The sequence below is a fragment of the Centruroides vittatus genome, unplaced genomic scaffold, assembly GCF_030686945.1.
Source record: "Centruroides vittatus isolate TY-2023 unplaced genomic scaffold, ASM3068694v2 contig_751, whole genome shotgun sequence".
In the NCBI taxonomy this organism is placed as follows: domain Eukaryota; kingdom Metazoa; phylum Arthropoda; class Arachnida; order Scorpiones; family Buthidae; genus Centruroides; species Centruroides vittatus.
The window spans coordinates 817,830-960,250 of NW_027122488.1; the positions used below are offsets into that span (position 1 = coordinate 817,830).

Sequence of the window (142,421 nt, forward strand, 5' to 3'; positions counted from 1 at the left end):
CGTGTACGTCGGACGTTCAGCGCCGCCTTCCTGTAAGCCTAAAAGTTTGACAATGGCGTTTGGAACGTCGAGCATGATTCCACTGACATTCCAAACGCCATTGTCAAACTTTTAGGCATTGGCGTAGCCAGGGTTTTGTTATGGGGGCCTAGTAGAGGCTGTAATTTTCTGGGCAGGGGCACTAGGTTAACTGCCCACCCATGCCCCTTCCTGGCTACGCCCATGCTTCTAGGTATACAGGAAGGCGGCGCTGAACGTCCGACGTACACGTTTTCGCGTTGAAAACGTCGGCCGCAACCTTGCTATTGTATTTCTAAATTAACTTCAATGTCTATGAATCGTAATGGGAATCAAATTTTCTTTAAAGTATGCTGATGTTATTTTTAAAAAATAAATTATAAACTTATAACCTGATTAGAAAAAGAAAAAAATCATATTAAATTCTCATATTTTTATATATTTTTCCTTAATTTTTCAAAGTCACTAGAACAATTATATATCATATTGGATGCAAAGAAAACCTTTATTTTTTAAATTATAAATTAAAATTTAATTTTAAATCTTGTTCCTTCCTAATGAACTATTTCGTCTCTTACTGAAGTAATTTGTTGTATGATCTTTTTCCCATTTAATATTGATAGATATAAATGTCTACAGGTTAAATTTTGGTGCGGGGGTGAAGGAATTTATAATAAATTATACGTAACACTACTTTTATCAAATGTTTTTATTTGAGAAATATGAAATTTATTTTCTCGGGTGGAAGGGGAAGGTAAGTTAATGCCGTACCCCTGAGAGAAAACTAAAATAACAATTTGTACAGACATCAAAACTTTATTAGTAAAATGTAAGTTTGAAGTGTTCCTTACATTTGGTTTTATTTACCTCACATACCAGTTATTTAATAATTTTTTATTAATCAATTTCCAATTCTATCCATCGAGCAGGATCACTCCGAAAAATTCCTGGAGTATTTCGACCCGTCAGATTCGATCTCGGGTAACCTAGGGCGGAGACTGCCAGCTTAACCGCTCGGTTTGGTTTTATTCGTTTACGGCAACATGACACATGGGCGATATGCCTCCCGGGAGGTCTTTTATAAGAAACTGACCCCTATTTAGGTATTACAAACGTGAAGAAAACCCGAAAAACTCCACGTGGCCGACCAGTTGGCCAGGCGCGAACCAACGACCAAATACCAGGATTCGGTGGTTTTGTCCACTTGGCCATCCGGCTGTTCACTTGAACAAACATTCTCCTTTCGGATTTTGGACTTTTATTCTTTATTTGTTAAAGTATTTTGCCAGAACACATAATTTTTATTGTTAATTGCACTTAAATTTTGGGATCAATTAAAAATGGATTACCAATAAAGAAATAAATTACAAACATACTGTTGTGATTCCAATTCTCACTTTTCTGTGATGCATATCTCTATGATTTAAAGCTGCTACACCAGAAAATAAGGAACGTGACGACGACAACGAGGTTACGGCCGGATGGCCGAGTTGTTAGAGTGGCAGTAAAGTTTTAGCAGCACTGTGCCAACACTATTCTTATTCCTCAAAGGTATATAAATATGTTTTTTTTTTTTTAACTCTTTCCGCCCTGTGGGCACTAAGAGGGCCTCTTTTAGTAGGCCCATTATGGGTTCGGCCAGGCCCACAATGGGGCGACCGGGTGGTGAGGGACCACCCCCGGAAAAATTACTGGGGATTATTCGACCCGTTCGGATTCGATCCCGGGTCCCCCAGAGCGGTAGGCTGCCACCTTTACCGCTCGGCCATCCAGCCGTCCTATATAAATATGTTATGACTCTTATTTTACCACGAGTCAAGGATAAAATTATGGCTATCAACGGTAAAATTTGAGTCGGAATTTTTATTGGAAGTGTATTTTATTGGATATCAAATAAATTAAAAAATTGTATTCAGTGGCGTAGCGTAGTGGGGGCGGCAGGGGCGGCCCGCCCCGGGCGGCACTTTAAGGAAGCGGCAAAATTTCACGATAAATAATACCTAAATAAGGGGGCGGCGAAATTTTCCTCCGCCTCGGGCGGCTGACACCCACGCTACGCCACTGATTGTAGTGTGTCCAAAATCAAATCATACTGCATTACTTGATTCGAGATCTAATTCTGTATAACGGAAATGAGGATATTGAAAATTATGAGATTCGGCTTTTTTCGAGCGAGTTTTGGGACAATGTTTTGTTATTGCTAATGACGTGATAAGATTATTATTAGAGAATTTAACAAGTGCAGATTGCCAATCAATGCATTTAAATCAAGCTCCAGAAAACAAGTTATGAATGGAAAGTTTTCAAAATTTTTTTTTCTGTCTCTCGTGGTTTTCTAACTGATACTGATCAATCAAATAAAGTATTGAATATGTTAAAATATTCTGTAAAGCCTTTAAGTTAATAATACTTAATAAAAACATAAGAAAAAAAAATTGATATTATTATTACATAGCGTTACATATTTTTCAGAAAATAATTCAGATGTTAACTTAATAATACATATTACAGTGCGTCCCATAAATATAGGTCCACCTAGTAAAATTAGATTTAAAAAAAAAACAATTCAAATATGAGGCCCGGAAATAGACCTCCCAAAAAAGGCATATGCACGAATTTGTTAACCCTTAGCCATCCCGACGGTTGGGAATAAAAACTCCCCCCCCCATTTCGGCGAACTTACACAAAGAAATGTAGTAGTAACTAATTGTTAAAATACGTATAACATAACATAATTACATTCCAACAAATATTTTATTATTTAAAATTTAATAAATAATTTATACAGCAAATTTTTCGATTTTTTAGTAACCTATAAATATAGGTCCATTTTGAAAAACGGTAACAAAACATGAATAAAAAATTTCTTAATGCCCAATGTGACATCCTTGAGCCGAAATTAAATTAAATACATGATTAGGCATTGGTTTCATTAAAGTTAGCAAGTGTTTTTCTTCAATTTAGCTACCATTACATTCTTCAGTTCCTATACTGTGTAATATTTCTTGTCTCCTGAATACACAGCTCTAGCAACAAGTTCTTAATCTGACTAGGACATCGGTAATTTTTAGCTTGGTCGTTTTCTTGAGAAATTAAAACACAAAAGTTATGAAACAAGTTGATTAATGAAAATTAGCTTGAGTACATTTCAATACGAAATGTACTGTACATAAATTAGCGACAAACAGCAGATTATCTGTCGCAAATACTGTACTATAAGCAGCACATCGACTTTCTTGCGAATTTTACCAGGCAAACGTAGTAACAAAGCGGGTTTCACTTGTAGACGTGTAGCAGTAACTTTGGAGCTCAATGATATTTAAAATCATTGCTAAATGCATAAATATTTTTTAATATTTTCGGCAATTTTTATTTCATTTTATTTATTTTTTTACACCGAACCATTGCTATTTTATTAACAATTGTTGAAATTTAGTCGACGATAAAGCATAGCAATTATAGTATAAATGTGACATGTCAACAAGGACGTCGAAGGGGAGAGCTAGAGTTTTTCTCCCGATCCGAAAAGAATTTACGAGATGGAAGAGATTCCTATAAATTAGTGTTATTTTACTAACAGAAAATAAAACATTTAAGACTAATTTTTATTAATAAAGACACATTCTACCCGTTTAATCTGTTCAAAAAGAAACGGAAAAAGGTACTCGCTAAAGGGCAAAAGTGGTCCGCTCTACCCCGTAACAGGATAAGAAGGTCCCACATAAGATCGCTGGGACCTGTGTGTCGATAGTCAAACAAACATGATCACTTAAACATATACCGCACTTATAAACAAATATTTTCGGTATATTAATTTAAGCACGTAATTACATATTTTCAGAAAATTTTATATATTTAATTTGTATTATTCCCCTGATAAGTATAGTAAGCCATTTAAAACAACGCTAGAGAAATTTTTCCGTATTTAAAAATTTTACTAATGAAAAGGATTAGTAAAATGATTTTAAAAAATCAATTTGATACCCGAAACCGTAAACTTTGAATCTAATCTGCTTTAATTAATATTTTACAATTTACCCAAGCGACTAAAACAATTTCTTAAAAATATGAAAAGTATCAATTGTTATAATGAAAATATATTTTAAAAACTAAAAGTTTTTTTTATCGATATCGAAAAGATTTTTAATGCTAAAATGCATTTTAAATCGCATCTTTTTCGTATAAACCGAGACAATCGATTATTGTAAAAATGAATAAGACATTGACACGCCAGTAACGACCAATAGGAAAGGAGTTAGTAAACACGCCCATTCATAACCCGGCCATTAAATACATCGGCATCTTATACTTAAGCACGCTGTCTATAATGACGTCACGAGATTCAAATTTAAATTTCTCGGCCTAGTAAGTTCTTTAATACGAATTATGCCCCGAAAAAACCGCGCCGCTAGCAGTCGCGTTGCTTACGAACGCGATCGTAAGCGAAAAAAGGCATCGGTGGAGAATGAACCCGAGGAAGAAAGAGAGGCTCGGCTATCGTTCGTGTCCAGTGTGGCCGGGCACCCCGGGGACGGTGAGATTGAAACCCCTCATCCAAAAAATACTACCGATAAATATAAAATGAGAAACACTTTCAGTAAGTTAATGCATTTTTTTTTTCCTTCATCTACTTTGAGTTAAACTAAAATGAAAATATTCTTTTCTATATAAAATTTAATTGGATTACGTTGCAATCGGCGTATCGCATTGCATTAATTCGCATTTCTGTATTAGAATGGGTTCGTTTCACTCTGTTAAATATCATTTAAAAAGAGGTGTTTCGGCAGCTGATTGAAATTGTGGCGCTGCAATCGGCATAATTTAACATTTAGCAAAAAATTTATATAAAAATATATACATACTTCTCAATTAGAATTATAATAATAATTTCAGAATAAGTGCATGGAATCGCATAAATGGCAAAAAGTTGATTTTCTTAGGAAAAACAATTATTTCTAATCTATAGCACTATTAAATGCTTATAGCAGCTGCCTTTATTTTTTTAATCAAAAAAATTTTTTTATAACTTAAAAGAAAATTAATATACATCATTACTGCTACTTAATTATCTAATAACTACATACAATAGATTTTGAACTGTATAATAATAAATACAAGAATTAAAAAAAAAAAAAAACTAGAAACACAATTTTGTTTGATGAACTTGTAATAAACTGTTATTTTAAATAAATTGTGAAAAAATCGATCTGCTTAGTTTTATTAAATCAAGGTAACACTACACAGTTTTATACTATAAGGGTGAAAAATATAACACTACATTAAGCATTGGTAAATACTTGATATGCAACAAACTAAGATTTTGAACAACATATAATTTCTCATATACAAGTGAAGATGCTAAATATTGTTTAAAATTATTTATATTTAATATTTTGCATAATAATAATGCAAATTTTATTTATTTATATTTACATAATTTAACAGTAATATATATCATATATATTAGGATAAATGATTCTATCTATTAGATTTATTTGGCAAAAATTTTCATTCACATTTAACTAGTTTGAAAATTTCAAAAAAATTTTTTACTTAACTTTTCGGTCTGAAATAGACAAAGATAAATTTTTAAATTTCCAGATATTTTGATCCATATACTTAAGTTATGCTAATTTTGATAACATTTAAACTAATAAAAGCCTAATAAATCTGACAGACTAAATTAGTTTAATCATTTTGCTAGAATTTGTTCCATAATGACCTGTTAATTTTTTAATATTTTGTATTACAATACTTTTTATATTAATATGCAATGTTTATTTTTAGCTCTTATTTGCCTGATTAGATTAAGTCTTTATCTTCATTTTTTTACTCCAAGAAAATATATTATTACATAAATATTAATAAAATAATAATAATACTATAAAGCTTCATTTTTAAAAAGTAAAATAATTACTTTAAAGGTAATTAGAATGAATTTTCTACTTGACTGTTAACAGAAATTTTTTCATTCTTAATTATAATGTATTACATTATTGTAATATACAGGTCTTAAAACTTAATGAAAACAAAATTTAATTTAACTATTGTTTTAATGAAATTTCTTCCAACTTAAAAAAAAATTAAATAATCCAGTGAAAACATTTATATAAAATGAATATCATATATTATTTACTGCCTTTGCTAAAAAAGCATGGAATCCTGCTAACATTCAAAAGTGAAATAAGCTGAGATAAAGTTCTTCATATACAACTTACTGGAGACAAAAGTATAGAATGCCCTTAAAAGTGTGGCAAAAGTATGGAAACACATTGTGAGTGACATCAAGTATTGCCTAATATGTTTTGGCATTGATGACGGTCCTTTGGACTGGTTTTTTTCAATGACAAAACACCACTTATTGGACTGGAATGATATAGTAAATACTTCACTCTAAATACTAGAAAATAATTTAAGGCTTTAGTGTGAAGTATTTAAATGATAATGAATGTTCTCAACTGGATTTAAATCTGAATTATTGAAGCCATTCTAATCATGTAATTCTCTTTTCTTTAAACTGTTCCTCATATTTCACTTTTCATGTATGGTTACAGGCAACATTGTTGTCTTGATACATAAAGTCATCATCCCCAAAATGATCCAGTCCATTTTTAACACAAAGTTGTCCATAGTGTTACCACCTGTCCAGTTTTCACCCGGACAGTCTGGGAATTGATTCACTGTCCGGGTGAACTATTAATTTTGTCCGGGAATTTTGTAGAAATTTTGAAATTACGATGAAACAAAGTTCTTGCAAATATTATTATAAATTTACACCATTTGAACAACAAAAGACCTCACACTCACTGAAACTCATTTACCATTTTGCCATGTTACTCTGTTTATGCCGACGTGTGATGCGCAACCTGCCTCTCAACCTTTTTTTGTTTTTTGCTTGTATGTTACTCCTACGCAAGTCCCTAGTCCCTAACTGTAACTGATTTAGAACCAGCATGCACGTTATTCTTCGCATTGTAAAATGACATTGCACATGCGTCAGGAACTCCTGTTCGAACAAACCTGACCTGCCGTCCGGGTCAGCAATTTTGTAAAGGTGGCTAGTTGTCCAAGATAACAATGTATCAACATCATATATTACCATATATTATCATAACATCATTTTAGCATCAACAGTATATTAATAATTGTCAGTTCTCCTGCCCCTGCTGCTAAGGCACCCCAGACCATAATTCCAATAGGAAATTTGGCTATGGGATGGAGACATAACAGTAAAAACTTTTCTTGCAACTGTCATCACTATGTTCAAGACAGATGCATGATTCATCAGTGAACATCACCTTCTTCCATTGCATTTGCATCTAGGTTTTATGAGTTTTAGCTCAATGTAGATGCTGTTTCCTATAATGCACACTCAGAAATAGTTTCCTCTTTACTTTATATAATGCATATCCACATCTGTTGCCTTCATTGAGCAGTTTGCTTAGAAGCATGTATACCTTATTATTTCCATTCAGCATTCACTTCAACATTTAAAACATGCTAGCCACACTGTTTGGATGAGATCCTTATCCTCTCTTGTTGTGGTTTTGCAAAGACATTCACTTTTATAGTAGTTACAGAACCATTCCAGCTACTGTAAAAGTTCTTTAAGTTTTGTATTTAGAAATCAGCTTTTGACAGAATTATTTGAATGCATTTTATGTATTTAGTAATTTGCTTCTTTGTCTGACCTTGCTAGTGTAAGGCAATTATTACTTGTCATTGCACATGATCCAATTCTCATTTTTTAACTATCTTCAGCCTCTGTACATATACTATGGATGCTACTGCAAACATTATCAAGTAGCTATACTCAACAGACTAGTATTATTTTAATACCAAAAATGAATTTGCATTTGGGTTGTGCACATCTTATAATATAATTGAGATGGGTTGATAATGATAATAATAAGTGCAGCGCCCAAACAGTTAGAAGTTGAAATTTGGTACACAGGGTATGTCACGAGAATGTACACTAAGAAGGGATTTTTCGAAATTTCCCGTTGAGTAGAGGGAGAGGATTAAGGCTTAACCTGAAGAACGACGTCTACTATACTATTTTAGATATGATTTTTTTGTTTTTAACTGTGTTTTAGTAAGGTACGTCATGAGAATGCACACTAAAAAGGGATTTTTGGAAATTCCAACCCCCTTTGAGGGAAGAGGAGGGGAGAGTTAGTTTTAGTCAGTATAAACTATAAATAATAAAGAAAAAAGTAAATAGTGGCACATATAGTACATTTTGGCAATTAATAGATATTTTAATCATTTCCACCTTTTGGGTAACTCAAAAACAATAAATCCAAAATAAACAAATTCGAACAAGCATTTGAATTTGTTCTAAATTTGAAAAATTGAATTGGAAATATAAAGTTCCAAACAGTTTTTTTTGGATTTTAGAATTTTTATCAACTATATGATTCAAGTAAAGTTATCATCAAGTAAGTTAATTCTCCATTATAATGAAAAATTTTCTGATTTTTTTTATTTTATAGGTTATTTAAATAAAAAATCTTTTTGAATATGAAAGACTTATTCAGTTAAAATTCAATAATGACTATTTTATTTATTTATTTATTTTTTTGCGTTTTTGACTGAGTTTTAGTAGGATACGCCTTGAGAATGCACACTAAGAAGGGATTTTTGGAAAGTATCCCTGCAGAGGAGAGGGAGAGGGTTGAGGATTATTTTATAGAACTTGGCTTTACTGTACACTATTTTAGATGCAGTTTTTTTGTGATTTTGCAGAAAATCGAACATATTTTTAGACCATGTAAAATTCTCTAATTAGTCTTGGAAGAGGGAGACCTAATTCTTGCACCCAGTGAAAATGGGTAAGATCGGCTATAATCTAATAATCTTAATCTTCGTTATCATTACTTTTTTGCCTGAGCAACGCTGGGCTCATCTGCTAGTTATTCCATATTTTTGGTCCTGTTATCCTGGGCCATATCTTTCTACATTTTTCTTTTTTATGCACTAGATTTTATCACTTATTATAGATGATAATTACAAGTTTCATGCAGTAGCAAAGCTTCATAGTGCCAAAATCACTACTTGGAAATATTTTTATTAAAGTGATGATAAAAATTTAATACTGGCAATAGAAAGTGGTGATAAAAACCATAGTCTGTTTATTTCGACATTCAGCATGAAATTGAATTACAAAGCACACTTCAGGAAAAACAGCAGAATGTCTAGCTCCTGTGTGATGGGAGTCCATGCACCACACACCTAGGATTTCATGCTGTCATGCAGCAAGTGTGGACAGAAAAGTAGGTAGTGACATTGAGAACAGAAGACAGTTTTTGTGCAATGCCATCCAGCATTTCCAGATTGGAGATTTTTTTATCAACTGACAGAAACTTTGGGGAATTTTTTGGGGTGACTTTTTTCATGGGTCTTTTTTTAGTAGACTAAGACAAATTTTAATATGACAGAACTGTTTAAACATTATGTCAAATGTGTTATTTGAAATTATTCATTAAAACTTATTCAAAAATAATTCCTATTGGTAACAAGTGACAGCTTAACATGTTCCTAGACTGATAAGGCTACCAGCACCTGCATTAATTAGTAAATAAAACTGGGGGCAATAAATAATTTGAAGTGACGAAAAAAATTTAAAACTGTCAAAATGATTGGCGATATTTTTAAATTTTCCAGAGCAAGCCCTGTAGTGGACAAGTTTTGATTTTGACCATTGTTCAGTATGGATGTGAGTTATTAGAATATGGTGCATATATAAAAACTGCAGTGCTTCATGGGCAAAACCTAAGGAGATGTCACACACAGCTTGTAGAAGCTGTTAGTGAGCATGCTTTTCCATACAGAACTAGTGCAAGATGGGTAGCAGCTTTTGGACATGGAAGAGTAGCAACTGCTGACATACCTTGTACCATTTGTAACAATGTTGTTTATGCTGTGATCACCCAATGCTTAGAGAACAATAGACAATGGTCTCTGTTTTGTAAAATTTTATGCATAGTTGCAATCTGCACATGCACAAAATTTCTGCCAAATGGGTGTCACATACACTGACAAAACTCCTAAACTGAACACATTATGAAACGTGTTGTGTGAACCTGCAATGATATAAACATGAATAAGATGCCATGTTGGACAAGATCATTGCCATTGACAAAACCTGGGCCAGGGCCTTTGAATCTGAGCTCAAACACTGGTCTGCTGAATGGTGACACCGAGAATCACCACAAAAGCACAAAGTCCAACAAAATTATCTCTAGTGAAGTTAATGGTCATTTTGGCTTATGACATTTGAGAAATTCTTTTGTGTCATTTTCTTTCACATGGTCAAACTGTCAATGCAGTCTACTATGTCGCTTATCTGTAGAACCTATGTCACTCAATCAGGGATAAATATCTTAAATTGTTGTAAAATGAAATCATCTTTCATAATAATGCTACAGCCCATACTGCACAGTGTGTTAGCAAGCATTTACAGCACTGGAGATAGGAAGTACAACATCATCCCCCTATTCCCCAGATGATTACTATTTGATACCCAAATCGAAACAATTCCATACACAAGATGACATTGCCAACATAGTGTGATGATGTGTGAATACCAGATTGGACAATGGAAGAGTAGATGGAATTCATTGCCTCCTTTATTGTTGGTAGCGTATGATTGATTGCCTTGGAGATTACTTTGAAGGTTGTTAATGTGTGTGCAAACTAGTTCTCAACATTATAAGGTATATGCAATAAATGAAACAATTAGTTCCAGTTCTGTTTTTTGTTTTTCCTCCTTTGTCTACAATACTTCCTGAGTAACCCACTAACAGACATTATTGGTAGAATATATTGTGTTTTCATATATGTATTTTTAAATATTTGTATAACAATGCATTTGCCTGCACAAAAATGTTGCATGGCTTAGTAAGTGAGCTATGTATCTGAATTTTCCAATTCAAATGTCACAGGGTTCAATGATAGGATGAAATAGTCCTGAAAAATGTTTAATCTAATAAAAAACTGACTGCTTTAATCAGTTTAGCAGCTGTGTTTTTCTTAGTACATGCAACAATATTTCTAGTTTAATATCATGCATGTAAAACCTTATCTGTGACATAAAACAAACAATAATCCATATTTTTGAGCAGAGGTTTTACTGAACATCTAGTAATATATACCAGGTATAAGGCAAAAAATGCACCATGGGAGCACCTGAGAAAGTAAGAATGCCATCCAGCATAGCACAAAATACACAGTTTTCTGTCAGTTCTTCAATATCTGGAAAAGTGTTGACTGTTTGCATTACTGCTTTAGGGATCTTTTTTCTATTATGAATTGTTTCTTTTGTCAACAATACAGCAAATGTCTCTAGTTTATTGTGTTAGCTGCAGAAAAACAAGCTTATAAAAAATTTCAATAATTACATTTTATTACATGCTACTTTTTAGAAATGAAGAAAAAAGAAATGTTTCTAAAATCCAATGCTCGTTTACAAAACAGCAAACGTTTGACCCCATCCGGGTCTTTCTCAGGCTACGGTTATAAGGAATTCGAATATGTGTGAAATGGAACAAGAAACCAAAATGAATGTGATTCAAAATTTAGAAAATTTATAATCCAATGCTCATCATGTAAATTTAGACTACTGGTAAACTTTTACACATCAACAGAGCTCTTAATAAAAGTATGCCTAATGCTGGCTAGAAAAAAGTAAAGTACCACTCAGAATTTTTTCAGCTTGTTCATGACCCCCCCTAATGATTTATTCCTGGCTATGAAAATGTTTATATTTCAAGTTGATTTATTCATTTCCATTGCTAGTCTTCCAACAGTTACATGGATTTTTCTCAGGCAGAAATAGAAAGAATTGTGTAACAAATATTCCAAATGGTTGTTTTTTTTTTATTGTAAATCTAATGATGATGATAACTATGTTAGTCTCTTGTTATAACTCTTAAATCATTTATTTCAAAAATGGTAATGGTAGCAATAGTAATATCATCATCTGACCAGCTAAATAACAAAATCATCTCATTTCCCTAAAACTTATATTTGATTTCAGATTTGGTTGTTTTTTATTTTTATTTTATTTATCTATTTACTATTATTTTTTCTAATTTTATTTTAACATTATTGTCATATTTACTGTATTATTCCTACTCTAGATCCATGGTTCTCAATCCATGGTCTGCGGAACATGGGTGTTCCGTAAAGCCACTTCAAGTGTTCCACAAAAAAACAAATATACAATTAAAAATTGTTGCAAAAGAAAAATCAATACAATGTAAAATAATTTTTGTATGAGAATGTAATTAGCAAACGCCAATGTCGTCATCTACTAGACCAAGTGCGCTTAATTTCAAAAAGGTTTGCCACCCCTGCTTTAAAGCTGATGTATTATAAGCATTCTGTGGGCAAAAGTGTCAAAGTGTAGTGTTTCCCAACTTCAAAAAGATTGAGAACCACTGCTCTAGATGAATGAAGTAAGTCATACTGCATTGAGAAAAAAAAATGCAACTTTACATTTATTGTCAATTTATATAGTGTTTACGTAAATAAAGCCAGTAATAAATGTAAAATTGCATTTTTAAATTATATTCACCAATAACTATTTTAGTATCTTTAAATATGGAAAAAAAATATTTTACATAAACTAATATCACATTAAAAGATACAAAATGTTACTAAACTATTAGAAAGATAATAAATGATATATAATTTTTTCAATCATATTGTATAAATCAGAAATAAAATCATTTTTAAATTAAATTACTTTTTCATAATATATTTAAAAAAATTTTATTTACATTGTTTAAGATTAATTATTATAACAATATTAGTAAAGAACATTTATTTATCATCTTAAAAAAATCAAATGCATGGTAGCTTTTAATGTAATAACTTATAAATAATCAAATAACAAGTCTTGTTTATATTTATTTGACTTGTTAAAATTTTTGAAAAGCATTCAAATGCTTAATCACTGTATGAAAATATTTTATTTTGCCATATAATACAATAGTAATATTAACAGTATTACTATTAATAGTATAAACATTAGTAATACAATAGAACTCTGGATTATCCAAGCTAATATGGACAAATGCTACCTCAAATAACTGAAAACTCAGATAAAATAGATAGTTACAGCCATTTCAGATTAAAATTACAAATATAAAAGATTTGTAATTTTATATTGCCTATTACTTTCAAGCCTCTTTTTTTATTCCTTAGTGAATTTAATCATTTATAAGATCATCATTTATTACACAATTAATATGTACTGTACAATAGTTTCAGAAATAAAAATGCATATTATTATAGTTACATTTTAGTTATTAGTTCATGAATGATTTGTTTCACATTAAAATTAAATGATAAAAGATAACAGAACAAATCATTTGTAATACATGTTATTGTTTAAAACTTTTTAAAACAGTCCTTTAGTGTTTGTTTTATAGCAATTTCTCACTTCTTTGTCTCAATTTCTGCAGTCACCTCAACATCATTTTTCATGGATGGTCTGTTTCAGATGTTAGTTTCCATCCCTTACTACCTGGCCTCCCTCATTACAAGCCCAGGCAAACCTACAATAAGCAAGGAAAAAAAGACCCTCTTAGTGCCCATAGGGCAGAAAGTTAAAAATCTGCCACAGCTCAGCCACTTGCTTGGTACAGCTGAGGTTAAAAGTATTATGGTAATTAGATGCTCAGTTCATATACAACAAAGCTTTTACAAATTTTTAGAAAAGTAGTGTATTCACTTTTAGATTTGCCTTAAATAATGCAGGACCTCACTTAACTGGGACTTGGATAATCAGGGTTATAGTGTAATTTGCAAATTTAAACTATAGACTATACATTTTGTATTCTAACTTAAATTCATAAGATTATTTGAGTAATGGTAATTGAAAATTTTCAGGTAAAATTAAGCTAATATACTATTTAGTAGTTTTTTGTTAATTATGTAACTACAATAGTATACTTAAAAAATTATGTACACACAACTGGAACAGGAAGTTTAGAGTACATTTTCAACATTTTTCAGTGATATTAACTCCTGAATTTTTGTTGGACTTGTTGAAAAGATGTGAATGTAATACTCTAATGTTACACTTTTTTCAATATTCTTTCAGAAACAATTTAACTGATAATTTTAGAATTAAGATACTTCAACATAGGAAGTATTAAATCTAAAAATTTATGAGAAAAATTCTTTATAATACATTTAAAATATTTTTTTTTCATTTGTATGATGAATAATATATGCTAAATTTTGCAATATTTATTATTAAGTTTACTTTTTAAGCTTGAAAAATTTGATGTGTAACTGATAGAAATACTATATAAAACCTGTTCAATTGAAATATCACTGTAAAGAGTTTGCAAATAACTGTTTAATAACATTCCACATGAATTCATATTTGAAATATGATACACATGAGAGATACCTAAGCTGTGGTACAAAAGTGATCAAAATTAGTTCACGGAAAATTAGAAAGGCGGAGAATAGATCGTATTGAAATTGTCCATTTGAATTATCACATTCATCTTCTTTTTTGTTTCAAATCTTCATTGATCCCAGAATATCAAAATACTGTAAATAAAGGAATTAAAAGGTTTGACTGTAAAATTAACAATATGACATTAAGCAAAAGAAATATGGTGTATAAGTTTAATTGTAGCTGCATAAATCTGTATACATATATTGGGGAAATGGGTAGAAAATTAAATACTAGAATTAAAGAACACATAAGAGCCATAAAATATAACTATCAAAACTCTGCAGCAGCCAAGCATTGAATAGTAAAGGCTATGAAATAAGTTTACCTTCAATAATAGTTGTAAAATCCAAAAATAATATGTATAAATGCCAACTGTGAACACACAGAAATAATAAAAACTAATAACAAGATTAATGATAGTAATAGGTGGGAAATAAATCATATGTGGTATGACTTTTCAAGCATAAAAGATTAATTTTGTTTAATTGTTATGTATTCCATAGTCATGTAATTCCTTCCTGGAAACACACTGGTTTACATGTGGTTATCATCTAACAGCAGATGTGTTAACCAATTGGAAACAAGCAGTAAAACTAGTGGTAGAACCTTTAACCACATGTTGCAGTATTATTGTATTTGAAGTGCTGATTAAACTAACTGTGTGAATATGTTAATCAAAACCAAAACATGTATAGTTGCAGTGCTATATGTTTTGTGGTAGGTTGAACCAATTAGTTCAAAACCAGGAATCACACCTCTTGTGGGTATTCAAGTTGGTATTTATTCTCAGTATGAGTCTCTTGAATTACAACTATGTCATTTTCGTTATCCTTTAGAATTCTATGTAAGTATTGGCATTTTGCTTGACCAATGCCTTCAATATTAATTTGAGGAACAAGGCCTTTGGTACTAGGGCCTTACAAGGGCCTTTGTAATGAGGAGACATATGTAGTTTAATTGAAAAGTTCAGTAGAAAAGGTTGAAAAGATGTGTATTGTCCAGGAGATCCTACAGATTATTTGGATGCCAAAAATATATTTACTATATAAAATTATATTTCTAACTTAGATTTACATTTATGATTTGTGTTCCTTTTTCTGCTTTCTGTTCTTTTTACTAATTAGATGTGTAGCCATACACTAAATAAATACCGTATTTTACGGACTATAAGATCCATAAAATAAGGTCCATAAAATACATAAAATAAAAGATGTATAGGATCATTCATAATCATAATGAAAAATGCACCCAAAAAATAATTCCAAATGAAAATAAAAATCAAGAAAAGGAAATTAACCAGCATACCCAACAAATGTGGTAGAGACAAAAAGAGAAAATTACCACAACCATAAAGAAAACAGGACTATTCACAAGGTTTTTACTGGACTTGTTTATTATTGTTGTATTACTATCCTAGTGATAATTTATAATCCTATTAATAAGGTGTATGCAATAATTTGTAATAATTGTACTATTAATGTATATTGTAATGTTGGCAAGTTTCACCCTACATTGTTTCTTGTATGTCATCCAACTGATATGGGCCAATAAGGCTGAAATGCATTTTGGTTAAGTTAATTAAATAGGCTGGGTGTGTAATAAGCCTGTTCATTAGTCATAGTAACTAAGTAGTTTTTTTTTGTAATTAAATAATACAATAATAATAAGGCAAGAAGCTTTTTAATATATTGCTAGTAATTAATTTTATAAATATAATTTTGGAAAGATGAGGGTTATAAAAAGTTGCTTTTATTTAATTACTATATTTTCATGTAATGTCCCTTAGGTTATCTGTGTTTAAAGGCAGTTTGAAAGCAGTGCAGGGCTGTGTTCAGTAATGCAGGATCCTTGCTAAGTCTAGTTAAGCTGCGATGTTGAACTAGTTTCTAACTACTGCTAGACTCCTCCCACCACTAGAATTCTAGCCAGTTCAGTCAGCTTCTTTTTATCTGTTCTTAGCTCTGCCCACTAAGCCACTCAGAATTCTAACTCAGGTGTTCTGCATTACTGAACACAGCCCAGATTATATATCAATTTAAATTTACAAACTTGTACCTATGGAGCAATGGCTGCTCCTATAGATGTGGGTTATATAGCAAGACAAATTATGCAAAAGTTTTATTTTTGTTCTAGCACTTTTCTCTACCTTGTGGGTTATATACACGAAAATAAGGTAGTTTTTTCTAACAAGAATTTATATCTAGAATATATACTGTATGTACATGTGTATATTTGTATGTACTGCAAACATACAACATATATTTTATGAATATTGTATAAATCTTGAACTTTTTAGAAGAATTCAAAATCAACATTAAAATTATTTTAAAAGTCTAAAAAATAATTTACAAAATAATTAAATTTTAATGTTAAAATAATTTCATATACCTAATTTACATTTGAATAAATGTATTCATTTTTTATTTATTTATTCACCTTTTTTATAAAATGTCTATGATAATGAATCTCCTTCCCACATTTAGTGTTACCACCCGTCCGGTTTTCATCCAGACAGTCCAGGAATTTTGTAGAAATTGTGAAATTATGATGAAACAAAGTTTTTGCAAATATTTTTATAAATTTACACCATTTGAACAATGAAAGACCTCACACTCACTGAAACTCATCTGCCATTCCACCATGTTACTCTGTTTATGCTGACATGTAATGCGCAACCTGCCTCTCGACCTTTTTTCTTTTTTGCTTGTGTTACTCCTACGCAAGTCCCTAGTCCCTAGCTGTAACTGATTTAGAACCAGCATGCAGCATGTCGCAACACTACATTAATGATAAAACCCCAAACAAATACATAAAAAAAATAATAATAAGTATAAATAAAATATTGGATAAAAGTAAAAAAAAAGATGTAATGTAAAAGTTATACAGTAATTCATTACAAGTATTTTTAAAACAACAGAAATCAGCATGGAGTAAATATTCAAAAATATCAATATTTTCAGAGATGTGGTAGAAATAGGATGTTTGAGATATTGATAGTCTAAAAAAAGATATATAGATGGATGTTAAGTTGCAAGTATTTCGCAAATAACTCTTAAAGCCAATCTGACTACACATAGACATTGTAGAATTGATAGTATAATAATCAATAGAAATATATAATACATTCATTAAATAGAGTCCCAATTTAAGACTAGCAATGTTCAGATGACTGGTAAAGGTAGGTTACAGAATTTATTTAAGGCAAGATATGTTTTGTTACATTCTTTAGAGAGAGTTTTCCAGAAGGGAAGGGTCAGCCATAGCCCAGATTGACAAATAATAATCTATAATAGATTGAAAGTTGGTATAAAAGATGGAACATAATACAATTTTAGAAGATATAGAGGTGCAAAAGCACCATAGAATTCCACATCAAATGGCAAGCAGTTTAGCTAATTTAGCTATGTGGCATTTTAACACAAGTTTTTCATCAAAAATGATGCAGAGATTGTTTACAAAGCAAACTTATATGCTCATCACAAATAACAAAAGTTGAAAAAGGACAATTCCTGTTTAGCAAAAAGCACATAGCATTTTAGTTTAAAAAATTTACAGAAAATTTATTAGTCTGTTATGTTGTTAGTTTAGAGATAGTAGGCCTATAACAATAAATTTTACTGTATAGATAATCACTATGTTCAAAGAATTAAAAGTTTAGTTTTTTTTAAATTAAATATCTCTGACTAGATATATTAAAATATTGTAAGTTTAATATTAGAAAATAATAATACAAAATAAATAAACATCATATTAATAAAGCCAAACAACTACCAAATTATATTGGACTATATTACTGCTACTATTAATAATTAAATGCTAAGTAAATTGGCCTAGGAGGTAGGAGTTAGACATCATTTCTTATTTAATTTAATAGCAGCAGTAATATAGCTTGATCTAATCCAGCAATCATTTGGCTTTAATATAACAATTGGGCTTACAGATGTTTATATTTAGGCCTAAACATAGTAATTAAAATAAAAGATTAAATTATTTCTATTTTGATATTAAATGCATGTAACATTTATATAAACTTAAATTTTTACTTATTACATATTTTCCAAATATCACAACGTTCTTACAGCCACGTTTTTAAGATATGTAATGCTAAGGCAATACTCTGAAAATGATTGATAAAAAAAATTGTTTAAGCTTGTATAAGCATAGTATGTAATACCATCTATAAATTTAAACATTTTGAAAATTTTTATAAATAAAGGTGGCATTCAAGGTAGGGCTCATTATGAAGTATTAATGAAAAACTTATTTTTATATTGTACAGTTCATTTTTTCATGTATAATGTTTTTTATTTAAAGCATTTATGCGTAATTGTATGCATACTTTCTACAATGACATTGTAAATCTAAATCTGCAATTGTCAGTACCTACAATTACTGAAAAGCTATTGTACAGCTTGTTTGGTCTAATAATGATATCCTTTGGAATAGTTTTCATTTTTGTTGTTTTTTTAATATTAAGCAATGTTTTGCAGCATTACTTGAAAAATTTAACAAAAATACTTTAAATTTATAAGCACTATATCGGCTTTTCTTTGTTGCTAGGTTTATTACAGCAACAAAGAAAAGCTGATATAGTGCTTATAAATTTAATCCAACACTAGGCAAGAAGCATATTAATGAAAAATACTTTCAGTTTTTGTATTCATCTAAATTCATTTTCAGATAAAAGTGAAAATAAATCAAAATTTTGACAGAAATAGTTTACAAAATTAAACTATTTTTGACTTACTTTTTCTGAATGAATAAATTTTTTTTATGAGGAAAACTTATTTAACTAAATTAACAAAAAAATTATTAGAAGAATATTAAATTCTCTGTTGAATATTTTCTTATATTTATTTCTTTAATAGATTTTGACAAAATTTGTGTCAGACTAAAGCAATCTCTTTAGTCCATAAATTCTTCACATCTCTAGAATATATCCTACAATAATAATTCCAATATTGAAAACAACAAAACTGAATAGAGATTATGTATTCCAAAGAAAATGAATGAATAGTTTATATGTATTTATTTAATTTGAATAATTTATTTGAGCATTAAATTAATTAATGAAGAGTTAAAAAAAACTAAAGTAATTTATTTAGTCTACATCATGACAGATCAGATATTAAATTTCATCAAAATAGTAAAACTAAAAGTGTTTCATATTAACATGATGATAAAATAGGTTTAAAAACCTACAGAAATTATTGGAGTTGAGTGCATAAGATACAAATTCATTCTATTTATAAAAATCTTAATTGATGAAATCTTTCATGTGCTTCTTTTAATGAATAAAAGAAAGAAATGAACTTTAATGACTAGAAAAATTACCTGTGTAAAAAGAATTACTATATACAATCAACTGCACACAAATGATTCTTTAAGAACTTTTCGATCACCTATTTTAAAAATAAAATTCAGAAAAAAACTATTCTGTTTTTTCTTATTATGGATATTCTATTCTTATCATATTTTCTACTTTACATATTTCTAAAGAACATTTTGTAATACAACAAAAAAAACCTATAAAGCTATCTCAAAAGTTATTCTAGCAAAGAAATTTAAGAAAACAAATACTTCATTCTATAAAAGCATGATGTTTAATCTCAAATCTTTTGTAATAAATCAAAATGCATTATGATTATATTATAATTTGACACATATCTTGCAAATTATATTATTATTTTAAATTAAGTTACATTAATCCATACATTTAAAACTATACTGTATATATTTAATAACGATGAGGTGTAATTATAAGAGAAAAATAGAAAAAAAAACAATTTAACAAATTTAATATCAAATGTTTTTTTCAACTTGAATTACAAACTCAAAGTATGCAACTATTCAAAGTTAAATAATAATACAAAATAGCACTTAAATCTTAAATAATCTGTAAAAAATATCACACAATTTATATGTTCTTTTCAGTCAATACAGATAAAGAAATTTGATTATAATAATAATAGTTTTAATCAAATTTTAAAAATATAAAAACTTCTGACAAAAATAGTCGGTCATAGAGGGAAAAAATTTTTTAAATTTAAATGATGATTTATACTTTAATTAATTAATATCACTTTAAACAATGAAAATTAGACAAAATAGCCTATATAAAATAATAATGTATTAAAATCAATATTTTTGTCAAACAAGTATTAGTTTATTTCAATATAAGTACAGTTCTAGTCACGTTTTTTTATGACAGTTTATATGATAAAGAACAAGGATATATAACAGAACCAATTCCTTTATTAACCAAGCACATTATTTCTCTTATCACTTTTCTGAACAAAGTTTAGTAATTATCAAAATTTAATATATTTTTAAAATATCATTATAAAATATTAATTTACATTATTATAATTTAATCACAATAATACACTTGAAAAAATGTTTTCTTACTTATATTGCAGTTTAACTATATTAAATGATTAATCATTTTCAAGTCCATTTCATTTGTTATTTAAGTACTTAAAATAAAAGTTATATAAATGTAGTTCTTTTAATATTGAACTTGTTGAACTTACATTTTTTTTTATTTCTCTCAATTTAATTACATAATCAGAAGTTCTTTTTAATAATCAGCTGCCTTTCCGGTTTTTAAATGTACTCCAACCTGTAAGATTACACGTGCTGATTTTTTAACTATAAAAGGTCATTTATTCCGATTTAATGCGTAGGAAACGAACGAATTTAAATGTTACGCTATTATTCGGAAATAAAGCAGCAAAAGATATTCCAAAATGAATCTTTAAATATTTAAAGTCCGCGTAACTTCGGGTGCTAACTTTTCTCTTAACTCAGGCTTGACTTACTCTCAGCGACATCTAGCGGGACAAAAGTTCCTGTATTTAAATCCGTCCCGAATCGAACTTTATTCGCGTCTCCGGAGTATTGGCGAAAGTTAGTGTTAATTTTTCCCTCGAAATTCGATTAGATTTATATTCCAAGTTTACATAATGTAAGTAAAGTAGCTTATGGCATAAACTCCGATTGTTACGCTTTGTTAGTAGAAGCGTGTTTATACGCTCCGTATTAACAGAACTACACGTGGCCGATCGGTGCATTTCTTTAATATAAATAAACTTAGTTTTATATTTGAGAAAAATTAATCTTAAAGGGATTTATATGTAATTATTTGAAGATTTTAATTGGTTTCGCGGAAAATTTTAAGACAGTAAAAAAAGAATAATAGTAATATTAAGAAATTTCGTTTATTTTAATGTTTTCGATATAAGAGTGGCACTTTTTCGTCTATCTATTGATAAGTGTTGTCGCATGACCGTACATTTTTTAAATAGATTACGCGATTATGTGCAAAAGAGGGAAGTTTTGTTGCATATTTGGAAAAATTTCAATTTATTCATGTATTCGTAACATATAAATTTATGAATTGCTAACAATTATATACAGAAATTACTTTTATAGTTAGAAAAACATTCGCAGGCTCGTATTGATGTGTATTTGGGTTGGTGTTAGAAATGGATATAATTATATTATATAATCATAATCATCATCGTAAAGTTGTATATTTATATACATTCAAAAATACTTTCAGATTCGTTCTATTTTTGTTAATATATTTTAAGATAAAGAGTTTTAATGTATTAAATTTTTCCTGTGACTGAGCTGTGATCAATTATATTTGGGAATATAAAGTTTTTTTTATTTAATTATAACGTATAAACACACTATGAACATTTAATTAAAATCTGCCTGTTCAAATAAAATTATAAAATAAATAATTTAAGCCATTCATATTATATAGAGAAAATTGAATTGAGTAGTTTACAGCAAAAAGGAAACTAGAAAACTATCTTAATAATGTTTTATGGATTATTTTCTGTCAGAAATTATAATTATTACTTATAATTGTTTCTGACCAAAGTTCAACTTTATATAAACAATTTAAAATATGTAGAAATATATTAAAATTCTTTAAAATAAACATGTTCTATATAAAACTATCATAAACACTTCAGATTATAATTACTATGTGTAATGTAACATTTATTGTGTGTTTTATTCTTTGTTTCCTATTGTTTGGTCTTTAAATAAAATTTTTTTTACTTTATATAAGAAGGAAGTAGGTTACTTGGTCTTACAGACACTATTTATTGATGTAAATCAGCGGTCGGGGAACTGGGGTAAATTACCCCAAATGGGGTAAAAATGAAATTATTGGGGGTAATAAGGAATTTCTCCAAAACCTAAAAAGAAAGTTTTCAATGAAATTATTGTTTTCCAAAATGATAATTTTATTTGGTTTGTCTATTATCTATTATTTTCAGTGTAAAATGATTCAATAAATAGTGTTTAATTTAAATTTGTATCGATTTTCTCCTTTTCAAAATGAGGGGGGTATATTTGTGTAATGTCAACTTACACAAATATATTTTGGGGTAATGGCTAAAAAAGTTCCCCGCCCCTTGATGTAAATAATAAAATGAACAAATTTTACAGATTGTGATAGTAATTGGTAAATCATTAGAAATGGAGATTAAAATTAAATGAGACATTGACAATTCTAATTTAATTATATTATATAAATAGAAAAACTGGATAAGAATTAAATGATTTTCTATTAATAATTTTCATATAAATGTAGTTTGTTTTTTTACTGTATATAAAACTATCATTTTTATTATTCATTTATACACTAGTGATAATTAACAAATTAACAAAAATTAAACAGAAATTTTGAATTATCTCAAAAGAGAATGGTTGAAAAAATATTTGAAATTTACATAAGGTATGAATTTTTTTTGAATCAAACATTAAAACAAAATAGTAAAAGTTTAAAGAGAACTTATAGCCTAATCATTTGTTTTCAGTTCTGTCAGTGACAATTTATAAAATTTATAGAATGATGATAAACTGAAAAAATTATTGCTACTATTTTAACATAAGTGTTTAAGTGAATATAATTTCAGAAATTTTATTTATTAAAAAATATTATTTTGTAAATTTGTATTAGTTATATCATATTAATTTTGTAAGTTAAATTAGAATTGAGTTATGATAAAAAATTTAAGTTTAATGGCATTTTAATGATATTGTTTATGTAAACATTATTTTTTTACTTTAAAAATGTTTTGTATCTGGTGTAATAATTTTAATTTTATACAATCAGCATTTTTATGAAATTATGTATAATTGTATTTGCATTCATTTCACAATAGAAAACAGATATTCTAGAATATAAAATGAGTAATGCTGAAGATGTTCATCATATTTAAAATCAATATTTGGCTTGATATTCTGGTATGTCAACTCTGTTGCACAAGAAAACTTAAGTTCAGTCACCTCATGTTTTTGAGCTTGTGCTATTTTGTAATTTAAAGAAACTTGAGTTGATTTAACAGAATTTATCTACATGGTTAATTTGTTAATCAAATGAATTTTTCTCTTTTGATTGTTAGTATAACGTTTAGAAAGATATCATTATTAAATAATATGATGATGTGTAAAATTTAATGGCCAATCTGATGATAAAATTTAATAAATTTATTTATTTTGTATTATTAAGGCAATATTAGACTACTACTGATGCTTGAGTTAGAGAAGTTTTACTGTAGTAAAACTTCTCTAACTCAAGCATCTGTAACTTTAATATTTCTTTAACTTGAACAAAATGAAGCACTTGCTAGATCTCAATGGAATAGCATAGGGGTTTAACATCTCCACTTGAATTTCCTTAATTCGAATTTTCTCCAATTTGAAGGTTTTCGTGGTCTCCTGACACTGAATTTTACTTTCAACTTCCCTGACTTAAATTTTAATATTTATTCTATCCAAAGTGATCCTAATTAATGGATTTTCATAAAGTTTGTTGTATCTACTCTCCCCCCATTTGCAGAGAACATTCCAGACCAAAGTAAGAGGACCTCTCACTTTATCTCAACAAGATATACAGTACTTGTAAAATGTTAGATTCCATTAGTTACATTGAACATTTTGCCAAAAGGCATTACATTGGCTGTTTAAATCAAAAATCTATCAAAAATTCTTATATATAATATAAATATAAAACAAATATAATATAAGAAAGGTAAAACTACAAATTGATTTAGAATCAGCATTTTTCACTCTTGTTTTTTAACAAAGTTTTTTCTTGTCTCTTGGAGCTTAGAGTTATAGAAGTTTTACTGTATTAGACTGTATATAATAATTCACTTTTGCTTTAACTTTTACATTTTTTTTATACAAATAATTTTAAAATCATTTCATACACAGAACTGTATAAAATAATATAATCAAATTATATAAGATAATGAATTTAATTACTTTACAATGACATACTACTAAAATATAATTGTATCAATAAATATATACAGTAGAACCCAGCCATATATGCAGACTCTCCCTGTATGATTTTAGGTTTATGCTAGTGGCAGTTCAAAAAAAAGAAAAAAAAAGGAAATAAACATTAAATAAAAATTCCTAATTGCATACTAAATCTGTGATATTTTTTTAAGGAATAATAGAATGTTCACAGTATCTTTCTCAAGCATACTTATTTTATTTCTGGGAAGGCATTACAGATTCATTTCTTTATTTTTCACTAAACATTGGATTTTTTATCAACATTTTTGTGTGATATCTGTGCTGCTTTTAGTTTATGCTAGTTACTTTACAAACATGGCTCTGAAATGCAACAATAGTTAGATTATCAGAGCAACCAGCTTCACTATAATGCTGATTGTTTTGATAAGCCAAAGAAAAAAACATTTAAAAAAAAAGTCAGCTTTTGAAATTTTTTTTTTCAAAAGTTTTATGATTTGTGGTATTGTGCTATTTTGTGTTAATATAGTGTTTGTCTTATTTATGTTTAAAAAAATTCAGCAAAGAGTTGCATAACTTTATTAAAAATATGACATTTTTATTTATTATTTATAATAAATAAAATTTTGAGCATGGGGATGAATTTTTTAAAATATTGTAATTATCAATAATGATTAAAATTTTCATCTGACCTCATCCCCAAGATATAAGTATTATTCTTCAACCTTTAACCACCAAAATTTAATAGCATCAATGCCCCTTACATACAAATTTTGTTTCTTAATCTATAACCCATCCTGAAATATTAAATAATAAATGAAATAGATGTCCACAAACAAACAAACATAACAAACAAATGGCAGGAGGCAGGAATGGATAAGGTAAAACACCATGTGATTATAATTATTCCAATAAAATAATTTGAAAAAATTAAAAATAATATATACTTCATTTAATAATAATGATTATTTTTATAGTTAATCAATTAAATTAGCCAATTTCTTGCAACATCAGTGCAGGATCTGTATTAAGTGAAAGTGTTATTTGTAATACTTGTTCTCTTTATTCAGCACATGGGTTGTACAGAAAAGCACAATGCTTCAAAAGAACTCAATCAAACATCAATGCTGACATTTGTATATCGATAACAAATTTTTAAATTTTTTTTTTTATTTGAAAGATTGAAAAACTGAACTTTAATGGAAGCTAACACTGGAAAATAATATTAATTATTTAAAAAATTTGTATTAATATAAAGTAAATTATACATAAGGTCATAAAAATGTAAATTGGGAGGATTGGATCTTCCAAAAGATTTGGAGAAAATTAGTAAAAACAGAACAGTTGTAGTTCAAATTGAAAACACACTTGAGCTAGTTATGAGAATGTATAAGTTTGGGCATTAGAAGTACATTTCAAGCATATCTTGTGTTACTAAACTTTTTCTCCCCTAGTATTTTTGTTTTGATGACAATTTAACTTTTCAAAAAAAAAAAAAAAAAAAGAGTCTGAAAAAATTTTTATGCTAAAGACCACAATTGACACTGGAGATGTTGTTTTAAACTTTAAATAAAATAGGACATATGGTTTATGGATAAACCTTTACACTCTAGTATTTAAAAACTTTTTTTAATAAATCTTAAAGCATGATCATTTAATATTAATAATGATTATATCAGTTGAATTTCATTATTCTTGAATCCCGTTTCATTAAATAACAATTATTAAACATTATCATGATTAACACTAACATTTCCAAACAAAAGGCTATAGTAAAAAGTGTTTTAAAACACCTCAGAAAAGTTGTCTCCAATAAGTTAAATATAAAATAAGAATACAGTATTTTTCATTCAATATGAATTTAAAAATTCTAATGTCATTACATAAAATTTTATATAACATACATTTCCAGTAACAAGTTTCCAGCATGACAAATATTTAATATTGTAACAATTATCACATTCTCTTAAAATACAATGGGGTATGAACTCAGATACTTGAATGTTTTAAAATCTGAGAATGGCCATTGAAGACCAAAAAAATGTTTACTTGCTAAAATTTTGATGAATTAAAGTTACCATTATAAATTAAAATTTTGGATTATTCATTTTGCATTTTTCCCATGTCCAATTAGTTTCATCAATGTGTGAAAATTTCTTTATTATTATTATTTTAAAAGAATAGCCTATTATATATTATTCTAGTCTAAAACTACATTTTGAATTATGGATATACAGTACTTTAAAGAAACTAAATTTTTTAGGATCTTTTTAATTATTTTGATTAATCATTTTCTAATTTAATATAGAAATGTAGGGTGTCCATAAAGTCTTATGTTGAGTTTTAGAAATTTATTGTGCAAACACAGTGAGAGCTACTAACGGCATGCATGTACTACAGTGTAGGCAAACATAAAGTTTCTCTCTCATTTGCTACTTGCATCATCAGTTTCTTTTTTGCTGAATAGACAGTGACAGCTACCACATATCTGGATATGTTAGAGCAGTTAGCTGCACTGCAGTTGCAAGACCTATAACCTGATGTCATTTTCCAGCAGAACTGTGAAATGCTACATTGGGGAGTAATTGTATGTACTTTCCTAGACATCACATTTCCAACTACTGGAGAGGTTGGGATGGTCCCACTCACTAGTCCCAAGCCTGCCTGACATATTCCCTCTAGATTTCTTTTTGTGAGTTATGTTAAGGACAGAGTATACGCCATAATGTGGACATGATAACAAACACACAACAGGAATTTGAGTATTGCTTAGATGCGGTGTGAGAGATGAAAGGTGTACATGTAGACTGATTTACTGATTGAATTTGCATTCCTTTTGAACTGTCTGTAAGTTTCACAGTTTTTAAAAATAAATTTCTAAAACTCAATATAAACTTCATGGACACTCTGTACATTCAATATAGCTTGTTTTAATATAAAAAAATTACTTATCATAATTGATTAATGGTATTATATATAAAACAAAGATGTCTTCTGACTGCATTAATTTTATATTGTGAACTTGCTGAATTTTTAAAACTTGTCTGATTTCTTTTTACTATTATAAATTTTAATTTAAATATATTGCCTGTTTAAGATAGAAATTAATTGAAATAGAACAGTTAATAATTTTTTATTTGGTTTTAATTCTTTATTTTATTCCTCACTTACAAAGCATTAATTAGCAAGATGTAGAAACATAGACTAAACGTAAGCATTTTTTTATTTCTTATTTATACTTCTTGCTTCTAACTAAGCTTTTTTTAAAATTAATAATGCATTTTAATGATTTTAATTTGCATTAGATAACTTTTATTTTATTAAGTATTATTTTTGAAAAAATTTTAATTCAAGTGAATTTCTGTTTCAGGAGTAAATTTTCATGACTATTGAAGAAATGAAATAGATGCTCGCAAGATATATATTTTTTTTGTTAATTATAAAATTTAATGTTGATCTGAAATTTTAATCGTTCTGGGTGCATGTAAGCTACAAATAAGAGGAAAAAAATACAGTAAATGATCAAGAAAGTTGAAATGACAAGTCTCATTGTAGCATCTTGATGAAAATGGAAATGTTAAAGAAATATGTTTAGAAGGATTGCATCAAGACCTAAATTGCTGACCACTGGTATTTTTAGTGCTACTTACTGTTGTATTGTAATTAGATATGCCTTTTTCTCCATTTACAAGGAAGGTATGTGTAAAGTACCTTTTAATGTTATCCATAAGAAATTCACGAACAGTAACAGATGATAAGAAGAACCTTCTGCATCAAATGTTTAGCATGCATAGAGATCTGCAATAATTGTTATTTGAGGGGATGAATACACTTCACATTATACAACTAGATCAACTATTTGTATATGAACATTTCATTCTTTGAAGACCATAACTTTAACTCATTTTTATATATGTTTGGGAAATCTCCTATTATATATTTCTATTATTATTATGTTGGGTTAAGTGAGATATACTCGGTTAACACCGGTGGCTGTGTACTATGCCGGACCAAAGTCAAGGCATAGTAACCAAAACAGAAATTAAAGAAGTGTATCAGTGTGTGTGTCTGTATTCAGGAATTTTCTCACAATATGGCATGTATTTAATATAGTGGCCTTCTGTAGTGTGATGTATGCATTTCTATTCAATTGTAGTGTGCCCAGGCTTTTGTGTAGTGTGTGTGGTATGACACTTGTAGAGGAGAGAACAACAGGTACAATAAGCACTCTATTCATCCTCCAGAGATGCTTTATTTCCTGGACGAGTTCTGTGTACTTGCTGATTTTTTCAGTGCATGTGTTTTGTACATTGCGAGTGTTTGGAATGGATATATCTATAATGTACATGATTTTATTGTGTTTGTCAATGAATGTGATGTCTGGTCTGTTGTGGTAAATTGTTTTATCTATGATTATGGCTCTGTTGAAGTACATTTTGTGCTTATTGTTTTCCAATACTGTCTGTGGAATGTATTTGTAGTATGGTTCATGGATGTCTACTAATTTGTGTTTCTTTGCAAGCTCTTGGTGTATTATATTTGCTACTTGATTATGTCTGTGTAAATAATCTGTCTGTGCCAAGAGCTTGCAACCAGAGGTGATGTGTTGTATAGTTTCTGGCATGATGTGACATTTTCTGCATGTGTCATTTGTGAGTGTTGCATCTTTGAGTATGTGTTTTCTGTAGTTTTTAGTATTTATGACCTGATCCTGTATGGCAATCATGAATCCTTCCGTCTTCCCAAAGAGGCATTCCCGAGCTAACCAGTTGTTTGACGCAGTTTTGTCAACAAAATCCTGGGCCAGATCATAAAGATGCCTGCCATGGAGTGCCTTTCGAGCCCACGATTGCTTAATGGTGTCTATGCTTTTTATATGTTGTGAGTGTAATTTAATGGTGTGTTATTCAAGTCCGCTAGAGTTACTGCTTTATGTAACTGTAATGTTTCTTGTTTTCTGTGGAAAAACTCTTGCAGTGACTATATTTGTTTGTAGTGAAGGTTAACTACGTCAGTCAGGCTTATTATTTTTATTATATTATAAATATATGAAATATAATAATTGTATAAAATTATGTTTCCAATAAAGATTAAAAATTATATGATTTTTTTTTCCTATGAAAACATGATTTATGTATAAAGTAAACTCATTTTCTGAAGTGTACATTTATGACTATAAAGAAATATTTATTTATAAAATGTATAAGAATATAAATGGTTATAAAAATAGCAATAATGAAAAAAACCATCTACTATTTTTTTATTTTTATTTTTACCCTTCAACCATTAAGCACTTCATGGTGATGATGATCATGATCATCTTTCTTCCATTGGTTTGTTTGGGTATGAAAACAAGCTATATAATGTATTTTGTCAACTCTTCAATAAGCAATTTCCTCTCTGAACAGTCAAACTGAATGTATCAACCACGCTGAAAATACAATTGTTTCCTTAATTCTATATATTTATTCTGTATGCATTTTTGTATGTACAGTACATTAGAAATATAAAACAATTAAGAAAGTGAAGATAGAAAGAAATGAATTTCTAAAGATTGAAAATTTTTTAAAATTTTATCATATTGGACTAATAAACTTAATGAAATATTTAATTAAAAAATTTGAATAACATATGATATATTTTCTTAATAATATTTATAAAATTTCAAAAACATAAAATTGTAAAATAGTGGTAAAACTAAGCTGGTAAATTTTATAATACTAATAAATTAATAAACACATTCAGCAAATCCTAAAACAAAGCAACAGTTTTGTGACTAAGCAATGTCTTACTTATTTTTCTTTTATGTAAAATAATTTGTTATAATTTGTAAAATAGTTTTTAATATTGACTTCAGTTTTTTAATTTCTAATCTTGAATCTGTAGTAAGAAAATTCAAGTACAAAGAATTCATCTTCGTGAAAATGAAATTTTCTGTAAGATATCTGTTTTCAGTGATTTATGGATGTTTACTTAGAAAATGAGAAATTTTTTTTTTTAGAATTCATTGAGATTGTTTATATCACAAAAAAAATAAACATATTGTGTATCAATAATGAATGTTATCATTTGCAGTTTGAAAAATTAGTTTTATTAAGATAACTTTTGAATTTTTAGATTTAAATATTTTTAGGCTACCTAGTATTTTTAAATTAATAATGTTATTTAAATTAAAATCAACAATTTTAAATTTTCTTCACTTTCAGTGAGTTAAATTTTTCACTTGGTACATCATCAGGGATTCACTTGATACATTCAGACTGAACAAAAATTAGGCTTGGGGAAAAGCTAGAATACAGACCTATTAAAAACAACTGTAATTTTAAAACTTAAAATTACATATTGATTAATTGTACAGTACATACAGATATGCCTTAACTAGTGTATTACCAGTAATTTTATATTACATTAACATACATCTTAATACTCTACTATTTTTGTTTATTTCATCCATAATTGCTTCATTTTCTATTCTCATCAATATATCATTTTCTGATGACATAAGCATTTATGCTTATGTCATCAGAATTCTAGCTAATTTGTCAATGTTTATGCTTCCAAATGACATTGACAAATTATTACAAACTTTATGTAAAATATATTTTGATTAAAAAAAAAATGATCTTTTGCAAGGTACCAGAGTGGATGATAGTCAAAATGAATTTATATGATAAAAATATATTGGTAGGCCTATATGCTAAAGTATGCAAATTAAATTTTTGCAATACCACATGCAGTAAAGTCCTGGAAGCTCAACTCTCGATAACTTGACATTCCATAAAACTCTTGTTGTTCTAAAAGAAAAAAGTACATGTAATGTAATTTTTACCTCTATTTTAACTTATTTGACCTAGTGTTAGATGTAATCATTCTTCATTGGCAACACTTTGATAATAGCATCAATTCCATGTGTTAACAAAGAATATAACCTTTTTTCCAAGCTGCCCCTGCAAAATGCCATGAGACAAATGCAACCATTAAATAGCCAATATTTTTAAAATTAAAATTTAACTACAAATAGAAATAATCACTGTTGGTACATACTTAATATATATATGAATTTGTACATATATCTTTACAAAAATTCAGCTATTTAGACTGGCATCATTACTATCTGTAAAACTTGCCATTTTTGATAACTTTTCATCTCACTCCACATTGAGGACAATACAGTTCAATGGAGAATAAAATTGGCAACCTAAAACCAACAGACCATCATTAAAAAATACAAGTTAATAATGTAATAAGAATAGAAAACAGCACTAAGCCAAAATTTTTTAGAATTTGATATTATTTTTATAGCACAAATCCTATATTTGTCACTTGTTTATTGCATTGTTGTGAAATTGCTTGGCTGAACCGACATAAAACTGTTCATCTTTAGGAAAACATTCTTTTCCAGGAAATACCTTTATGATGTTACATATTTGTGATAGTCAAATAGCCAAGGCAGGGGTGTAAATGAGGAAAGAAATTGAGAAAAGAAAAATTGGCATATTTGTTGACAGAGATTTTGCAGAGAACAAACAGAATAAGAATGTATAAATGTTGGATATTCAAATTAATGTTTGTAACAATTGTGAATCAAGTAAGTTCTAATAGTTGATACTTAAAGGACAATGCCATTTATAATGATTTTTATTATTTAGATCCAAATAATTTTCAAACAATTTTATGCAGTACTAACAAAATCCCATTTGATATATTTGAGAGTATAGCAGGTTTGATTAATAATTTGAATATTAATGACAAAGGAAATGTTACAGACAACTATTAGATTTTGTCAAAAAAGGGACTATAGACAAACATGAAAAATCAGAATCTGATTCAGATGATTCTAAAATCACATGGGGGAAAAAATGCTGAAGAAATATAAAAGTTGTAAATATTGCATGCTTTGTTGTTACAATAGAGTCCTCAAACTTGACTCCCATCCTTCTTTTATCACTAATCCCCTTCTATTGAATACAGTTTTGTTTGTTTTTGTGTAATTTTACTTTATTATTTTTGAAATATTACCAACAGATAACATTCCAATATTTTATTTTCTTATTCTACAGTAATAGTTTCATCTTAACACACCACTGCTAGTAAGTGATAATCTTGTGGGCAAAAAGGGCAATTGCCTGAGACCCCACCAACGGGGCCTCAAACCAATCTTTTATAAACTCATTACTTCAGTAAGAATATCAAAATTTAAATTTGGGTCATATCTGGGGCCCTAGATTGCTGGTGTGGCACAGGTGCAAGGTGTACTGGTATAATGCAGAACTTAACCCACCAGATGTCATGTCAAAAAACAAATGAGGATACCAGGGAATTTCCCCCAAAAATTTCTGCTGAAGAAGAATGTTTGAAGTCAATACTGTACATCATGGGATCCCCAGTTGAAATTTGCTTGGATCCCCTTGAATATTTTAACACACCACTGTTTACTAGAATAACAGAAAAAGAAAAGCACTACTACTAATCAGAGTTTGACAAGCAAATAAAATTTAGGGACAGTTAGGATGGTGTGCAACAAGTAATTATTCTAACATTAAGTTTAAAACCCCATATATTGTATATATAATGTTTTATTATTTACAGTCAGTTAACAAATATTGAAAGCAATTAAAAAAATGGAAAACTAACTAATGGGAAAACCAAAATGAATAAACTGTACTTTCTTGACTGAGGATTGTTCACACAAAATTCACTCATAGCTACCTGATAACAAAGAACATCCAACCAATATGTCCAACATTATACTCCACTTACAGTCTACTAACCTGTCCACAATACAATACAGTATTTCTATCAACAAATATTCCCAGATAATGATAAAGTTCTAATACCAAACAATCTGCTGGATTGTATTGGGCTATATTATAGTTACGTTTAAAAATTAGATGTAGGGTAATTTTGCCTAGAGGTAGATGATTAAGTCACCATCTTGTAATAAATTTAATAATTATAATCAAGAATTGGGTTATTTGATGATTATATTTATAAACAAAGTTCTACACATATTACTAGATGACAATGGACAAATTCGATCTCTTATGGTGTATCTTCAAGCAATAAACCTATATTCAGAGCTGTAAAATGGTATATATAATAGAAAGATTTGTAGATTCTTAAACCTAAAGAGTATTCGAATATCCAAAAGTCTAGATCTGGTACTTTATGAACTACCTGCGGCCCTTGTACATACACTCCAAATCCAATCAACCAACCAATTATTGATAACTACTTTATAGTAAATATCACTCATTGTACAATATCTTTTTTGTATAAGAAAGTTGGCAATGCTTGTTTACCCTCTAAAGATGACAACCCACTAGGGAAAGCCCAGTATTCCAGTCACCCCTTCCAATCCTATACATTAAATTTCAAAGTAGATAATGTTCAGATTGTGCATTTTAAATAAATTTCTGTTGGTTAGAATTCATTGCAAGAATTTTATCCTAATATAACAGATAGGCCAATTCATTGATTTCATTGTTGTTCCATGTTTGTTATAGTACTAAATGTTTCAATTAAAGAATAGTCAATAAACTATTCTATTTTTCTGTTCTTTTGTAACTGAAGGTGGTCTGTGGAACTGATCAAAAACATTTTTATTTTATTAAAAAATTGTCACTATCTAAATAAGTTCAATATATGCAGTTAATAGTTTAATGTATTAAAAGATTAATAATTTTCATGATAACTGAACAATGTTATAATCTTAAATAGTAAATTTATTAATTGTTTAATATTATAATTTTAATGAAAGAATAATAAAACCAGTAAAAGTCAAAATGTCAAGCACAAATAAAAATATATTAATATAACAGAATGCTAAAATAAATATTGTTAATCTTTACAAATATTTTTACATTACAGTTATTATAATCAATAAATTATAAAAATAAAAATTGAATAAATTACAAATGTAGAAGTTAAAGCAAATAGATTTAAAATTTATTCATTTGCATTTTTTATGAAATAATTGCTTTTTCTTTTTAAAATATATCTGAAATATTTTGGTAAATTTTATATAGTATTTTTCTTATTTTTCAGTACATTTAATATATATATATATATATATATATATATATATATCATCAGAATAAATATTTTGTTTTTACATTAAATTTAAAATTTTGATTAGCATCACTTGAATCATGAAGAACTTGAACTGGAACAATATCATATAAAGCCAGCTCAACACACAAAATGACTAATTTATCAATGAATACCATCATTTTCCTGTGTAAATATTTACAAATTTTATACAGGACATACACCCTGTTCAAATCAATAGATACTGTCATTTCTACAGAAATACATGCTTTATATACAAATGATGATAATGAAAATTATAATTCATGTTAAATTTAATTTTTTTGTCAAAATAAACTATAGTAAAACATTAACAAATCCTAGAGAAATAAACAACTACAAAACAAAGTGTAGAAATATAAATGAATTCACTATATTTTATTATAAATATTATAACTAGTTAGTGTAACATAGATATGGATAGTTTTTCTGATAACAGAATTTCCTATATTTCTTTCATTCTAAGATGCATCGGCCTACCAGTGGCTGAGCGGTTCTGTCGCAAAACACTGGGAGTTTGGTCACAGGTTTGTGCCGCGCTTGGACAGGCTGGTTATGTGGAGTTTTCCAGGTTTTCTCCACATTTGTAACACCTGAATAGGGGCCAGTTTCCCTTACAAGACCTTGTGGAAGGCATTTCCCCTTGCGTAACATCGTGCCCCAGAGAGGGCAACGGGAAACCACTCTGGATGTAACTTCCCCTAGGATACACCTCGGCGCATTAGTAACTACTTACTAACCTATGCCAGGTGTTCACTGACATCAGGACGCTGGCATACGAAGAAGAAGATGCATCATGATTTTGAAATTGAATTTTAAGACTTTTTTGTAGAAGGAAAAATTTGAAGTCATTTTTTAAGATATTTTGTTGATTAATAAGTTAGATTTAACTTACTTAATGGCATTAATTAACACATTTATCATTTCCATATTTCATTTCTAGCTCTTCTGTAAATTCAACAACTTTTCATTTTAATGCTTATCTCAATTTCATCTTAAAGGCATTTTAAACATTAAAAAGGAGTTTAAATTAAATGCTCATAACCAGCAAAGTTTGAACTGATGTGCCTGTTGATTGATACAGCCAAAAACATCTGTTATTGGTGCATAACACATGGTATGGTCTGCTCACAATGATTGTTGGTTAATTGTTTTTGGACTACAAATATAAGATACAATTTTTTTATTCATTTTCACTTGTCTGAAATAAAAATGTATCTTAGAATTGAAGAAATATGTTATATTAAGTAAAGATATTGTTATTTGGATGGCAGATTTGTTAACTATTTTATAATTAATGAGCAATTATTTATTGTGACACAGTCACAATGCCAGGCTGCAATTTTTAATCAATAATATTTTTAATTTATTTAATTAAAAGTATATGCTCTCCACTTAAATTAGTAGTGGCTTGCCCCTGTACATCATACTTTTTCTTTAATAGTAGAGTTGTGTCAGTCATCTATCTAACATCTTTTAGGGAAAATTTTTGAATTGAAGTAACATGACTTCCAGTTTGCATCAGAAGTTGTATATAGTTAAGTGGTGCCTCCTACCTGTAAAACTCCCATATGTGGTCTTGTCTTTCATCTATCTAACTCCATTCTCAAGATTAAGGAAAGACGGACAATGGATGATAGTGGGAATTTATAAGTGTACAATTTTTTCAGATTGCAGTCCAATAATTGTTTAAACACATCTAAAAAACCAGAATATGCAGTAGCAAAAAATATTTTAATAACTGAACTAATGTTTTTGACTGTCTTAATCAATTGTCTTCAGGTTTTAATACATTCGAAAGAAGAGCTTAATTAGAACAAAATATTTTTTAAAAGATGGAACAAATATTTCATTGAATGCAACTGCATGTTTCACAGATGACATATGTATCAAAACAAAATAAATCAGTTTGTGTAACATGGGGAATGTGTGGCATCCATTAGTTTAAGATGGGCTCTCTCCCAAGTTGGATGTAAAATCTGAGCTTTTTTAAGGATGACTTGAATGTCATCCTCTGTGGTGAAGGCTGCTAGTGCAGTGGTTGGAAGAATCATTTTAATAGAAGTTATATGTTCTTTGAGTTGAAAGTTTAATGAGCATATAGCAGTGCCTATATATCTTAAATATCTTGAAAAATTAGGGATGTACAGTACAAAGCAACTAGAAGAGCAACAACCATAGGTTGCAAAGACAGAGACAATCTCACTTGTGGAAGGCCTTTTTTAGAAGTATACTAATGGATGTCACACATTTCCCATATTACAGAAACTTTGATTCATTTGTTTTGATATGTATATGTCTTCCATCACACATATGGCTGCATCCAATAAAATATTTGTTCCATTCTTTTAAAAAAAACTTATGTTCTACTTACATTCTCTTTTTGTATGTATTTAAAACCTGAGGATGACCAATTTAAGACAGTCAAAAATGTTAGTTTAGTTATTAAAAATATGTTTTGCTGCTGGATATTCTGGTTTTTTGATGTTTGTTGATGCCGGAATATTAGATGTTTGTTCATTTTTGCATCCAGTTTTACAAGTAGTATATTGATTACAGCTTATTTAGTGAATAAACAATTATTAATGTCTAAGAAATAGTTATATATGTAGATTTTACTGATATTTTAGTTGAATAATTTTATTTTGCATTTTATTAACTATAACTAATATTTTTCAAGATTCAAAAATTAGAAAAAAATATCGATTCTCCGATATGGCTGTCAAAAATACTACAGCAATATTAAATCGCCTTCGTTCAGTTATGAAAAATACAAGTTACGTAAATGAAATATTACATGCCTATATTGTTCCTTCTGGTGATGCTCATCAAGTATGTATTTTTATCTCATAAACTTCAGTTTGAAAGTAAAAACTTTATATCATATTTCCACAAAGATAATAATTTTCTGTGAAAATTTTCAGAGTGAATATATAGCAGCACCAGACAAACGAAGAGAATATGTTTCCAATTTTAGTGGGAGTGCAGGTATGAAAATTGTTAAATATGCTATTAATTTAGTGTAAGAATAAGAAACTTTGAGAAACAAAATAAATTAATATTGAAATGTTAATGAAATTAATTAACAGTATTAATTTAGAATAAATTTAATTAATTCCTCTGCTGGTTAATTATAATTTTGATTTATCAATATACTAAAGACTTTTTTGCAGCTAAACTTCACTATTTTACTTACTTTATATTAAAAAGTTTTAAAAACTATTGAAACTTTCATTCTTACCATTTTTAGGAGTTGCTGTCATAACTGAAGAGAGAGCTGCATTATGGACAGATGGAAGATATTTTCTTCAAGCAGAAAAAGAATTAGATAGTAATTGGCTATTAATGAAAGATGGTAAGATTATTACTTACTATAATTGATTGATGTTTTATTTTTGTAATACCTAAATACAGTAAAGCCTGTCTAAAATAAAACCTGTCTAAATGGGAAAACTTCAAAATGGAGCAATTTTCTATGTTAAAAAGCCTGCCAAACCAGAAAAAATATTCGGTAGCATGCAATTCCAGTTTATGCAAGTTTTACTATATATTTAGTATTTTAAAATTTTTATTGCAATTATTCTCATGTCTTTATTATATGAAAACATTTTATTATTAATAATATAAAAAATAATGTATTAAAAACAAACGGATATGTTGTCAATATTAAATACAAGTTGATATTGTTAACTAATGCTAATTATAATAATTTGTCAGTGATAAAGAAATATTTAAGGCAGTAGTGAGGAATTTATTAGGCTGAAACTAAATGATATATTGAAAATAAATAATTTGAAATACATTTTGATTAATATATTAATTTAAAACAATATAAGTGAATATGTCAGTTAATTACACAATATATTATTCATTAAAGTAAAAATAATAAAGAAACAACTTGGAGATTGTTATATTTGTTTTAATGTCTTTTGAATCATATTTAAAGTGAGAACTTAAAAACTGTGATCACTTCTTGAAAATGTGATGATTTTTTAATTTACTGAATTAAATATAAGGTAGATAAACAAACATCATTACTAAACCCGATATATCTAAAGCTATACATCAACCAATGCTGAATATTATCGGGCTAGAAATGGCTATAATATTAAATAATTTATAAGACAATTTGGCACTAGAGTTAGGTGTTAGGCACCATCTCTTGATAAATTTAATAATTAAAATTTTAATTAAATAATTTAGAACTATTGGAAGAAAAGAATCGGCCTGGAGCAGGACTCGAACCCACAACATGATTTGAGCACAGTTGTGGTTGCAGGTTTGAGTCCCTCTTTGGGCCGATTCTTTTCTTCCAGTAGTTCTAAATTATTTAATTAAAATTAAAATTAAAATTATTAAATTTATCAAGAGATGGTGCCTAACACCTAACTCTAGTGCCAAATTGTCTTATAAATTATTAAAATTATAGCTATTTATAGCCCGATAATATTTGACATTGGTTAGTGTATAGCTTTAAATATAAGTTTGAAAATTAATATTCTTCAAAACACTAACTTATCTTCTTTATCTTTAAATTCTTGCCTCTAAGTTTTCCAAGTCTGGTTTCAGCTTTCATCTATCTAACTCCATTCTCGAGATTAAGGAAGGACAGACAGCGATGTGAATTTTTGGTCTACAATTTTATTTTTAAAAAAGGCTGTATAACAAGACTCATACAATATGATATTTACCAACTTAAAATTATTATAAACATTTTTCATGTCTATAATAAATATATCACATAACATTATAACATTATTTGCTATTTGCTGGTAATATTGTAATAACAACAAAAATGTTTAGGCTGAAATGCATTTTAATTCTGGTCTAAAGGATGTATATGCCTTATAACTATATGTTTATATAATAAAGGTTAAATAGCTCAATGTGTGATAAGCTGTACAGATATATATATAATAGTATTAAAACTTTAAATCAGTAGACTCTTGGTTTGCACATGGGTTTGTTTTCTAGAGATGCTAACTTATATAAAATCAGTTTAAATGAAAGACAAATTATAATGTGTTTTGCCAAACAATCTGCTGTATTATCATGCTATAATAAGGCTAATTTAATAATTAGATGTAAAGTAATTTGACAAGAAATAGGCAGTTAGCCATCCTTCATTGGAATAGCAACAATATGTTACAAATACTGAGATGTTATTGTTCATCCCACATTTTTCTAATTACTTCATCTCTTTTAATGGTATAGATTTACATAATCTTTTAGCTACAGTTTCATTGGCAGTTGCACTATCACTTTTACAATTAGACATGATTCTGCTTTTAGTTTTTTTTTTAAAGCACAAATTTATAAACTGTTACAATATAGCACAACTGGAGATTATACAATTCTGAATTCTGCCGATAAGATCCATACTGATAATTTTCCAATTCAATACTCACTTCTGTCTATACTCTTCAGGTGTTGGGAGTAAATGAAAGCCTGAAAACTTATTGGTTTAGAGAATACAGTAGTACTGTATAACATGCAAATAAAGCAAGCAACAACCCTTGAATTTTGTTGATCAGAGGTATACATTTTTTTTCAACTTATAGGCCAAGCTTTAAACTTTCATAAATCGTGTGATAATGCAGGTTTCGATAATGTAATTTCCTATAATGAGTAAAGAATCCCCCCGCATTGTATGGAACTCTACTGTATTCATGTTTTTAATTGGTTTAGAGAATATTCATATTTAAATTCAAATATCAAGAAATAAAAGTTCACAAATCAATTTACAGGCACCTTTCAGACTATAGGTAATTGTAATTATCTAGTTTGTCTAAGTTACACTTGACTTTAGCCCTCTGTGAAAAAATTTAAATACACCTTGATAAATTTATAATACTATGGAAAAATCACCAGATTGCAAAAAATCATTGCTAAATCACCAACTTACTTGAAATGTTACCAAATCTGGTGATATTTTATGTTCCCTACCAAATTTTTACCCTTAAAAAGTAACAACAACTGTGTGTCACTTGGTCATTGGTACCAAGAGAACGCACTATGGTGGGTTCGTTATTCAGCATAACATGTCCATTGCCATATTCCAGTGATTCTCAACCTTCTTAGCTCCACGACCCCAAATAGTAAATATAAGTAAAATTCATTTTGCGACCCTCCTTCCCAAAGGAATAATAACAGTAGGCCTTACTATTACTAATTGAATTTTGATTGTAATTATAAATGTAAATTTTTTAAAATATTATATAATCACATTGCACTGATTTTATACATTAAGGAAATACCGACTGTATAAAAAGTGTAATACAACTATTCCTATTATTTTATATCACTGCATTTATAGCAACGGGTATGAGCATGCATGTATGAGGTGTATACATACATGACCAATTTATGTTAAGTTCCAACTTGATCTGTATGTGCTCTTTTTAATTTGATCTCCTTGTATAATACTCATGAGAGCATGTTTGAACATGCATATGGATGCGACCCCCCCCTCTTTAATATCACCGTGACTCCCAGGTTGAGAAATGCTGCCTTATTCCAATTGCCTGCCATGGCAAAACAATGAGAAAAATGCATATAAAAAAAAAATTGATGTATTGATTGGTTTATAAAACTAACCAATTCTGAGATGCTAGTGTATCAGATAGATATCAGTTACATCTCTAAGCACAGTTAATTATAAAAATTGATTTAAAGTTACCACAAATTTTTTAAAAATAACTTTACCATTAAACAAACACATCATGTAAACTCTATATCATGTAATTCTAGTATGTTGTATAGCGAATGTGTGTCTACCATATACCCAAAGATTGCTTTGCCATAAATATGTAAAGCATTAGACTTGCTTTCAGGATAGGATAGCAGAAGTACATATAGCAGTTTCTAAAATTTTGTAAAAAGAGATATAGCAATTACTAGAAAATATATACAAACCAGTAAATATTTAAATAGACATCATAAATCAAGAGCTATTGTAATTTACTTTACATGGCTTAGAAATTTTTCATAATTGTAAAAAATAATAATAATAATATATAATAGGTTTATATTCACAATTATTAGCATTTTGATGCAAAAACTGATTTAAATTTTTTATAATAGTTTTGTGTATAAATTCATATTGTACTTAATTCTTTTAATTTTAAATCTAAATATAATTTTTTAAAAACATTAATAATAAATATAATTTGAAGTCAGTATTTTTAAATTGCTAATAAATGCAAATATAAATTGCTGTTTACATAAGATCCCCCCCTTTTTTTTCCAGGAATAACTGGAACTCCTACTCAAGGAGAATGGCTGGCAAAGGTAAGTCAGAATAGTAATAAATACTGTATTTACTTGAATATAAGATGCACTTTTCAGGTTCTATAATATCTGAAAATACATTGCATTTTAGATTTGATGTAATTTGTTGTAATAATTAAATACTAAACAAATTTATGGCAACAGAATCAATTCTATTGACCTAAATGTGTCTCAAGCCTTGCATTTCTACATACTCACCTACAAAAAAAATTTGTAGGTGAGTATGTAGAAATTAAGATGCATCTTAGATGTGATGTCATCTTACATTTGAGTAAATACAGTATATGGTTTTAGAAAATTCAGTTAACTTAATAAATCAAACATAAATAAAGTTTTAAATAAATAAATAAAACATAGAATTTAATATAAAAAATATATATATATGATATACAATTTATTTTTCAAATAATTAAAAATTTGAATGAGTATATATATCTCTTATTTTATAATTTTCAACATCATTGTGCTTCCACTATTACTACTACGGTAAAGGCTTAATATAATGAACCAAGCAATTATGGGACCAAACAAATTGCTCTATTATAATGAAAGTCAGTTTTATCATGATTATTCATTATTATGGACTTATCTGTTACATTGAAAAGTATATTATTTTTCAGTAGGATCATATTAGAATGAATCTTGATTACATTGGTTTTCAACTTCAGGGTAAGTGCCACAAGTGTCCCCTGCATCAAAATTGTATAAATGAAAAAATTACTGTTATATTAAAGTGTTACATGAAGAGTAAAAAAGACTGCTATTCCTATATTTGTCTTAATTTAAAATTTTATCCTATTATGCAATCTAAATTGTATAAGAGGTATTATATAAGACTTTGTTTTACTTTTTTGGTAGAACTGTTATATTCAAGAAAAGCCTATTGTAGTCTCTCTTGCTTTCCAAATGTCTGAAAATGTCTACTTATTCAGATACATTTCTTTACCAATTTCAGATTGAGATTTTCCATCTTTAATCTGACAAATTATATTTATTTTTGTGTTAAATCTAAATACCGGCTGGGGACATATACTGGAAGAAGAGATCGGACCGGAGGTCTGGGTAGCGTAATTGGCAACGCATCTGCATGGTAAGCAGGATTGTGGGTTCGAGTCCCGCTCCGGGCCGATTCTTTTCTTCCAGTTAGTTCTAAATTATTTAATTTAAAATTATAATTATTAAATTTAGCAAGAGATGGTGCCTAATGCCTAACTCTAGTACCAAATTATCTTATAAATTATTATTATTATTATTATTATAGCCGTTTCTAGCCCTATAATTTGGCTTTGGTTGGTGTATTGGATTAATACTAAGTAATTTGCTACTTGAGGTGGATGTTAGGTGTCATCTCCTAACTAAATTAATAATTATAATTTTTAATAATTTATTAAATAATTTAGAATTATCTAGAAGAAAAGAACTGGCTTGGGGTGGGGCTTGAACCCACAACCTCCACTTGCTGTGTAGTGTGCTTTCAAGTTGTACCACCTGAATCCGAAGCAAGTCTTTGCTTCCAGATGTATTTAAATTTAGATATAACCTTACACAGTTAATCTCAGTGCTGGCTGGAGATGACTCCTATGCCCAAAGCCTACCTAAGAACAACTCCACAATGGCACTCAGCAAGCTTTGTGATGTTTGACATACTAATTTATATATATATATATACATACCTTGCTGGGTAAAATATTAGCAGGCTGAGTGTCATTGTGGAGTCATACTTAGGCCATGGGTTTAGAAGTCGTTCCCAATCAGTGCCATGATTAACTGTATAAGGTTATATCTAAATTTAAATACATCTGGGAGCAAAGGCTTGCTCAGGATCCAGGTAGCGCAACTGGCAAGCACACCACATGGTGAGTGGCAGTTGTGGGTTCAAGCTCCACCTCAAGCCAGTTCTTTTCTTCCAGATGATTCTAAATTATTTAATAAATTATTTAAAATATTTGTTTTTATATTTTTGGAATTCATATCCGTTTTTAAAAATATATGATCTTTCATTAAGAAAAATTTTAATGAAAGATCAAATATATAATAATAATTTTTAATAATTGGAATAAAACATTTTATTTAAAAAATTAATATTTTTTTTCTTCTATCTATTAATTGATATAGTAGTAATATTGAGGCAATCTTTATTTTACTCACTAGAACACTAAATCATAAAATTGCAGCAGAAAAACTTTTATAGAAACTTCTGAAATGTTTTAACTCTTGACATTTGTGTTCTACTGAAAGCTGTTAAGCACTTCAGTAATTCAATTTTACATAGCCTGAAGATGGTCTAAAGGCGGTCAAAAACATCTGTGATTAAAAGTTTTCCTGCTGGAATGTTACAGTTTAGTGTTCTAGTGAATATACAACTATACAATTTATAATATTACATCATTATTTTATATTGAGACATAAAATATAATTATTTTGCAGGTTTTACCTTGTGGTGGCAGAGTTGGAGTGGATCCATCACTTATTTCTTATGGTAAACACTATTTTAAATATTTTTTTAGTTGAGTTTGTAGTTTCATTTATAAATAATTATTTTTATAGAAATATATTAAAAATTAAGACTCAGTACATGAATCTAAATTATATGAAATGTTGGAAATGTTACATTAACTCTTTCCTGAATAAAAAAGATTAATAGAATAATGAAATTTTATATTTATAAGATTAAAAATATATATATTTTTTTACAATTGATTTCCACTTTTAAATAGACTTATAATTTTGTTTCTAAGGATAGACAATACTGTTATAAAAACATTTAGGCAGCAATAAATTTTTCAATTACATAATATTTGAGTAATGTTTATTGATAAGGATGAAGTAATGAGAATTGAATTTATTTTAATTCTTTAACTGTATAATTTATGTAACATTTATTTTTGATTTATGGCTGCTTAAATTATTCAAAAACATGTTTTTGATGTAAGTTCTATGTAAAAAATGAAATAAAATTATTTTAAAATAATTTAAAAATTTTTCATATTCCACAAAAATACACACACTGAGAAAATAAAAATTAAAAAAGTTAAATCATATTAAATCATATAATATATTGCCTTATTTACTATGAATAATGATGTAATAATTCAATTCAATTTATTAATTCCTTAAGGGTTAGAACTCCCTGGAATGGGGGAGAACACATTAGTTAAAATTTTGTTTAGCAAATTATAAAATGAAAATAACATATGAGTCAATACATCTTTAATAAAATCATTTCACACAATATCATTTTATAAATAACAAACATAAGGTTATTATTAAATTCCCTCTAATATGTGAAAATTTAATACAATGAAAAAGTAAATGTTGTAATGAATAACTACTAGTTTTACAAAACTGACATAACTGAACCGATTAAAGGAATATCAATGTTATTCTATACAAAAGAAAAAGAAATTATTTAGCTGGAGTTGAATAAAACAGTTTTTCAGATTAAAATTGCTGTTCGGGTTATAAATTGTCACTGGGTCAGAATTAGTTAGAAAAACAGGGTACCATGGATGATAAGATGCTGCACTTATTTTAGCTGAATCATTTCTGAGTAAATATTCTTGAAAGCTATATAAGTATGTCTTAGATATCTCAGAGATGTCTTCTGGATAAGATTACAACAAGCTTAAAGAAAAACTTACTAAATGTAAAATATTGTCAAGTTGAGTATACCACTTATGTCTCTTTTCACTAGGTTCTTTTAATTTCGCTGAATAATCCAGTGAAAATGGCTCTTTAAATATCCTTTCTATATAATTAAGCATCCTTTTTAATACATTAATCCTAATATTATGGAGATTTAGTTCTGCTTTCAAGGAATAATCAGATACGGAATTATCTAAGCTAAATAGATTTTTATAATACAGTATATGTAATTTTGGTAAATTGATAAATTGGGAAATGTCCCAAATTTGAATTCCATGCAGTGTAAGAGTATCTACCAATGAATTACCCAAAGACATGTGCAAATAAATATTAGTGGATTTGATTGAACTGCGAATTTTAATTACTTCTTTTATTTTTGACACAAGTTTCTTTTTTATAAATTTGAAATGATTAGCAAATGTTAAAGGAGAAGCAAAGATGACTCTGAGATAAAGAACTCTCTTTAACTATTCCTATATATTGATTGTCAATAAAAAATTTGTCTGCTTTTTGTAATTGAGAACTATTGCCAAATATAAAAATTTTTGTTTTATCCTGGTTAATTTGAAGATTATTTTCTCAAATAATTTTGTAACCTATTTAACTTCCTTTGCATATTTATTGAATGTTTTGCTAAGATAACCAAATCATTAGCATATTGTAATAATGATGTAATAAAATAAACGGGTAGTATATTTCTTCACTTCTAAGATGCACCATAAATTTTAAGATTTATTTATGAAGGGAAAATTTTAAAATATTTAATGCAATTTAATAATATTTATTAACAAGAAATTAGAAGAACAACAAAAGTGTCTTGAATAGATAATGGTCCCGCATATACAATAACTTTTATCAACATTATAATGTTGCTGTGACTTCATTTTAATTGTTAAAAAAAAAATTAAATGCTTACTAGTAAAACTCATTTAAACTGACGGGACATTCAGTAATATAGCAGAAAATATATATTATTTGGGATGATTACAGATGATACTTTGGATTGTAAGATGCATTTCTATTTCAAACAAGTAATAATGGATTAAAAAATGCATCATAAAGTCAAAGAAACATAAATTTTATAGACCTTTATCTGTGTTCAAAAATAAACTCTAGTTAAAAAGATATTAATATTAAAATTTTTTATTCAAATATTAAATTATATTGAATTTTAATATGATTGTATTCTACTTTAATGTTTAAAAAAATCCAGAATCTTTTTAATCTGATTTTATTGTGGTTAAATGTTTAATAATTGGAAGACTTATTCTTTCTCAATGGTGTTTATTTATTTTATGCTGGAATATATTTGTTATTTCTGGTAAGTTATTTGTAGTAATAAGTGCATTTATCCATGTGCTCTTTACAGTTTTAGAATGTGAAGCAAAGAGAATTAAGAGTCACAAAGCATTAATAAGTTAATATAACTATGTAATGTGATAAGCCAATGTAACAATTTTGCAATCAGATTTTGAGGGAAAAAGATAATGTTCAAAGATCAATAAATCTTTGAATTATTCATATCTGATTAAATCTTGTGTATAAATTAATAATAATAATCTAATTTAATGTTGAATGTTTCTTTGATTAGAGAGAATTTTTTATATTATCTGAATTTAAATATTAAAGCTATATGTTAAATGAGACTTATAAATTTAATTTATAAATAAATTTTGAATTAATTTTATAAAATTGATAGTGATTAAATGAATATGATTCTATAACATTTTTCTATATTTTTATATACGGTATGTGTCATTTTTTTAAGTTGCAATATTGCTAGAATTTTTTGACTATGATATTCTCTTTCAAACCTGTACAATTGTTGGATTTCTCAAAATGTCATGCATTAGATGGTAAAGTTTCATTGTTCTATCTTTAGTGGATCAAAAGTTAAGAGTCCAGAAGTGGCGGATATTTCTACTGCTGCCCTAAAAGCAACAAATTTTTATCAAAATTCAAGTCAAGTGAAGATTAAATGCTTGTCAAAGCTACAAGGGGTTACAAGGAATGTGTGATTGTGCATTTCCCTACTATATGGTTGCAAAATGACAAGAGGCTTTTCAACATGGATAAGAGGTTAGATATTAAATACCCTGCAACTAGAACGGATGCAAAGTATGTTAAAACCATTAGGAAGTTACTGGAGAAAAATTGTTATTAAACTTGCAAAGAACTGAATTGTGAGTTGAATGTGTTCAACTGTGTTTAACTCTGTAACAAAGAAACTGGGGATGTGCAAAATCATAGTAAAATGGTTCTGTACTCTCTCACTGGCATGCTGAAGTGATAACAGATGGAAACTGCATAACTTCATCTTGATTGTTATGGGCATTAGGAAGGAGTTTCTTTGCTGAATTATTGCACTTGATGAAACTTTGGGCTGATTGTACGAGCCTGAGCTGAAAAAGCAGATGATTGAATGATGGCATCTAGTCACCTAGGCACCAGGAAACTGTGGCAAGAATCTGGAAAGCTGGAGGTAATGATGATTGTTGCTTCAACTTTGAAGGTATTCTTTTACTCCATTCTATACCACAAGAACAACAGTAAACTCTGCTTATTACTCTCACTTCCTGGAAAATCATCTGCATTCAGCAATTCAATGGATGTTTCAGTTGCTACAGTCACATCTGATTGTCCTGAACAATGCTCACTGTCACATTTCTTTTGCAGTGACATTATTGGGACAATGGCACTGCAAAATCTTTGAGCATCTGCCATATTTGTTGGATGTGAGCCATTGTGATTTCAACTTGTTTCGAAAGATGAAAGAACTCAGAGGCCAGTGCTTTCAAACTGTTCTTAGCATCATTTTTGTATTAGGATGATCTCTGCAAACTTTGTCAGAAAACTGTTGCAAACAACATTTGCCAACCACCAAATGTCTGGCAAATGGATCATCCTTGCAGCTGGAGAACACATTGAAGGACAGTGATTGTATTGTTAACCTATGTTTCAATAGGTAGGAAATAAAAAGCATGAGCCCACTTCAAAAAATTATTCTTGTAGTTTAAATGTTTTTGCTTAAAATGTTTTTAAGCTCTTCCAAAAGAATGAATTCTAACCAGTTCATAATATTTATCACAGATAACTTGGAATCTTTACAGATTTAGCTTTATCAAAATTATAATTTTTCATCAGTTTTCAATTGAGCTGCTGGCAGATAAATTTATCTTTCATTTTTCAAAGGTATGATCTGTCACATAATCTTGAAAGATTAAGAAACTGAATTAAATTTTTAATTAATTCTCTTGTATATGCAAATTTTAAAAAATATCAATCTCTAAAATTGAAACAACATTCTTGTTATTAGATTTCATTTATAATTGTTACATGTTATTATCAATATTTTTTAGTAATAATGAATGAACTCAATATACAGTATAATTTTTTATAAATGTGTATTTTTAATAACAATTATTTATTTTAGATAGCTGGAAACCTTTAGCTACTCATCTTGCTCATTCAGGCCATAAACTTGTTCCTATACAACAAAATTTAATTGATGTAATTTGGGAGAATAAACCTTCATATCCTGTTAAAGTTATTGAACCATTGCCTTTAAGTTTTGCAGGTAATTATTGTATAGCAGTTTATTGTTTTCTTAATTTCAAAAATTTTCAATTGTTCATTAAAATTAAATATATCATCTCAACGTAAACATTTGAACTTGCACTATTAAAAAAATATAAAGGTATTATTTTTAGCAAGAATTTTTTCTTTGTATATTTATACAGAGAAAAAATTCTTGCTTTTGTTTTTTCATATCCATCGTTCACACCAGTGGCAGTTCAAACAAGAATTCTCATGGGGATGACCTTTTCTTGAGGCTCCACTTCCGCAATAGAATGCAAATGGAAACAATATGATATGTGAGAATTCTTCTTTTGCACTGTCACTAATGTGAATGACAGGAAAAAACTAATGAAAGAGTGAAATATTTTTTAAAATGAAATACTGTCAGCCAAGTGTTAAATTTTTTTTCTTTACTATTAAATATGCCAAAAATATTTAATATTAAGTAACTTTTATTCAGACTGTAATAAAAAAAATAATTTATCATCATACATTGCACTTAATACAATGAAATAATCAGTCATGATTTATTTATTAAATGTAATGTAAATATGGTTTTAATTTTGATTTTTTAGTCTCTAAATTTATTTTTATTTGTGCATTGACTTCAGGATTAGAAAGATTCTCTAATGTCAGATGTAAATATTGGATGTACTGTACAAGTAAAGTTGAAGTCTTTTTTTTTTTTTTTTTTTTTTTTTGTTAGAGTGAATTTTATGTAGAAAATAATATATTTAATATTTATTATAATATAAATAATTTCATAAGTTTAAAAAAATTGCTATTAATATAAAAATTAAATTAGATATAACACATCATATAAAAACATGAACTAAGATCTGGTAATAAAAACAAAAACAAATATGTAATTTTTAGATTTTCAAAAAATTAAAATTATAATATAATTTGTAAATAAATTTGTTACCTTTTTGAAAATTCTTTCAAAAAATATTTTTAGCTGAATAAATTGAAAGTAATTTTGTCATTAGATTAGATTTTAAGTGAATAAAGACAGCATATTTATAGTACCAAGTTGAATTTGATTATGTTTTTTCAGTAAAATAATTTAAAGTACTTAAAGGAAACAAAATTACAGTAAAATCTTGTTTTAATGGATCACAGAACAGTGGATTTCTTAGAACAATAGATTTTTTTTTATCCCCAGATCCTGCCAAATCAATGTAATTTTACTGCCTTTTAACGGATCGGATCTGTAACTCTGAATAACAGATTTTTTTTTTCTCACCACATCTATTGTAAACTTGGCATTTTTTCAATGTTTAATTACAAATTCCTAAAAACACTCAAATATTAAAGTTCAATGATGCACTTGTCACATCTGGGAGATGTGTTGTACAATTGAACAATTATATGAAGAGAGTCAATAGGTTGATATGATTGAGGGGAACCACCTGGTGAACATTCTGATGCTGGTGCAAGTGTGGTGCTGAAATTTAGCAAGGCCATAGTCTTTCAAAATCATGAAGACCTTTTTGACAAGTTTTGGCATAAAGGAACAGTCTGTACAGTATGTGACATTACTTATATTGAGTCTGTGTTATTTGCAATATGCAAAAAAGCAGCATCAAAACAAACCAAGATGGATGAGTTTTTTTAAACAAATCATGAAATCATGTAAGGTGCTAATGAGCATATATAATTTACCTCTTTTTGTGCTTACAGTATATACAGTTCTGTCACCTTTATCGTACACAAGTACGGCATAATGTAAGATCTTGCGACATGTGTTGCTACAGAATAGAGATCTCAAGATACTAAATAATTTCAAGTACAGGTATTTCTGATATGTAAGGGGTTTAAAAAATGGAAATTTTTTCAAATGACAGATATTTTTCTGGGAGTGTGGCAAATTTCTTGTTTGTGAACGGATCCACAGAATAACATGATTTTCAGCAGCTCGAGCAATCCGTTAAAACAAGATTCTATTGTATATATGCTTGACATTGTAATAGTAAAATGGTTTAATGTATTTTTGATAAATAGATTGTCAACAGTTTTCAAAGTATTGCAATGTTTTACAATCTTAATGACGAATATTAATATTATAAAATTTTAGTGCAATAATTCACATTTATGAAATTTTTTGAAATATTTTAAATATCTAAAAAATTAGGAAAATCGTGGGAATCAAAAGTATCGGAAGTGCGTGAGGAAATGACTCAAAAAGAAAGTTCAATTTTGGTAGTTACAGCATTGGATGAAATAGCATGTAAGTAATAGAATTTAATGATATTCTTGTTTTTCTTTTTTAAGTAAAAATTATTGAATCAGGTTTGTATTTATTATTTATTGATGATTACAAGCACTTCTATTTATTTCTCTTTGAAATATATCTTAGTATTTTCTCTGCTTAAAAATTATCAGAGTAACTTAAAAAATTTTCTTGATAACAGATTTTTATTCATTTTTGTTAAATAAAAAAATATTAAATTTTAAATGTTAAATTTATATTTGACTAAAGATATGATCATATTGACAAATAAAAAAGATGGGATGGGATGACTGGGATTTATGCCACAACAAGGTATAAATTTTAATATAAAAGAAAACCTTCTGATTTATGAGATTTCAATTTACAGAATGTTTTTGGGAATATGTATATGAGGTATGTTTATAAATTGGGGTTATACTATATTTATTACATTTGCTAAATTGTTTAATATAGTTTTTTACTTCTCAATCATATCTCTTATCTTCCATTTCATTTCAAATTCTTCATCTTTTTAAGTTGATTTTTAAATTTTTATGAAGAATATTATAGAGAAATTCTGTTTTAGAAATTTAGCATTTGAATTTACAAACTTTGTGATTGTTTATTTGTTATAATTAAAGTTTATAATTAATTAGTTTTAAAGGTTTGAAGAGTGCTTATAATAATCTTTAGTGTCCGTAAACTATTTTACTTGCTAATGATTTTCTTTTATTAAATTTTGTTTCTTTGTCATTTTATATTAATGTACATTTAATACTGGTGTTATTAAATCTGAATTTGATTAAATCTGAATTTGAATTGATATATAAATCTAAATATGGTAAATTAATCAATTTATTTCATTTAAACTTTTTCCTGCCTTTATTTTAATCTGAAGTGTTACATTTAGGAATATTTTTTCTTAAAATTTGATTGATCTATATCATTTTGTAAATTTAAATTATAGATTTAACTAAATTTTTTATAATTTAAATGTTTCATGTTTATTTGTTTCATACTTACATAGTTTTTTTTAATTTAAAAATATAGTAATAATATATCTATTAATTTTTAAAGTATGATTATAAATAATTATTTTTCATATATTTTAATTGATTTCAGGGCTTCTCAATTTGCGAGGATCAGATATTGATTATAATCCAGTTTTCTTTTCTTATGTTTTATTAACAATGGATTCTATATAGTGAGTTCATTACATTCCTTATAGTTCTACATATTAAATTAAATATATTTATTTAATTCAATAAGTATGCACTTTTAAAATTAAAACATAATAAATTTAATTTTTATTTTGAACTTGTATAGTTATTTTTCAAATTATCTAATATAATTTAGAAAATGTTGTAATGTTTGAAATAAAATATTTAAATACTTTAAAAATAACTAAAATAAAATTTTATATTTCATTTAACTTGAGTTTGATTTCATTATTAACCCCAAATTTATTAATTACCAATTATTATTCTCTTTTAATCATTTAAAAGAATCCTACAAATTATCTTATTAATTTAATTTGTTAACTTTATTGAAATATATATATATGAATTTCACAAGGAGTTTGATTAATTAAAAATATTAAATAAATGTTTAATTGTACATAATTTGTATAATAGGATAAAAATATTGTAAAACTGAAATCTGTTTTTAACTTTATAACTTTCTACACATATGTTAATTTGATCACAAATTTCTCAAACTATACATACTAAAAACTATTACTTACATCATAACATGCATACAAAATTGAAGAAAATACTTTTATTCAAAAAAATAAACTTTAAATGTATCTTATTATATAATACTAATATTCATTATTAATATTTTAATTATGTTTTGTTAATTGAAAACAAAATTGTTAAAACTTTTTTAAATAAATCATTTATTAGTAACAAGGTAAGAATTCTGTTACAAGGGTGAACATACATAGTACATGTATTATTTTACATTATTTTGATGTATATATAATTTATTATCAAAGACAATATGAAGTTATCTAATATTAATTTACATGACAAAACGTTTTAACAAATAAATTAACTTTAGTTCTTGTTATTTTGTTCTTTAACAACAGAAATTACATAAAGTATATATTTGATATCTAGAGAAATCATTTAATTTCACTCAAATGTCTTAAGTTATATTAAACTGAAATACTTCAAGAATTTTGTAGTTCTTCCATTCCGTAGAGCATTTTTACATTTTTCATGAGATATATAACTGAAAATTCTTTTGTGTTTTATTAATAACAATGGACTGTAGAAAAAGCACTATAAATATTCTCTATATTTATTCCAATGTTCATTAGCATATATTTAACTCTTGAGAATATTTTTTTAAATATTTAACCATGGATGATAAACAGATTGAAGTAAAGAATTTTGATTCTTTAGAGTAGATTGTGAATATGAAGCTTACATCAATAAAGTTTATCCATGTTTCCAATCATCCTCTGAATTATCAATTAGTTTATATGAAATTCGAATTTTTTCATTAAATGTATTTCTACATTGGGTATAGATGTGTCTTAAGTTACCCAGCTCTATAGAATAACATCTAAAACTGAAAAATCATTCTTTGTCTTTTAGAGGAAAACTGGTTTGATGAGCAGGACTGATTCATAGACTAGAAAGTATTAATATGTTAATTTTTGCTGTAATGCAATTGTTGGAGCAAGGAAAACCAGGTCACCTGCATAATAAGTTTTATTGAAAATTTGAAATCTCTCTCTCTCTCTTCCAAAAACAACATTCAATATCCAACATATAAAAATTAAATAAATAACAAAAAAGAGGATACCCTTGAAGAATACAGCAAAATAGATTAAATTTAGGAAATGTTTGATCACCATGAACTGTAGTAACTTTATGTTTAGAAAATGGATTTAAAACTGAAGCTGAGAATTTTCATCCAGAACCTTTCTGGTTAAGTTAATAATGTTTGTTTGAATATGAAGTAAATCAAATATTTTTTATCTTTGCTATATTAAAAATGTTAAAAAATTTTGAAAATTTACTATTATTGTCGTTACTCCTAGACAAAAAATTAGAATATTCGCCTAGCTGAATGTTTAGTGTACATTTTCTCATGAACAACACAGAGTATGAAAATTATTTTTGACACTACAGAAACTATGTCTATGTATATTTATTATACCCATTAATCAGACAAATTAACTCAAATGTTTTTTTTTTGTTACAAATAAAAATGAAATGACAAAAAATTAGAATATTAGCAAAAATAGCCAGACAAGCAGCCATAAAAAACTAAATTGTAATGGAAATCTGCATATTGCTGAGCAGCTCAATATAACAGTACTTGGGGCATAAGCGCAACATCAGTGACAGAACTACAGATACTATCATTGCCTTGCACAAAACAGGAAGAACACAAAAAGAAATTGTGAATTATGTAAAGTGCTAGCTGTCTCTAGAGTACTGGAATAACAAAACCGTATTCAAGATTTAACTAACATATGCCAGAAATGTGGGCATAAGTGAGCAGCGGCTGCAAATGATGAGAGAAACTTGAGAAGGATTGTCATGAAAAGGACTTTAACAATGTTAAACATTTGCATGCACAATGGAGATTAACTGGAGTGAATGTTAGTAGCCAAACTACATGCTGAAGGTTGCATGACTTGTACTTCAACTTCTGTGTTCCCAAGACAAAGCCATCTCTAATGAAAAAGCAATGACAAGTTCATGTCAGATGGTGCAGAGAGAGGCTCATGTAGGGACAAGACAACTGAAATAATGTTCTCTTCAGTGATGAATCCCTGTTTTGTCTCTTTTGTGGTGACCAAGACCCACATGTATTGAGAAAAACCAAAGAGACCTTTGAAAAGGACTATATGAAGAGATCCATGAAGTTTGCATCGTTCGTCATAATCTGGGGATGCATGAGTGCTAATGGCGTAGGACAACTGTGCATTCCTCGGGAAAGTGTCAATGCACAGACATATCAAGACATTTTTAAGAGACATTTATGATATCATCGACAGAGGATTTAGTTAAGGAAACATTTCTATTTTAACAAGACAGGGGCATCCTCTCATACTGCAAAGTCAATGATACATTGGTTACAAGAACAACAGATTGTAATCCTGCCTTGGCAAGCAATTCCCCAGACTTAAACCCATTTAAAATTTGTGGGGAGTCATGAAATGACGACTTAATAAACAATGCCCAAACTTTTAAAGAGGAATTAGTGACGTGATTCGACACATTTGGAACTGCATCACCAGAAACAAATGTGAAGCATTAATCCACACTATGCCCAACAGATTGCGAGCAGTTATTATGGCAAACAGCGACGTCACAAAATATTAAGTTTATTTTGTTGTATTTCCTATATTTAACTCACATTTAGCTATATTCTAATTTTTTGTCATGGTCAAACTGTTGTTCTATCATTTTGTCATTTCATTTTTATTTGTAACAAAAAAAATGTTAGTTAATTTGTCTGATTAATGACTATAATAAATATACATAGACATTGTTTATGTAACGTCGAAAATAATCTTTGTACTGTTTTTCATGAGAAAATGTATGCTAAACTTCCAGTTATGTGAATATTCTAATTTTTTGTCTAGGAGTTGTATAAGCTATTTTGAATGTTTGAATTTATTTGAAAGAATAAATTTTAATAAAATTTTACTAAATTAATTGATTATACAGTCAGACTTCAACTTACAACTTTCTGTACTTACAATGGCCAAAAACTAATATATTAAAATATTCTGTTTAATAAATATCATTTAGGAAGGTAGTTCTGATTAAACATTATTAACTTAACCAGAAAGGTTCTGGAGGAAAATTTTTGGAAATGTTGTTTTAATGGACATATTGTAACCCCTGGCAGAGGTGCTGGCTGTCTGTTATCTTGAAGGGGTATGGTGTATACTCCCAGAAGTACTTTGTTAGAAATTTACAAGGTCAGCAGAAACAACATGACCATTAACTATAAGTGCAATATCCCCCATCTTGGAGGGCATTATTTAAAATTTAATATTACTTTTTACATCTCAACGTAACTACATGACCACCAACTGCCAATCAGATGTCATTCTTTTTATATATTAAATTATAACATTCCATCTTTTGTTCCATTCCAAATCTGTTCTTTTAACTTGAAGGTGGTTGCTCAAGGCAATTAAAAATGTTTGTTTTTCTTCAACGTTTTGTTCTACAAGTTGGAATTTTGGTTTAATAAGTGATATTTATAATTTACTTCTGGTATACAGTGTGTTTATTAATTATGTTTAAGTTCAAAACAATCGGTTGCAGTTGCTAATGACACAATACAACAATTAAATGTTAAGTATAATACCATAATGGGCAATAAACACTTTCTGTAAAATAATAACTCAGAAATTTATTCATGTTTAACTGTAATTTGCCTTTAATGTCTGAAGAATGAAAATGAAACTAGTCAGGATTAATCTTACTTTAAATTGAAATTGGAATGATAAAGTGAATTTAAAAAATTAAATCATTTTTCATGAAGATTATAATACTATTTCAATGTGATGTTTGGTTTTTTTGACTAATTACCATATTGAAAATAAAGCCTAAATTATATTAATAATCAAATGATAAAGTCAGATTAATTATTGGGCTATAACAACTTATTAGATATCTGTGTATTTAATTAACCAAGTTATAGTTCAATAAATAATCTGACTTTAGTCATTTGTTAATGATCAAATGATATCTGCAGGTTTTTTTGTGAATATTTGTGTAAATAGCTCAATTAATGTGGCTGTTCAGAGTAAAAATGAGTCATCATCTAATTAAAATATACAGTATACATATGAGCAGTAATATATAGATTAATGCAGTCTTGAGAATTGTATTCAATTATCAATGTTATTTTTTATGGTTGACTTACATGTCTAAGAACAGAATTCCAAATTATATCTAGAATCAAAGACAAAGTTCTATAAAATAAATGAAAACATGTATGTGTATATATATATATATATATATTATATACACATTTATTAGAGATACATATAATATATACATATTTACATATATATAATCTAGAATCAAAGACAAAGTTCTATAAAATAAATGAAAACATGTATGGAGAAGCTGTTGCTCCAAAGGTACATGATATACATTAAGGCAAAAATGCAAGTTGTTTTTATTCTAGCAAGTTGCTGTGGGTTATATGCCATTGCAGGTTATACACATAAAAATAATATATTAAAACTTGATATTATGTTTTAAATTAAAAATATTTAAATTCATGATTGAAATCATGAATTTAAAGATTTGTATTGCAATTTATTATAAAATTTTACAAAAAGTTTGCTTGTGTATTAAAATACAATAGCCCCTCATTACATCACCACAGGTGGGAAGACAAATCAAATGAGGAAATATATCAGATGGCATGATATAATCAATGTCTCTATCCATTATTGACTAAAGCAGTTTTATAATTGCTTTTTATTTTTTTATTTTTTTTGTTTTCTAATGTATTTGAATAAACAATATAATGAGGGGCTACTGTAATATTACATATTTGTCTCAGAGTTATCTATAAAATGTCTAGCATATGGCTAAATAAATTGAAAAGTATCCAAAATATTTAAATTTATTTTCATTTTTTTATAACTAAGATAAAAATTGCACCTTAAATAGAATTTGATTCTAACTACAATTAGATTTATTTGTATATTAAAAATTTTTAAAGTGATTAATTTTTCTATATGTTACTTTAAGAGATGTATGATCTACATGGTATTTTCTCTAAATTAGTCTATGTATTGTTTTCATACATAGGAAATATTTATTCTTCACATGATTATTTTTATGTTAAGAAATTTTCAACACAAATTATATTCTTGCATTTAAATTAAAAAAAAAAATTTAATTTTATACATAATAAGGAAAATTCATTGACATGCCATTCATTTTATTTTAGTTTATTTATTGATTCTGAAAAATGCACGTCAGATGTACATCGACATTTACAAAGCACGTCGGGAAATCGTGTAAAAATTACCATGCAACCGTATAATGCTATTAGAGATACTTTATCAACTTTATTGAGTCAACAGACTGGAAAAGTTTGGGTAAATAGCATATTTTATATTTAATAATAATTTATATATATTAAATAAATGTGTTTTATTTTTGATTTTACAGTTTTTTAAAACCTTCTTACCTTAATACTTTTTAATACATTCCAAACTAAAATTCTTACATATGAAACAGAATAGTTCTTTGTCAGATTACAGATTCAAATCTTCATGTATAAATGTTTGTGGTTGTTAAATTACAATGTAAATTGTTACATGAGGAGGAATATTGTAGCCATGACAATATGTGGTATAGCTCTTGATTATGAATTTAATTATGTTTACAGTCCTTTCCAAAAAATTGCTCAATTTTTTGTATATGCTCCAAACATTAATTGATAACAATACCAGAGTACAGGATTGAATACTGTAGTGATATGAAATAGTCATTGCTTTTAATGTAGTAGGAGTAAGGAATAGAGAATTAGAGAGGTTCATTACAATTGAATTGATACAACTAATTGTTTCAGAGCTACAACTATGAAACATATGAATTTAGATATTGTTATGTAAAAAACATATATTGTAAGGTATTTAAATAATTTGTTATAGTTCTTAAGAATCAGATATAAATGATGATGATGATAAAATTTGTTAATTTAATTAAAAATTGAAGTATTAGCAAAATTGTAGTGCTAAAATCATTAGCTTTATTAAATATAATTGTAAAGAACAAAATAACCTTAAAATAAGTTTGTTAAAATAATATAATACAGTAATAGTAAAGAAAAGTAAATAAAAGTTGTGTATTAAATAAAATATTTTTATTGAAATTTATAGAATGTGAACAGATTCGTAGCTTAGCTACAATATCTGCATTTAATCTATTAAAATTTTTTAAAAGATGTGATCAGAGAATTTTAAAATTATTTTTAAATTCTCTGTTTCTCTTTGAAACTAGAATATAAATAGGAGAATGTTGATAAGATATTATTTTAAAAAATGTTGATTAGTGGTTGGTTTCTGTTTTTTGGCATGAGCCATATGGGCTATACTGTGCCATGTTACATGGTAAAACTATATAAATACATAGAATTATTTACAATATTAATAAGGAAAACAATAACAAACACATTGAGCTGTACAAATACATTAAACATTGACAACAATAGTTTAAATAGCAAGGCATTTAAAAGTAACATATAAAATAAATAATCATATCAATAATGAAATGATACCAGTAAAATACAGCAAATAATATACTGTAATAACTAAAAACAAATGTTTTTGCCTATTTTTAAATCAAAAAAATATAATGGAAACCCAAACATTTTCAGCCACTTTAATGCTGGCTCTCCATTTAGCGCGATTGCATTGCCATCACATGATAATTTATAGAGTGATGCAATTGCTGCCCTGTGTGCCTACACACTTTATGTGAAATGGAAGGCAATTTCCAATGAAGTATGGAAATTTTTTAAAATGGCAACAAAACTTTCAACTTAAATTGAAAAACATAACACTTTATTTTAATTTTTTAAAATCTAATATTTGCTATTTTTTGCATCTTTTCAAAATTTCCACACCACACTGTATGTAGTGCTAAGGATGATGGGTAAAAATATGATGTTGCATATGCTTGGAATTATGGATGCTGCATGTTGATTGGGTGCAACAGAATCACCAGGCAAAAATATACATTGTCCCAATACTCTGTTGACAAATTACTTGAAAGCGATTCTAACTGAAAGGCGATTTTCCTGCACATGAGCAATGACAAAAGCATTTGAATCGCCTCAAAATCGCTCTAAGTGGAGAGCCAGCATAAAGGGCCTTCATAAGGGAGAGAGTCATTTTTTACATTCAACAAGTATTGAAAAAGAAAACATTCCCATTTGTGCCTTCATTAAATTTTGTGCGCTACAGTAAGTATGGGTGGTAAGAAGTGTTTTTAATCAGCTGCTCCAGCTTTTGAGTGTATTCAGATTTTTAAATCATCATCATAATCAGGTTAAAGTTACTGGTATCGTTTGTTATTTATATTTGATTAAATCCAGTTTTTAAGTATTGCATAGTTATCAATAATCATATCTGTTTAAATATATTAATGACTTTTAGAAAGCCCAATAACACTTCAAGATTTGACTTCTGGCCCAAAATTTCCAGCAAACTTGTATTTTTGAAATGACATCTACAAATCTTCTCAAATTTGGGGCATTCATACAGTATGTTTCATACTTAAGGTACAGTACAGTTGGGTCCAGTTATACAAAAAGCTACCAACTCTCAAATGTACAAAAAGATAGTTGAAGTCATATACAAATTCAGTATTTTCACAGAAACATTTACAGAAACAACCAAACCACACAGCTAATCTATTCAAATAATTAATATTAATTTTAAAAAAAAGTTACTCGAGGTAGGATGTCTACTGAAAAAGTAGTAGATATATTTAATTGCCCAATATAATTATGGCCAAGTGGCAAGCCTACAGCTAAGGCAAACCTTGATGATTTACAAGAAATGATGCATCTTATTCCAGCATACTGTTTGACATTTTATAAGAGCTTAAAAGGCAACAGTAGGATTAATGAAGATGTAGGTGGCTTTAATGTAAGGCATCTTAATTTTTATATTGATAAAAATGATGATTAATGTATGTGATGTTTTTATTTATTCTATGTCTTTTCTGAAACCAAAAAAACAAATTGTTTAAGTATGCTAATAATGTCAGTTCAGTACTTTTTGATTGATTTCTCAAAATGCAGGATCCTACCAATCCCCAAAATTTATACAATTTCTTTATAAAAAAAATTAGTATCACTTCATATTGAAAACATTATTTGAAATTACTGTATAGAAAAAAAAATGAGAAACTTTTCACAGATAAGTAGAGCTGTATTTTTTGAAAATGAAAAACTTTAATCACAATTTACTCAATTTAAATACATTGAGGGTTGGTAGCTGTTTGCATATTGCAGCACTAGCATACTGGCTGATCTTACAAGGAGACCCTACGGCTTTGGGGAAACGGATTTTGATGATCTTCAGTGTGGAGGTAGTACACCGTGTGAATGAACTACCTGTAAAATACTAAAGTGCAATACTCAAATGTAATCGAGAAAAATGAACTTAAAGTTTTCTTTAGCACTTTATACATAAGTTACGCGTACTTTCGCTTGAGCGTGCTGTGGCGTGAGTGGTAACGCTCCTGACTCGTACGCTTGCGTACTCGGGTTCAATTCTCTTGTTCTGTATACTTTTCTTTTATTCATAAATACTTAAATAATAATGAATGAGTAAATAACATTTATATTATTTATTTATTTTAATTTAATTTTTACTGTTCCAAGTCTAATATTTTTACTTTGAAAACCCACCTTTTTCAAGTTGAGAGAGAACTACTTATGCCGGGTTTGAACATGGGTGTAGAGTCTTTTTCACTCACTCTTTAAATTAAAATAAATAAATAATAAAAAATAAATGAATGAGTAAATAAATAAATACATTATAAGTATTTATGAATTAAAAAAAAAGCATACATAACCAGAGAATTGAACCCGAGTACGGAAACGTACGAGTCAGGAGCGTTACCACTCACGCCACAGCACGCTCAAGCGAAAGTACGCATAACTTATATATAAAGTGCTAAAGAAAACTTTAAGTTCATTTTTCTTGATTACATTTGAGTATTGCACTTTAGTATTTTACAGGTAGTTCATTCACACGGTGTACTACCTCCACACCGAAGATCATCAAAATCCGTTTCCCCAAAGCCGTAGGGTCTCCTTGTTAGCTTTTCAAAAGATATTGTTGAGTCAGGTGAAAGGAATTACTTCAGATCTCCTGTTGTAAAGCTCATTAGGTGTCCAATTTTTTATCAAAGGCTTGATCTTGATTAAAGACTGACTGTGGATTTGCTCGTTTCACATGTTCTGCCATATCTCTGTTAGTTTTTTTTTAATCATTGTCTTGAAATTACCACCTTCAACAGGCATTGATTGTGTTAAAGACTTTGCAGAAGTGTCAGCTTGTTTTTTCCTCTTATACCTATATGGCTTGTATCAAACAGAATTTTAGAGAAAAATTCATCTTAATTTATGTTATCTTTAAAAAAAATGTTAAAATTAAAAGATTAAACATTCTAGGTATCTCTTGATTAACAAGAATAATTAATCCCTTGTTGCTACTGCATACATCAAAGTTGCATTAATCAAATACAGTTGTGAGTCGGTACTGAACCGAACAATTATGACCCACTAGAACAAATTTTTGTTAATAACAAATACTTTTATTTTAATTTTGTCATTCATAAGAAAAGTTCTCTATGATAAAAATTGTAACTAATTTAAAAATAAAATGAAAGCTTAGAGCTGCCTACTTTCATCAGACAAAATTATATTCAATCCAGTTTTTATTCCTCCCCACTTAATGCATGCGGAACACAATCATCATGTCAGTGTCACACTAAGAGTTGTTGCAAGTTCATGAGATGTTGTTAATCAATTTTTAACAATTTCTTGTTAACAGCTTTTAGGTACCCTGTATGTTTTGTATCCTTTAGTTTAAAATTTTCCAAACAAAATTTTCAAAATCACATTTGACACATCTAATGTTTAGGAACATTTTTCCTGTATACTAAAAGTATTTTTATTGTTTGTGTAGCATTATATCCTTTACAAAACTTAAAAAGCATACATAATATGCCCGACATGCATTTTATCTGCAGACATTTTGATTTGATTTTACACAAACAAAATGTGAAGTAAAATTTTAAAATACGAGGGTAGGCTGAAAAGTAATGCACACATGCTTGTAGAACACGAACAAAAACAAGTAGCAAGATCGGGGAAAAAGTACATTAAAGTACAATTCTTAAGCTTCAAAATCATATATTTATTTTTCAACATAGTCACCGTTAAGGCTAACACATTTCTCCCAACGTGTAACAAGTTTTTTTCATTCCGTCACTGAAAAATTTTTTTGACTTGACAGTTGCCTTTACCTCATCATCTGAGGTGTAATGATTACCTCTTGAGTAGAAGAAAAAAATAAAAATTACAAGGTGCAAGATTGGGGAATAAGGAGGGCGTGGAATCAGTTCAAACTTCAGGTTTCGCAGAGCCTCTCCAGTTGCATGCGAGATGTGTGGACGAGCATTGTCATGTTGCAAGATTATTGGTACCAGGTGATTATTTGTTGTGTTAGAGGCAGCCTGGTGCCAATAATCTTGCAACATGACAACACTCGTCCACACATCTCGCATGCAACTGGAGAGGCTCTGCGAAACCTGAAGTTTGAACTGATTCCACGCCCTCCTTATTCCCCAATCTTGCACCTTGTAATTTTTATTTTTTTCTTCTACTCAAGAGAGACCTCAAGGGTAATCATTACACCTCAGACGATGAGGTGAAGGTAGCTGTCAAGTCCTGGATTCGAGAAAAGTCAGAAGAATTTTTCAGTGACGGAATGAAAAAGCTTGTTACACGTTGGGAGAAATGTGTTAGCCTTAACCGTGACTATGTTGAAAAATAAATATATGATTTTTAAGCTTAAGAATTGTACTTTAATGTACTTTTTGCCTGATCTTGCTATTTGTTTTTGTTCATGTTCTACAAGCATGTGTGCATTACTTTTCAGCTTACCCTTGTAAGTTTCTAAACAAAGAATATATCACATTAGCAGTAATGTGTTAAATTTTGTAACATTTGTAATTAAACTGCATATCTATATCAGAAATCACCCTCAACATGAAAATAGCAAATTCATGAACACTTTATTTGCTGAGAAAAACATATCTATGTTAAGTAATAACAGCTGTTTAAAGCCATGTTAATTAAAATTTTTGCTGCACATTAAAAAGGATTATCTCAATTAATTTTGTATGTTAATCAAATCCTGCATTAAGCAAAATCATGTTAAGCAAGGGGTACCTGTATTTAATCATATTAATATATTGAAATAATATTTTATAATCAAAATAATAATTAGATAAAGTCAAGTTATAGAAAGTAAATGTCATTACCATAGTTGAATTTAAATTTTTGTGATATCAAACAATTCTCAACAAAACTAATATTTAAAAAAGAATTTTTATTGTTCTCTTTTAATTGTTGGTGTTATTCGTCAAAATTAAATGAAGATTACATATTGATTTTCATTGAAAAATCTCTTTCTATATTGTTGGAAAATTTTATCAGTTTAAAAGCCAATGGAAAAGTGTTGTAAGTTACAAAAACTTTTGTAATAAATTAGAAAATATATATTTAATGTTAATACAAAATTAGATAGATAATAATTGCCCTTATATACAAGAAATTTCACTAACCTACTTTTTTCTTTTAATACAGCAATAAGATGTTAAAATTTATCTCCCATGTACTTAAAAATCAGACTTTTGTTACTTGTACTGTTATTTTACTAAACCACCCCAATTATTCTAGTTTATTATTTTGGATTGCTTATTGGCTCAAATTATTGATTGCAAAATTCTATTCTGATTTCATGAATTCAACTGTGCATAATCACTATAATTTTGATAAAATCTTATCACATGAAATTCTATGTTTAAATTATTAATATTTACAGGAAAATATTAATGAGATGTAGAACTTAATATTTCCCATAAGTCTATAGGTTTATAAATTCTTAGCCCATTTAATATAGTCATCTATCCTTGTTGTCACAAAACAATATTACAATAACACCTGACATAATATTTTTTTAACAATATTTTCTTGATATTCTCTATGCATCTAACTAATGAACATTGTGAGAAAAGTGAAACAAGTTCTATTAACAGGAATAAGTTTTAGAATAGATAATGCATTATTATTAGTTTTCATATACCCTGTACATTTTAATTTCTGAGCATCATTTTGGAATAAGATAAGCAAAAATCATAGTTTATTTATATTTCAATTATGAAAGTTGATTAAAATTCAAAAAAAGAGATGAATAATTATATCATATTATTTCTTTTTATTTGTTAATCCTAAATTAATTTCATATGTAAAGTCATACACTACTTTATAATAAATTTTTAAAAAAATATAATATAGTATTCAAATTTGTATTACATATAATGTAAAAATGATATTTACCATTGCAAGAACATCATTAAAAATGTGAAATTTAACATTGTTATAAACAGTTTAATGTAAAAAATACTTTACAACTTACTCAACTTTATAATCACTAATTTTTCTGATTTTATATTTTTATTTGTTATTTGTAAAATTAATGTTAACAGTAAATATTTATAAGTTATTAATTTAGACTTTATTTTAGATTAGCAACACATCTAGTTATTCTCTAGTCAGTTTAGTACCAGAGGTAAGTCTTTATAAAAAATAAATTAAAGGAATTAAATTATTTCTTCTATTAAAAATGAATTATTTTATAAAATAAATTATAGTAATTTAATTTTTATTACAGAATCAGAGAATTGATTCACCCAATCCAATTTTATTGAAAAAGGCCATAAAAAATGATACTGAAATTAAATGCATGAATAAAGCTCAGGTAAATAGTAATTTTTAAGAATAATAAGGTAGAAACAATGCATAAGAAATTGGAAATAAGATTTAATTCAAACTTAAATGTTACTTCTGATTTATGTAACTATTTTGTTTTTTGCATTAATATAAAGTTAATACGGAAATTGTACAGAGTGTCACACTTAAAATCAGTTTGACTGAAATGACGAAACATTAGTGATGTTAATTTTGTAGCGAACATTTAAAGGGAAAGTATACAAGACCAATCCCAGAACTACATGCCAACTGAATAAAAGCATTTGCAGAAGCATTGAATCTATCAACATCAGTATTTTACAGTAGTCTGAACATGATTACATATACACAAAGGCACATAGATGCACAAAGATGCAACTTGTACAAAATCTTACAGAAGATGCTAAATTTAAATAATATTAAAGTTTTTAATGATTGTCCTTTTCCAAGTGCTCCAAACTAAAATTTGCTCAGGGTGATCTGGGAGGATAATCTAAAAAGTGCAATCAAAGTGAAGAAAAATTAAGTGTCCCTTACCCCTCATTACTGCCAAATGAGTGTCCCCTTTACATCCACCAGACAAATGTTCTAGAATGTTTCTGATGAATCTAGAAGGAAATTTTGAAAATAAACTCAATATTAAAACTATGACCTTTTTTCTTGAACAATCCACAGTCACACAGTGTAAGTAATTGATTGATAATGAGTTATTCATTAATAAAATGTAATTTTCGATTTGTTGTTTAAGAATTTTTTTATATTACTAGTTTAAATTTCATTCCTAAAGCTTCTGAGGGATCTAACACCCATATCACCCCTATAAGTAGCCCCCACACTTTGCCTAAATTCATTTATATCATTTCCAGCAAGTGACAAATTTTATGTGCGACACTCTGTATAATAGGTTTGAGATTTGCAATTCTCATGCTTTTTAGAATTACTTTTACTATACATAATAATTATTTGGTTTTTTTAAATGTAAATGGAATTGTAATGTCTTAAAATCATTAATGTTTACAGTTTTTAATATTTTATTATTAAATAAATTTTAAGAAGTTTAAAATTTTTCTATTTAAGTCAAAATTAAATATAAAGTTTTCAAAAAGAAAATGAACAAAAAGTTATCATGAGTAGTTTTAATTCAATACTTCAATTTTATTGTAAATTAATATTATTTTTAATCATAGATTAATATCTGTAGGTTAAAGATGCAGTTGCTGTTTGTGAATTTTTTGCTTGGTTAGAAAAGGAAATAGCTATGAATGAAGTGACAGAATTATCAGCGGCAGCAAAATTGGAAGAATTTAGGAAGTAAATTATATTAAACAACTAAAAATAGTTAAACAAAAATTATATAAGTTTATTTTTAACATTACAATAAGTTAATGAAATTTCATTGTCATAAACATAAGGTCTCTTTGGTATAACTTTTAGTAATCAGTAATAAATAACTTCCTAAGTATATATATATTTACAGCAGACATACAGTTTGAGTACTTAGTCCAGAGATTCAATACAATTCAATACAGTGTGACACTAGTTTTTGGATTCCTTTGTCATAGACTTCCACCTCCAGTTTCTTCAGCCAGTTAGTGACAGCTTTCACTTCTCATCTGTTTCAAATCAACCCAAAAATTCTTTCAGCTTGGGAAAGGGGGTGAAAGTCACTGCGGGCTTAGTTGAGACTGTATGGTGGGTGGTCAAAAACGTCATGGCCAAATTTAGAAGAACAGCTTGAGTGGCTGCAGTGGAGTGTGGTCACACATTATCTTCCTTGATTAATACATCATTTTCTCACACTTGCTTCATTCATAATGTGATTGCCATACACTTTCATGATTTGTTTATGAATTTCTATAGAACAGACTTTCTTCGTGTTTAGAAAATGAGTAATGCTTCACATTTGGTAGGATTTTTGATTTTTGTACTCATTTTAATCCTTGATAAAATGGTAACAATGGTATCAAAACTCTATACATGCTAAGCTAACACATCAGAGAACAAATTGACCTTGAATCAATGGCGGTAATTTACCTGCAGAGAGTGCTATGTGCAAACATTCTTAACTTTCTGGATGCCCCTGTAAATTTATCATTTAATCATCATAGCATAAAAGGTCAGTCTGTTTTTCTGATCAGTGATATCAATCTGTCCAAAATTATATAATAAACATTTATTATAAGACAAAAGTAATAATTATTGAACTGATTTGTTTATTATCTTCACATTACACAAATTTTAAATACAGTAAACTTAAATGCTTTTTATGTCTACCATTAAAATACTGGTAACAGAGACTAAGATCTATCAATGCTTATACCATCTAATCATGTAAATATTTGTTTGTAGTGAAAAAAAATTATAATCACTTTTGCTGACAGTTTAATTAATCACGTAATATAGGAGTACAATATAATTTATTATATTTGAATGTTTGAATATAAATATTCATGCAAGAAAAATAAAGCATTTGTTTATTGATATGATTATTATTACTCTAACATTTTAGTGATGTGAATAAAAATGTTATACATTACTATCAGTCACTATCCTTAGATAAATAATAAATTTATTTGAATATTAAAAAAAATAAAAATGTCTTTAAAATAGAAAAGTTATGTAAATATGAGTTATTATTATTATCCTTTCCTTATCCTTATTATCCTAATTAATTTTGTAACATTTAATATTTAAAATTATTAAATTTATGGCTGTTTTAGAAGCAAAAAAACACAAATTTATTTTTTACTTTAAGTAAGTACTTGTCAATGCGTAATGCCTATATTAGCATATATAGTCAATATTCTCAGTTTATCAATGTTATATCACAAATACATACAAAATAATTGTATAATTAAATTCATTTCTTTCACCCCACAAATATTTTTAATCGTTTAGTTAAATACATACATTAAAATTTGATAATGTCCTATGTTATTTTAAAACTGTTTAAATAAAATTTTTATTGTTAAATTATTTGTATTTAAATTTCAGAGAACAGGAAAATTTTGTCGGGCTTAGTTTTGAAACGATATCGGCTTCGGGTCCTAATGGTGCCATTATTCATTACACGCCATCAAAAGAGACAAACCGTGTAATTAATATAGATGAAATTTATTTATGTGATTCTGGAGGGCAATACAAGTAAGAATAAATTTTAAATTATAAAAAATTGTAAAATGTTATTAAAAAGATATTAAGTAAAGGCTTTTATAGGGATGGAACAACTGATATTACAAGAGCTTGGCATTTTGGAACTCCTTCAATGTTTGAAAAAGTAATAATTTTAACATTAAAAATTAAATTTTGAAAATTATTTTAAATTATTTTTAATGAGTATATCCTTTAGGAGTGCTATACTAGAGTTGTTAAAGGGCATATTTCAATTGCTTCTGCAATATTTCCTAAGCTGACTAAAGGTAATTATTTCAACTTATTAAAATTATTGATTACTATTTCCACGATATTTAAATTACTTTTATATAAATATGTAGTAAAAATATTAACTGCAAAATCAAATATCTTAATTGCAGAATCAACTTTTACTTATATCAAAAACAAAAATTGTATAATATATAAGTATATACATTAACAATTATTTATTTAAATATTTTAAATTATTGTATAAGATGTTTTTTCATAACATGCATTAATATGAAGTTATCATATTAATGCATGTATTATCAATGCATAATGCCTATATCAGCATATACAGTCAATATTCTCAGTTTATCAACATTTTTACAATGCCATTTGTAAATATTCCCTTTGACTTAACATATGATGACTTTTGATCCCTGATATTTTCCATTCTAGGTCAAATTTTAAAATTTTGTCTCCATCACAACACTTAAAATGTAAATCCACAATATTGACTACTTATTGGAATTGGGTTATTATAATCATGGATTAATTGGCTATTACTATCATAATCAATCAGTCCCAAAACACTCTATGTATTAATAGAATCAGTTAAAAATAATCCATCTATTATAATCAAACTTTGGCTATTGTTATCAGTTGTGATAATTATACTTGAGATAAGAATTCTTAGGAAATTCATACTGCTGTAAATGTACCGTTTCTTCAAAACTTACTTTTAATCAAAGCATATTTTTTATATACACAGGTGTGCAAAACTTAAGCAATGATGTAATTTTTAAGCAGACAGCCATGAAACTGTAGAAAAGGACTTGTTGCAAACAGTACAATGAATACCCAATTCAGTAAAAAGGTGATTTGTATGCAGGAAGACATCACAGGTTATGTGAGGGCTCAAAAAATGCGTGCAATCAGCATGTGCAGTGCAAGATTACAATAAGAAGGCTTTGATTCCACACTGTATGCATTCTATTCATTTTTGTGCTTGTATGCTTTCTTCATCCTTTAAATACAAAATACTGTCTGTGTTCTGAATATTATCTCTCCCAGAGGATTTCTTGCAGAGTTATGGCAAAAAGACAATTGTTGCTTAAGTTTTGCACACCAGTGTATTATGTACAGTACCATGTGTGTGACAAGAATTCTTAGAAAATACATAAATAGATTGTAATGTTCAAGAGAAAAATGCTGTGGTAAAAGCATGTGTTCATTTTAACTGAATTGTAATATTAATTATTACAGGAAAAAAATTTATAAAATTAATATTTGTGTTTGAAAAATTTGCTACATGTCTTCTTATAGGTCAAATGCTTGATACATTAGCAAGGAAAGCTCTATGGGATGCAGGTCTAGATTATCTTCATGGCACAGGACATGGAGTTGGATCTTACTTAAATGTACATGAAGGTAATATTTAAAAAAATTATTTTATATTCATATGCATATATATATCTAATATCTATAACATATTTACATTCTATATTAGTGTGTGTGTGTGTGTATATATATATATTAGGCAAATAAAATAGACTTGAAAGGTTTTCAATTCCTTTGAAAAATATTTAAATAATTCCATACTTGCCAATCTTAGATTATAGATGAGGCTAATTTGGAATACAAAAAAAGAAAATAAAAATTTGTAGAAAGATTTTCAACAAAACTTGCAGCATTTTAAGCATTTATTCAATCTTCATTTTCTTTATCACAATTAAGACTGTGCTAAGCCAAAAACTTTATCAATATTAGATTTAATACAGAGATTCACTCAATATATTGATAATTGAAAAAATGTCAATAAATATAGAAAATTATCAATAGTATTGTTTTGATAACAGCCATCAAACCAAAACTAATATTTATGATATCACTATTCTAGATAAATATCAAAACTTATTAAATACTGACTTTTATTGACAGTGCTGAATATTGGTATTTGTAGTCAGCAGTAATTATCAATTTTTAACTTAATAATTTCTCTAGTTATCAGAAAATTGCATTAGTGTGTGTGAAGTGCAAAATGGTTTTCCTCAACGTGATGTCATTTAACCTGTCAATCATTTCTACCTGTGCTCCCATTGGTTTAAAATAAACTGCGCTATTGTATGATTTATTGTGGATGATAGGAATGATTCAAGAGGGATTATGTTGAGCATAAAAAGCTTAAAAATCGTAATCACAGCTTTTTTAATATAATCACGTTTTTTTTTTTTTTGTAATCAAAATCTGGCATTATTGCCATTAGAAAATACGATTATATCATTTATTTATATAATTTTTCTCCCTTCTAACATTTATTATGTTTATATTACTATAATTTGTTCCAAAAAATGCAAAACATAAACTTAACTAGTTTCACTTCTGTTTAAATTATTTCAGGTTTCACTGTCTGTCATCCAGTGCCAGGCAGTGAAACCCGCTTCTCTCCAATTCCTTTGTAATTGGAGAGAAATGGGGTTGAAAGTCTAGGTCACAATAGTAAATGTTTATTATCTTTACAGAAGGGTATCTCATTTTTAATGTAAACAAACCGATAAGTGCTTTATTACAGTGTCAATTATCTCAAGTTTCAATGATTGACATCTGCTTCTTGTAACTGGAGAAGGGGTAGAGTTGGGTGAAAGGAATAAAGTTATTACTGTTATTATTATAAAGTTTATTCCTTTTACTGAAAAGATTCATTTCATCCACCCCATCGTGATATTGACAACATTCTATTATCCCGATTTCCGATAACTTTGATTCTGTCGTCTGCTCTTTCTTTTTCTCAGAAAGTATCACCTCTCATTCTTCCAATATTTAACAAAACACTTATTCATTTAAATAAAGTCAATGAATATGAAAATTAGCTAAATAGAGCTGAAAAACCATCAGCTTACTACACGTTTGTGTGTTATGTTTTGTTTATTTGTTTTAAAAAAACACAGAAATTACATATGAATAATGACCTTTAATAATTTGAGTTAAACAACACTGAAATTCTGGAGGTTTTAGGCACTTTCTATACTTACCTCCGAATTTCTTCTGCCAAGTAGGTTACTCCTATTACTAATTCTGCAGAGTTTCGAAAGCCTTGATGTCATCTTGTATAGAAAACTAGGGGTAATAGAATGAGAACAAAATGACGCGATTCATTTGAAAAGAGTCACTCAACTCAACAGATTACTATTTAGAAATTTATTAGAACATAAAAACACAAATTTGAAAAACAACAAAAAAGAAAACATACCATTTCAAATCATCCACGACTGACTACAGTTTGTTGGTTGGTTGGCATTTTTTGGCATAAGAGCCACATAGGCCAAGATGCACTACGTCAAATGATTAATTTGTCTAACTTAATATATATACATAAAATAACAACAAAGAACAATAACAAGTATATACAACAGTAAAAATAAACAAAACACAAGATATATATATGTAAAAAATAAATAAATAATCAGATCTGTTTATGTTATACATATTAGTGACTTTCAGAAAGTCCAGTAGCTTGTCAAGATTTGGCTTCTGGCCCAAACTTCTGTCAGATTTGCATTTCCAAAATGCTGTCTATGCTTCCTCTTGAAGGCAGAACAATTGCACAGTATTTGTTTTACATGTAGAGAACAATTGCAATACTAGCATACTGGCTGGTCATCACCCTTCAAAAGATATTGATAAGTCACTGAGTATACCCAATTCTTAAACGAGTAAGGATAACCTCAGATCTCCTTTCATGCACTATATTGTGAGTCTAATTTTCTATCAGTGGTTTGATCTCCTGTAATTTATTGTGGACTTGTGTATTCCACATGTCTTGCCATCTCTCTTCTAGTCATTTTTTAATGACTAGCTTGAAATTGCCTCCTTCAATACACATTGCATGCTTTAAAGGACTTGCTGACTTTGCAGCTGCATTGCCTTGTTCATTCTCTCTTATACCAACATGGCCAGGACCCAACAAAATTTTACAGAGAAATTACTCCCCAAAACATGGCAAATCAGTTTATGAATTTTAATCACTATGAAGCAAAAACTAGGTTCAGACGAGATCAAAGTCTGAAGTGCACTAACTGAGTCAATGTAAATCATGCAACAACAATGACTTTTTCTGATCGCATACTTTAAGGCTAGGTGGATAGCTTGCAGCTCTGCAGTGAAGATGGAAGAATTCAGTGCTATTTGTTTTACCAGGATGAAATCATAGCAGACAAAGGCTAAGCCAATGTAGTTATCTGATTTAGAGTCATCAGTGTAAATAGGAATTAAATTCCTGTGACGGTGTTCAATTTCTGCAAAGTCCTGTCTATACATGTAATCTGGAGTGCATTCTTCAGGAAAGTGCTTTAAGCTAAGGTCTACTTTTATCACAGGAGTTGATCAAGGTGATATACAAGGTGCATTCAAGTTATAACACCTCTAATTGTTTCTTGGGACTGGAAACAGATAGAAACATGTGGTTTGTTTTAAAATACGTGTGCACCCATTGTGAATGCATGACAGAGATGGCAGAACTGTACGGCACACAGAACTCTGGTGGTAGCGGCAAGAGTGCGGACTGTTTTTGATACTTAAAATGGCGACATTTTCATTACAAGAACAGCGTGTAATCATTCATTTTCTCCATTTGAGTGGTGTGACACTGATTGAAATTCATTGCCAGTTGAGTGAGACATGTGGTGATGGTGTCAACATTTCCTGGCAACATGCCACATGCACAGCATTGTGGTCATCCATCAGCATTTGTGGCACCCCATCTGGAAGACACTTTTCACATTTTCTTCGTCAGGAGGTGATATGTTCCACACTCATTCAGCAACTCCAAAACAACTTTCTCCACTCACTCGACCATATCGTCAGACCAGCTGGTGTGAGGCCAAGATTGTCTTGGTTTGTTGTCACACAATGTTGTGCCTTCTTTGAGCTGTTGCACCCACGAATGCACATTAGACACATCTATGACACCATCACCACATGTCTCACTCAACTGGTGATGAATTTCAATCGATGTCATGTCACTCAAATGGAGAAAACAAATGATTACACGCTGTACTTGTAATGAAAATGTTGCCATTTTAAGTATCAAAAACAGTCCACACTCTTGCCACTACCACTAGAGTTCTGTGTGCCATACAGTTCTGCCATCTCAGTCACGCATTAACAACGGGTGCACGTGTATTTTAAAACAAACCGCATGTTTCTATCTGTTTCCAGTTCCGAGAAAAAAAATTAGAGGTGTTATAACTTGAATGCACCTCATATGACTGGGTGATATATGATGGTTTTACTGCCAGAGAGGAGTGTCAGAACCGAGTTCAGAAACCATTGCTCTCTATTACTTGCTGCATGCACTCTGGCATGCTAGCTACCAGAGTTGCACACAACCCATCTCAGAGTTTCTCCCACCTTCAATGGATGATATTCCACAATTCGTCCGGGGAAGACGCTTTTATTGGGTCTCTGGAAAGCTTAGCTCATAGACTTTTGATGGGATTCAAATCTGCACCCTGGCCACTTCATCACCTGAGAGCTAGTGCTGGTTGTTCAGCCATTCTTGTGTGACCTTTGCCATATGGATTGGTGATTTGTCATGGGCAAAGGGCACAACAACATCACTTTCATACATGGCCTGTAATGATGGCATTAGGCCATTCTGCAAAATGTCTATATATTTACAGCAGTTAAATTGCTGTCTATTCTAATTAGTGGACCAGCATTAGTACAGCATTAGTGCAGCACTCATCCATCCCCACATGCCTGCAAACAAAAAAATATGTATAAAATATTGATTATATAATTATCATTGAGGAAAAATCAAGCTCAAACACAAAAGTATGCAAAAGATAATCACCAACAAGTTAGCTAGTTACAAAGAAAGCCAATGTTAATCGTTGAAAGTTGAGATAATTGTCACTGTAATAAAGCACTTATCGGTTTGTTTACATTAAAAATGAGTGTGATTCCCTCCCTTCTGTAAAGGTAATAAACATTTACTATTGTGACCTTGACTTCCAACCCACTTCTCTCCAATTACAAAGGAAGCCAATGCCAGGCAGTGAAACCTGTGATAATTTAAACGGAAGTGAAACTAGATATGTTTATGTTTTGCGTTTTTTGGGTAAAATTACAGTAATGTAAACAAAAGAAACATTAGAAGGGAGAAAAATTACATAAATAAATGATTGAATTGTATTTTCTAATGGCAGTAGCGCCAGATTTTTATTTTTAAAAAAAAACGTGATTATATTAAGAGCTGTGATTATGATTTTTAAGCTTGGTGCTCAACATAATCCTTCTTGAATCATTTTTATCACCCTCTAATAAATCATACAACGGCGCAGTCCATTTTAAACCAATGGGACCACATAGAAATGATTGACATGTCAAATGACATCACTTATGAGAAAACTTGTTCTGAAGAACAGATCAAACAAACTGGTCAGAAATTTTTTGTCATAATATGCATTCACTGTAATCATAATCTTCATCTCTCTTAACCACTTGGCCATTCAGTTGTCATTAATACTGGATATATTATTGTCAATGTGGCAATTGCGTTGAGAAAGAACTCAATATTTCTAGACTTTCAAATTGGCTTTCTCATACCAAAAAGTCGAAGATCTTGTATATTTACCACATTTTGAAACAAAAATTTCATACATTGTACTTCTTCATAATCTTATCAGAAATTTAAAACTTCCATTGCAATTTTGAATTCAAAGAAAATGTCAACATTAGAGAGTGGACAATTTCTAAAAATTCTAAACCTTCCATGCGATTTTTAGTATTGGTCATAAATCCATGTTTGTGAAGACAATTCATAAAATGGTATTATGTTATTATTTCAAAAATATAGAGAATTTCTAACTCATACTGACAACTGCTTTAAAAGGCAGTTTCTTAGCCAAAAAGATGTAGAGTTGGCAACTATATAATTCTATCTCTAGCTTTGTAGAAATGATAATTGTCATGGCATTGTTCTGTGCAATTCTATATGATTAATTTGTCATTAATGGTAATGCATTTGTGAAGTCTTGGACAGGTCCAAACCTATAAAAATTATCATTTTTAGAGAGAATAATAGAAGCTAGAAAAATTGTCTGTTTAAAAATTGGGACATGTCATAAACAATGGAGAAATGTGTCCTAAGATCGGCCATCTCCAGTTCGGAGATCGGATTCACTTTGAGTGACCTCTCCTGTGATCCAAGTTGGGATCTTGTTATGTCGGTAACAGGCAGGCAACCACTTGGAAAGCAAGAATGAGGAAGAGCGACCAATCGGAGTGGTGAAACCTTATAAAAACTCCTGTGTTCAAGAACACAACACACTACCTGTAAGTGTCAAGACTTGACACTTACAGGTAGTTAAATGACACATAATTGTATAAATATAAAATTGCAACGTTTTAACAAAAATACTTGTTTACATTATTCATTCGTCGTTCGCTCCAGTTGACAGTCCACAATTTCACAAACACAGAGGCGACCTTCCTTTAGAGGCTACTGCCTCCACAATAAAATGTAAATATGGTAAAAACATCCTCTGGTGCTATTGCCATTTTCACATAAAATACACTTTCAAGTAAAAATAATAAATATAAAACATGGCCAACGGTATTACATTTAATACTTACAGGTAGTGTTTTGTGTTCTTGAACAGAGTGTTGTGGTTGTCAGTGTTATCATCATCTCCCTCTATGACAAATTCTACAGAATGTAATGTGTGACTATTCGATGCAGAATGGAACGCATAAAGCTTTACCAAAGCCGTTATGAACGTAAATTAAAAATTCAAAAATCATTCGAAAGCCGATCGAGCATCTAGCTCCACAGGTGGAGCTAGATGCTCGATCGGCTTTCGAATGTTTTTTGAATTTTTAATTTACGTTTGTGACTATTCATTCACTGTTAAGTTGTTGCTGCCCAATGGACGAACTGTTTCAAAGGAAAACAGATTGTCAAGATATATCAGGATGTTTGTTTGTTTTCAAAAATGGACTCATCTTTTCCATTATAAGAAAACCTTTGTTTTTTTTTTAGTAAATGGTTTTTGTAAAGGCATTTTGTATTTGTGTTTCCATCTCCACCACCGATGTGCTAAAAGGACCCTTTGCTATTCTGACATACATACAAGAAAGACATTGGCCATACATGAAGTGTTTAGCTGTCAGGAAAGGGGAGGGGAGGGGAAGGGAAAGGAGATAGACAATAGAGAAAGGTAGGATCCCTCAGAATGGCATACATAAGGTTACAGTACCCTGTACTGTAGCTTTATGTATAGTATGTTTGATGTTGGTGTGCAGTTTTTAGGCAGCAAGGCCATAGTCTCCCCCTAAGGGTCTAAAAGAAGACCTGAGTGTAGCAAACACCAATAATTGAGTGCTGCCATGAGTAGCTAAGTGTAAAAGTTAGTGCCAAGTGGTTGTTAGTAGGAAGACTTATAACTACTTAATACTAATAAAACTGAATGCAATTGCAAATCTTAATACTACTTAACAGCTAGACAGACTGTGCAAAAAGCAAATGAACACAATGACAAACTAGACGAGATGAACAGACTAACATAGACAAATGAGCAAGATCCTAAAAGTATTTATTTATTTATTTATTTTTTTTTTTTAAACATTAACTTACTAACTAAACTAACCTATCATAACCTAGGACGAACCTAACCAGATGACTAAAGCTAATAAACCCTAAACTAATTTTACCTAACCTATCATGACCTAACCGGAAACCAAGCTAAGAGTCCTAATCTAACTTACAACTAGGACTAACCGAATTTAGACTGAAAAAGAAGACAGAAAATAAGAATTAAAGTACAAAGTTGAAAAGCAGCTATATACTGACAGTTGAAACAAAGCAAGGGAAAGCTAATTGCCATCCGTGCCCCCAGAGTGAGTGCTCTCAAAGGAATGCAAGTAGATGATGGAACATTGTAGGTATGTGAATGAGTTGGTGCAGGTTGCAAGGCCAGTTGTACCCTTCAAGAATAGCAGCTCTCATTAAACTATCCCTAATGCAATTGTACCTATTGTAGCAAAAAACTAAGTGAAGTAGTGTTTGGTCCTCCTGAATACCACAATCGCATTGTGGATTATCCCCAAGGTTAAATCTATGCAAGTATTGCTTAAAGTTGCCATGTCCTGTAAGTAGCTGAGTGAGGGTGTAACTAGGGTAAAAGTGACAAAGAATCACAGTAGTGTCAACCTTGGGGATGAAAGTATAGTTGAGCCTACTAGTGGTGTCACGGTCCCAGCTGTCTTGCCAGAGAATGAAGATTTACTTCTTGATATGATTGTTGATGTACAAGGTAGGAATGTAACTGAAAGTACTAGTGACTGAAGACTTTGCAGCTTGTTTGGCAAGACAGTCAGCAGTCTCGTTGCCAAGAACTCCCGCATGACCTGAGACCCATTGGAAATCTATTCTAATGTTGTTGTCTAAGTGTCCAAGAATGTGGTGTATGAGATGGACAAGTTTTAAGTGGCTATCAGACTTGGCAATCCTGTGTAAAGTTACCCTACTGTCAGAATAAATGCAATAGTGTAAGTAGTGTCTTTTGTCCTTCCCATACCTGATATAAATTAAGATCATATAAATAGCTAAAGCTTCCTGTGCTATTGAGCAATGTGTACCTAGACAGAAGCAAGTGTTGTGAATGCTGTTGTGAAGTGTTGTGAAGCAAGTGTTGTGTGAAGCTCACGGCCTAAGTTGGAGTAAACTACAAAAGTGGCCATATCATCACCCATCTATGAACTGTCAGTGTAAATCCTAAACATGAGATGATCACCTGGATTTTCAAAGTATACATCAGGGGCAAGCTGGTGGAAGGGGTGGTAATCATAAGTGAGAAGGATATTTTTGTCAATGTTGAATTTTTTGATATCATCAATCAAGGTCAGACTGGGGGGAATCTTACCTACTCTAATCATTTTGTTGACATTCGAGTCACTATAATCTCGCCAGGTTGAGATGATGAGATTTTTCTGCCAAATAATGCATTTAATTTCTAAGTTGATAGGGGTCAATCCTGACATTGCCAAAAGGGCACTAGTAGGTGCAGTCCTATAAGCCTTACAAATGCAGAGAGCTGCAATCCTTTGAACAGATAACAGTTTTTTACGGTTATGGACCTTGGTGGCCATGTGGCCCCAGACCTGTATGGCGTAGAGGAGTGCTGGCTGAATTGCACCCCTATAAATAAACTTAGTAGTGTTAGAGCCAAGGTGCCATGTATTCCTAGCAATACTAATTGAGATCGTTGGCTGTCTTTTTAGCTTTGTCTGTGATGTATTTGATGTGGGGTGTGAAGTTAAGTCTCTCATCAAGAATAACACCCAAATATTTAATTTGCTTTGTTTGCTTTATTCTGTGAGCACCTATTTGAAAGATAAGCTTCCTGAAGAGTGGCACGTTCCTACCAACTATCAAGCGTTTGCATTTGTCTGTGTTAATGGGTTGCCTATGCTTAATACTCCACTGGTAAATGTTATTCAGAATGTTGTTGCATATGTCCTGTAGGCATTCACTGCTCCTGTGTGAAGCTAGGATAATTGTGTTGTCTGCATAACCCTGTATGTGGCAGCCAGGAGGTAGGATGTCATTTAAGTGCAGAATAGAGTTATAGGCTATGTTCCAGACCTTACCTGGATTGCTGACGACAGCCTCGAGTGATGGGTATGACTATGCAGGGCTTAAAGTGACTCTCTTTTTTAGCTTTTTTAGCTTTTTTTCATAGCTCCTCTTTTTTTTAGCTTTTTCTGAGAAAAACTCACTTTTTTTAGCTTTTTTCACTTCCCATGTGAAATTTTTTTTTCGTAAATGCGCTCAGGAGCGAAATAGCAACCAGCACTTCCCCGTATGCCTTATGGACTGTGCGCAACATGTTAAGGCACTGTCGTACACACATGTAGTGTACTACATTTATATAGACTAACAAAACGAGGAGCTTCCCAAAGCTTGATACTCTGCACATGCTGTAGGAATTTGCACATGGGTTCTCCTTGTTTGTATCCTTGTGAAATACTGATCTTCGCAGCGCTTTGATATAATCACACTGCATTAAGTCAAGTACACTTCTAGTTCGGCGTTAAGAGTGATTTTTATACAGCATTATTTTTAGCATTTGTATTTATTTAAGCGCAGTGGACAAAAGAAAGAAATAGATTTTATTTAATACTAACAGTAGAAACTCATGTTTTAGCAACGAAAAATCGTATAGAACACAATACTTTCTGAAGTAAGTTACTACGCAAACTTCTTCCCAACCGCCTGCTATTCTTTAGCTTAAACGATGACATTTACTCAACTACTGTAGAAAAACCGAAAAAATAATTGTTGAACAATAATAAATTTGATTTCTACTGTTATTATTAAATAAAATGTTGTAGGACGCTTGTTTCAAAGCTTGTATCTTTCTAGCACTCTGTAAAATTAAAGATCGAGCGAATCTCGTGCCAGGAAATACAAGATTTTAAACTAATATCCTAAATATTAATAACTTCTGTAGAGACAATCTTTAGACAAAGACAAAAGTTTGGTTTTAAGTGGGTGCTTATATATTTGGCATGCACCATGGTTTTCTTGGTTTTCTGCATTCTAACGGTGTCCTTCATTTTCCATTTCGACAAACTATAAAACTCTTCATGCATGTGCGCATTCGAACAGCTGCGGTCAATCCGGCACCAAATTAAAAAATTAATTTGTAAATATTTAGCGTCGAAAAACCGCTATTTTCACTTTAATCTAGCTTTTCGATATGCTTCTAGTTGAACTCAGTCAAAAAATTAATTAAATTATAATTTATTGAAGATTTTAATATTTTAATATTAGGAAGTAATTAGCATAAATTACATGGTGTCATGTCTCATCTTCGCTCCCGTTCAAGTTTATTGTCCTATACATGCGCTGATGTTTGTTTTTACTTCTGTTGGGGTTTTATTTCAACCTCGACCATTTGGTTACGCAAAGTGGGGAGACGGGCATCATGTGATCGCATACCTGACTTTTTACAAGTTTCCTTACCTCGAAAGAAACTTATACTTTTTCTTGATTTTAATTATTATTAATTAACTTTTTTGATGGATTCTTATATCGTTGTATTATCTAAAGTTGCAGATATAAATGCATAAAACTTTATTTAAAAAATTGTTTTTCTCATATTTTAAAATTCAAAAATAAATTAAATATCGGAAATGCTAAACTATAAGTACAGTGTGTTTTACATTATCATTGCGAACAGATACAGCCAATTATTTTATAAACATATTTATTATTTCAATTTTTATAAATTATTTAATTTGATGCAGCGTAATCAATTAATTACTGTGGTGCGTTAACTTGGGCGTAGCCAGGAACGGGCATGGGTGGGCACACCCCCCAGTTAACTTGGTTCCCCTCCCTAGAAAATTACAGCTTCTACTAGGCCCCCCCATAACAACACGTTAATTAATATGGAGGTGAGACTCGATTCAATTACTTTTTCATTTCAGACATTAATTACAGTGTTATTTTAATGTAATTGTATTCTATTAATGGAACAATAATGTTCCTTTTTTTCGAAAGTTATAACCTGAGGATGGCTTATTGAGTAAGCCGAAAACGTTTGTTTTTCTCAATAAAAATTATCTCAGCTATAAGAAGAAGGTGTCATTTTGTGAATTTAACTAATTATTGGCTGAGCTAGTATCTGCTTTATGTAATTTTATACATAATGTATGTTTATTATAATTAATAAATCTATATAGGAATAATATCTGTGTCTAATAAAACAAAGCGATTATAAAAATGAAAAGTGTGCGTTCCATCTCAATCTTTTGTGAGCGAAATTTCATGATTTTAATTTTTTAAAAATGAGATTTTTATTTATAATTTCTGTAATTTGATCTATAAGAGCAAAAAACTAAACTTATCAAATATCAACTCTCTGTAAATAATTTCATCATTTGCTTATTAACGTCAGATTTCTTAAATTTAATGGGATTGTATATTTTTCAACTTGAGGGTAGTAGAAAGCTTTGTATATTTTCTCCCGTGAAAGTAATAAACTCTGCCAGTTCCTCACGGTGAAGGACAACAAACTGCTAAATGTTTAATTACATTGTTTTCATAAACTCTCTTCTCTGTCAGTTGTGGGTTGAATGACTAACAAATTGTTTTATTGTATTCAGGGGAATAGATTTGGAGACTAGTATTACCAGTAATGAATGCTGTAATTTTATTTTTAATCATTTAAAAAATATTGATAAAATTACCAAATAAATGATTGGGTCACAATTACTAGTGGTATTGCTATATAACAGACTAGGGCAAATGAAACTCCGAGAGCCGCATGCGGCTCTTTTTGAATTTTATGTGGCTCTTGCTGAAAGTGTTAATTTCTGCTTTTTATTATTATTTTTACAGTTTTATTTTCCAAAATATGTTTATTAAAAAAATTCAATACTTGTTCTATATTATATAATAAAATCCAGGTACAGAACTGCGGCTCCCATGCATTTTGCAAAACCTACATTTCGGCTCCCACTGAACTTTTGCTTGCCCACCCCTGCTATATAATGAACATGCAACCCACTGATTCTGCCAGAAGTTGTTTTTTTTCTTCTTTAATTACATTTTTTTTATGAAGAAATCAAAAAATGTACCTTGAAATAAATGGCATTTGAAATTTGGCATGTTATATGGAAACACATTCTGGTAGTTATGTTACTATTCCATTTGCTTTGCTGTGTAACGATGGGAATTCTGTACGGGGCACATGAAAACTTAATGCGGGCCTGTTCTGGCTTAATGCAGTCTTACTGGTCACTTTTCTGGAGTATAAACTCAGCCTAACTATTTTCATATTTAATCTTATCAGTCCACTTAATAATCAATCTAATATCATATGCAATGTTATTGATATAAAATATGTGTTCGTTTGTGTGTTTTTTTTAATAACGCCTGTTTTCGTTCATTTTAACACTATTAGCTTTTTTAGCTTTTTTTCAGTGTGAACTCTCTTTTCTCACTTTTTTTTATTGCCATGACTGCTTTAAGCCCTGCTATGTTATTTTGTGTTGTATAAACACTTGCACTCCTGTTGCTAAGATAGGACTGAAGAAGTTTGTAAAGATTTTGAGGACAGTGATGAGTATGTAATGTGTGCAAGATAAAGGCCACCTGGTGTGATCGAAGGCACCTCTAAAGTCAATAGTGATAATTGCAGTATGATGATTGTTTTGTTTAGCCTAGTGGATATAGTTAACAACCTGATGGATGGCATCTACTGTATCTTTGTTTTTAGAAAAGCTGAACTAATTCTGATGCAGGGCTCTACACTTGCATAGATGCCACATGACCCTATTAATCATTAGATTGTCTAACACTTTTCCCAGAGTTGGGAGAAGGCAGATTGGCCTTTATTTTTTGTAAGTGTTAGCACTGGTGGGTTTGGGAATCAATTTGACATTAGACTTTTTCCACCGATTAGGAAAAAGGCCAGTGTTCAAGCAGATATTGAAGAGAATTACAAATGCTGTAGGATTGGCCTCAAACACATGTTTTATCATCCTAGTGGTTATGTTGTCAAGACCTAGGATTTTGTTATCAGTGAGCGAACGGATGGCATTTGAAACCTTGATGTAGGTGAAGTTGTGGTCATTTTCTGTATTAGGTGGAGTGAGTGTAGAACTCCAGATGACCGCTTGTGTATTGTCATCCTGCTGTGGGTCATCCAAAGGATAAAGGCTGGTGAGGATGTGGATGATAGTTTCATCCGTGTTGTTGGTGTAGCAATCATCAGGGGGCTGGATAGTGGAGGGGTTTGGAGCTGGGGGTTTTTTCCTTCCAAGCTAAGTACTACAGTTCAGATCAAGGATTGCGACTGCAAGTGTTGGTACAGAAATCCTTCCAGTGTTAGTCCTTGTTTTATTTATATGAGTTTTGTAAGTGTTGTGTTCATGCCTGTACTGGTCTCTAAATGTGACTTTAATGTCCAGGTCCTGTTCATTCCTAAATTGCCTCCTTAATCTCCTAACAACTTTTTTCTTGTTTTCTAGCTCAGTGGTCCACCAAAGAACCTTTTTGTGTTTACAATGTTTGACCTTGGAGGCAATAATGTAAGAGTTAGTGATTGTACTTGTAAGCCTGGTGACAAGATGGTCTTCTAAGGTGTCCTGAGTGTAGTGAAAACTATGATTATTAGAAACATACAACAAACAAAACCTAATAACAAAAGCAAATACACCATCAACTGCCATAAATGATCGGGCTAAATTTTGGATAAATGATTATAGATTAGAAATAAATTTGGCACTAGAGTTAGGCGTTAGGTGCCATCTCTTATTAAAATTAATGATTACAATATTTAATTAATTAATTAGATTAAACTGGAAGAAAAGAATCAGCCCAAAGCGGGACTCAAACCCGCAACTCCCACTTACTGTGCGGACGTGTTGCCAGTTACGCTACCTGGATCTTCGGTCCAATCTCCTCTTCCAGCATATATAAAACTAAGATATAACCATCCACAGTTATTACGGCCCCGACTGGGAACACATCCACACCCACAGCCAGAAACTTCCACTCAAGGCACTCAGTCGGCCATCGCAACCCTGGCAAGGTATATATATATACAAACAAAACCCAATATCATAAGCAAATACATCAACAACTGCACTAGAGATGGTGCCAAATGCCTAACTCTAGTGCCAAATTTATTTCTAATCTATAATCATTTATCCAAAATTTAGTCCGATCATTTACGGCAGTTGTTGGTGTATTTGCTTATGATTATTAGTATTACCAGTAGTGTTCAGTTGGGTGAAGATATACCTATGGTCACTGGCAGACTCTATGTCAGTAGTGTAACAGTGGTCAACCCTAGGGGTGACGTGACTGTTTCCTAATGATAGGTCGATCCAACTTTTCCCGTGGTACAGGAGTAGGTTGGAAGGGTGCTGATGTTCAAGTGAGTAAGGTTGTGTTGGTCCATGGTTTCATTAACTTTGTTACCCCTAGGGTTATCTTTTGGACTTTGCTATTTTGACAGGGAATTGACAATTTCCTCCTTTTTCGGCTTCCACACAAATTGTTAAGTGACAAAATATGATACATTTTTGTATGTCTGTTATGTCGGTTAAAAATTATTATGCAGTCATTATATCATAATTGATTAAATAAAATTATTGAATATTGTAGGACCTATGGGTATAAGTTGGAAGTATCGTCCCGATGATCCTGGCTTACAAGAAGGCATGGTTTTATCTAATGGTATTGCAAATACATTATTATTATTTTATAAAATTATTATATCAATATAACATAGTAATACAATATTAAATTATAATTTAGAACCAGGTTATTATGAAGATGGCCAGTTTGGTATCAGGATAGAAAGCCTTATGATTGTTAAAAAAGCTGATACAAAAGTAATGGAATTTCTTAAAATTTTTATTTGTAATTTTTGAATTAATAATTATAATTATAAATTTCAGTATAATTTTAATGAACGGGATTTTCTGACATTTGAAATCATCACATTAGTACCAATCCAAACAAAATTACTTGAGCCATCTATGCTTACTGCAGAAGAGGTAGATCTTTATATATTATTTATTTACTAGATAAGTTTTTTATCATTTATATTAAGAATTTAACAAGTTTTCAAGACATTATTTATTAATACACAATTTAAGAAATGTTATTTAAAATTTATATGTGAAATTAAAATAAATTATCTTTAGAAAAATGTAAAGAAATGTTCATTATCAAGATTACATTAATTGCAGTATATAAATAGGATTGCATTTGTTGGTTTCAATACCTGCAAATTGAGCCAAGCGAGATTTATGCTTAAATCTAGAGTTTATTTAGTTTCAAATAGAAGCAATGATATCTAATTTAGCAGTTGATTTTGGAAACACAATTCCTTTGAAACTTTGTTTTGGTAGTACTTAATTCAGTTTATATGTAAGTTTTTAGCTTATTCAGTGTCAGCCAGCAATGTTTACAAATACAACAAATGAATAAAGAGCTTGTTAAGCTGGAGTTTAGACTCCATTGTTTTATTAAATTGTTTAAAAATTTGAAGAATGTTAAGCAGTTGTGTAACGTGTTTGTTTATAATCATAAACAGAACCAAACTGCTGCACATGCATTGAAGCATTTAGTCCTGGTTTAAATCTACTGCAGAGTTTGTCTGTGATATTCCTCGAGGACACAATAGGATTCCAACAAGGATTTCAAGTAGCTTGGACGCACATGGACCCAGATCTGTCATCCGGACCAAATTTGGTCAAGATTGGTCGAGCAGTTTTGGGGGACTTACTTAAATCCAATGACATTTGAGTGTAAAGAAACAAGCTTCGTTCACTCAGCTCAATAAAGCAAAAACATTTATAAATGTTAAAAATTAGCAACCGAAACAGAATGTCAAACTTTTAATTCTATTTCTCGTAGTTACATTATTTGTCTGGGGGCTCTGAACCTTTAGAATTTTTACTATTGCATTGATTAATATGGTTAATATCAAAGTCCTTTAAAGTAGTGACCTAATTTTGAATATGAATATAAAAAATTTTAATAAATACAAAATTTAATGTTTGTATTACTATGGTAATATAATACTGTATTAAAGACTTTGATACTAAATCCAACAATGGAATAAATCATGTTAATCCAGTTTAAAATTAGCCAATAGAGAGGTTGAGGTGCAAGTACAAACGTTAAACTTTTAAGGAAAGCAGAAGTACACATTTGACGTTTTAAGTCCAAGTAAAAGACATTGCAGTGCTCGTTCACAACATCACATGACTCAGTGAATGTCATTCATTGACTCATGGGAAATTTGTTCAAAAAACGGCAGATACATTTAACATTGAGGGTTACCAGCAAAGGTAAATAAACAAATTAAACTATTTAAAAGTATTTATAGAATGTTTAATAATGCTAAGTAATTATTTTTAATTCTTCTATTGTATGATCAGACAATAGGACTACCTAATACTTTTGTCAAGGGAAGTAGTGGCTTATGTAAATTCAGAAAATTAATTTTTAGAAAATTTACAAACGTATTATGCTGTTGATGTACAAAGATGCCATTGAAGAACAAACCTATCTTAAGATAAGCCATTATGAAGATAAATATATATAAATTCTATAGGCACTTCACCAGTGGTGTAGCGTAGTGGGGGCGGCAGGGCTGGTCCGCCCCGGGTGGCACTTTTAGGGGGAGGCAAAATTTCACAATAAATAATAATAATATCTTGTAAAAATTTGAATCATTTCATTTCATATTTTTGTCACACCTATGATTCAGACCGATTGAAATGAGTACAGAATTTTTCATTACTTATACCTAAATAAGGGGGCAGCGGAATTTTCCTCTGTCCTAGGCGGCAGACACCCATGCTATGCCACTGCACTTTGCATCACTTGCTAAAAAATTGAATAATTAAATAATTTCTGGATTAAAATCGTCTGTTTCTTTACAATGTTATTTGTAAATGCTTAAATAATCATTATTTTAATAAAATACATTGTAATTTTAACCCCAAACACAAAAAAATTAAAAAGTTTAAGCCAATCATCTACTTGCCATTCTAGACGTAGCAAACGCCATTATCGACCATATAGAATTGCCAGATGGCGGCACTCGTCTGTTCCTCGTTCACATTTTGGGCTGAATACATGCGCCTCAACCTCTCTAATATTTTTAGTAATTTAAATTTTCATTATCAAATCTGAAAACTGATGGAATATCATTTCATCACTATTGTAGCTCAATGACAACTGTTCTGATAACTGAAATCTGTTTTCCCAATGAAATTTTCATTAGATGGTGTAATCAAAGAAAAATAAAATTAAAATTTGTAATTTTTGTGGACAAATGATTTAAATTAATTAAATAACTAAACTAAATAATTTATTAATAGAAATGTTTTAACATCTGTTTTAAAATGATCCTAAAATTTAATTTATAAAATATTTTTTAGTTGGAGTGGTTGGATAATTATCATCAGCTCTGCAGAGATGTTATTGGTAAAGAATTAAAAAGACAAGGGAAGCTTCAAGCCCATCAATGGTTATTGAAAGAAACTCAACCACTAGGATAAAAGATTAGAAAAATTTTTAAGGGGATTTTTGAATAAATCATTTTTGGTATTTTTATAAATTTTGTAATAATAATAATTGTAATTGTAAATCAGTTTCTTTGAAATGTTGTATATATATATATTAAAAATATTATTTTACCAGTTAAATAACAATATAAATTATTGGTAAATAACTTAAAAAAATAACTTAAAATGATATTAATGTAAAAAATAAACATATCAAACTTGTCACATTTGTTTAGTTGTTATATTTTTTTTATAAGTATTTGTAAAAAATCTCATTAATTTGAATTTTCAATAATATTTTATCATTATTTAATAGAATATAACAAATACATTAAAATTAAAATCTCTTATTCAAAACTTATTAATGTATTTATTTCTTATAAATTTTTTTTATATTTATAATAATAATAATATAAATATTTATTATTAAAGAAATATAGAAATATTTATTAAATATGTTGCATATACGTAATTAAAATAGAGCATGTTCAGTTAATCCTTTTAGGATAATTTTTCTTGTTTAAGATTTTTTTATATATTTCTGTCCATTCAATTCATATATGAATGTATAATGTTGATACATTGGAAAATTTTTCATATATATAAATTTCAAAAATAATTAGCATTATACCTCATATAACTCAAAATAATTCACTAAGGCCAATTTCTTCATATGCATTACTTAATATTTTCATTTCCTTTAATAAATAAATAAGGTTTTTTCGGTTAAATATCAACTGTGGGCAGTCCTTGACTTTTTAGATATTTTACTTTTGGATAACTTGCTCTTATGCACGTACTACTTTGATACTTATAAATCATTTGTCACACTCCAAATTAGATTTTTGTATATTTTTAGCTGACTAAAAAAAATTTATAAGCTGTCCATAGGTACTTTCTGCTGGTTTTGATAACAAAAATAATATATTTTTAAATTATATTATATAGTGTAAAAATTGAATAATAATAATGAAATAACAAAACCAGTTGAATTAAATTATTACTTTTATTTAGAACAGTTAACAATAAAATGAAATAAGTAACATTAATTGTTTTGTGAAATTTATATATTTATAGTATATTCCAGAATAACAAATGACTTGATCTGCTGGATCTTGAATGTGTATTGCTACGCTGTCATAGCTAAGCAATGATAGGACAATGTCAGTAAGCAATAAAATAGAACAGAATAAAAACTTTGAAAATTTCTTCAAAAAATGTCAAATTTCAAATAGATTACAACAATTTAAACATGTAATTTTTCTAAAACATATCCTAAATATATATATACACTATATATTATGTTTTGCTTCATAACATGTAACTATTTTTCTTCATATATATTTGAAGAAAAATAGTATATATTATTTTATACGTAATTATACGTAATTAAAATGGAGCATGTTCAGTTAATCCTTATACTATTATATATATTTTATATAATATACTATTATATATATTTTATATAATAATATATATATATATATATATATATTATACACTAATGAACATTAGTTCCATTCTTATTATGGGAAAGATTTATAATAGTATTAATGAATCAATAGTATAATATGTTATTTTTTTAATCTATAATGTAAAAACTTCCTACCTTGATATTCACCCAGCTAATTTTTCACAAAAAATAGCAGACTTTTTCGGTCTACTTCTAAGATCTGCTTCAGGTCACAAATTTTAAATAGATGGAATATCCAAAAATGTTTGAATATGTCAAACATAGAAGAGCTCACATGTAAATTCAAATTTAAAATCCTCTTAAATCGACCAATAGGATGTGTTCAAGTGTAAAAGTCATAAAGTGGTTTTCATAACGACGTACCAAAAAGGGCCTGTCACAGTTGTGAAATCACTTCTCCTCTTCGAAGTTTATATATTGTCCCTGCTTCTCTGATTTAAAAATCTCAAGCACTTCTAGTACCTCATTATTATTTACTCTCATTTACTCTCATATATATTACTCTCATTACTGTGCCAATACACCAGTACAAGGTCCTATTAATAAATAACGTCCACGTAGACGACTTTAAATTATAATAAATTTTAAGGACAGTAAGGCTTTTCTAATTACTTCTAGTACCTCGAGTTAGTCTGAGTTTGCCATCATTCTAATTAATGTAGCCTGTTGTAAATCATGTTTAACTTTCTCCTCCCCTGCATATATCAAGAGGCCAGTGGTTTTGCAAGCATGACAGAACCAGTTTGATACATCATTATGAAAACCGGTTTGACTTTTACACTCGGATGCATCCTATTGGTCGATTTTAGAAAATTTTAAATTTTAATATATGTGCGAGTTCTTCTATGTTTGACATGTTCAGACATTGAAACATTGGGTATTTCATCTATTTGAAATTTGTGACCTGAAGTGGGTCTTAGAAGTAGACAAAAAACATTATTATTTTTTTTTTTTTTCTGAAAAATTAACTGGGCAAATATCAAGGTAGGGAATATTTTACATTATAGTATAGCCCAGTTTTTGGGGTTCAGAACAATTTTATTTTTTAATCTTTATTATTATTGATATTAATTACCTTTAATTTTTTTCTGAATTTTACTGTTATATTTTAGAAGCATAAAATTTTAATTCTATTAAAGAAACAATACAAATCTTCACAATTTATGAAACTTGGTACCATATTCATCATTGGGACAACCACTATTTAAGGATACCAAATCTTTGACTTCCAACACAAATTTTTTGCTATCCTTAAAAAGTGGTTGTTTAAATATAAAAATATTAAACAATCAAATAATTTATTAAAAGCTTACTGTAACCTTTTTCCTTTTAAAATGCTTAAGAATATTCAAATTAAATTTTCTTCCATTTAAGTTGTTAATAAGAATGTAAAAGAAGCATCACATGTCTGTTATATGAATTATCATATTTACAAATAATCTAAACAGATTATTGATGACCCAAAGACATAATATTTAAATTATGACATTTAATAAATTTTAAAATACAGATTGATTGTTGAGAGACATCAAATTAAATATTAATAGAAAAAGATTTTTGTCAAGTCATTCTTATGTCAGTTTTAAAAATTTCTTTTCATTAACATTTCCTTTAAAACATTACAATAATTACAGAAATTAATTGGGCTTTAAAGGAACTCTTAATATAAAGAAAGCAATGAATTATTGAAAACTTTTTCTTTTCAAATTATAATTTCTGAGAAATTTTAAATTATATTTTTATATTATAAAATTTAAAGTATTACTAATGTGATTTTTATTATGATTTGTCAAATTATTTTAATATGGCAACTTATGATTGTGTCAACCATCCTGTAATTGTCGGCATAAGGGATTTCTGTTAATAGAAATTGATACACGATCCAAATCAAACTGATTTGTTTTTCTGTAATTAAATTTTATAGCAATTACAGTCAACAATAATTAATAAATTTTCCTCATCATAGAGAATACTTTTAATAATTTAAAAATATGCCATTTTTAAAGTTTTTTTTGTTTTTTAATGGAAAAACTCCAGCAATAAGTTGCTTAACTTTCCTGGCACTACTTGGTAGTGCCATCTGTTATGATATTTTATTAAAAATCTTTTTATTCTTAACAACTATAAAATGACAAAGCTTAATTTTGACAGCAGGGATGAGTTTTATAAAAAAAATTGTAAATGCTAATAACTAGTAAAATTGTCATTAATTCCAACCCTACTGGAGATACACACGAGCCCCATTAACTCCTCCATCCCTTTGACCTTTAATCACCAAAATTTAATAGCCTTGATCCCTTAATAAACTAACTTTCTTGCAAAATTTTAGAAACTTTTAGCAAAAAGCACAGGAATTATTAAGCTTCAAAGAGGGTGAGCAAAATCATGACCCCCCCACACACACACACAAACATCCATACATACAGAAAAAACTCCCAAATGTTTTTTCATTTCTCGATGTGTTATAAGCATAATAAGAATTTATTTTTTGTCTCTAAGACATCAAGTTATTTTTTATAATCTATGCTGATTATTAAATAAAAATTGATTATGAAAAATTGTATAATGATAGAATAACCCATAGATTGATGACAAGCAACCCTTTCTGGATGCTGGCTTTTTTTTTTACAGACTTGTGGGCTTTTGGCCTGCCAAGTGCTGGCATACTCTGTGACTGCTGGTATAATGGGTTTGAAAATAATATATGCCGGTGACATTCATACTTATAATGTGTATTTTATTCTTGTCATTTTGCCAGTCTAATTTAGTTCAAACGTCCTTCATCACAAATTTTGGCTTAATTGGAGTCTCATAGCGGCACAAGGCAGAAAATGGAAAACATAAAACCGTGTCGCCAAAGTCTCAGAGGTGGTATATTAGGATTTTGCGGTCCCCAGGACACTCACGATTACAAAAGATAAATTATTGATTACAAATTTAAAGTCTACATTATTGGATAAATTGACACTTGTCCCTAGAAAATAAATTTATCTTTTTCCATTTGGTATTTTGAATAGAGAAGAATTAGGGGAGATAATTTATTATTTAACCCAATTTGCTTTTTCTAAGTGAAAATCTTCAAAACTTAAGCACTTTCATATTAGGCTTTTGGGGATTTATATTTTGATGTGGACTAGGTATAAGGAGTGTTTTTTTAACAAACATATTACTATTTTCAATAGCATTATTTGCTATTTAAAATTTATTATATTTTGAACTTTACAGAATCTTTCAAATTAAAAAAGTTAACAGATATTTGCTGCTTTTCTCTAGTAATAATGAAATGAAATTGAATCTATAACCTTATAGAAACATTTTTAGAAGGAAATAATGAATATTTAAAATAATTTCGCTCTAAGATTAAAGTACTACAGTATTTGATTTTCTTTATACTATTTGTTTGTTTAGATTTTTCATCTGAATTTCTTCATTATATTTGTTTGTTTAGATTTTTCATCTGAATTTCAAATTAGTGAGATTTTTTTTAACATTAAGAATTTTGAATTTATTCAAATAATATATACCAGTATATATATGTTATATCTTGATGAAATTGTCAATTTTTCCGTTGTAAAAATTAATTCTTATGCACTAATCTGTTCATTTCAAACATTATAAAATATTTTATTTCAATTGTATATTGATTATATTATATGTTATTAATATTTGGTATTTGCTCAATTTTACTTTGAATATTAGATAAATAAATTATAATTATTACAAATAATTTTAATCCAAATTAAACCCGAAATAAAAAAAAATGATTTAATTACCAATTTATATTTTCATTCTGATCTTTATACAAAAACTATTATTTTTAATTATAATAAAAAATATTAAAATATTGTTAAATGGCATGCTGATTTAAAAGTTTAATATTTGGAAGACTTTTTATCTTGAATGGAGTGAAAGAGGATTTAAAGGACTTGAACATTGTTCGTGTTACTTTGATTTTCGAATGTGAAAATATTTTTTCGAACTTTATCCTGTTTATGATTTTTTTTCATTGTTTTATTAATCCTAACTTAAATTTAATTAAATGATGTTTAAATTATGACCATCAGATAATTTCTTTAAAAACATAATTTTAAACTTCATTAAAGTAAATATCTTCCATGTTTGTAGCATGTGCTCGTGACATTCTATAATTGTCTAAATATCCCTGGAGATAGCACAACTTTAGAAGTGCTTGAACATTTTTTAACATTCATTTCATTTATTTTATACTCCATTAAAGCAAATATTTTTCCTTTTATTTTAATTTTGGAATCTTTGTTAAATCCTTTTTAAAATGTTTTCATCATCAAAAAAGTGAGGTGCAGTAACATATCAATGCTAATTTGAATTAATTTAGTGTAGCCAAATTTCTGAAGTATGATTATTTTCACCTTAATAAATTTCTAAGAAATTAGCAATTTTATGAAAATAATTTAAATTAAAGAAGTTTTTAATTTTTTTTGTTTTAAATTTGTTCGAATAAAGTATATTTCTTTTTAACACCGAAGGCCATAAAAAAATAGGACTTAAATTATTATTATTATTAGTAAATTATACAACAATTTGCATATTTGAGATTTATATCTTTTGTAAGAAGAATAAACATATTATTTGGGTTTATTTGTGATTTTATAAATAAACCTTTAATAAATTTCAATTAGAACAATAACTAAGTATCTATTTTTACATGATATCTTTAAGGACAATCGTAACATTACAAATAAAATAACTTGATGGATTATTAAATCTCCAGATTTTGCTTTTATTTTCTAACTTACATAAAAAAGCTTTTTGTTCAGTTGGTAGAATAATTTAATAATTAAAATAAGAGACGAAATATAATTTATTATTAAAAGAAAATTGTTATCAAATAATTTTATAAAGCAGAGATCACAATTTCAAAAAATACTTTTACATCTAAGTTTTTGAACAAATTTTTATAGCAAAATATCACAAAGATTTAATTTATATTAGTATATTTTCTATTTTTTTTTTTTTAATTAATGCAGAGATATAAATTATGAAATGTTCTTAATTAAATTGGTAGAAATTCAGTTAGGTCTTAAGGTGACAAAAATTATGCAACTTAACGAATAAGACAACATAAATGTTAATTGTTGCATTTTTTTAATATGCATTGGGTGAAAAATTAGAATTTTCTCACAATTCATCATTTTATTACGTGGCTTATAAATAATAGTTTTTAATATTACAATAAATGACGGCGTGTTTAATAGTATTGTATTTAATTTTCTATTGTAATATATCTGTTTGAAAATAATTGTCGTATTTAATTTTCTTATTTTGTTTCGAAGTGGTTCTTGTGTTTTAGAAATTCACAATGCAAAAATATATTATGTAAAAATGTACATAAAAAACTATTTTGTAATTTTCTTGAAAAATTTTTTTTGTCTCCCCAAAGGTTCTTTAGTTATTTGATTATCTTAGAAGAGTTAAATGCAATCAAAACGTTAGGTCACATTTTTAAACAAAATTAATTAATTTTTCAAAATATTTAAACTTTCCAATGTAAATTGACATGCAAAAATATTCAAACATAAACAATTAGAACTGTTTTCAATAGTTTTAAACTTGTCTATTTCTTTTAGAAAAATTTTCTGTGAGAAAAAGAGAATATTTATTTTTTAGTAATAAAAAAATCAAGCAACATTATTTAAAACTGCATGTGGTGCCATCAGCGCCGAATTAAACCTCTAGCAGGCCTTAGACAAAATTTAAATTGGGGCCCCATTTGAATAAGTTGCGCCTAAACGATGGGCTCTCATGGCGCACATTACTTCTGACGCACGGGTGGCTGTTGACCTTTTTTTTTTGTTTGTTTGTTTTTTTTTCTTTTAGATAATGGCTAGTCGAGCGGAGCTTAGTAGGAATGGTTAAATACAGCCTTTTCTGTCCTATCTAATTTCTTAAATAATTTTTAACTCGTTTTGAAACAGAGAAATCTTCTGCACTGAAGCCGGGCCCCTTCGAATTCCGGGCCCTAGACATTTGTCTACTTTGCCTATTCAATAATCCGGCCCTGGGTGCCATCGGTTATGACATTTTATTAAAAAGCTTTTTATATTTGCAAATTCTGAAACCGTGTCTTCTTTTATTTGTTTTACTGTCACAACTAGGTGCATAGACAGACACTGGGCATTTCTGACATCAATCTTTATTCGGGAATATCTTGGCCAAGAAACATTTCTGGTATAAGCCCCTCTTCCATCGACATTTCTTGTAAGGAGGTGTTAACTGGTATACATATTGCTTAAAATTACTTATTTACAGTTAAAATTTCTTGGCTTTACTCTGAACAGCACCTGGCTGATACTTGTGATGTTTATGTTAACCTTTTTTTTCCACCTCTTATCTTTGTTCCAAAGTGTATGTTCTTTCTTTCTTTCTCTGTTATTCCCTTCTTTTTAAGGTACATCCTATAAATTCCCTTATTGTGATGTGATTGCCGTTTCAACTTATCCAATTGATTATTATTGCGTATTCCAAAACCATGTGTTTTTTTATTCTTTTAACACAGACATCACAAGTATGAGCCAGGTGCTGTTCAGAGTAAAGCCAAGAAATTTTAACTGTAAATAAGTAATTTTAAGCAAGATGTATACCAGTTAACACCTCCTTACAAGAAATGCCGACAGAAGAGAGGCTTATACCAGAAACGTGTCTCGGCCAACAAGATATTCCCAAATGAAGATTGATGTCAGAAATTCTCAGTGTCTGTCTATGCACCTAGTTGTGACAGTAAAAACAGCTTTTTATATTATTAATTATTATAAAATGATGAAAATTTTCAGGTAGAGACAAATTTTATATAAAATTGTCAATGCTAATAATGAGTAAAGCCTTCATTAAATCCAACACCACTGGAGATATACGTGAACCCTCTATCCCCCCACATCCTCAACCTCTAACCATCAAAATTTAATAGCATTGATTCCCTTAATACACAAATCACTGTGCAAAATTTTAGAAATTTTTGACAAAAAGCACTGGAGTTATAAACTTCAAAATGGGTGAACAAAATTGTGCCCCCCCACATGCATCAACATCAATGCATACAGAAAAAAAAAATTCCCAAGTTTTTTGCATTTCTTGACATATCAAGGTCCCCAAGTCCAAAGATTTAAAAATCTTGGGGACCATTTTTTGACTGATGGCCATGGTTTCTCTCTGTTATATATAACATATGAGAAAGTAAAAAATGGGATGAAATAAAATAATAAACTATCTTTGTTACAATGAAAGAAAATTATTTTTAAAAAATATAAAATCGATTATATTTCATTCGTAAAGCTACCCCTTTTTGCATTTTCAATAACTATTAAGATATAATTTATTTAGAATTATATTTATTTTAGAAAATTGTAATAAAAAACAAATTACAGATCTTTAAGCAAAAGAAATGCTATACAGTTTAAGAAATCAAAATGATCTGCTTGATCAAATATTTTATGAGATATAAAAAGTATTCAGATCAATTACTTAAAAGAAATCCTTCAAATTTCTTTTGTTTTGAGTTTTTAACCAAAAAAAAAAAATTGAGATTCTTTGTTGTTACAAGGAAGACATTTTTTGATAATATTGGATCTTTTCCTAAAGCTGTCATTGAGTCTGTGTTTTCTCCAAAAATGTTCCTAAAGGTGACACCGTGTAAGTGATGAGTCTCAATTCGTGCTCTTTGATTGGTCATCCGGTTTGACAACGATGATGCCGCACCTTAGTCGCTTGCCGTCTGTGGGTTTCCACCAAGGACTTCGGAAAAACTCTCGTCATCTTCTTTACATTAAATCTAGTTTTAATTCTAAAAACTTGTAAGATTTGATTTTTTTCTGTGTTTTTTCAAATTTTATGATCGAAAATATATCCCTGTCATAAATTTTTATTAGGAGCATTAAATATTTAACTAAATTCAAATCAAAATTCTTTAAATATTTTCAGAACTTTATGTAATGGAAATTCTACAAAATAACAATTTTCAAAATTAAATTATTACTTTAAGGATTGTTTCACTTAATGTGAAGATTTTGTTTTTTTGATTAAAAACATTCAAACATTTATTTTGAATAAATTATTACCAATAAAATATATTCACATAATTAATGAATCTTCTTAAAAAACCTTATAACCGGTGAGAGTATGCTCAAACCTTGTAAGCAAATGTTTTCGGATCCCTCTCCGATTCATTGGTATTACCTCGGTGTGTAGATTATTTGTTATTCACATAATTATGATCTGACAGTCTTGTAGTCATCTAGAAGAAATTATATCTACTTTAGTAATTTCAAACATTCAAGATTAACGAGATTGAGATTGTGAGCATCATTTTTAGAATTGGCATTAAGAAAGGGTGGAGAGGAAAAAAAACCAAAGCTGATGCTCACAAGTAACAAAATTAAGACTACAAGGAACATTAGTTCTTGATTAAGACAATCACCATTATAGCTTTCAAGGTTAATGAAGTCAATTAGATAAGATAATTGTTGAGGTACCTTTTAATTTATTTTTTTAGCTACATGCATCAGTCAGACTTCCAGAGAAAGACCGAAATATAATTTTTTCATCTAAAGTTAAAAGAATCAAATAATATATTCCATTATAATAACTACTGCTATACTCTTATATATTGATACTTATTAAACTGATTAAATTTAGACCGTAATCACTATTACGATTTCAGAAGTTATGAAGATTTTTTTATACTTTTGTGCATAAAATAAATAAAATTATATTTTGATGCAAAGTAAAATAATATGGTCTGACTAAATTAAGATCACTTCAGTTTCCAAACCGTCAAAAACGATTTTCAACAAAGTGGAAAAATATTCGTACGACTTTAGATTACCATGTATATAATATAATTTATGTAATTATGTATTTTTTGGTTCTCTAAAGGTAGCTTTACGTTGAATTTAAATTAAGCATTATTACAATTTAAATCAGCAAGTCATTCTTTTACAATATACTGTTATATTTGAAAATAATCTATATTTCCTGAAATTTGTTAATATAAAATTTTGTATTGAAGTTTAAAACATAAAATAAATTATTTTTATTCAAACAAAACTCCGCTATTAAAATTTGGTATTTATATAACGAATAAATGAATTGTGATCTTGATTTCTGATACATTCCTGTTTTATATGTTGCAATAATTTGTTATAATGAATTTATAAATTATTTTGAAAGATATAAAGAAATATAATAAATTCTGATATTAGTACAAAGATAGAGCTCTAATCAAATTTGTGTGATAAATTTTTCGACGGCCGCATTTAAGTAATTTCTTTCATTGTCCAACTTAAATATAAATCTTGATATTTTTTAAAATTAGATAGAATGATGATAAATATACAATAATTGTACCTGACGGTGGTGATAAAATTAGTATAATAAAAAATTTTCTTAAGCATATAATATAAAATGTCTGTACAGTATAAACTTTTAGTTTATATTAAAATTTTACTTGTTTAATTGATTTGTCTATTTCTTTTACATATTTTATTATTAAAACAAAACAACTCTAAATTCATTTTATAATTATTAATCTTACTTAAAATGAGAAAATGAAATAAATTATTTTAAATATGTACTATTAGTGTATATATTATCTAAATTGAGTTATTTGTAATAACGAAACTGATTTGCCAAACATGAAAACTATATTAAATAATCATTCAAAGAGGAGGTGGTGTGATTGGAGACAGTAATAATGCATTTTTTAAGATTCTGCACAACGAATAACCAGTGCAAAGTAAGGCTAAACAACAAATAACAAACTTTTCATAATCCCGTCTGCATTTTTTGTGAGGGATTTTGGTGTTCTGGACATAACTATGAGAAAATTATATCATTCACTTTTAAGATATTACCTGTTTAATCATTAATTGCCAGAATATAACATCATCCGGGAACTTCATTAAAAGGGTCATCCAAAAGTAACAGGTAAAACTGTAAATGAAGAATTGAGTGAAAGAGAAATGCCCATTTCATCTTACTTTGATAAGAAAACTAATTCTAGTTTGATCAAAGAGCAGCATTTCTACTTATCAAATATAGAAAATGTAAGTAACATGGATTAAAACTTTTGTCAAGCTTCCTCTCAATTTAATGCTAATTCTAATAAGTAATTATTTATTGTGACATGGCCACAATGCCAAGCTGCAATTTTTAATCATATTTTAATTTATTTAATTTTATATATATGCTCTCCACTTCAAATTAATAGTGTCTTGCCCTCACATGTCATACTTTCCTGCTTTCTAACTAACTCCTTTTGGGAGAAAATTTTTGAATTGAAATAACATGACTTCCAGTACAAATCAGAAGTTTATATATATATATATATAATCGAGGCTTCCTGCTCCTAAGCTTTCCACATCTGGTCACAGTTTTCATCTAATTCCATTCTCAAGATTAAGGAAGAACAGACAGCAGACATTTATAGGTCTACAATTTTTTCAAATTGCAGCCCAATAAATATTTTGAAAAGAGAAAGAGAGATGAAAATTTTTTAATTTCCATAGGAGTTATAGAAGAAGAAATGACAAACAAAATAAAGAGGATTTGAATTGAGAATTGTGTTTCGGATATAGTATCTATGTACTCTGACAAAGGCAAAAATGACATACTGGTAGATTCTATTTCATACAACAGTAGAGGTAAGTCAATACATATATGCAGGGGAGAGTAGGGCATAATGCAACACAAAACATTATAAATTATTATAAGTTGTGCAGCAGTTTTAAGTAAACATGTCAACAGATTTTTTTAGTTGTGAGAGAAGAACTTAACTAATTTTTTCTTAGATATGTTTAAGTACATAATGGCTAGCATTAAAAAAGAAAAATCAATAAAAGTATTGTAGGCTGTGGTCGGGCACATCAGAAGGTTGCATGTTTGAATCACATTCGGGTCACCAATGTAGGCTGCGGTCATCAGGCACTATAGTTCTTGACAGATCAAAGTGGTCAGTTCTCGTTAGGCGCCAAAGGAAAAAGGTGGGAATTCCTCGATGTCACTGACGGCATCTGCAGGCATTCGTAGCCTTAGTAGCCTTAGTATGTTACTCTTCTATCAGAAGATATTCTTTTGGTTTGCATGCTTGAGCAATGTATTTAGGCAAATCAAAAGACAAATGCAGCACTGCTATTTCCAGAAAACTTGAATAATTATAATGTATGGTTACTTTTTAGGTAGTGTTTCACTGAATCTTACATATGGCATGTTTCAAAGTGTCCTAGTATGGAGTAAAACGAGTTTTCTAATATGACTGACTGAAAGGATTTTCAAAATTTTTCTTTCTCAGGAATTTTATTTCTTTGGTCCTACACTACTATATTGTACAGTCAAACCTGTTTTTATGCGCTCTTTTTATGTGCGATTTTTATTTGTGCGATTTTTTTTAATGCGAATTTTTAATTTGTGCGGTATAGTTGGCGACTAGTCTCGTGCGATTCGTCATGTCTTACGTTGACTTATTATAGCTAAATAAACTTATTATAGCATAAATGCACTTATTATAGTAATATTATTGCATGAATATGCGAAAAATGAAATAATTTACTTTTTAAGTCAACAAAACACCACCTGGACAAAAATATGTAAAACAGACGATAGACCAGACGATGCAGTCAAGTGCTGACATCTGTTGTCAATAAATTCTATTTCGTACGTTTTGAGTTATTTTCTATGTGAGACTTTTTTTATGCGGTCCCTGTTGACCGCATAAAAAAAATATTTTTTTAATTGTGTCGCGAAAACTATTATTTACAGCCATTCGTGAAGTTTCGTGAGGTTTTTTTTTAATGCGGTCCCTATCCCCCGCATAAAAACAGGTTTGACTGTATTATATTTAAGGGCTTATCACATATTGAGGCTATTAAATTCATTTATTGTATCATTAGTTATAAGTAACCATTTCTTTAATTTTTTACATCATGCTAAAATGTATTTTGAAATATTTTGAAACAACCATTTATTACAAGATTGGAAAATTTAATTTTCTTTATTTTTATTTTTAATCTTATCAGTTAATAGCATTCTGAGATGCTCCAACTCCTGCAGTTTTTTTTCTTCAATCTCTTTTATTACTTGCATTGCTATTCATCCCTAGCATCTCTCTTTGCCATTTCTTCTAGAAACCATGCAGGGGGTTCATGCTAACAAAAACATCTGAAATGTAAAAAAAAATTATGAGAATTCAGATGACAGTCAAATTTTTCTTAGCAATTTTTCTTTGGTAAAGATAAGCTTGATGCTTAAAGGTGAAATGTAAGGTAAATACAGGTAAAAATCTTGTGGGTACTTCCAAGTGCCAAGTTTATCTTTACCAAAGAAAAACGGCTAAGGAAAATTTTGACTGTCATCTAAATTGTCATAAATTTTTACTTGGTGAAATTATTTTACATCTCAGATGGTTTTGTTTAATAATTGTATTGTTACGTCAAGACATAAGATGATGATGATGTACAATCTGATTGGCGCTTGGCGACTGAATGCTTTCAATATTCATTTTGATTGGCGCTGACTGAATGCATCGCCGACCACCACTTTCAATACGCGTTTAAAAAAAATCATTATAAATAGTTTTATTTGTCATAAATTTGGGCTTTTGTAATTCTGAATAACATTTTCAATAAAATTCATTTTTTTCCATATAATTTATCCTTATAAGCATAAAATTAAGAAGTAAAACTGAATTACTCTATGGGGAACCCCCCGTAAACTCTGACCTATTGATCCAGAAGTTTGGCTGGCACCTCACTGATAACAAGAAAGGCTTAAGTTTAAAATTTGAGCTTTCTAGATCCAGTAGTTTTTTTCTCTATGACTCTGCAGTGCTGGATGAAGAAAATACAGCTTTTTTTTTGGCAATTTTTGCACTTTTCAATTGCTTATATTTTGGAAACCACTTTATAGAAAAATCTTGAAATTTTGCACACTACCTAAAAAAACATTTTCTTTCAAACAAGATTTTCAGAATTACTTCAGGGTGTTTGGGAGGCAGAGAAATCGACCCCCGAAAATTGGCAACTCTGATTCCTGTATATATAGTCAGTCAATGACTATATTACTTGGTGGGGAGTCACCGCCATGACTCCTGATCCAACATACTCAATGAACAAGATACAGGATCAACAGATAAACTTGATGGACAAGTGGCTGTACTGTACATGGAGCAGGAAATTTGGCTCTGGATGGACAGCAAACTGTACTCATAGTGTTATGTGGAGGAGGAGAGATAAGAGATTATTGGATTTTCTACCATATGCTTCATAAAATGTATTGAAATGTTTTCACTTATTTTTCCTTCTGATGTTTTCAGTTTATCAACATTTTGTATAAATGTAACATTAAATTTTGCTATTCATGGTTATATTCTTCCCCAAACTTGTAAATTAATATTTCAATATTGGATAATTACTATAATAATTAATGTTATGTTAATATTGAGTATTAATTATTATTAGTTATTGTTAAATAACAAATTTTGAAATTGAATGGTCTGAACATAAATATCTTTTTGTTTCTTTTTCTGTTCATTTTCCTTGTGATCACACAATTTTTCTGATTCTTCAAAATTAAATTGGACTCCATCTGACTTATAATTTTCCAAAAAATTTTACAATAACTATTTTTATTTTTATTTTTTTATCTCTTATAAATATCTTGCCAAATTTACCATCCTGTTCAACAATGAAATATTTCACTGTTTTTGGCATTGTAAGATCTACATTAGGTGGAATGTCCAATTTGGAAATTCATTTCACCAAATTGTAAATCATGCAAATATTTCTGTATAGTTTAAATCTAAGAAAAAAATAATCAGAAATATTACAGAATTAAGAGGCTATTCATTTAATACATGAAATGTAATCCTAGGATTTATTTCATTAACAACTAAAAAACCTATGCAATATCACATGTAAATATACTATCTTAAAATATTCTATTGATGTACTAACTTGATCTTAATTTATTCAGGGTAAATCAACAACAAATAAATTTAATTTAAAATTCTCAATGAAAGTAGAGCTCTTACAAGTGTTGGGGCGGCTACATCTCGTTTTCTGGCGTGTCAAGCACCAAAAAAGATGCCGGTAATTTGCCAGCAGCAACCAGAAGTTGCCCGAGATTTCAAACAGAGGCACCGAGAGTGCCAGAATGTGCCCATAGCTAATTGGGTTGGCATTGGTTTTTGTGCCCAAAGCCCCTTCCATATATACCTTCAACTCCAGCTGTCCGAACAATTTTGGGCTTATCATAAAAGAACAATCTATGCTAATGACAGCAGGTAAAATCAAAAAAGTCTGTCGAGTTAACATACAGCCATCAAAGTTTATGTAGAGATTTCACTAAAGCGTTGGCTACACTGCCAAACAAGGGCTCCCAGGTACTATTATGTTAGTCTCATAAATTTGTCGAGAATATAATATGCTATTCGGGTAGTCTTATTTCTGTAATTTGTTCAAAACTTAATGCAAAATAGTATTAACAAATTATACTTCATAACAAACAATCATTTTTTACGCCAAGGTATTCAGAAAAATGTGTTTCAAATGATTTGATCTTATACACGTAACAAATTTATCAAGCCGGTTTTCTAGACACCTTTGGAAACTTCCAAACAAGAGCACATGTCACGTATGCAGAAACAAATAAATCATCCGTCGAATTTAAATCGGTAGAATAATCCAGAGTTCCTCTCGTTCACAAGATATTTACTATTGAACTCGACATAAAAAGCAAATTTTTTAATAGGTTCCATTTTAAATGCATTTATTTAAAAGTTATACCAGGCGAGATATTTTTTCTCATTTCGTCTGTCACAGGCAAAGTATTAGAAATCTGACAAATTTTAAAGCAAACGACAAAAGAAATTTTTCCAAAAATATTCGGTCTGCCAAAATGCTAACTCAAGAAAAATTATAGTTAAGGTCAAGTTTATTTGCAGGTTTCCTCGAAGACTCCAAATTAAGATTCGCACCATCAATTAATTATAACTTGCAAGAATGAGCCCGTAAACGATTTTACTTTAATTAATACTTAATTAATTTCACAATTACGAGTTGACACTCAAATTAACATAAAAAGATTTATTGGGAATATTTTACACGTATTTACAATGCGGGGACGACGAGCACAACATTTAAGTCCTAAGACGTGTCCATGGCCTGCGAATCTCCGGGCTCGTCTTCCTTGATCAGCTGCTGCATTTCGTAGACGGCACTGAGCAGAACCTGGAACTGTTTTCTTCTCTTCTCTAACTTGGTGTCGACGTCGTCCTTCATCTTTTGCAAGGCTCGGATGTCTTGGTTGAGCTGTTCTAACTTTCCCATGGTTCCCTTTCTGTCGGGTTGAACTTCGATGACTTTGGCCAGAGCATCGTATTCCTGTTTATTCTTGCGTATTCGTTTGGCCTGTTGTAATTCGCTTTTGGAATCGATAATTTTCTGTTGCGCTTCGGCGATTCCCTTTTCTATTTTGTGATAGAGTTCTTCGTAGTTTTGCATTTCCGAGTAATTCATGGCCATGACCGTTTGCGATTTGGTCATGGAGAATTCGCATTGGGCCAGAGTCATCTTTAGTCTTTCGTAAGCTAAGATCCTTTCGTCTTCCGTCTCTTCTTTCGTCAGACACCATTTGACGAACATTTTAATTAACATGTTTAAACGTCGGTCATCACCCATTCCGTCTCCGTCCATCAACAGTTTTCGACGGCTGATCTCGTCGTCCGATAACTGTACGGAAGCCATCTTGCCGCTCTTCTTTCTCTGCATTGTTGCCACTCGTTGCCGTCGCCGATATCTTTTCGAAATATTGTCACCGGTTAATTAATAACATTTTCGTAACTGTAATAATTTAAACGGAAATGTTTCGTATTATAATATTATAAACATATTTAATATAATATTCCGAAAATACTTTCTTTTCGTTTTATTTTGCTTTATGATACGATCGAGCGTGGATTTTTTTCTCTTTCCGTCCCGAGGAACTAAGAGGGTCTTTTTAATCGTACCATTGGTGTGTTCGATCGTGCACGATGTGTCCATGACGGACCCACCGGAAAAAATTCCTGTGGATTTTTCTGTAGAATCCGGATTCGACCCTCCGGATTTTAACCTACCGCTGCAGGATCGAATCCGAACGGGTCGAAAAATCCCCAGGAATTTTTTGGGGATGGTCCGTCCGGATCTGTCGGACCCCGTCCCTCATTACCCGGCCGCCTCATTGTGGGCCTGGCCGAACCCATAATGGGTCGAAGCTCGTAACGAGCGATTGTTTATTACTGTTATCGGAGCAGCCTGGGTGTAGAGCGGGCTCCTTTAGCCGTGTTTCTTTGTTTTGTTAAGTTATGGCAACGCAACACTTGGGCGATCTGCCTAGGGAGATACCTTCCGGGAGGTCTTTTTACGGTTAAACTGGCCCCTATTTGGGCGTTACAGACGTGGAGAAAACCCAAAAAACCCTACGCGGCCAGCCTATTCGAGCCAGGCGCGAACCCACGACCGAACTCGCAGTGTTCGGGGAAAGCGGCCGGATGGCCGAGCGGTTAAGGTGGCAGCCTACCGCTCTGGGGGACCCGGGATCGAATCCGAACGGGTCGAAAAATCCCAAGGAATTTTTCGGGGGGTGGTCCGTTCGGATATGTCGGGCCCCGTCTCTCACCACCCGGTCGCCCCATTGTGGGCCTCGCCGAACCCATAATGGGCTTACTAAAAGAGGCCCTCTTAGTGCCCGCAGGGCGGAAAGAGTTAAAAAAAAACAAAAAAAAAGTGTTCGGGGAACGGAACCGCTTGGCCACTGGTGGGCCCTGTTTCTTTGGACGACAAAATACTTAAAATGTTTCTTTATTAATAAAAAGCAGTCTTAAAGACTATTTTCTGTTAGTAAAATTAACATTAATTTTATAGAACCGTGGCTAGCATTAAATTTTCTCCGGGTCTGGGAAAAAATCCCCAGCTTTCTCTCTCGACGGTCCCGATTGGCAAAACGACGAAACGAAGAATTACGAATTTCGATCGAATATCGAAACGAATTAAATTAGATGCTTATCGATATATCAATTCGTTATTAGATTGGTATACACAAATGTAGAATACGTCAAATTTAATTTAATGATATTCGAAATATACTCCGTAGAATCTTTGAAATTTGAAGAATTTAAAATCGGGATAACATTTTACATTCGGACATGTTTTTTTCTTTTCTTTTCTCTAATTGTCACGAATTTAAAAATTTTATCAAAAATTTTCCCGCTTAATTTCACCGTAGTCCGAAGGGTTCCGCGAAAACCGAATTTAATCGGGAGTACTCTAGGAATGTCGAATGTTTGAAAATGAACGAAACAAATGATTTTGCACGTAATCGATATGTGCAACGAGCTTCTATAATGTTTAGTAATCTATGATAATGGAAAAATAGTTAAATTCGGTTTAAAGTTTAGTTGAAACTAATATTAAGTGGGGGCCAGTAGGTCAACTTAACGGGTGCAGATTGCTTCAGCAGTCTGATCTTTTAATTAATTAAAGACTGTAAAGCACAAGAGAATAAAGTGGATGTGAAAAAATCTCGTGTCTAATATCGACACGTCACAGTTTCTTAAAAAAACAATTATGTTCTATAGTGTTGAAAACGATTTCAAATTATAGAAAGATATTCGAAATAGACTATTTGTTCTTTCGCGTAGTTATTTTAAGACGTATAAATTGTTCTAAAAGTAAATTTTAAAACGAAGTAAGTTATTATGGAAAGTTGTTTTGAGATCAAAGAAGGTAAGAAACTGAAATTACCCGTTAAATTGTCATTTCGTGGTTTTGTGAGAAAGTTTAAATGTTCGATTCGTAATTTTTTCGTCTTGCCAATATTTTTATCGATTTTTCGGACGATTTACTTTTTAAATAATAAAATAAAACGTCTCCCGACGTGTTTCGTGACAATTATAACAATAATTTGTCGTACAATTTAAAAATCTTATCTGAGGGAGCCGAAAAGGAGGGGTTGTTAATTCCCTGTCAGAACAGCAAAGGATCTTTTCTGAGTGTGGGTGGTGGTGTCGGAACCACGGATATGAGGCACCTATACCAGAAAAACCCGTTTAAAACTAAGAAGGGTGCTTAAACCGGTCAACACTAAGTTCCTTCGATGAGTGTTAATGTTCATTCTAGAGTTCGTTTTGTCTTTCGGCAAGAAGAGTCAAGACAACTCTTGAAATTAGAGGTGCACGGGATAGAGAAGGGAAATCGTTGGCGACTGGGAGTGATAATGATTTTCTCTGGCCACTCAGGATCGTTGGATGATGCAGGTTTAGAAGTACTACCTGTTTGTTGATGTCCAAACTTTGTGCACACTTGTCTTTTTTAAAGTTTGGGGTTTTATAAACTTTTTCATTTCTAATTCTTCTTTAATTGGCTGTACTTCCCTTTCCTCGCTCCCCTATTGGTCTCTCACCTGTCTCGGGGTGGAAATCGAGACCGGTTCGGGTTGCGAGAAAGGTCTGCCCGGGATGGTTTATCTGACACCATCCCTCGACTCTGGCTGGGATTACCGACAGAATCAAGACACTTGCACTCATATTTTCATTTGTTATTTCCTTTTTGACGTTCTAGAATGTTAATACTTTTTTCCCTACGTCTTTTGTTTGTCAAACTTTCTCTTTTCCTGATTGAGTTCTCTTCTCATTCTTGCCATTATATATGAGTGATGGTGTCAAAGTCTGACCTCGCCTACTCGACGCATGTAAACTCGACACCTTGTGGAATCGTTTGTTTGTCTCCACTTCGCATTAATTATTTATTACAAATTTTTATAAAATTTTTTAGGTTCAAACTGAATCTCGCACCTCACACTTATCAGTTATTCGTCGAAAAATAATTGATAAGAAATAATTTGGAGTTCTACTTATGAATTATTTCGGTAGACTGTAAATTATTAGCAATTAATTATTTGAAATTATTTATAGGCAAATTATATAACTTCTTGTTTCTGTTAAATATCGGTTAGAAATCTGTAAATGTCATATGACTGTAAGAAATGCTGTTGTTGAAGAAAACACTTCAAATTATATTAACTCTTCAATATTCTGGATGTGTGTATTTAGCAGTAATAGCTAATTTATTTTCTTAAATTAAATAGCCTAGTTAGTGGCACTGAAAAGACTTATGAAAATTGATCAAAATTTTTTCTTTTTGCATAAAGGAGATTAGGAATTTCTCAACCGTTTGCGGTTCCGGTGGATGGTCTGTCCTTTTGCTCTGCCTGCCTCTGTGGCAGCCTGAAGGATGTGCCCACCGTTCTGATATATCTGTTGGAACGGTAGACATTTTGTCCTAATAAAAGAAATGTTAAAGATAAAACAAATGCCAAAAAGTAGAAGTAAATGTTAAATAGAAAATGAGTTCAATTCATGAAAATGCTTCATAAAATTAGAATTTCTTAAGATATTAAATTTGCAATATTTTATAAGAAAATTTTTCAATAGGTTCCTAAAGTATAAAAAAACTAAATATTTTTCATTTTTATACTTCAGGAAGCATCTACACCAGTGGTTCCCAACCTTTTCTAGGATGCAGAACACTTTTGTGAGCAATTTTCTTTAGCGGAACACTTACCTAAGTTAATATGAAATACATAAGCTTGTCATCAGTTATTTTATTAGAATTGAGCAGTTATAATTCAAAATCTCTACTCATATTATTAACGCCAATTCTAAGACAGGAAAAAATATACCTAAATAACTTTAATGGGAAACTTGTGCCTGATGTTTTTTACATATTTCATTCAGTTTTTATCATTGCCTTTATCTCATTCGAAACAGTAGTACGCTCCATAAGTACGAGTCGTACAATACATATATATTTAAGTTTATGACAATTTTATGATTTTAATTTTTTGATATTTGGTGGCTCGAATATGATTGTACACTTTCCGATTTGCGACTAAATCTGCGGAACACTTGGGAGATGCTTACGGAACACCAGTGTTCCGCGGAACACCGGTTGGGAACCACTGATCTACACATTGTTTTTATTCTAATAATGAATTTTGTTTCTCTGGGATCAAATAGTATTGGAACTTCTGATTTTTTTTAACATCTTTTAAAAATAAATGTCAATTATTTTTAAAATATTGATATTGTTGCAGTAAGATACATGAGGATGTCAAATGTTTTTCTGTACTATTTTTTAAATAATTTTTATCTATCATAAAAGTCTTTCATTTTTAAGCAAAATTTTGTTTGTTATTGATGCTTTCGCAGTCAGTTATTTTGATGACACACTACCATATAAACCCTCTAATAGACACAGTCTCCTATTAAAGTCTATCCTTTATTAATCATGAAAACAGAGTTAGATGAAAATCAAGACTAGATATGGAAAGCTTAGGGGCCAGAGACCCTGATTAACTATATATGAACTTTTAGTTTGGACTGGAAGCTGTGTGAATTTTTTTTAAATTAAATGCTGAGTAAGAATTGCAGCTTAGTATTGTGCCATTGTGAAAATAAATAATATAATTATAGTAATATATCCATGCCTTCAAAAACCAATACTGTACACAAAAATTAAAAATTCTCCCATTTTTAATTTTTACAAAATAAATAGTACTTTAAGTGTAGATTCTAAAGTTTATACAGAGCATAAGTTTATATTTAACTATAATATAATATATAATACATTTAACTATAAAGTTAAATTTATAAACTTGTTTTAGAAATAACATATATGATTTGTTTTATAAAATTTTTGAATACCATACTAAGTTTGTACTGCTATATTTCTATGCTATGTTATATTTTTGTATTTTACATATTTTTTAATTGCTTTATTATTAAGGTATTTGTTTTTTTTTTAACTAGAAAATTTGCCAGAATGTTTGAGGAGGGCTGTATTTTGGGTGAGAAGTACAAAAGACGAAGAAAATGAAAGACGATTAGAAGGTAAAGTATACTTTTTTATGGATTTAGTAAATATAATTATATGCAAGGCTGTTGAGAGGAGGGAGTTGGGGATTTTTTTCCCAAGCCTGGAGAAAACTTAGGCACCTGTAGTGGTTTCCCATATAAATTAATGTTATTTTTACTAGTAAAAAATAAAAGCTTTAAGACTATTTTTTATTAATAAAGAAACATTCTACATAAGAACATTCTAAAATAAGAAGCTTTAATATAATTACAGTAAAGCCGTGGTCACACAACTATGCGATTTCCAGCCGCACAGGCAACCGCAACTGCAACAAGCACGAGTCGCATGCGTCTTCTCGTGGTCACACATTGTTCGTTGACATTGCAACTCAGAAACACATGACCCTATAATAAACCAATAAAATTACAGTAGCTTGTTTTTGACTACTTCCGTGAGTTTACCGACATTTTACGTTCTACTCATAGTATCAGGTCAGTCCATAAGTCCATGCACATTTTTATGACCTTGAGAAAAATCTTGTTTTGCTGTTAAAAATGTCAGTCTAATGTTATACTTTTTACACTGAAGTGTTAAATTGTATCTCATTTATATAATACTGTTTGGAATTGGAAACATTTCAATTGTTTATTTTCCTTAAAATGGAAGTAACAGATGAATATAAAAGACATGTTTTATACTTTTTATTTTTAAGTGGTGAGAATGCTACAAATGCAGCCAAAAAAATAAATACTGTACATAATCAAATTGTAATTAGTGCAGGACTGCACAGAAGTGGTTTAAAAGATTTAGAAACAATGATTTTAGTGTGGAAGATAAGGCTTGTACTGGAAGACCCGTTGACTTTGATGATGATGCTCTCTCAGCACTAGTTGAAGCAGAACCATCTTTAACAGTTGACGAAATTGCAGAACATTTAAATTCATTCCATGGGACTGTTCATAGACACCTACAACAAATCGGAAAAGTTTCAAAGCTAAGAAAATGGATATCACATGAACTGTCAATAGCTAACCGACAACGTGTAAACATTTGCATGTCTCTTTTATCCTGTGGTGGTTCGTTGAGAAGGGCTTGTAAATCCGCGAATGCACGTTACAAGTATAAACACAGAGACTGATACACAATTAAAAGTCTTTTTATTTCCCTTCCGGAACAAGGTTCTTTTCCTTTTCTAATTTTACAAAGGATCCCAACTGGAACAACTTCACTGAGGAAGGGGGGCGCCACGTACCAAGAATCACACCCGCGCTCGTAACAAAAACTTTTTTTTTTTTTTTTACACCCGACTTAAAAATAAACTTATATCTACCTTAAAACTAAAAAGGAAAGGGGAAACAGATAGATTTAGGAAAGAACGAAAGTGGATAGAATTAGATGGAAGGTACCCGGGTCTACGATGATCGGTGTTTTCGCTGGAGTGTATTTTCGCAATGGCAGTCGCTTTCCTCTCTTTTTCTTGTTCGGCTGTCTGCCCTCGACATCTTTCGATTATCCTCGGTTTTGTGTCTATTTTCCCTTGGCCTCGACGGTCCTGTAGCCTCCTTTCGACTTTTTTCGTTCCTGGTCGATTGCTGGCTCACACTTCCGTCCTTCTTGAGGTCCAGTAGAAAAGTGTCCCTTGATCACCACTTAGCCTTCAGGGCGTCCTCGCCTTCTTTTGTTCTTACTTAGGAGGGGTAATCCTGCCCTCCAGCAATAACGATCAGGTTATTTAGACAAAGGAGAAAGGAACGGAAATAAGAGAATAGAATGAAGGAAGAAGGAAGATAGAAAATATATATATATATATGTATTTACAACTTATGAATTAAACAAAAATATACAAGAAAACAATATGGCTGACGGCCACAATCCCATATTGCTTTAGAACCTTTTCTTGATCGGCTGGTTACTAGAGACGAAAAATGGATCCTCTATAATAATGTGATGAGAAAAAGACAATGAATGGATCGCGACAAGCAGCCAAAACCGACTGCAAAAGGTGGGTTGCATCCAAAAAAAATTCTTTTATCTGTTTGGTGGGATATATCAGGTGTAATTCACTTTGAGCTGTTAGAACCTAATCAAACAATTACAGCTCAAATGTATTGTGAGCAATTAGAGCGTTTAAATGAAAAACTGAAAAAAAATCGACCATCATTAGTGAACAGGAAGCAGGTTCTCTTGCAACATGACAATGCCAGACCACATGCTGCAAAAATAACTGTACAGGAACTTGAAAGCTACAACTGGGAAATTTTACCTCATCCACCATATTCGCCAGATATTACTCCCAGTGATTATCATCTTTTTTGCAGTTTGCAGAATTTTTTAAAAGGAAAAACTTTTGAGGATGAGAACAATGTAAAAAAGGTTATTTCTGAATATTTTGATTCAAAACCAAAGTCATTTTACAAAGACGGGATTAAAAAGCTACCATCAAGATGGCAAGAAATTGTACAAAATAATGGTGAATACATTATAGATTGAAATAAAATTTAATTAAAATTTTTTGTTGTTTTTTTTTTTGTAGATAAAAATACGCATGAACTTATGGACTGACCTGATATTTATGGAATTTTAGCCACTTTTCATTTTATTAAAATGGTTAGCAGTTCCTTTTTTTGAATGACTAAAATTAAAAAAGGCAATTATGTTGATATAGCTGGCGAGAATACACAAAAAGATAAAATCTTTGATAAAATGAAGAATTAAAATCCCACAGGTATTCATGAGCCTGAATAAGCTTGATCAATCTTGATTCTATAAAAGTACTAGCTGACCCGGCAAACGTTGTTTTGCCATATAAATTATTTCTAGGTAATTTCTAGTGTAGACAAAAAATAACTAACTTATTGTAAGTGTGTAAGGATGTGGTATATGCGTGAAATAGGCATGGAGCGCTGTGAACGATGAGGGAATATAAAAATAACAAATGTCAAACATTATTATTTTTAAGTTATTATAATTTATTCCTTAAAATTATATATCATTAATTAATTACGACAGTAACACTAACAAACAATATCAATTTCTTAATGCTATAGCGTGAACAATATTTTTTGTTAGCCCATCTTTAGCTAACACAAACAAACTGGATGGAGGAAATATTGTGACACTGTCTCCAGAAAATTCCTCTTTGACTCAGAAATGAATAATCAGAAATTATTCATTTCTGAGGTGGTTTACCCACTTGAGAGCATGCCACGTATAATTGTCCATGTGAAAAACATGGCGTGCTCAAATCTAAGCCACAAATAGACATCTTTTGGCCTTGGGATTTGTTGATAGTCATTGCAAATGCCAATCTAATCGGAAACTGAATACAAAAAAGACAATAATTGATCAGTTATCGAGCGGGATGAAAAATGATTAAATTACTAAAATGGCTATTAAAAAATAGGGGTTGGTGATAAAAGGGTAAAAATTTAGGGTTGTATGTATTTTTTAATGCCACATTATAGAAAAATAAAAACAAAAAATTTTGTCCAAAAATTAAAAAAAAATGTTAAGGGTCAACAACCCTTATCACTTAGGGGTATGAAAAATAGATAGTAGCCGATTCTCAGACCTAATGAATATGCATATAAAATTTGGTAAAAATCGGTAAAGCCATTTCGGAGGAGCAAGGTAACTAACATTGTGACACGAGAATTTTATATATAAGATAAATCCTCTAACTATCCGCCATGAGGACGAACTATTTTCAATGTTGTCACACTTGGCACAAAGGCGTTTGCTGATTGGATGCGCGTTTGCAATCGGCGCAAGTAGAACAAACTTTTCTAGTTGCGGTTGTAGTCACGCCAGTTTTTGAGGGGGGATTACTAGTTAACGCTGTCGCGGTTGCAGTTGCCCACACAGCTGGAAATTGCATAGTGTGACTAGGGCTTAAGGCACAGCTTGATAAGCAAATATTCAAAAGTGAATATTTGCTTATTAAACTGTACTTAGAGAATCCCTCTTTGACTCAGATAAATGAATAATTTCTGATTATTCATTTCTGAGTCAAAGAGGAATTTTCTGGAGACAGTGTCACAATATTTCCTCATGTATTGTGCTTAGAGCTATTTTTTCGTATCAACTTTCTGTTAGTTATTGACTATTGTTTATCAATCTGGGCATCCAAGCTTCTAGTCTTCTATAGTTGGTTACTACAGAACTTAAAATAAATTTACCATCTTTTTAATAAACTTTCCAATCTGCTTTAGACCTATTCTGGTGAGATCACTAGGCTTAGACCAGGGACATCTTTATTTCATCACATTGAATTTTTGATAGGATTTTGTTTTATAAATTTTTTTATGGTTTGTTGTCTCCCAATAATTTAGTTCTAAGAACAAGAAATAAATCATGTCTCTCCATTTTTAATTATAGGCTTAACGTATCAAGAAGAACTCCTTTTGGAGATGTTCATAATCCATACCTTGTTAAACATTTTTTTATACCATGATATACAGTATTTTAAGCACCATTGTAAACATTTGGCTCATGGCATTGCAGTTAAAACCTTCTTTTTAATTTTTTTAATCATTTTAATCACTTTAATTACTTTTTTACATTTTGTATTTTATATTTCCTAATAATTTTAGTATTTAGTGCATTCTCAGCTTTTAGAATGCTATTTAATTTTATCTACTTCATATTTTATGTTCCTTTTATCAGATTTTTATATTTTGGAATGTTTTACCATCCTTTGTATTATGTGTTTTTTTTAAATTTCATTATGTCTATATTTTTACGTTGGAATCAACAATTGAAGTTATTGTTAAATATTATATGGCATCGTTACATACAATGCATTGTGTCATGATGATGATTATAAATATTTTTTCTGTTACATGATAAAAGGTTGGTGGTGCTGTTGACCCCTTGGTGATGGTGACTTTGTTTTACTGTCCCCTTTTTTCATCATTGGCCTTCCTTGAGTCAAGTCAGTGTAATCTTTGTTCCTTTGTCTTGCAAGTCTAACCAGTTTTCCTAATCTCCAAAAAGCAACATTCAGTCTAACATTTTATTTGTTCACTTATTAATTTTTATAATTGTTTTTATCTAGGGGATTTTTTTATATTGTTGTGTGTTATGTTTTCGGGCAGTAATCTCTAGTCTATATGGACTTTACTGTTTGTGTTCAAAAGTAAATAAATAAATTATAACTGCATTAGGGTCAATTTGAATAAATATTGGGGTGATGGATCAATGACAACTAGGAAGAAAAATTTCTCATTGTTGGATTTTGAGTAGCTATACAAAATAAGGTGTGTTTGTTGTATACAGTCATTTATATTTTTAATTTTTATAGTATGGTATAAAGTAAGAATACATTGAGAAGGGGACAATTTGCTGGTAGAAAAATGTTGTGGGCTATTTCCTTTATCCCATATGAATCTATGTCCATGTAACTGTGATTTATTACGTATGATAGAAATTTAATCTGTCATATACAGTATCTATCAAACCTACCATAGATTACAATAGCATATTAAATTAGTTCACAATAATCATAGTAAGTTAAATTAAGTAAGTGGATTTTGTAATTAGATTAATATTATAAAGCTAATTAAAAAGATATTAAAAATGGCAAACAATAACAAATTTATTTTAATCAGATAAGTTATGTTAGCTTTTATATCGATTTTGTTTTCGACACTGTTTCACATAAAAACACATAGTTGATTAAAAATTAACTTTATTCATTCTCGGATACAACTGACTGGGGTAACGACTGCACAAGGACTCTCTCAGACAAATGAAAAGTCTGTTGGAATTTCCACCTTTGACTTGACTCGCAGATCAAGTTACAACAGACAAGTTAAACATTAGCATTACATAATTTTTCATTTTTCACATTTGATATTGTATTTTGCTTTTGAATTCTATTTCAGTATGTTAATAAATTACCGTCATTAAATGTTAATAATTCACAAATTAAAAATTAATATTTTACTTTCTGCCATAAATTTAAAGTGGGTTTTTGTTCTGTCGGTTTTATTTTCCAATGTAATTACAATCAATTTTTGCATCTGCAACATTTCTTTGCAGGCACAAGATGGAGAAGGGATGATATCTAACAAATTTTTTTTATTTTATCAATGTAATTAAATATGAAACCTTAACTACAATTGTAGAAGTTACAAACTAATTATTATTAATGATATTTGTAATTGAAGTTAATTTAGTTATAGTAATTGTATAATTTAATGTGTTTTTTAAGAAATTAGATATAAATAACAGTGATCAACTAATTAATTAAATTTCTTTAAAATAAATAATGCTGTCAGAATTAAAATATGATGTCAGAAATCAATTTAATATAATTTTTAATACTGAAAAAATAACACACTTAATTCTTATAATATTGATTTTGAAAGAAATATGTTTTGTTGTATTTTATGAAAGTTTTGTTCTACAGTTTCTTTTTTTTTAATGATATTGATATTGTCTGGTACAAAAATTAAAAACTGGAATTATTAACAATAATAGCTTTCTTATAATATAGAAGCAATTAAAAGAAGAAGAATACTTAAAGATATAGATGAGTTAAAGTTGAAAGGATCATGGGAATTTACTCAAAAAGATAATCCTATTGCTTCATTTGTACCTGATATTGTCATTAAATATATTCAGCAGGAACGTTTCATAAAATTGCCATTCAGAACTAAATTTTATGGTATTGCTTTATTTGCTGATATATCAGGTATGGCTAATTTATCATTTTTTTAAAATTAATATTATTTCTAAAGTGATTTTTGATCATCATCAAATTTCAAATGATTATAGATTATAAATGATAACAGCATCTTCACCGCCTACATTAGTGTTACCACCCATCCAGTTTTCACCCGGACAGTCTGGGAATTGACTCACTGTCTGAGTGAAGTATTAATTTTGTCCGGGAATTTTGCAGAAATTGTGAAATTATGATGAAACAAAGTTCTTGCAAATATTATTATAAATTTACACCATTTGAACAATGAAAGACCTCACACTCACTGAAACTCATTTGCCGTTTTGCCATGATAATCTGTTTATGCTGACATGTGACACGACCTGGCTCTCGACCTTTTTTTATGTCTGTTTTTTTTTTTGCTTGTATGTAACTCCTACACAAGTCCCTAGTCCCTAACTGTAACTGATTTAGAACATGCACGTTATTCTTCTCATTGTAAAATGACATTGGGCATGTGTCAGGAACTTCTCTTTGAAAAACCCGACCTGCCATCTGGGTCAGCGATTTTTGTAAAGGTGGCAACACTAGCCTACATGTTGGGATCCAATGTACAAAGAACCTGGTAAAAATTAGCGAATTAAAGAATAGTTTGTAAATTAACAGGAAAGTGTTTGTTAATTCTTGTTTTGTTCGTGAAAAACAAAATCTATTGTAGTGCTACGCAACTATGTATTATTGTTATTATTATTATTATTAATTATTTTCTCGGTTTCCTTTTTGTATGTATCGGGTTTTCTTGGTTTGTACCGTGTCGCGTGGAATTTTCTTATGATGTCACCTTAGGATACGTGAGAAGCTTTCTGATTGGTCCAGAGTGGGACAATAAGTGAAGCGGACTTCCGGAGAGCGGGAAATATAAATTGAGGGACTCTCACGATTGAGGACACTTTTTGGCTGCTTTTGGATTCGTCGAGGAAGGTTGCCGAGGAAGGGTCAGCAAGGACGTCGGAGTTAGACCGGGAGAACAGGAGTCTAGAAAGGGCGACCACTTTCAGTCGGGAAGCACAATCCGTTTCCATCGTAGTGTAATTGAGAAGTATCAACGAGGGACGTACTTCTGGTGACGTAAATTACGTTCAGGTATCGGAAAGAACTATTAGTTTTGTGAATTAACGTAAAGAAAAGGAACGCTTGGAACTCGAGATCGTGTTGCATTTACTTAACATAATACCGTGATTCGTCGAAGGCTAATATATGCAATTATTGTATAGAAGGAAAATGTGTATGTATATATGTATATAGAGTATTGTAAATTTCGTTAGTTTTAAGTCGTGTATCGTGTAAACTTGAGGGTTAGGAAGCATCTCGCGGTTATTGTACTGTTAGAATAAATTACTGTTGTTTCGCCAAATTCGTGCACGTGTAATTGGTCATTACTTGAGTCCTTAACATACATCCTTATTACATCCGTGGACTTAGATCCATCGGATAATCAACATTGGCGTCCGCGACAGGATATTGATCGGGTTGTTTGTTGTAAAAGGACCGACCAAACGTGCATCTTGTATTAACCCCTCATCCTACTGCCGCTTATATCTGTAATTATAGCCATTGGAATTGTAAATTATATTATTGTAAAACCAAAAGGTTTCGGTAAACTATGGATGAACAAATTACCAGCGGATCTTCAGGGGCAGGGGAATTGGGCAATGTGCCTATTGTAACGGGATTTATGGGCATGATCCCATGTTTTTCGAACCTGCCCGGAGATATTTTAGATGTGAGTAGGTTTTTCCAAACCGTCGAGAACGTCGCGTCGTTGGCAAGCTGGGATGAGACTGTGAAGGTCACCGTAGTTCAAGCCCGCCTAAAAGGTGAGCCCTTGTCTTTATTTTTCGATTTAAGGGACCAGGGCGTCATGAGCTATGATGAAATAAGGAGGGCTCTTATAAAGTGCTTTGGTCGTAAAGAAAAAGAACAGGACCCGTTTGATCAGGTATTAAAGATCTCCCAGAGAAGAGGGGAGAGGGTTTGCGAATACGGGATTAGGATTAAGTCGTTGTTTTCACGAGCGGTGACGCGCAATTCTAATTTAGCGACGCTTCGCGACAATGCTGTTAAGGAATGCTTTATAAAAGGACTACTAGCGGAGATTAGGAGGCAGGTGATGCAGAGGCGGCCGGACACCTTGGATGAGGCGATAGTAAAGGCCGAAGAAGAAGAGGAAATCGAATCGGCCTGCAACAAACGAGGTGGGATAAGTGAGGTATGCGCAAATGTTGAGCATGAAAGGGGGTTGGAGAGAAGGGAAGTACAATTGGGTAAGCGTGTAGAGGAGTTGGAGACTCAAATAAGGAGTTTGACCGAGTCCATGGCATCTTTACTCGAGCACATGAAGGGGAACAATAACCGCGAGAGGTGGGGAAAAGAGCGCCGTTGTTACACGTGTGGTGAAATAGGCCATATTTCGAGAAAATGCAACAAGAGAAGAGGTTTAAACTAGTCAGAGGTCATTTGAAAGGTCAGGCGAATGACCGGTTAGTTAAATTAGAACTGACCAGAAAGATCCACTTGTCAGACCGGGGGTTACCGATTGTAAGAGGTGTAATCCTAGGACGTGAAATTGCTGGTCTAGTAGATACAGGTGCAGAAAGGACCGTAATTAAGAATGAATTGACTGAATATATCAGGCGTGAAAATAGGAATTGGGTGGTCCCAAACAATTCATGTATTAGTGGGATGTCGGGAGCACTCATAAACAGTGATGAGGCCGTAGCAATCGAGTGCTGTTTCCACGATGGGAAAAAGGTATGCACGACAACACCAAGTGTTGGGTTTCCTGAAAGGGCAGGTTACGAGATGATCATCGGGATGGACATTATTTGCCAGCACCCTGGGCTGTTGGTGGGGATCGAATCAGTGGTTAAGGCAGATAAGCAAGGTCGTGAAGGGAGATTTTGTATTAATATAAATAGTGAGGTAGGGGTGGCAGAGGTAGAAAGAGAGGTGTGGAGATTGGATCACCTAGATGAACCGGTTAAGAGGAAAATAATAAATATTTTGAGAAAGTATCCGGACGCTATTGCTAGCGAAATTGCCGAGTTATCTGGCACTAGCAGACATATGCACTCTGTTAGCCTGACGTCGGAACGTCCGGTCAACGTTAGACAGTACCGAATTCCGTACAGTTACTTACCTGGCCTTAAGAAGCAAGTTAGTGAGCTGATAAAAGCAGGTATATGTGAGGAGAGCTCATCGGAGTGGAACTCTCCTATACATGTTGTTCCTAAAAGCTCTGGTGAGATTCGTATCACTTTGGACCTGCGAAAAATTAATGATATAACAGAACCCCAAATATTCCCGATGGCTCGAATAGACGACATCTTATCCCAACTTAATGGGAACAGATATTTCTCGGTATTGGACTTAAAAGCAGGGTATTTCCAGATTCCTCTAGATCCCAAGGTAAGACACATATTTGCGTTCTCCACACCATGGGGAAAATACCAACTTTGTAGGATGCCTCAGGGTGGGAAGAATAGTGGGAGGTTTTTCCAATACATTATGACGAAGATCTTAGCAAAATTTGTCGGAAATAGCTGCTTTGTGTTTCAAGATGATATTGTATTATTTTCACAAAGTTTGGAGGATCATCTTGAGCTTGTCGATCGAGTAATTAGTACATTAAGGGATGAGGGCCTAAAATTAAATCCGAGTAAATGCCAAATATTAGCAAAGGAGGTGAGATATTTAGGACATATTATTAATAGCGAGGGTGTGCGACCTGATCCCAACAATGTTGAGTCGATCAAGAAAGTGGAAACACCTCGTAGTGTAAAAGAGGTCCGCAGTTTTCTCGGTGTGGTTGGATTTTTTCGGAATTTTATCCCGTCGTTTTCCGATATCGCTGCTCCATTAACAGAACTCACCAAGAAAGGGAAGAGATTTTTATGGAGCCCAGAATGTCAGAGAGGTTTTGAAAAGTTAAAAGAGGCAATAGCAAGCCCACCAATTCTAGCTCACCCGGATTTTGATAGACCATTCTATTTGCACACTGACGCATCTGACAACGCGGCAGCTGCGGTGCTCGAACAACGGCACGAAAAGGGACTGGCTCCGATAGGCTATTTTAGTAGGAGATTTCAAGGGGCAGAAATCAATTATTCCACAATTGAGAAAGAATGTCTAGCAATTGTTTTAGCCTTAAGACACTTCAAATTTTTAATTCTAGGCCAAAAAACGATAATACTCTCTGACCATAAACCCCTTGTGTTCCTTAGCAACATTCAAAATGGGAGCAAGCGTCTGACTCGTTGGATAATGGAGATTATGGACTACCATATAGAAGTCCAACATGTGAAAGGCGTTGACAATAAAGTAGCGGACTTCCTTTCGAGGAACGTTAACGGGGTTCATCACTTCGATGTTGAATCTACAAGGGCTGTAATCCCTAATAGATACGAGATTGGTTTATCACAGGATCGCGATGAAACTTTTGGCCCCATAAAAAGGGATTTACTGAGAAGCCCCGGGAATAGAAATATTGGGAGCTATATGCACCAGTATGTAGTAATAAGCGAATGCCTGTATAGAAGAAGCCTCTTGAAGTCCCGTGACAAGTATGTTAGCCAATTATGCGTAGGGGAGGATCTTGCTAGGGAAGTGATTAAGGCTGTTCACGAAAACAATCTGTCGGGGCATTGGGGCGTGCGAAAAACTATAATTAACATTGAGAAACACTATTATATTCGGAATTTGAGAGAGAAGGTCGAAGGTGTCATTAAGACGTGTGAAAGGTGCCAGAGGCATAATGTACACAAAGGAAAGGCTCCTTTCCAAGAAAACGAGACGGCTGAGGCACCTTTCCAAAAGATTGCTGTGGATATAGTAGGACCTATCCGCACATCGAGCAGCGGTAACCGATTCATCCTTGTAATAGTAGATATTTTCACTCGTTTCGTCGAAGCACACCCTTTGAAGGACCAAACTGCATGGTCTGTGAGTAATACAATATTTAATGAAATCGTTTGTAGGTACGGTGCCCCAGAAGTAATTATTTCCGATAGAGGTACCAACTTTCTATCATCTTTATTCTCGGACTGTTGCAAGTGGTTAGGAATTAGGAGGAACATTACTACCGCTTATCGACCTTGTGCGAATGGCACGTGCGAACGGGTGAACAGATCGTTAGTCGAAATGATAACTAAATCCTCTGACGATGGGAGAGTCGAATGGGATGAAATGATACCTTCTGCATGTTTTGCCTATAACAATTCGCACCACACTGCCATAAATGAGTCACCTGCCTTCCTCTTGTATGGTGTTGATCCCCGTACCCCTAATATCGAATACCTGCCTGATGATATGTCTACCGATGAGCGTAGGGCATTCCTGGTCACGAAACTCCGTGCATTACGGGAAAATGCGAGTATCCATGCGCGAAATTACAACAAGAAAGGAAGGGATTATCGAAGCAAAGGGAGAACATTAGTAAGTTTTTCGGAAGGGCAGAGGGTTTGGGTGAGAAAGAAAGGTGTTAAAGGGAATAAGTTTTCTTATAATTATAAAGGACCCTTTCGGATCACCAAGGTGATAAACCCAACTACGTATCGTGTGGAGGGTTGCAATATGAAGGATCAGGAGACTGTCCATGTCGATCGCCTAAAACCTTGCTATGGCTATCCGATTTGTAATAAGAAAAAAAAGAGGGAGGATAGAGGAATTGTACTGGAGGATGATGATGAAGTCCTGGATGATCGGTTGGTGAGGAGACGTGGGGTGGTCACTAACACGCAAGGTGTTGACACAAGTGGTGTGCAGAAGTGCACTGACCTTGAGGTGCGTAAGAAACCTTATAACCTACGTGAACGCAAAATTGATTTCCGTAGTTTGCACTACGGGAAGTGAGTCGCTTGGGGGGGGAGATATGTAGTGCTACGCAACTATGTATTATTGTTATTATTATTATTATTAATTATTTTCTCGGTTTCCTTTTTGTATGTATCGGGTTTTCTTGGTTTGTACCGTGTCGCGTGGAATTTTCTTATGATGTCACCTTAGGATACGTGAGAAGCTTTCTGATTGGTCCAGAGTGGGACAATAAGTGAAGCGGACTTCCGGAGAGCGGGAAATATAAATTGAGGGACTCTCACGATTGAGGACACTTTTTGGCTGCTTTTGGATTCGTCGAGGAAGGTTGCCGAGGAAGGGTCAGCAAGGACGTCGGAGTTAGACCGGGAGAACAGGAGTCTAGAAAGGGCGACCACTTTCAGTCGGGAAGCACAATCCGTTTCCATCGTAGTGTAATTGAGAAGTATCAACGAGGGACGTACTTCTGGTGACGTAAATTACGTTCAGGTATCGGAAAGAACTATTAGTTTTGTGAATTAACGTAAAGAAAAGGAACGCTTGGAACTCGAGATCGTGTTGCATTTACTTAACATAATACCGTGATTCGTCGAAGGCTAATATATGCAATTATTGTATAGAAGGAAAATGTGTATGTATATATGTATATAGAGTATTGTAAATTTCGTTAGTTTTAAGTCGTGTATCGTGTAAACTTGAGGGTTAGGAAGCATCTCGCGGTTATTGTACTGTTAGAATAAATTACTGTTGTTTCGCCAAATTCGTGCACGTGTAATTGGTCATTACTTGAGTCCTTAACATACATCCTTATTACATCCGTGGACTTAGATCCATCGGATAATCAACACTATTAACTTTTCATTTGCTGGCGGTTATCACATGACATTCATCGGAGAATACTGACATTCTCTAATTTTGGTCTTTCACAGTAACATATATATGTTACAGTCAAAACCCGTTTTTAGTTAGAACGCGTTTTAACTAGTTGAAACTAGTTTATACTGGATGTCTTTGTTAAAACCCGTTTTGTCTAGTTAAAACTAGTTTTAACTCAAATTCATTTTTGACTAGCAGTAAATTCTAGTTTTAACAAAGACATCCAGTATAAACTAGTTAAAACGCGTCCTAACTAAAAACTGGTTTTGACTGCAACATATAGAGTGATTCAGGGTAAGATGGTAAGCGGGGGAAGATGCCTACTTTTTGATATTATCAAACAGTGACGTCAGATATTGTCATGTGTTTGTATGATGAATCGTTGGGTCAATATTGAGTGTGGAAAGCTGTAGTTGGCTACTGTTACCTCATTTTCTACATCTGAGAAGAATAAAAACAAGATAAGAACAAAGTTTTTGTTGTAAAATGTTTCTAGAATCATTTTAAAACTAAAAGTTAAAATAGAATTTATTAAAACTTGTGAAAAACAATTAATGTGTGATGTAGTTAAGGTTCTAAAGTTTCCATTGTCAGCTACTGCCGATTCCGATCAGACACGCTAGAAGACGTGACTCCTCTAGGCATCTTACCCCGACAAATGGAAAAGATGCCACATTTTTCTTGGAGGTAACATGCCTATTTTTTGTTAATTGAATTCCAATATGCCTATTTTTAATAAATTTTTGTTTTCTTGTTTTATTGGAGGATATGCATAAAAATTATATAAGGACTTCTCAATAAGGTTTTTGGACTGAAAAGAGCTTTCAGCTAGTTATAGAGCACGTTAGAACAGGCAGAAACTCAACAATACTTAAACTGCGCTGTTATACTTATTATAAAGTACTTTGTACTACATATGCAATAAATTAAATTCGGTTAAGATATTCGAAAATTAATTTAATGCAATTATATTTGTTATCTTACCCTAATGGCAATTGGCATCTCACCGGATACTTGGGGTGAGATGCCTAAAATGCTAGACAGTAAAAAAGTCGTCATTGCAAACACAATATACAATTATTTTTCATATACTCCAAAGTTTTATTTGAAAAACATGCTCAAGAATATGATATTTTTGTTAGAGGCCTCCAAAACCCAAATTATCATTATAATTTCCTTCATAAGCAAAATGTTAGGCATCTTCCTCCGAATCACTATACATAACTTTATTTCCCCCAAATATATTTATGTAGCTAAAATTAGTTTTAACTAATGTTAAAAGTTAAAACTAGTTTTATCTAAAGTCAAAACATGTACAGCAGTAAATTAATCAGACAAAACGGGTTTTGTCTAGTTAAAACTAGAATTTACTGCTAGTCGAAAATGAATTTGAGTTAAAACTAGTTTTAACTAGACAAAATGGGTTTTAACAAAGACATCCAGTATAAACTAGTTTCAACTAGTTAAAATGCGTTCTAACTAAAAACGGGTTTTGACTGTAACATATATATATAAAACATCCACTAACTTGATTTTCAGTTAAATTCAAATGATCTATCAGATTATCAGACTAATTTTATTTATTAAATAAACAGAACAGTAATTTGACTAGAGGTAGGCAGTTAGGCCACCATTTTTTGATAAACTTAATAATTATAAATAAATAAATTTTTAAATTTTAGTTTAGAAAGTCCTAGAAGAAAAGAATTGACCAAGAGTGGGATTCAAACCCACAACTTTAACTTACCACGTGGATGTATTGCCAGTTATACCACCCAATCTCTGCCTCCAGAACTATTAATAATTTATGTATAACCATACTACATATCAGGTGTCACAGCACCAACATGGTACCTAAATTATTAATAGTTCTAGAGATGAAGATTGAACAGAGCTCTGGATAGTATAACTGGTAGCACATCATCATCACAGTAAGCAGGAGTTGAGGATTTGAGTCCTGTCCTGGCCCTATTCTTTTCTTCCAGAACTTTCTAAATTAAAATTAATTAATTTATAATTATTAAACTATTTTATTAAACTTCAATTATTAAAGTACTTTGACAAAAGATGATGGCCTAACCTTTAGTTAAATTACTGTTTATTTAATTATTAAAATCAGTCTTAAAATAGCATGATAATCCAGTGGATCATTGAGTGTGTTTGCTATTATTTCTTTAAGAATTATAGTTTAAAGATTTTGTCTTTAACAAAACTAATTACTATATTATTTTGTTTTGTTTTTTTTTCAATTTTATCTTTATAGGACTATTAGATAATTTGTAGCTGTGAAGTGCACAATATTATTGCACAAAATTTTAAATAAATCCACTTAATGCTGACCTATATCATTATCCTTCAAATGAGTATAAGAGCATAATGAATATAAGAATAAGCGATGTCCATACCAATTGTATGGTCCATATATGTTAATTGTACAGTACATGGTCTAAGCCAGTGATTCTCAAAGTGGGGGTCGCGACTCCCAAGGGGGTCGTGAAAAATATTTGGGCGGTCGCTGAAAAATTGATTCTAGATCAAATTTTTTCAAATATTTTATAAATTTACTATGGATTCATGTTTAGAATTAATAGAAATAAAAGCTATATAAAATAATTTTTACTTAAATAAATGGCACACATAAATAATAAAAAGAATATAAATATTTAAATATGAGCTTAACCCCCTCCCTCCGGGATGTTTTTCGACACATACTCATTCTTCGGGGGTCCTTTAAAATTTTTAAGTGCAGATCGGGGGTCTCGGTCCAAAAAGTTTGAGAAACACTGGTCTAAGCAATCTAATAGAATTGAAAATATTGACTCGTCGTAGACTGCATATCGTATTAAAACACTACACATATGCCACCTTATAAAATGCAGCCGTGTTTATTCGGTACGAACGTTTTTGGTCATGTTAAACGACCTTCTTCAGGAAAATATCCAAAAAAGAAAAAGAAAAAAAGAAAAAATCGAACACATCGAAAATTTGCAAAAGCGAACAAGTTTTTTTTCTTTTTTTCTTTTTCTTTTTTGGATATTTTCCTGAAGAAGGTTGTTTAACACGACCGAAAACGTTCGTACCGAATAAACACGGCTGCATTTTATAAGGTGGCATATGTGTAGTGTTTTTGAAAATATTGTTTTCTTTAAATAAACATATGGACATAACATATTGTTGCGTAGACGAATGATAATCAGACGTGAGGATTTCAAAGAGGTGTTTATTCACTTCGATAAATGTACAACCACTGACAGATGAAAATAACTCTGCTCAACCTGAGCGCTCGCGCTTATATCCGCATGAGGACGGGTTTCCATATGTAAATGATACAGATTTACATTTGTTCTGAGCCCGGGCGAACGTATACCCCAAAAAAGAATCACAGCAAGGGGGCTTGAACCGGAAATCTCCCGTTTGATAGGCGACCATGCTGACCACTGGACCAGGAATGCCACGGTGGGAGAAGTGAGTCGCGGTATTATGCCCCTTCGTCAAGAAGACAGCGCCTCACTGTCGTTTAGGCACTTCTTACAGCTCTGGCACGAGTCATCGGCCCATCCAACGTTGTGCTTGGAGTTCTTTCCTTGGCGCATCCGATTCACCGGCGTCGGTTTTCACGAACAGCAGCGCTGTTGACGTCACAGATAGAAGCAGGGTCCTGCATCTTGGGATCACAATACGGTTTCATGCGAAGGACGTGGATAGTATCCTTCGGCTTCCTTCTCTTGGACGCGGGGTCGAAGTCCTCGACTTCATAGGTTACATCAGACAAGCGACGAAGGACTTTGTATGGGCCAAAGTACCGCTTAAGGAGCTTTTCGGACAGACCCACCTTGCGCACTGGTGTAAATATCCACACAAGATCACCAGGGTGATAAGATACGGGCCGATGGGCAGCGTCATATCGTCCTCGATCTTTCTGCTGGGCCATCAATGTACGTACGTGAGCTAATTGTCGCGACTCCTCAGCCGTTGTGACTAAATGCTCCAGGTAATCGTTGGGTTGATCGTTGGCTTGATATGGGAATAACGTGTCCATTGTTGTCTCGGCTTCACGTCTGTGGAGTAAATAGAATGGAGTGAATCCAGTAACGTCCTGCTTTGCAGTATTATATGCGAAAGTGACGAAGGGCAACACTGAGTCCCAGTCTTTCTGCTCAACACCAACATACATCGACATCATATCAGTTAATGTCTTGTTGAAGCGTTCGGTTAAGCCGTTGGTCTGCGGATGGTATGCGGTCGTCATACTGTGTGTTACTTGGCAGCACCGCATAAGTTCCAACACAAGCCTAGATTGGAAAACTGTTCCTCTGTCGGTGATGAGTACTCTTGGGGCCCCATGCTTCAACAGGATTTCATCAACAAGGAATCTAGCTATTTCTCGGGTCTCAGCTGTCGGCACAGCCTTGGTGACAGCATATCGTGTGAAATAGTCGGTGCAGACCACAATCCATTTATTACCTTTGAGTGATTTCGGGAGCGGACCAAGTAAATCCATACCAATTCGATGAAAGGGCGCTAACGCTGGTGGGATGGAAATAAGGCGGCCAGTACCTGTGGTACCTGTTTCCTTCTCTGGCATTCTCGACAATGGGAGACGTAATGCTTTACTGTACAGTATAGCCTCGGCCAAAAGAAGCGTTTTCGGATTTTGTCATAAGTTTTAGCGACCCTCAAGTGACCAGCCGTAGGGGCGTCATGGAAATGTTGTAGAATAGTCAGGTGCAAGTGTTTGGGGATCACCGGTAACCATCTCTTTTCAGCCGGGTCGTAATTTTTCTTACACAGAACGCCATTGATAAGTTCAAAGTCATCTTTGACAGGCTCAGCTCGTTCGAGAGCACGAATTACTGCTGTCAACTGTGGGTCCTTCCTCTGATTGGCGGCGACATTCGTAAGTGTGGCAACTAAGCCAGCCGCCATAGAAGTGTCGACATCTATGGGATTCCTCGAAAGGCAGTCTGCATCTTTATGTTTATTTCCACTTTTATAACAGATGGAAACGTCATACTCTTGAAGATGTAAGGCCCATCTAGCGAGCCTTCCAGAGGGATCCTTCAGTCCAGCTAACCAGCATAATGTGTGATGATCTGTCATCACCACAAATGGTTTACCAAAGAGATATGGCCGGAATTTGTGGATTGCCCATATCACTGCGAGACACTCCCTTTCTGTCGTCGAATAATTTTTCTCTGCCTTGGTAAGTGTCCGGGACGCATAAGCGATTACCTTCTCTTTGCCATCTTGCATTTGAACTAGGATACCCCCAATCCTGTAACCACTGGCATCTGTGTGGAGTTCTGTTGGCGCATTCTCATCGTACAATCCTAAGACAGGGTCAGAAGTGAGTGCCCTTTATTAAGGTGGCAAAGGAATCAGCTTCTCGTTGACCCCACTTGAACGTGGACTCCCTCTTTAACAGCTGCTGTAATGGCTGAGCTTTACAGCAAAAGTTTTTAATAAAGCGGCGGTAATAGGAACAGAGGCCCAGGAAACTTCTTACGTCGTGCGTATTACCCGGGGTAGGGAAATCGGTGACCGCTCGTAATTTTTCGGGGTCAGGTCGTATCCCCTCTCTTGATATTAGGTGTCCAAGGATCTTTATCTGGTTAGCACCAAAGACACACTTTTTCGGGTTCAGTTGAAGGCCTGCATCCTGTATGCAGCTTAGAACGGCTGTTAACCGCAACAGATGATCATCAAAGGTTTCGGAAAACACGACTATATCGTTGAGATAACATAAGCACATAGTCCACTTCAGATGGCGTAACAAGTTATCCATCATTCTCTCAAACGTCGCTGGCGCATTGCATAAACCGAAGGGCATGACTTTGAATTCATATAACCCCTCTGGTGTAATGAAGGCGGTTTTCTCTCAATCCCGTTCGTCGACCTCAATTTGCCAATACTCTGAGTAAAGGTCCATCGAGGAAAAAAAATTGGCTCCTCGTAAGCAATCGAGGGTGTCGTCTATGCGTGGCAAAGGGTAGACATCCTTTTTGGTGATCTTATTCAGTCACCTGTAGTCGACGCAAAAACGCCAGCTTCCATCTTTCTTCCTCACAAGGACAACCGGTGATGACCATGGGCTCTCAGATGGCTGAATTACATTATCCCTCAGCATCTTTTGAACTTCCTCCTGGATAATTCGACGTTCAGTGGGGGACACTCGATAAGCTCTTTGACTGGTCGGTGGGTGATCTTCGGTGTTAATACGGTGTTTGACCTTGATCTTCGCAGTGCCTCTCTTGTTGCCACCAAACTTAAAGGTCGCAGAAAAGTGACGAAGAACGTCCCGAAGTTGCATTTGTTGGGTTGGGGTCAAGGCAGTCGACACAATCCACTCATGCTGGACTTCTGCCTGCGGACTCGTAGTGGGGGTCATCATTATAGGCTCTGGCGGCGCACATTCGTCAATGGCAGTTAGACTATTCTCCTGTAATCGCTCTGCTACACCGACACATATGCCTTTTGGAATGGTTTTAGGCTTGCAAGTACCATTGGCAACCCATAATGCTTTCTTGCCTTCTGTCAGTCGGATAATAGAAGAGGGGGTAGCCACTTCTTTCTCTAGAAGTAAGCATTTGTTGCCCTCTACCACTGCTTCGAATGAACAGGGAGCTGCTGGGCATGAAACAGTTATTCTCAGTAAAGAGTATGGAGGGATGAACCAATCCTCTAAAGTGCATAAGCGGAAGGGTTCGGCTAGCGTTTCTGTTTCTATCCCCTTTGTTGGAAGGTCGTCCTCCAAGAGGAGGGCAGAACGCCCACAGTCTATCACGGCTTGAGAGGCTTCCAAGAAATCCCACCCGAGGATAACATTATGACTACAATGCTGCAAGACTACAAACTCAAATGGTTGGTACCTCCCATTTATACTGATTCGCGCTACACATTTTCCAGCTGGATGTACGAAATTTCCATCTGCCACCTTCAGGATGACATCCTTTACATCAGTGAACATGGTCTTCCGCAGTTGCCGACGATAGGCCTCAGCAAGTACAGAAAAAAACGCTCCCGAATTGAAGAGGGCATGTACAGGTTGATTATCGATACTAATGTCTACGAAATTCCTGGTCATCCGGGCAACAGTCATCGAAGGAGGATTTTCTTCGTAAGCGGCCTCACCCCCAAGAAAGGTCGCATCGCTTAGTTTTCCTCTGCTCTGCGACGGGGAGATCGACTAAGACGGCGGTATGGGATGGCGATCTAAGGCGTCGGCGAGTTGGCGAGTGTTCTCTTTCTTCCCCAGCATACGGCGAAAAACTTTGAGACCCTGATGGGCGAGCATAGTCTTCGGGGAAGGATCGGCAGGACTGCTGCTCAGCCTGTGTCTCTCTATTAGTGCGATAAGCATCGAACAGTTGCCTCCTCTTTCGGCAATAACGCACAACGTGTCCCGGACGCCTGCAATGGAAATGTCGCATTTCCTCGATGTAGTGACACCAGGTGATGAACTCGGTCGTGTTGGTGAGCTCTTTTGTCAGCAAGGCCTGATACATGTCTTCAGCAACGCCTTTCATTAAATGAGACACCTTATCGGCTTTCTTCATATTCGGATTCACTTTGTTGCACAAACGTAATACATCCTGTATGTATGACTGCGTATTCTCCCCATGCTTCTGCGCCCTGCGTTTTAACAGTTCCTCTGCTCGCCGGGACTGCTGCCGGTCATCTCCAAATACCTTCTGGATTTCGGTCTTAAATTGTTGCCATGAGCCAAGACCCGCCTCATTGTTTTCATACCACTGTCGAGCCATACCGGTTAGGAAAAAGTAGGCATTGGCGAGGCATGCCATGTCGTCCCAGCGGTTAAATATCGCTATTCGATCGTATTCCCTCAGCCATTCTGCTGGGTCATCAGTAGTGTCACCAGCAAACATAGACGGATTCCTACAGTGCTGTATCACAGAGGGGACAGCGGTGACAACAGATGTCTTGTCACGGTCTTGGGCCATTGGTTTCTGCAGCGTACGTCCAGGAGGAGAATACGGCCCGTATTCGGGTGGCAACCCTTGAAGACGAAGACTTCGGCGGGAACCGGATGGTATCTCCACGATGTTACTCGGCGCCTCCACCAAAATGTCGCGTAGACGAATGATAATCAGACGTGAGGATTTCAAAGAGGTGTTTATTCACTTCGATAAAAGTACAACCACTGACAGATGAAAATAATTCTGCTCAACCTGAGCGCTCGCGCTTATATCCGCGTGAGGACAGGGGTTTCCATATGTAAATAATACGGATTTACATTTGTTCTGAGCCCGGGCAAACGTATACCCCAAAAAAGAATCACAGCAAGGGGGCTTGAACCGGAAATCTCCCGTTTGATAGGTGACCATGCTGACCACTGGACCAGGAATGCCACGGTGGGAGAAGTGAGTCACGGCAATATTCATAATATGAAACCATGATACCAGGCTCTCCGATATCCAAACTAATGTGGGCAGGAGTATCTGGATATTAGAAAAATCTGGATAAGAGAGAGTAATAATTTTTAAATAATGCTGTAACATACAAGCTTATTGTATGTATAAAAAAATGTTTATTTTGATTTTGATGCTTATTTTTGACAATTAAAATTATAATCAATTTAGAAAGTATTGTGTTAAAGTTGTTTGTTTTGTTCCTCTCAATTTGTTGATAAGCTGCTAAATCATGCCAGTGCTTCATCATTATCACATCAGTGGTGATTGATGCACTGTGCTCTTCTATAAACTTCAAGATAACCTTAATAAAAATATTTTAAATGTTAGTGTGGAGAGGTAAGATTCAGAGTAGTGTACAATATTTTTGAAAATTTTTGGTTGCCTTTGATCAGTCCAGGTATGGGAGGGCCTGATGTGGAAGAATCTACTGTAATTATAAAATAAAAGAAAAAGCACAAGTATTGGGTTGTTCGGAAAGTTCGTAGAAATTTTTAAGAGAAATAAAAGAAATTGTTTTAAAACTAAAAATATACTTTTATTCCATTATGTATGCGCCATTGTTTTTAATGACATGTTGCCATCTATGGGGGAGCTTCATGATACCCTCTTTGTAGAACTTTCTAGTTTTTCCCATGAAAAACTGATCCACGTGGTTTTTGCAAGCTTCCAAACTATCAAAGTTTTTATCATGAAGGGAATTTTGTAGAGAACGGAACAAATGGTAGTCAGACGGGCCAAGGTCGGGTGAGTAAGGGGGGTGAGGTAAAACATCCCAGCCTAGTTCCAATAATTTTTGGTGTGTTCATAAAGACGTGTGAGGTCTGGCATTATCTTGGTGAAACACAATGCCTTTTCTATTGGCCAGTTCCGGACGTTTTTCTCTAATTGCCATGTTCAGCTTATCCAATTGGGAACAATACTTATCAGAATCAATTGTTTGATTCTGTGGAAGCAGCTTGTAGTACAGGATTCATTTCCAATCTTACCAGACAGTGAGCATGACCTTCTTTAGATGAAGACCGGCCTTTGGAGTTTTTAACGGTGATTCATTTTTCTTACCCCAGGATCGTTTTCGGCTGATGTTGTTATAAATGATCCACTTTTCATCACCTGTCACTAAACGCTTTAGAAAAGGGTCATTTTCATTTCGTCTTTCAAGAGAATTACAAATTGAGATACGATTCAGTAAGTTTTTTTCCATTAAGTCGTGAGGTATCCAAATGTTGTAACGATTCATGTATCCGAGCTTCTTTAGATGTTGAAATACAGTACTGTTTGATGACTTCACTATGTCTGCAATCTCTCGAGTTGTGTAATGAAGGTTTTCATCCAATTGTGGCTGTACGCCATATTTTTGTACATATGTATTTTAGATTTAATTAGTTTTAATAATTTTCTCTTTTTCTTAACCCTTCTTTCTAACTTCCTTTGTTCATTGTTCTGGCTTCTGAGAACGGGGGCCTCCCACTCCCCACCCACCAGGGGGCCGTGTGGAACAAAGAGTTCGAGTGGAGGACGAGTCAAATCTGGGTCACGAAGGGTCACTTTTTTTTCCCCGGCCAGACACGAAGAAGCACGGACGAAAATGGCGAGCTCGTGAGACGGAATTCTACGAGGGCCGAATGGAGAGCCGTGAGGTGAGGATCTGGATTTTCGAATCAGAGACACCGAAAAGAAATTATAGTAGAAGATATTTAAAACATTGACGAACCCAGAGACACGCAGAATAGAGCACCAGCCAGCATCGAGTTCAGCGAGAACAAGGGTACCCCACTATCCTATCAATTCTTCTCATTTCCTTATCTCTATACTTTTCTATCCCTAGGTTTAAGTTAGTTAAGGATCACGCGGGTTTCATTAGTATTGTCGGGCAAGTAGTTTCCAAGAAGGTAAGCTACTTGGGTTATTGTTACTAACGGACAGTAAGAGAAATTGGACCGAGGGAATCCAAAAGAACTCATCTGTATATATTGTTTATCGCGAAATTAAATTTGTTTTAATTGAATTCACGTGTCTGTGTATTCCTATCGCACTTCACACTTCACACAATAATGCTTTGATCTGGTTCTCTTTAATAACAGGAGGTCTTCCTGAGCGAGGAGCATCTTCAAGGCTGAAATTACTCGTTTTAAATTTTGCAAACCACTTTCGAACAGTTGATTCTGATACAGCACTCCCATCATAAACATCACATATTTTTTTTTGCTGTTTGTACAGCATTTTGCCTTTACGGAAAAAGAAAAGAAACAAGTGTCGATAATGCACGTTGTTTGCATCCATTTTTGCAATGAGATAAATTAAACGCTATTTGATTAATCTTAACGGTTTTTTTGTAACGGACACGTCTCAAGGTCATTTATCGTAATATTCATTGGTTTGTACAATTCTAATCATTTTTGCGTCAATTGGTGTCTCAACTGTTGGCTATCAAAAATCGCTACAGACTTTCCGAACAACCCAACAGTACACTCAACTAAAACTTCAAATTTAAAAAGATTATTTTTAATTAAACTGTTCTAGTAGTATATGAAATAAAATATTGATTACAAAAAGTTTTATTGTTTTGATCAATAACATTTTATTTTATATATCATATTTTTTTCATTAATAATAGTTACCAAATAACATGTAAATAAATTTCATATAAAAATTTATTTTTATTATTGTCGGAACGAAGTGACGACTAATACTTGACTTCATGCATTCCTTGTCAACATTATAACTCTAGAATGAGTTGACCGATCTTCATGAAATTTTCTAGGACGACTCAATATCACTCAAGGATGAACTGATTAAAATTTCAACTATCAAAAATGATCCATTTTTATAGAACTGGAGATAGGGATCAAAACGAAGATCGCGTTTTTCTTCAGTATGGTTAATTTTTCAGAGTTGAAATTTTAATCAGTTCATCCTTGAATGATGATGAGTCGTCCTAGAAAATTTCATCAAGATCGGTCAACTCATTCTAGAGTTATAATGTTGACAAGGAATGCACAAAGTCAAGTTTTAATCACTTCCTGCACGCACATGTAGAAATGTCATCTAGTGGTCGGAAAATATGACAAGCGTTAAAACGGTAATTTTGAAAGATAAATGTTATTGCTAACACAACAAATAATAAGTTTTAAAAAGTTTTTTTTTTAAAACGTGGAGCACCAGCGATCAATATTGATGGCTTTACGATCCATTCTCTCCTTTGTCTTCCTATAGTTAGTACAAAATTTTGATCTCTAAATGGCTACACAGAGATTCTAGATTGAGATGAAGTCGCTCAAATTCATCATTATTGATGAAATGTCAATGATTGGTGCAAGAATGCTTTACATGATCGAGAGAAGATTGAGGGAGATAAACCCCGAGAAAGATGAGCCATTTGGTGGATTCTTTATCTATTTGTTTGGTGATTTTCATCAGCTTCCTCCTGTTAAAGATACTCCTCTCTAATCGAGTGTTTTTTACAATGTAATGTCCCAACAGGGTCCCTACCTTGTTGGGACATTACATTACATTTGCATTTGATTCTTTTGAGAAGTTCATTGAACTTAGTAATTCTCATAGACAAAATAGCGCAGATAGTTCCTTTACAGATCTGAACATTCTGACAACAAGAAATCGAGCCTATTTATCCAGAGATGAACTTGATCAGTTCCAAATGGCAGTAGAACTATATCTAACAAACGAGCAATTTAAACAAAGCAACGAAGACTACTTGCAGTCAACTGGATGTCCTCTTGCTTATATAGCATCTGAAAACACTCCAGATATTGCCCCGCCTTCGTCCAAAGATGACACAGCTCTTGATCTTTCCAAGTATTCGAATCTGTCAGTTAATGCCAGAATCATGCCGAGAGTCAACTTATGGGTGCAAGGAGGTCTTGTCAATGGTTCACTAAGAACTATACGCTACATCAGGGCTTCTTAAAGTATGGGTCGCAACCCCATTTGGGGTCGCTTAGCAAAATCTTGGGGTCACGAGATTTTAATGCAAAATATTGAAAATAATTTGAGAGTTTGAAAATGGCATGCTTTGTGTTGTAGGTTTCGTGAGTTGCACTTTGTGTCACTTCTGGTGCAGCGAGACAACGATTCAGCAACACTGATTGTAGTGTGAACTAGTGTAGTGTTGTTGCTTTTCAGTGTATTCAGTTGTTTCTGTTCCATTGTAACACAAGAGTGAACTGTGGTAGTACATTATTATTGTTTTTGCAAATTTGTATATATCTTCAATATATATGTATATTTTCATTGTATTTCATATGTATATTGCAAAATATTTATATATCTTTATTTTAAATTTTTTTTGGGGGGGGAGGTCGCGAAAAAATCGCAATCATAAATGGGGTTGTGAATAAAAAAAGTTTAAGAAGCCCTGTGCTACATTATATATGCTCCTAATGCTTGCCCTCCAGCTCTTCCTCTGTTTATTTTAGTGGAATTCAATAGCTATCAGGGACCTTTCATCTATGATGATCTGTTTCCAATAATCCCCATAACACGCTTTTCGAACAATGGCAGTATATTGCAATCTCATAGACAGTTTCCCCTTACCTTAGCATACTTAATGACTATACATAAATCACAGGGATTAACTCATCCAAAAATTAAAATAGATATAGGGAAAAAAGAGACAGCTATTGGTCTTACCTATGTTACATTGAGTCGAGTGAAAAAAATAACTGATTCAGTATTTTTAGAGTTACAATAAAGATCGCTACAAGTCAATCTGTAAGTCCAAGGTCCATAGTGATAGACAGAATTTCATGAGACGTTGGCATAGAATTAGAGTTAGCAATTAATTAATGGCTTATTCTGACTTTATACATGTACTGTACCTTTAAATGATCCAATAGAAATCAAATATATTGTTGAGAATGAATGATTCTTTGTTTCTTTTTTCCCTCATAATCTAGAACAGTCATTCTTAACAGGGGGGCCACAGACCCCTGGGTCCATAAGAAGTTTGCTGGGGGCTGCCAAATTATGCAAAATTTCCTTCAGAATATAATAAAAAGAAAATTGATGAATATCGTATTTAAAAATGAAATAAGAAAGATAATGTTTTCCTATTTAGTTTTTTTTATTTATTTCTTATTTCTTCCTACATACAACTTTGTTAGTACAGAAGAAATAAATGCAAATATGCTACTTACACCGCAGTATTTACTTCTTTTATTCCAAAGCAGTGTAAGAAACTATTAATGCTTGGAATTTTAAAAATAATTAGGAAAAATAGTAGGCTTAGTAGTAGGCTTTAAAAATTTAAATATTTTTTCAAAAGATATGCAAAATCTTTACCACAAGTTGTGGGTGTTTTAGTTAAGTTTCAGCATCGACTTTGGATTGATTTATTGACATGTTTCTTATTTGTTGTTAAAAATTAATGAGTTTTCGTGTTTAATTGTGAAGTTTGAATGTTATTTAAATTGATAATGAAATAATAAAGTTATGATTTACATTTATTATATAAAAAAATAAAGTAATAATAAAAAAATCAATTTATTATACATAATTTAACAAATATAAATTATTATGAAAAAAATGGGGGTCAAAAAAAGTACAAAATATTTAGTGGGCCGCGAATATAAAAAGATTAAGAACCACTGATCTAGAAAATAAAGGTGCGAGCAGCTTCGTTCCGACTACACTCTGATACAGCGTTACTTAACTAGTTATATCTATCTAGGCTTTACTTCATTAACTGAAAAATATACACAAATTGGAACTACTGGAATTGAAGAGTTGACAGAAACATTGAATAACTATATTGGCCCTGTTGTTGCTAGTAAGTTGTTTTATGAACATTTGTAGTATTTAACTAATTTTAAAAGAAAATTTAATGCAGTAATACATTAAAGTATAAACAGAAATATAAGAACTGTTAAATTCCTGAGGTGTTTAACAAGGACAAGAACAAGTAAAGACACTATTTTGTGCTTTTCAATTTTTTTTGAATTTTATACAAATGAATGATTATTTGCTGTTAAACATCTTAACTGTATAAGAGAACTTTTTAATTTTATTATATTTATTTTAAAAAACATAATTATGACAATGATTATTAAATAAAAATGTTGTTATTGCTATTTTAAAAGAAAAAAGATATTAAAGTCTGATTCAGTTTTGTAGTTTTCTCAATTCATGTATTGTTCAGAGAATCTGCAAATCAGAATGTTTTACAAGTGACTGTATCTTTTCAGTCTTTGAATTGCTTTACAAATTTGTTTTGATTTATAATGCTATTTTTTGCATAAATTGTTTTATGTAATAAAACATATAAGAACTTGTAAAAACACCTGAATTATTCTATACCAACATATTAAGCATAGATGAATTATGATAATATTTATATAAAATAAATGACACATCAGCTAAATATTCCCAAAAAATTGTGTAGTTTAAATAGTGAAACTAGACAAATTATTAAGTATCTACTATTCATTTATGCACTTTGTTAGTAAAAGTTTATCAATTGCTATCATATTAAAGGAATACTGTATTAAAATTAACTGTACAAATCAATTCATTTCAATATTAATAATTGAATGTTTACAATTTAAAATAAATTTGCAAATTTTTTAATTTTAGGAATAATTGCTGCCAAAGGAGATGTATTTAAATTTGCAGGTCTGTAACATCGTTATATAGTTTTATTTTTTGTTTTAATTAAGTTGTTTCAAATTTTTAGTTATAATAATATGTACTTTTATTTCAATTGAATTTATTTTTTTTACTTTTGCTATGACTAATAGAATTAGGATACAGGTAGGCCTCCTACAACGCGATACCTTTACAACGTGTTTTCGCTCCAATACGGTTGGAAAAACGCGGAAATTTTCTTACAATGCAGTACTTTTACAACGCGGTTTAGGGTATTTAGAAACAAATTATCTTTCATATAACAGAAAAATTGCAACGGATTACATAAGTGCAGTGGAACTTGATGAAACAAGCACAGATCTTAAGATCTCACAAATAAGGCCAGTCAAACATTCTCGAACAACTGTAATAAGTGACGATGAGGACTGAATTTGTGAGCATAACATTATGTTTCTTTTTGATTTTGACTTGAAATCATAATCTTTTTAGTTTTTATATGATGTTGAATTTTATTTAAGCTTTTTATGTACATAAATTTAAAAAATGATGAAAATATTACACCATAAAAGGCAGTTTTTCTCTTTTTAGAACTGAATCCCAGTTTTTGTATTAAATTCGTGTCTCCTATAATGCGATTTCCCACAACGCGGTATTTTCAAGGAACGTATCTACCGCGTTGTAGGAGGCCTACCTGTAATTTTTATATGAAAATATATGCAATTGTGATATAATAATTAGATCTTTAAACTACGTGCATTGACAAAAAGTTACACATCTACAGAATTGTCTGATTACTCCAAAATTTGGTATATAGCCTGTCTCAGATAGGCAAGTAAATGATACAGTTGTGGTCTGGCTATATGCCAGGTGATGCCATCAAACTGCCTTAAAATTGATAACCCAGTATACTATAAAAAAGTGTTCAGAATTTTTCATGTACTTATTTTGAGATGTTTTAATACCAGGCATGCCTATATGATGCAATCAATGACATTATACACAGGTGTTGGAGTTTGAACATGACCTCATCATGGGCTGAGAGAAGCAGGGTGACCATTTTACCAAATTGCCTGTTATTGGGACCATTCTGAGTTGTTTGTGAGGTGGTGTTGGTGGCAGTGGATATGTCAGGGTGTACACATACAGTGAGCAGACTTTAGACCCTCTAGCAAGATCATCTGGAGAGATGACTGTCTGATTGTGGAACAAACATGAATATCTGCAGTGGCACCTTTGTCCATTATCCAGAGACAGATTGAAATCTCATTACAGAATTTTGTATCTTCCTATACCATTGGTAGATAACCAGCAGAGGTAAATTTTCATACACAGTTGCGTAGCACTACACACTGCAATATTGTTATCTTTGTTTGTAATAGTGCCATGAGAAGCATGAATTGCTGTGATGTTGCCGATCTGCACTTAATAACAGGGTATCTGAGCAGTTCTGAATTGTACGTGGAGCATTAGGCACAGAGCCAACTCTCCAGTTACATAAATTTCATCCCGATTTATTGTAACTTAAAAATATAGCTTACAACAACAATATTCTTCGATTTGTCAGTGGAGACTAAATCTTCAGGTTCCCTTTCTTACTGAGAGAGAAAGTCCTAAGAGGAAGATCCCTTGATGTTTCTTTGGGAGTCAATGGTCCGGGGCATAATTGTAATGAAGTCTGTAGAGGAGATGTTTAGTCCAGTTTTGAGTTGGAGATGAAGATAATTCTTTCAAGGAAAGTGTGGCACAATAGGAAGCAATAGAGGAGAAGCTCCCATGTCCTTGAAATTCCGATTTTTATAACTTTTTTTGGGTCTCAGATCAACCATTCCAATTGATTGTTCTTACTCATCTCCTCTTTCCAATTGGTCGTCAATCATTACTAAGTGTAAAGAGAGTGGAACCTAGATTGTTGGATGAGTCAAAATTGTCTGTCAATTGGATCCCAATTGAAGATTGTTGATCTTAGGACTTACATTATTCTATTATTAAAATATGAGAAGTACTCTCTCTTTTTATTCAATTCAAACATGTCCTTTTATGGACATGAAATTTCTACCTTTTAACATTAATAGTTTTATAAGATTATTTTACAAATTTTTTTACATTTTTGTGTGGTTCCAATCCACTTCCAGAGCTTCACACTGCTATGGACTGGTAGTGTATTGTCTTTAGAAACAAATCTTGGTTCTGTTTGGAAATGGATGATCACTATGCAGAAACAGTACTAGGATTATACAGCCAAATTTATAATATTGTAATAAAAATAATTATGAAGTATTATATGTACTTTTTTTATACATAGAAAATTAAATAAAATTACATTCTTTGTTTAGGTAATATGTAGAAGAATCAAAAATTAGATTTGCACATCCTATTATTCAAGATGTCAAATTCTTTTAAATTTAGTACTGTAACATTATGGAATACTATATGATAAATTAATAATCACTTCAACTGGATAAATATAACTTAAACTACAAAAATGTTTCTAATGGATTTTAGGATTTTAGTTTACGGTTTAAGTTGCTGTATGATAGTAAACTGAAGTGTTTACAATTACATAATTTGAAGTATATGTGCAGATGAATTATAATTTTAGGAGTATAAAATGGCGATTTCAAAAACTGGTCTTATATGTAAGTTATATTAGAAGAGAGTGTATTTGTATAGCAAAGATATTTTGCTATAAAATAATGCTGAGAAATCAGACTTGAATTTAACTGATAATATTAATGGTTGTTGATTAATTTAGAATTTTTCTCACTAATACTTGAATGTTGTGTTTCTTAATATCCAAAGATAGACAATGGATGGCCAAGTCTTTAAGGCATTCAGACTGGTATCACTCTGGGAACCTGAGAATTAATCTTGACAGGTTAAAAAACCTCAGGAATTTTATAGGGTTGTCCAGTCTGGATATGTCAATCATTGCGAGTCTGACTGAAATCC

The 142,421-nt window shown here is 30.9% G+C and overlaps 3 protein-coding genes across 5 annotated transcripts; 2 read left to right on the top strand and 1 right to left on the bottom strand.

Moving 5' to 3' along the window:
• The first annotated feature begins 4,326 nt into the window (after positions 1 to 4,326).
• LOC136981313 (xaa-Pro aminopeptidase 1-like) lies at positions 4,327 to 88,802 on the top strand. 3 transcript variants are annotated; one of them, XM_067277612.1, is made up of 21 exons: positions 4,327 to 4,615; positions 37,560 to 37,711; positions 37,804 to 37,867; positions 38,130 to 38,234; positions 42,129 to 42,169; positions 44,597 to 44,648; positions 49,248 to 49,391; positions 51,528 to 51,623; positions 52,728 to 52,809; positions 58,560 to 58,710; positions 65,947 to 65,991; positions 66,094 to 66,180; positions 67,372 to 67,481; positions 69,165 to 69,314; positions 69,387 to 69,447; positions 69,520 to 69,589; positions 70,854 to 70,958; positions 85,714 to 85,785; positions 85,867 to 85,943; positions 86,010 to 86,108; positions 88,509 to 88,802. In XM_067277612.1, the coding sequence occupies exons 1-21, from the start codon at positions 4,405 to 4,407 to the stop codon at positions 88,626 to 88,628; spliced, it is 2,094 nt and encodes a 697-aa protein (XP_067133713.1). In that variant the 5' UTR covers positions 4,327 to 4,404; the 3' UTR covers positions 88,629 to 88,802. The 3 variants fall into 3 exon arrangements, with proteins under 3 accessions (XP_067133713.1, XP_067133714.1, XP_067133715.1); XM_067277613.1 differs by lacking the exon at positions 4,327 to 4,615 and adding an exon at positions 21,315 to 21,467 and having other exon boundaries at positions 88,509 to 88,799; XM_067277614.1 differs by lacking the exon at positions 4,327 to 4,615 and adding an exon at positions 21,560 to 21,567 and having other exon boundaries at positions 88,509 to 88,800.
• A 16,401-nt stretch (positions 88,803 to 105,203) lies between these two features.
• On the bottom strand, positions 105,204 to 105,911 carry thoc7 (THO complex 7). Its single transcript, XM_067277608.1, has one exon. It carries the CDS (start codon positions 105,900 to 105,902, stop codon positions 105,279 to 105,281), a length of 624 nt encoding a protein of 207 aa, XP_067133709.1. The 5' UTR covers positions 105,903 to 105,911; the 3' UTR covers positions 105,204 to 105,278.
• A 1,883-nt stretch (positions 105,912 to 107,794) lies between these two features.
• On the top strand, positions 107,795 to 139,559 carry LOC136981326 (adenylate cyclase type 10-like). Its single transcript, XM_067277646.1, has 5 exons — positions 107,795 to 107,897; positions 110,981 to 111,061; positions 117,529 to 117,723; positions 138,559 to 138,657; positions 139,461 to 139,559. Exons 1-5 carry the CDS (start codon positions 107,870 to 107,872, stop codon positions 139,505 to 139,507), a joined length of 450 nt encoding a protein of 149 aa, XP_067133747.1. The 5' UTR covers positions 107,795 to 107,869; the 3' UTR covers positions 139,508 to 139,559.
• Positions 139,560 to 142,421: the final 2,862 nt, after the last annotated feature.

Coding starts and splice junctions, on each gene's coding strand:
- LOC136981313 (XM_067277612.1), top strand. CDS start 4,405: ATGCCCCGAAAAAACCGCGCCGCTAGCAGTCGCGTTGCTTACGAACGC. Junction 65,992..66,093: donor TAGTCAGTTTAGTACCAGAG/GTAAGTCTTTAT, acceptor TTTTTATTACAG/AATCAGAGAATTGATTCACC. Junction 70,959..85,713: donor TTACTTAAATGTACATGAAG/GTAATATTTAAA, acceptor TGAATATTGTAG/GACCTATGGGTATAAGTTGG.
- thoc7 (XM_067277608.1), bottom strand. CDS start 105,902: ATGCAGAGAAAGAAGAGCGGCAAGATGGCTTCCGTACAGTTATCGGAC.
- LOC136981326 (XM_067277646.1), top strand. CDS start 107,870: ATGGAAAGTTGTTTTGAGATCAAAGAAG. Junction 107,898..110,980: donor TTGTTTTGAGATCAAAGAAG/GTAAGAAACTGA, acceptor TTTTTTAACTAG/AAAATTTGCCAGAATGTTTG. Junction 117,724..138,558: donor TTTATTTGCTGATATATCAG/GTATGGCTAATT, acceptor ATATCTATCTAG/GCTTTACTTCATTAACTGAA.